Source organism: Corvus cornix, chromosome 26 (assembly GCF_000738735.6).
Source record: "Corvus cornix cornix isolate S_Up_H32 chromosome 26, ASM73873v5, whole genome shotgun sequence".
Lineage (NCBI taxonomy): Eukaryota > Metazoa > Chordata > Aves > Passeriformes > Corvidae > Corvus > Corvus cornix.
The window spans coordinates 3,784,599-3,922,443 of NC_046354.1; the positions used below are offsets into that span (position 1 = coordinate 3,784,599).

At 48.8% G+C, this 137,845-nt stretch overlaps 8 protein-coding genes and 1 long non-coding RNA gene across 13 annotated transcripts in view; 4 read left to right on the plus strand and 5 right to left on the minus strand.

The window, feature by feature from the left end:
* Window positions 1-5,598: 5,598 nt before the first annotated feature.
* PHTF1 (putative homeodomain transcription factor 1) lies at window positions 5,599-17,309 on the minus strand. Its single transcript, XM_039565377.1, has 18 exons — window positions 17,165-17,309; window positions 17,044-17,100; window positions 16,902-16,971; window positions 16,042-16,200; window positions 15,516-15,675; window positions 15,094-15,219; window positions 14,133-14,292; window positions 12,853-13,026; window positions 12,695-12,772; window positions 11,543-11,752; window positions 11,087-11,215; window positions 10,390-10,662; window positions 9,752-9,883; window positions 9,543-9,629; window positions 8,456-8,611; window positions 7,971-8,066; window positions 7,249-7,374; window positions 5,599-6,901 (listed from the first exon to the last, which is right to left on the minus strand). The coding sequence occupies exons 1-18, from the start codon at window positions 17,201-17,203 to the stop codon at window positions 6,881-6,883; spliced, it is 2,253 nt and encodes a 750-aa protein (XP_039421311.1). The 5' UTR covers window positions 17,204-17,309; the 3' UTR covers window positions 5,599-6,880.
* A 1,385-nt stretch (window positions 17,310-18,694) lies between these two features.
* RSBN1 (round spermatid basic protein 1) lies at window positions 18,695-36,216 on the minus strand. The gene is made up of 7 exons (XM_039565240.1): window positions 35,850-36,216; window positions 31,597-32,267; window positions 25,373-25,510; window positions 24,817-24,959; window positions 23,804-23,971; window positions 22,787-22,895; window positions 18,695-22,223 (listed from the first exon to the last, which is right to left on the minus strand). The coding sequence occupies exons 1-7, from the start codon at window positions 36,199-36,201 to the stop codon at window positions 21,762-21,764; spliced, it is 2,043 nt and encodes a 680-aa protein (XP_039421174.1). The 5' UTR covers window positions 36,202-36,216; the 3' UTR covers window positions 18,695-21,761.
* Window positions 36,217-36,611: 395 nt separating this feature from the next.
* Window positions 36,612-38,002, plus strand: LOC120411273. The gene is made up of 3 exons (XR_005603653.1): window positions 36,612-36,697; window positions 36,899-36,969; window positions 37,122-38,002. It is a non-coding gene; the product is annotated as an uncharacterized LOC120411273 (long non-coding RNA).
* PTPN22 (protein tyrosine phosphatase non-receptor type 22) lies at window positions 37,720-55,095 on the minus strand. The gene is made up of 21 exons (XM_039565239.1): window positions 54,928-55,095; window positions 51,904-52,012; window positions 50,819-50,895; window positions 49,853-49,948; window positions 49,427-49,465; window positions 48,927-48,998; window positions 48,793-48,852; window positions 48,265-48,407; window positions 47,406-47,472; window positions 46,305-46,382; window positions 45,690-45,782; window positions 44,253-44,329; window positions 42,555-43,282; window positions 41,435-41,521; window positions 41,160-41,290; window positions 40,437-40,464; window positions 39,995-40,075; window positions 39,598-39,701; window positions 38,953-38,983; window positions 38,119-38,196; window positions 37,720-37,811 (listed from the first exon to the last, which is right to left on the minus strand). The coding sequence occupies exons 1-21, from the start codon at window positions 55,012-55,014 to the stop codon at window positions 37,747-37,749; spliced, it is 2,331 nt and encodes a 776-aa protein (XP_039421173.1). The 5' UTR covers window positions 55,015-55,095; the 3' UTR covers window positions 37,720-37,746.
* Window positions 55,096-57,556: 2,461 nt separating this feature from the next.
* Window positions 57,557-65,015, minus strand: AP4B1 (adaptor related protein complex 4 subunit beta 1). The gene is made up of 10 exons (XM_039565353.1): window positions 64,755-65,015; window positions 64,453-64,677; window positions 64,246-64,376; window positions 63,343-63,490; window positions 62,204-62,700; window positions 61,438-61,521; window positions 60,422-60,525; window positions 60,051-60,258; window positions 59,276-59,560; window positions 57,557-58,842 (listed from the first exon to the last, which is right to left on the minus strand). Exons 1-10 carry the CDS (start codon window positions 64,865-64,867, stop codon window positions 58,367-58,369), a joined length of 2,271 nt encoding a protein of 756 aa, XP_039421287.1. The 5' UTR covers window positions 64,868-65,015; the 3' UTR covers window positions 57,557-58,366.
* A 45-nt stretch (window positions 65,016-65,060) lies between these two features.
* Window positions 65,061-69,425, plus strand: DCLRE1B (DNA cross-link repair 1B). Its single transcript, XM_039565354.1, has 4 exons — window positions 65,061-65,312; window positions 65,434-65,578; window positions 65,788-65,967; window positions 66,053-69,425. Exons 1-4 carry the CDS (start codon window positions 65,124-65,126, stop codon window positions 66,892-66,894), a joined length of 1,356 nt encoding a protein of 451 aa, XP_039421288.1. The 5' UTR covers window positions 65,061-65,123; the 3' UTR covers window positions 66,895-69,425.
* A 2,858-nt stretch (window positions 69,426-72,283) lies between these two features.
* On the plus strand, window positions 72,284-98,035 carry HIPK1 (homeodomain interacting protein kinase 1). Of its 4 annotated transcripts, none has more exons than XM_039565214.1 (16): window positions 72,284-72,538; window positions 73,495-74,572; window positions 80,054-80,177; window positions 82,152-82,271; window positions 83,023-83,109; window positions 83,948-84,132; window positions 84,418-84,580; window positions 84,949-85,171; window positions 86,026-86,147; window positions 87,737-87,871; window positions 90,357-90,499; window positions 90,653-90,835; window positions 91,347-91,562; window positions 91,834-92,072; window positions 92,427-92,563; window positions 93,495-98,035. In XM_039565214.1, exons 2-16 carry the CDS (start codon window positions 73,497-73,499, stop codon window positions 93,978-93,980), a joined length of 3,639 nt encoding a protein of 1,212 aa, XP_039421148.1. In that variant the 5' UTR covers window positions 72,284-72,538; window positions 73,495-73,496; the 3' UTR covers window positions 93,981-98,035. The 4 variants fall into 4 exon arrangements, with proteins under 4 accessions (XP_039421148.1, XP_039421149.1, XP_039421150.1 ...); XM_039565215.1 differs by having other exon boundaries at window positions 90,360-90,499; XM_039565216.1 differs by lacking the exon at window positions 87,737-87,871.
* Window positions 98,036-99,039: 1,004 nt separating this feature from the next.
* On the plus strand, window positions 99,040-101,716 carry OLFML3 (olfactomedin like 3). Of its 2 annotated transcripts, none has more exons than XM_039565482.1 (3): window positions 99,040-99,211; window positions 99,997-100,282; window positions 100,721-101,716. In XM_039565482.1, the coding sequence occupies exons 1-3, from the start codon at window positions 99,104-99,106 to the stop codon at window positions 101,506-101,508; spliced, it is 1,182 nt and encodes a 393-aa protein (XP_039421416.1). In that variant the 5' UTR covers window positions 99,040-99,103; the 3' UTR covers window positions 101,509-101,716. The 2 variants fall into 2 exon arrangements, with proteins under 2 accessions (XP_039421416.1, XP_039421417.1); XM_039565483.1 differs by lacking the exon at window positions 99,040-99,211 and adding an exon at window positions 99,226-99,318.
* A 5,988-nt stretch (window positions 101,717-107,704) lies between these two features.
* The window catches only part of SYT6 (synaptotagmin 6), a 34,881-nt gene continuing 4,740 nt past the window's right edge, over window positions 107,705-137,845 (minus strand). The window contains exons 2-7 of the mRNA XM_010404429.3: window positions 123,288-123,621; window positions 120,191-120,749; window positions 116,335-116,455; window positions 115,313-115,484; window positions 114,602-114,752; window positions 107,705-109,253 (exon numbers count right to left, since the gene is read on the minus strand). Of these exons, the coding sequence (XP_010402731.1) occupies window positions 109,182-109,253; window positions 114,602-114,752; window positions 115,313-115,484; window positions 116,335-116,455; window positions 120,191-120,749; window positions 123,288-123,621 (1,409 nt within the window). The 3' untranslated portion in view covers window positions 107,705-109,181. The remainder of the gene's footprint in view (window positions 109,254-114,601; window positions 114,753-115,312; window positions 115,485-116,334; window positions 116,456-120,190; window positions 120,750-123,287; window positions 123,622-137,845) is intronic.

The following is a 137,845-nucleotide window of genomic DNA, read 5'->3' on the forward strand; positions in this document are numbered from 1 at the left end:
CGCCCAGCCCGGGGTTATTCACACTTCTCCTTTCTCCTCATCCGGACGCGGTGTCACTTTTGGCTGGACTTTGACACCGTGAGGAGGAATTTCTCACCCGGCTGGTGGCAGCTGAGCTGTCCCGGAGTGTCCCTGTCCCGGGCTGTCCATGAGGAGCCAGCAGTGACTCCCCTGGGCAGAGTTTTGGCAAAGCCCAGCAGCCTCTTTAAGCTGCTCCTGTCACCCTCCAGTGACATCCCTGGGCTGCTCCGGGCAGTGCCAAACAGGCTCCCGCTCCCTTTTTCCTATTTCCCTTCCCAGTTTCCCCAAACAGACGCCGCTTTTTGGGGGATGCTATTCCAGCCCCTTCCCGGCAGCCTGGCAGGTTGGTGTGAGCTGGAATTCCCTGCCCGCTACCTCCGGGAGTCCTGAATTGGCTCAGAGACCTCAGCGCTGCTCTGTCCAGCCGGGAATGGGAATTCCTGTCCCTCCGTCCGGGCTCAGCTCTGCTCTGGGTGCGGGGACCGTGCCGTGCCCTCCCCGGGACAAGGTGACCTCAGGCAGGTTGTGACGCGGCTCACCCATATGTTTACTATTTATATGTAAATAAATATTTACTACTCGTTTGTAAATCATTAGGAAACGTGGTTAAATTCCCTGGAATCTTTTCCCGAGCACACGCCCTGTGTGCACCTCTGAACCCCCTGAGCCTGGGCTCACATCCTGCTCTTTATCCCGGGAATTGTGCCACCATTGCCCTCTGGATTTTAGCACGAGAGGGAAAACAGAAGGATCTGCCTGTATTTTTTTTTTTTTCCTAAATTAAAAATCAGTTCACCGTGTCAGAGATTCCCAAAGACTGACCCGCTGCTCTCTCCTCCTCGGGTTGGTGAGCAGATTGTGGGAATCCATGGAGAACCCACCCAAGGAATGTCTCACACAGGAACCACTGAGCTGATTCAGGCTGGAGGGAACAAAATTCTGCTGCTGCTGAGCCCAGGGTCTGGACTGAGACCAGACCACATAAATTTGGCCGTTTGGTTTTGAGGCTCCAAGGCAGGACAGAAAAGTGGGATTAGGAGGTTCTGGTGCTTGTTCACTGCAGCAGCTGGCAGTTCCCTTAGTGAGAGCTGTCCAGGTGTTTATTTATTATTGAATTAAATTTAAAATGAAAATATAAAAAATTGAAAATAGAAAATATTTACTTTGCAATATAAGGAATATTTTTGGTAGAATTGACACATGACAAGTACGTAGGAATATTGCACAGTGTGAAATTATCCCATATTTGTAATGAGTTTCCCAGCTCTGCCCAAGCTAATCAAGTTTTTCTATAAAAATGTGCTGATTAACTCTGATTGCCTTTTAATTTAAATTACAATTCTCTGTGCTCCAGTGCTCAGTTCAAAATGCCTCTATTGTTAAAATATTATTTCTGTACAGATTTACTTCTGTTTTTAGTTTCTAAATTACAGAATTCTTTGTTTTTCAAAGCCAAAACTTCAGGAAGCAGGAAAGGGACAACTTTGCTCTCCAAAGGGACTCAGTTTGATTAAAGGTGATCTCTGCATCTACGGCAGCAAAGCACAACTTTGTAGGCAAAAAGAAAAAAGGAAGGACAGCAAAGCAAATGTTTGCAGGAGCCACAGAGCTCAGAACAGATGATTTTGGGTCAAACTCAGCCCCAAAACTGCAAATCAAGGACTTGTGGCAGTGGCAGCATTTTAAAACAAAGAGCACTTTATTTCCTAATACGCATTTTAGTCTTTTAACCCCTGATGCTGACACCAAGGTGATGATGATTAAACTTCTAAACTGTAGGGTCACTTTTTCTGATGAGGAGCTTTTCACTGACAGTGACCAGCCCTGAGTTTATCCTTCCAAAATCCCAAACTACCAAATGCTTTGTGCATTCACTCACCTCCTGGAGTTCACTCAAGAGGTAAAATGTGCTCGGAACTGTCTCCATTTCTTTCCTCCTGGGAGATGAAAAAGGGTCCTGAGCATCACTCCTGGTCCTGCTGGTCACAGAAACCCCTTGAGATGAGGGAGAAACAGAACCACACAAAAAGGAGCCTCTGGAGCACATCCAAACTCCTTCAGGTTTGGCTCCTTCCAGCCTCTGTCCCTACGTGGAACCTGAGCAACATTAAGGGTTGCTTAAAGCAACTTCCAGTGGACTTGGGTTTCATCTCTTCCTATCATTAAAGTGCAAAGCTATGAATAACCCCAACTTTTCACAGTTTCATTTTTTTTTTTTTTTAGCATTACAGTTCCAGTTCGTTTGGTTTTATTAAACAATGTAGGTCAGGGAAATTCTATTTTGCAATTTTGCTGTGTAGGCTCTAAAATAGTTTTGGTCCCAGGCCGTGTCAGTCCTGCAGGGATCCAGCATTCTGAGCACCAGGGTTTTTTTCCAAAATCGTATCCTCAGGGTTGTTGTAGGTTTTAGAACAACACAGTACAGAAACCTGGCTAAATAAGGCTTTGAGAATATGCCACTCCATAATGTTTTTAAATTGAACTCAGTCTTTGCTGCTGAGGTTCTGAAATATTTAGCAACTATTACTTTTTGTGCAGTTATTCAGTCAAATTTCTCGCTGTTCACTTCCAGGTGGTTGGGATAGCTACAGTTCAGCTTCAGCAAATGTAATATATGAACAGTCACCATTATCTTCATCTTCCCATTCTGCTTCCCCATCTGCAGTGAGTTGTTTACCAGCACCAGGAGAAGCTTTACCAGAGTTCAGCTGTCTGAGGTAGTGGAACAAGCAGAGAACTGTGCCTGACAAGATAAACCTCAGGATAAATTCCCCAGGGAACACAGAACAGATGGGAATGTCCCTCCAGCCCTGGGTCTGGAATCACTAAAGGTAGTTTGGAAGCAGGGACCAGAGGGGACAGATCTGCCAGTCCAGCAAAGCCAGGGCTGCTGAGGGTCACCCCCACATGGGATTCCACAGCCCCAGGAATCCAGGGGATTTCAGACCCAGGAGGGTCCTGAAAAAAACCACATAAATCTGACGCTTCCAAGAGTGAGAGCAAAAACCACAGAAACCATGACAAAAAAGCATTCCATGGAAATGGAGGAAGGTCAGCCAGTCCCCAAAGGCATCTCAGCAAGCCAGGAAGTGCAGAAACAGTGGGAAGGATCCGAGGTAGAACACCTGGTGGTGATAAGGTGACTCTGGAGCAGATGAAAGGTGGGAGTGGGAAACTGGGAGTCACCAGGAGAGACAAGAAGCAGAAAATCCCAGGAAAGGCAGAAAGGTGCTCTGCAGAGTGTCACTACCCAGTGTTTGATGGGAGTAACCTTCCCTTCAGGAGCTCCAGGAGAAAAACCTCTGAGGATGATTCATTAACCAGTTCCAGCTCTGAAAAGGCAGATTCCAGCACATTCAAAATCTCCAGCCCTTCCAGCATCCCACTGCCTTCCATGGAGAAACACAGGAGGGTGCAAACACAGGAGGCTGACAGGGGACAGATACCACGGAGAGGGACACGAGGAGCTGCCCAAGGAAACCAGAGGTGGAACTTCCCAGCCTGAGGGGAATTCTCCTGTGAGGAAAACACCAGTAATTCCTGGGCCATGGAGGGTCCCCAGTGGCTGTAAGGGCACCCCAGCAGCCAGAGTGGGTGGGAAATGGGTGTCACTGACTGATTTCTAGAACATGTTCTAATCAATTTTCCAATAAGGGTCATTTGAAGCATTGGTTCTTTTCACACAGTTGTCTTTTTTTCTCAGAAACTGGGAAAAGTATTTGATTTGTCCTTATCTCAGCTGCATGAAGGGCCTTGTGGATGGCTGCAGGGACACTCTGCCATGAGCTGCTGTCCCCGTGTCCCTCTGCAGGCCGTGTCTGCTGCTCCAGGGCTGCACTGCTGCCACTTCTCTGAGTGCTGTGGCTTCTGAACAGTTATTTAATGCCTCTCTTGCCAGTGTGATCCTGACTCACTTCCTGCTCTTGTGCCAAGCTATCTCCTGCATTCAGTCCTTCTAATCCTTCCCACGTGGGTTCCAGCCACAGACAAGGCAGGTTTGGGCTGAAGTGGGGCTTTTCTCCAGAGCTTGGTGCATGTTTACATCAGGAATCCCTCCTGTTCCTGCTGGGCCAGGGAGAACAGGAGAAACTTGGTTCTGTCAGTCCCAGGGCAGCAAATAAGCCACTGATGCTGCTCCATTGATGTGTTTCCTGGGATTTTTATATCCAATACAATACCCCAGAGCTAAATATGATATTTGACCTAATTCTGTGATTTTTCTTTTTCTGAACACAGCACGATCACTTCAGTTCCTTGATTCACGGGGATTTGGTTTGCAAACATCTGTGTGAGGAGAGAAAACTCCGGGTTCTGTTCAATAACACAACTCCTTTGGTTTCACTTGTGGCATCCTCAGCCTGGGTGGGGAGCTGAGACCCAAGCCCCATCTTTAATTATTTATTGCTAATTAGGAATTGGATTTTTTATCTCTGTAGAGGTAAAAGTTGACCTGAGGGCAGAGTCAGCTGCCAGAGCAGCTTCTTCAGCGTAGCTCTTGCTGTGTAAGAGCTCTATTTCCTCTGAATGTGTGGTCAGGGAGCATTGATGGCACACAGGGTACAGGAGACTCACGCCAGTGGTTTGGGCTGGCAGAGATATTTTACAGAGGGATGTTACCCCCAGAGCTCACTGCCACATCAGTCCCATGGCTGTCAGAACAGCAGACTGAAGGGGTTTATTTTATTCATAGTTTAGTGATGATTTCCTGACATCTGAGGTGTTTAATGACTGCAGAAAAGTGGGAAAAGGAGCCCACTGGTTCAGTTTGCAGAAGGAGAAAGGAGTAAAAGATTGAGCTTCACTTACTCAAAATTCAAACTGATAGGATTTGCTCTTTGAAAGTAAGAGAGTATCTCATTCTGGCTTTGAAACTTTGAATGTTTTTGAAGGCTAATGAAGCACAGTGAGGCAGTTGTGAGCAGAACTCTCCACAACGACAGCTGACTGCCCAAACAGCTTTTAAAACAACAACTTTGGGAATTCAAAGGGCTTTAAAGCAGCTCTGAACTGTGCTCAGCTGCTGGGTGATCCACTGAGGTTTGCTGTGGAGCAGAACACATTCAAATCCTCTCTGGCTGGAGTAGGGCTGTGAAATATTTAATACTCTGAGTATATTCCTGTGTTCTTCCCCAGAGGCTGGGTTATGCTGTGTGCCCTCACCCTGACCACTGAGGACAGTGACAAATCCAGACCTTTAATTCCAGAGGAATTGGCAGCACTGAAATTATTTCCCTGCCATCACTTCCCTCTGATTTTCTGTGTTAATGTGACCTGATAATGTCCTACCTGTGTGGGATTTCCCCTTCCCTAGACCTTTATCTGTGCTTCCTGCATCCATGTGGCCTTGGAATGTTACACAATGGATGGATGAGCTGGATGTAAATGTCTATATATTGTACAGCACCTTCACACAGACTTCTGAGGTTCTGACTAGAGACAGACCTGTAAATCACTCATTATTTTTATGTAGCTCTTAAAACCCAATTCCACTTCATGGCCTGTTGGTTCTGCACTAAACCAAGCTCCTGGTTGGTTTTCAGGGGTGTGATCCAGGTTTTAGCCACAAACATGCTGCTCTTCTGGAAAAAAAATTCATTTTATTATTGGATGTTTCCTTGACCCCCCATTCCGGTAACAGATGTCCAAAAAGATGGTACAAAAATCATCAAGTGCTGTAGAAACCGTTGGTAATGATGAAGTGCTTGTCCTGCAGGTTTATTTGCACATTTTGCTATGTAAAACTGTCACCTCCTTTTACATCTCACAACTGTTCCTTGTACAGAAAATAGCTGTAAACAATTCACTACCAAAAATTCTTCTGCCATTTTACCCTCCTGTGAAAGAATGAGAAGTTCCTCAGTTTTTGTTCTTTTCACTACCAATAAATAGAAACCATTGGAGCCAGTGAAGGGGAATGTTACAGAAACTTTCAAATATTTTCTTGCTTTCCATGACCTTTCTAAACATGAACCCAAGGAAGTCTTTGTCAAAGCTGTTTCTCCCACCAGCTTTCCTCCCCAGGTGTTCAGGGTGAGGCTCTATTGCAGTGCTGGGCTGCAACAGCTGCTCACCCCATGGAGCAGAGCTGGTGTCACAGCCAGGACAGGATGGAGCTGAGTATTCCAGGGAACAGACGTGGCAAAACATTCTCCAGCCCATGAACACTTTGCCTGTAGCGTGTGTTGAAAGGTTCTTCTCCTGTAACCACTGTCCTCAAAAAATACTGATCATTTCTTTGCAGCAGCCCCAGCACAAGCCACCAGCAGGATTTGGGTGTTGCTGGACTGGCAGCAGGAAGGGGGAATTCACCTGGTGCATCCTGGGGTGGTTCAGGATAGAGGCAGAGCCTTGAGCACACAGAGCTTTAAGGAAGGAAATGCTCTTCAGCACAGCCAGGTAAGTGCAGCAAAGGATTGTCAACCTGGAATATTTCAGTGCAGCCCCAGGAAGGCTCACTGGGCCAGGAGAGCTGAGTCCCTCCTTGTCACATGCCCAGAGTGCAGGTTTTAAGAAACGTGGCCTCAGTCACAGCCATTGGTGTCCCTCCAGCTGCAGCTCTTGTATGGCTTTAGTGTTTGATGTCCCACACCAGCCCCTGCTGGTTCAGTGTCAGCTGCCAGCATTTGGCCCCATTAATCCAGTGTTTCTGTGCATGCCATGGGATGACATCACTGATGAGACCAGTTCATTCTGGATGTTGCAGAGCAGTAAAGCAGAAAGAAAACTTCTGATACATACACTGGGAATCTGTTTAAAAATTGCTATTACAGATTTCTGTCAGTTTTCTTCTTTCTGCCTACACTGCTGGTTCTCTTCTCTGGTGTCTGGTGGAGATGCCCAGGGCTGATGTTCTGCCAGTTCATGGTTTAATTTTCCATAACTGCAAAGAGACAAGAAAGGGAGTTTGAGTCTAACAGGAATGTTCTTCATCTACAGGTAACACTCTGTGTCTCTTGCCCATCCTGCTCTGCTCAGTGAGCTCCAGTTTCAGGATGAGCCACAGGAGGACTGGGATAAAGGGAAGGAACCCTGGATTCTCACAGCTTGACCTGAAGGGAATTGAAGCTGAAGTGAGCCCTGTCCTTCCCCCCAAAACTGGCTCAGGGAGGTGGGGACTCACCCAGTTCTGGTGTCTGGGTTCCCAGTGCAGACCCACGGTCTCTCTCGGGGCTGTGACCCCAGAAGTGGCCCCAGAGCTGTTCTGTTGGTTGGGACAGGGACACTTACTCTGATATTGAATCCTAGCAGGTCACTGATCACTCCTGAAACAGCAGAGAGGATGACAACCCTTGTGATGTTGTAGATCAACGGGTTCATGGTCAGTCCATACAGCCTGAAGGGACTATCCAATTCCTGCAGTGAAAGGACAAGGAAAAGAGTCCATCAGCACCCACCAATACCAAAGAATTCATCCTCTGACTTTTAGCTCAGCACTGGCACTCCAACAGCCTGTGCTGCCCTGGGCTGCCTCTGTCTCCTTTCTTAAATACATGCACAGGAATTGCCAGTGTTCCAGAGACATCTGCTGAATCCAAAGGCTCTGCAGCAACACCAGCTGCACCAGAGCCTGACACTCCAGGCTGCAGAATTACCCAGCCTAATCTGTGTGACTCCCAGACTCTGCTCACTCCTTCCCAAGTCTCTCCCTGCTGCTGGCAGTGAGCTCCAGCATCAGAGCTGCTGATGGAAAATGAGACTGGAGCAGTCATGAGATGCTGTGTTCACACCAGCCTCTCCTCCCACTGAGTTAAACCACTGCTCATCAAAGTTCACAGCACTAATTACCCACACTGGCCTTGTACTGCTCCCTCTCCTGTCACAGCTGCAGGAGCACGGAAACCCCCCCTTGTGAGCACTAACTTCAAGGGCCAAGGGAAGGGCAGGGCCACATGGCATTGCCAGAAGTCACTGATTCCATAAAATCCAGCCATTCAGGCAGAGCACCTTACCTTCAGCAGCTTTGTGGACAGTTTCAGCACATTGTTCACCAGAGACAGCTGCTCCTTCTTGTTCGGCTTCTTCTCCATCTTCAGGTACAAGTTTATCTGTGACAGACACCACAGGCCAGGGGTTGATATTCCAGTACCAGCCCCCAACTGATTCCTTACTAAGGGAAATTGGAGCCATTTTTGCAGTCTGCTGTCACTCCTGAAGCAGTGAATATAGCACTGATAACATATTTTTTTCCAATTGTTTTGGCTAACACACATTAACCCAGAGACCAAAATCAGCTAGAACTTTGGAGTTTGAGTCTGTCCCAACAGGACCAGCTCATCCCCGCCATGTTGACCAGTGCTTTGTTGCCCTCTGGCCAACACAAGGGTTGATTCCCAAGTTTTAAAGTTTGATTCCAGTATTTAAGCTGGTTTGAAATACAATCATTATTTCCAAACAAACCACAAAGCCCAGGGGAGAACAAGCTAAATGGAGCTACCTGCTCAGTGAGCAGGATGGAAATGTTGCTGTATTTCTTGTTGGTCTCAGAGCCCAGAGATGCCAGACGTAGCAGAAAGAGGAGCAGTGCTGCCTCCCACATCAGGAACTCCCAGTTATAAGCTGCACTCAGAAAGGTTTTGTGACCCTTAAGAACCTGTATGGAGAAAAAACAAAGCAGCAAGTGTTAATGCCAAGGTGCCTGTTCTTGGGACAAGTGCACAAGCACTGCCCCTGCTCCTCCTCTGCCCAGCCCCGTGTGCTCTACAGCCCCTGACAGCTCTTCCCATGCAGTGTAAATCATTCCTGTGATGGGGTTACAGTGAAAGGTCTCATTTCTAACCTGGCTGTAGCTTGGAATTGGGTATTTTTTCCTTTTACTCAGCAAAGGAGCCTTGTTCCTCCTCTCCCCTTCCCCTGTCCAACTAATAGGCAATGAAGTGCCTTTCCTTGTCCCACTGGCAGCCTCGGAAGGGCTAAGCTGCTCCTGCCTTTCCCAGTATGGACTCACACAGCAGGACTGGGATTGTCCTTCCTCCCTCTGGACACCTGTGGCTTACAAGAAGTCACAGCAGTGACAGTATCTACAAACCACCAGCCTCTGCTACCACAGCTGCCCCTTCAGGGGGTCAAGAACCTGCCTGAACACAGCACTGACCAAGAAAACAGCTCCAGCATTGGCACTGCTGCCTGTACCAGGTTCAGTGAAGGGTTAAAAGGTGCCAGTAATAGTTCTTGACCTGCTTTTCCACATGGTGGTTACAGAGGATGCTGCAATCAGCCCTCTGGAATAAATATCCTGTGAACACCTGGGGTCCTTGGGCAGAGTCTCCTCTCCTTTATGCCCAAATGGCCATGTCCTGAAATTTTCCTAATGATTGTAAAACCCCAGACCTTGCTCTGCAAGCACAGAATGAACCTCTTTTTCCAACTAAAAGTGACAAAACTCTTAAAAAATGCAACACTCTCTACATTACTCTGGGCTCAAACAGCTCCAGTTCAAGCTTTTTGTAGGCCGGTGAAAGAAAAGCCTCCAGCACTTGGGAGGGTTTCCCTTACTTTATAAACCACAAAGGTTAAAATCTCACCTGGGCACAGCAGATAAAAGCAATTGAAAGAGCCAGTAAAAAGACTGAGGACACAACAACATCCACAGACCTCTGGGGGCCTCGTCTCTGCAGAAACAAGGACAGGGGGTCAGGGCTGAGCTGGGGTGTGCAGCCAAAACTCACCACAGACTGTGACAGCTGCCACCATCACACCCTCTGCAATAACCAAATCCTAGATCAGAACTCACCTTCAGATAGGAGCGAAGGGATAACCAGATCTTGATGTTCTCCACCTTTTTGAGCCTGAAGTGAGGGATTTCATATTTTCTGGCTTTCCGAGCAGATGTAATGTGGCTGAAGAGCTTGGCAAACAAAAACCTCTGCAAGTTAAAAACAGAACCATAAATTAGTGTAAAACAGAACAGAGTGCTTAATATCCTGGCAAAAATGGTCACTGGGGAAGCAGACCTGGGTGCTCAATCTCTCTGGCAGCAGTTGTTTTCATAGAATTCCAGGCTGGTTTGTATTGGGGGGGACCTTAAAGCTCATCTTTTTCCAGCCCTTGTCATGGGCAGGGACACCTTCCACTCTCCCAGGTTGCTCTAAGCCCTGTCCTGGCCTTGAACACTTCCACGGATGGGGCAGCCACAGCTGCTCTGGGCAACAGAAAGGGGGCAGAGTAAGACTTTGAGAACAGGTAAGGGGGAGAACAGGGGTGCCAGGAATGGTATTGACAGGTATAATTTGTGACTGATCAATAAAAGCCTTCCCAGACTCCCCTCCCTGACCTTGGCAAGGGCTGGAATGAGATGAGCTTTGAAGTCATCATCCCATTTTTATTCCTGCTTCCCAGGTTCCTGAAAGGCATCAGTACCTTTACACTCACCTGTTTGTAGGTTCTCTCAGCAACACACATCATGAAGAAAAACATCCAAGTCAAGCACAGCCTTTCCAGGAAGTTGATGGCAGACAGGATGAGCACAGGGGTGCTGGCAGGGGCTCCACAGAAGATGTGCAGAAGCTCCATCAGAGAAATGGAGCAGAGCTGCTCCAGGTTATCCGTGCGGAACAGTCTGTAGAGGAACGGCAGGAAGGCCAATCCGATGGTGATGATGTTTCCCAGCATTTGATACCCCACTCCTTGCTGGTGGGCATTAACCTGGCAAGCAGGAATAACAAATGGGACAATTACCTGGGATTTGCCTCAAGGAAAAGGCCTATTGCTGTGATAGCATCAATTCGGGCAAGCAGTCAGTTCCCCTTCCCTTCACAGGACAGAGCCTAAAATACGTCCACCCATTTCAGTCCAAACCCCCAAAAATCAGCCAAATAATCAAACCCCCACCTTCAGCACCCTGCAGAGACAATCAGCAATAATCAGCACTTGTCAGTCTTCAACAGACCTCCTACACTGAGGGTTAGGCAACTTTTCAGTAAGAACATGAGGGACAACTGTCTTTGCAGCTGGGGAGGGACCAGTTTCATACTGCCCCTAATATTTGCATGTGTAACTGTTTCCAGGGGTTTGGTGGCCATTATCTAAAGTGTGAGGGAGAGGTTGCAATGCCACACAGCCCCCTTACCCTGCTCATGATAATCCCACTGATCTCCAGCACGGACATGTCCACCTTCTTGCAGTCATTCCCTTCCCAGATCAGAGCACTCACTTTGGCAGATGCTGGGCTTGTGTTCTGCAGCCAAAACAGATGGTTCTAGAAGAGAGAGAGGAGTGCAAAACATGGGTCAGCTCTTTCTGTCCTGCTGTAAGTAATGCCTTTGCCTAGAATGCATTTGGATTGAGGGGGGAATTCCATTTTGGGTGAAATACTTTGTTTTGGGATAAGCAGTGGTGCAGAGGGGAGGGATGGACTTGATCACTGAATCATTGATATAGTTTACAGCATTCCAGATTTCCATGTGATTTGGCTTCATGCAGGTTGCTCACCTTATACCAACAGCATCCCCACGTGCCATTTACATTTGGGAAGACAGGGGGAAGAAGGGGACGCATTCCCAGCTCCTGGATGGAAATCACCAACCTGCTGGAAGACGTCTTCCTTCAGGTCGCGGCGGGAGTCCCTGGCGGAGCGCTCCTCGCTGTCGCTGGTGCCGGAGGAGCGGCACTCGGGGCCGTGCAGGAGATCGTCCCACAGCATGTCCTCGGTCTCCGAGTCCTGCCGGGTGCTCTCCGAGTCCCGCCGGCTCACGCTGCAGCTCCGGGGCCCCACGCTGAGGCACGACCTGGGGTCCTGCAAGAACAGCAAAGTTCACACGGCACAGCCCCACACACGGTTTGTAAAAGCAACTCCTCTTCCTCTTCTTCTTCCTCCTCTTTCCCCACAGCTTCCCAGGGATTTGAGTGCTCCCAGTTGTACCCACATGGTGGAAATGGTTTAAGACAATGTTTGGGGAAAAAGCATTTCTACACCAGAACTCATACAGACCCCATTAGTTCCCCACCTCCATTCCCAACCTACAAAATAAAAATTGATGTACTCATTCTAATACAAAAATGTCCTTTTTTATGCCTTTTGCACAATCTGTTTTAATATTACATTTGCATTTTGTATTAATTTATGTTTTCATATTTATAACTTGATATTCACATATTTTATTTATATTTTATTTTCAGGTAGAGGGAGTGGCAGGGGCAAAAACCGAAGTAATGAAGGGACTGAGTATGTCTCACAGAATGGATTTATTCTTTCATTACAGGAACTGGACTTGATCCTTGTGGGTCCCTTCAAACTCAGGATAGTCTGTGATTTTAAAGTCAAAATGTATTAGCTTAAAAGCTGCAAGCACAGCACTGCCTCCCAACCACAAGAGCAATTGCAGCAATTCCACAGGAGCAATTAGAGGCAGCTTGGACTGTCCTTTGCTGCCAACAGTTATTTGTTTGTTTGTTGTTTGGGGTTTGTTTAATAAAGCAGCACAATCAGGACTGTGAACATTGTGAAAGTTTACAAAGCTGCCAAGGAGCAAGGAGGAAGGAGGTCACACCTTGCACCTGAGGATTCTGATCGTCAACAATCTGAATCAATTCTGATTCTGACAATCATTTCATAATGTTCTGTTCTGATGGAGGGGGGTTGGAACAAGATGAGCTTTAAGGTCCCTTCTAGCCCAACCAATTTTCTGATTCTGTGAACAGCCTGGGAAAGCGCCTTCTCCTGACTTTATGACCATACCTGCCTGTATAATGTGGATTCCAGTTCAGACTCCACAACACTGTCAGAGTCTCTGGCACCTTTCAGGACTTGCTTGACCTGCCAAGACCAAAGGAAAACCACCTCATTATCCATAGCAAAACAAGGCGTGGAAAACAGCACAAATCCCACCTGGGTACCTGTGAGACAGCCTGGTTCAGAGAAACCAGAGGCCTCTTTTTCTTCTCCTCATAGCTGTTGTCACTGGAAGCCCCTTCCATGCTGTGGCGTAACAGGATCCTTTGTGCCACGGCCTCGGCATCCTCCTCGCTCGACAGCTCGTCAGAAACACCATCCCTGTTGGTGCCATCATCCTACAAAGGCATGGCCAAAGCCCCCACAGAGGACCAGCCTGAGTCCCATCAAAGGCTCAGAGGCAGAGCTGCCCCCAGCACAGCCCTCACTGCCTGCAGAGCCAGCCCATGCTCCCCACAGAACACTCAGAAACAGAATTCTCTCAGCATCACAGAGACTTCACAGATTTTAACTCCTTCCCCCGGCTCTTGTCTTGCCCCAGAGGTAATGAGAGGGAATTTTGGGTGGGTGGAGTTGGAACTGAGGCAAAGGCAGGAAGAGGAGGAGGCAGCAGCAGCTCTTGGCTGTGCCTTACCAGCAGTCTCAAGCCCAGAAGAGATGTATCTACAAGCTGGGGGGTAACAGACCCAAAATCCTGAGCTATGCCCCTACACTGAGCTCTGCCCCTCTCCAAACACCTTCACAGAGAGGAGCTGGGACAGCACAGTACAACAGAATTCCACACAGGATCTATTCCAAGTCCTTCATGTGGAATTAACATACCACTGACCCAGAGGAGACTCAAGAGTAATTCCCCAAATCTTTATGTTTCAAAGCTTCCAACAGAGTTCATGATGCTTTAGCTCTTTCTCTCTCCCCAAGGGATGTCTCAGTCTTGCAAGACAAAATATTTTACAGAATTGCTTTTGAAAATGGCCAATTTATTTAGTCATTATCAGCACTCCCCCTTAACTGAACACCTTGTGATTAGAAATCTCCACAATTAAACGAGCACTTTGGTAAAACAGACATTTCCAGCATGGTCAGTGTTTGACCATACTTGGTCAGGACGGAGAGGGCTTGGAGCAACTTGGGATAGTGGAAGGTGTCCCTGCCCATGGCAGGGGGTAGAATGAGATGAGCTTTAAGATTCCTTCCAACCCAAACTGTTCTGGGATTCTATTCTGTGATTATGAAAAGATGCTGACAGCAAAGTACCAGCACCTTTTCAGCTGCTCAGTGAGAGGCAGAAAGGGGTTTTTAGATTCCCTAATGCAGGCAAAGATCAGCAGAAGGAGGGAGTATCTTGTGTTAGGTAAACCATACAGTTAAATACCAACACACTTCTGGGCACACAGAGAATACACTGAAACTGTGATTTCAAAGGGATCTCCCCTGGCACTACCTGATGGCTCTTCTCCCCATCAGAAAGTTTACTTTTCTCTTTGGAGTGCAGCAGCCTGTGTTCAGATCTGGCCTGTCTGGGTTTGATGCCATCACCCACAGCATTCACACCACTTTCTGTCTCGGTCCCTTTCTCAGCTACCAGCCTTACTCTTCTATTCCTAGGAGAGAAAATACAATTAAGTGCTTTTATGTCAGGGAAAAACTCTTGGGGGTAAAACATCCTGGTCTTCCCTTGTCACATAGGTGCAGCATCAAACAAGATACCCAAGGGATAAATAATTGTCTTTGGCTGACGGGCTTTGTGTGCCAAGTCTGTTAAAGATATTTATATCTGCTTCACCTTCACTCGACACTTCTTTTGTAACTCTAATAGTGTCTTAAAACTTCTAAACCAAGGGGAATTTTTTCATTATTTTTATTTTAAGAAAAAAAAAAAAAAAAGCAATTCAGAAGACAGAAAGTCCTCGTGAAGAGAAAGCACTGTGAGCTGGAAACTCACCAGGAAATTCACCTGGGAAAACAGGAGAAAACAATGAAATATTATCCCATACAATCTCCCCTCCTTTCCCTTAAGTTGCTTTTAGAGAAGGAAGATGCCAAGATCCGAACCAGAAGCCACAATTGCTTTTGGAAATCAGGTAAAAGAGCAATATAATCTGAGCACTCACTCAAACAAGGTGACTTATCTGATAAATAAACTCCACCACATTCTACAGCTCATCTAACGCTTGGTTTCACATGATCTAATCTTATACAATCTAATTTTATATGATCTAATAAAGACATACTAAATATTCCTGAGGAATCAGCTTCCCATATTACCGAGAAAGTTTTAATTCAAAAGGGACTGACAGGCTGTGGGGATGTCAGTGACAGCACACGCTGTGCCTTCATTCTCCAGGTGCCAAATTGCTCCCAGTGTCACGCCAAGCAGCACAAACCCAGCAGGGATCACCTACCTCCTCTGGAAGAGCAGACTGGATAAATTGGTCAGCAGAGATGGAGAGCCAGACTGCTCTTCCTTGCTGGTTCTGTCAGGAGACAACCAACTGTTCCCATCCACGCCCACAGATTTGCGTAACTTCCTGAGTTTTAAGACAAGGAGAATTAAATTTGTGTAAGAAGCTACTTTTCTTAAAAGATCCGAATGAGATTTGAACAGCTTTTTGGATGTCATTTTTCTGAAGTCATGCAAACAGAATACTGACTTCCAAATAAAAAAGTTCTGCCTACACCCCCAGCACATCAGGGCATCACTGGGAAAGGTACAACAGACAAAATCCAGACGGAATCTTTGCTGCAGCAACCTAAAAGGGGGAAACCTCAATGCCCCCCCACCATATCCAGCTGTAATCCCACCAAGGGCCCCGCTGGCGCTCACCTGCGGCGCCGGCTGAGCCCGTTGTTCCCTGCAGGTCTGTTCACCTGGGTGGACACGATCTGGCAGTGAACTGTCCCCAGCAGGAGCATAAGGCACAGGGGTCCCATCACTTCACTGGCACTCACAACAGGCACCATGAAGTACAGCACCACTGCTACGACTGGAGAGGGGGAAATGGCACCAACGCAAAAATTAAGACTCTGTCTCAACTATTTGTTTTTGTTCTGCTTTATTGTATTATTATTTAATTTCTGCAATTACTAGTGCCACACACCTTAAAATGTACATTAAGTAGGTTCCAGACAAGATCCTCATGCTTTAGATTATGGACTACAAAACCTCAACTACAAAACCTAGATTATAGACTCGCTAAGCTTGGAAAAGCCCTCTGAGACCATCGAGTCCAACCGCTCCCCCAGCACTGCCACGTCCACCCCTAACCCATCTCCCCAAGAGCCACATCCATACATTCTTTGATGTCCCATTCCTTGCAGGAGAAGGTTTATGGCACAGCCTGTTCACTCACCTTGCATAATGTAGAGCACCAAGAGCCACATAAAAATACGCTGGGAAGTGACCTGTATCCACCACTGGCTGAACAAGGGGAAAAACACCACTCTCACAATTCCCTTCCGCGTCAGTGATGTCCAGGGAATTTCAGGCTTGGCTTTGGCAAAGGTAGAGCCTTGGAATTAAAGGGGAAACAAGCCATCATTAACTGTGAATCACAAGAACTCCCTTGCTGGAGTTCCCCTTTGGGCTGCCCCAGCCCTGCCACAGGGCTGAGCAGGGGCTGACAGCAGCCCAGCTTCAGGCACCAGTCACAGCTACACAGCCCCAGCAGGGAGAGCTAAAGCAGCTCCTCGTCTTCTCTCATAGCTCTGGCTCTGACCCTTCCCTTCCCTGCCCACCCAACCCTGCTCCCACCGACCACTTCTGCAGAGCCACACCGAATTCCTCCTGCTCTGCTCTCAGGTTTTCAGTGCTCCTTTTGCCCCAGTGCTCACGAGCAGGGGCTCCCCCGGCAGCAGGGCAGGCTCTGCTTCCCCCACCCTGCACAAAGCTGTGAGGCATCTACAGAATCATGGAATATTCTGAGCTGGAAGAGACCCACAGGGATCACCAAGTCCAACTCCTGGCTTTGCACAGACACCACAACAATCCCACCCTGGGCATTCTTGAGAGCGTTGTCTAAACGCTCCTGGAGCTCTGGCAGCCCTGGGGCCGCGCCCATTCATTCCCTGGGGAGCCTGGGCAGTGCCCAGCACCCTCTGGGGGAAGAACCTTTCCCTGATACCCAACCTAACCCTCCCTGGCACAGCTCCAGCCGCTCTCTCGGTACCATCCCTGTCTCAGGGAGGAACGAACAGACCGAACACCGCTCACCGCTGATCAGATCCACGTCGATGAGATCAGGCTGGATGTGCCCCTTTTTCTTCGGTTTGTTCTTGAAGCCCTGCGGGGCGGAACGCACAGCCGGGTTAGCGGCGAGGGGAGCGGGGCCCGCCCCCCCCCCCGCCACCGGTACCTTCATCTGGGTCTGCTCCACGGCCTTCTCCCATATCTGCTGGTCGTAGGCCCCGATCTGCGAGGAGAGGAGGCTGAGGGCACGGCCGGGCCCGCGCCCGCCCGCGCCGCGCCGCACTCACCTTCTTCTGGTACCATGAAATGGCATCGCGACAGGCCATGGGGGGCGGCGGGACCGGCCCCGGTACCGACCCCAGCCCGGGACCGACCCCGGGAGCGACCCCGCTCCCGTTACCCTGGAAACCGCCCGGCGCTCGACTGGCTCCGCCTGCCACCCCCTCCACCCCCCCGCCCCAGGCAGCGCCAGCCGAGCGCCGAGCGCCACCCCCCCACCCCAGCGGAAAGAAGCGCCCAGGCAGGTAAAGGACAAAATCAGACTTTTGTTTATTAAAAAAATACTTTACAGGAAAAAAATTCTATGCATTCCGCAGGACTATTTTACAAAGAAATAGCTTAACAGTTTGACACTGGTGTACAGTCAGCTACCGACAGCGCGGGGGGGCGCGGGGCCCTCCCCGCACACGCGCGAATGTCAATAAATACACTAAGGCCGCACAAAGCAAACAGTCGTCCAGGCAATTGTACACGTCCTCTGGAGGCAGAGACCTTAGATAAATTAAAACCACAGAAAAATAATCGTAGCTGCCAATCAAATCAAATTAAATCACGAAACAGCAATACAGGAGTCGGTATCTTTACATGTTGTACAGAGAAATCAGGAGAAAGTGGGTGTTTGTCTGAATGCTAGGGGTGCCCTGGACACTGCTCAGACCCCGCAGGAAGGTACAGAACAGGCTCTGGGGGAGAGGAAACGACCCCTCCACTCCTCTCCCACCCCCTCAGCCAGCACAGGCCTGCCAAGGCTCAGCACTCCTCGGGAACTACAATTCCAGAGTTCATCACTCAGGTGATTCACACCCCAAATCGGAGGGGGTCACGTCCCATGAAGGACGTGGGGAAAGCTCTGACAATTTGCCTTGTCCGGGGGAACCTGGCAGAGCACAGCAGAGCCCCTGTGCTGCACCTGTGGAAAGCGTTCCTCATGAATCCCCTGGGAACACCGCGTGGGTGTTCCCCCTTTACTGGAAGAGAACGTGGCAGGTACCTGCACAAAGTGGCTTGGAGTTTGTCTAGAGGAGAGAGGAAACCAAAGCCAACTGGTATTTCAGCTTTACGCTGCCTTTGCTAGTCCATTTCTAGCACAGCTGAGCCACTTGCCTTTATCCCTGGGATAAGCTTTGTTTTAGTCACCAGCACTTGATTTAAAGTAGAGCCTAAGCCTCAGTTCTGTGTTTCACAGCCGATCCCTCCACGGACAGAGCACTTGGCCAGTGACAGCTGTCTCCAGCATTAAGCAGGAGTATTTTCTACCTGACATCACAGACCAGATCCTCATAAATGGAGAACTGAGGTTTTACAGTAACTGACCAGCACGTTTGTATTTAGGACCTGTTCTGTACCTATCTGCTTTTTCTGAGAATAACAGAATGTTAAGGTGTTGGAATGGACCTTAAAAATCATCCAGTCCCAACTCCCTGCCATGTGCAGGGACACCTCTCACTGGGCCAGGTTGCTCAACCTGGCTTTATAAAATTCCAGGGTTGGGGCATCCACAACCTCCCTGGGCAACCAGATCCTCAAAACCCATCAAATTTCTTCCTAATCTCTAACCTAACCTAAATTTCTTCTCTTTTGATTTGTACCCATTCCCCCTTGTGCTGTCACTTGAGTTCCTAATGAACAGCCCCTCTCCAGCTTCCCTGTAGCCCCTGCAGATCCTGGAAGGAGCTGTGAGGTGTCCACACTGAACAGCCCCAACTTTCTCAGCCTTAGAACAAGCTATCAAATGTGCCAAAGTTTGATTGCCTCATTAAGGAGCCTGCTTTATGAATTCTTAGAGAAATTAAAATAGCAGCTATTTAACATGAGATATTCAGAAATATTTACTTGATTTGTTCTGCTCAAACACTAAGTGGCTTGAACTCGTTACTTCCTCTCTAAATAGCTCTAGCTCGTAAAAAATCAGTGTTCTACAGGTCTTGGTCTGGAAAACATTTGCATCTGCCCATCAAGGCTTTGTTCTGGGCAACTGAAGCAATGGCTGAACAGTGAGCAGCTTCCCAAGCAATCCCCCTCACACTTTACATCCAGAGTTGAGGTGGAACTTGAAAGTCTGCCAGCTTGGTTAAAGCACAGCAAAGCTGAGCATGGATTTAATAAGAGATTCTCAAACAGCTTGTTCCTCTCTCCCTCAGTCTTCCAAACTAGAATAGCATCAGCAACATTCAGGTCATTCAAAGATATCTTTATTTATGTGCATTTAAATCTGACATTAGGTTTTAAGTTAGTAACTGAGCAGAGCATAAAGAGCATGATGCTATTGGTCATGTCCCTCCATCCAAGAGGAAGTCAGAGCATTTTCTAGGTATTTCAGGCTGTTGTCACAGATTTCACTAAAGCTACAGCTTGGAAAGTAGCACAAACCACCCTAGTCTTCCTTCATCCATTTGAAAACGTGCTGTTAGAATTTACAGAGGACTTCCAAATGGATTGTCCCTTCATTCCATTTCAATTTTCCCAAGAAACAGACAGGTTGGTGCACGGGGGCTCTTACTCTGTTTATTCTGCCTTTGCAGTTCAGCTTGCAGGCTCACTTGTGGCCTCTGCAGGTGTGTCAGTTCCTGAGTGATCAGTGCTGGCCACCAGGGAAGGAAGGGCCACCTCGGGGATGGCCCTGCACTGCCAGGGCCAGGGAGCAGCACGGGAGAGGCGCGCAACGGGCACTTGGAAGACTCGCAGACTTGGTCAAAAGGAAAGAACACCCTGGGAAATCTTTCAATGTGAAGGATGAACTGAAACCACTATTGCCTGTGAGGAATTTTACTTTGCACAACCCTTAAAGCTATGAAATTCCTCTCAACATAAAAAGTGGAAAAAACCCACCAGAGAACTGACGGCTCATTTCTGAGCCGCACTGAGTCATCTAGAATTTCTGCTAAGATTAAATTACACCCCTGCATGAATCACATTACTTCTCATCATAAAAGCTTTCCATTCTAACACCTTATTTACACAGATTACTAAACGAGTCACTACCACTTCAATCTGTAAATTAGTTTTAAATTGAAATATTTCCTAGTCCTCATTTTTGTACCGAAGACAATACATACATACACATAAGGAGTAATACAGGTTCTAACTAATCACTGCAGTATCTTCTGAGGATTATTTCTCTATCAGTTTAAAATAGTGACCTCTACACTGAGGTGCTAATATGTATATAAAAGCCTACACAAACAATATTGCACAAAGTAAGATTTATAATAGAGTAACATATTTTAGAGACCCTTATAAAGAGAAGAGTAATAATTGATATTAAAAAGATGCATCCAGAACTAACACAGCATCTTTGCTTTTGTCTAGTCTAACATAGTGTTTCAAATCTTTCCTACCCCAGTGAGGATTAGAACAAATAAAGTTATCTGGAGACAGCTTAAGTTGCACCAAACCCCAACTTGTACTCTAAATGTGGGGAGGGGAGAGGGAGAGGGAAAAGGGACTTTTCCTTTTGATGACTGAAAAGGGCAGTAATAAATGGGGTGAGTGAAAGTCAAATACAGATTACACATTAACATCCAGAAATATTGAAAGATTGTTTAAAAACTGTTGATAGCTGACACTCTACACATTGAGCACGTGCTGCTGATTTTTCCACAGTAACTGGGCACCCAGGAGCTACACATGGAAAAAGCAGTCCAATGCCAAAATACTTTTTATTGTGAAATACTAATACAGAACTTACACAGTAAGGCTGTCCTTATTCTAGAAAGTCAGGTATCAGCTCAATGCTTATTCTATTAAGTGCATCAGTACAAGGGAAAGTGTGGATCCATTGGACACATTACGACCCGATCAAAACAAGCTGCCAAGTTGGTTAAGTATTTTAAAGCCTTAAAGTGCTCAAAGATAGCAGTTTCCTCCACAAGACTACCAAGAGGTTCTCTAATTTTGACACTAGCATTTATCACGTTCAGGGAAGATGTATTTTGGAAGCAAAAACCCTCACACCAAACAACATAAGCAGTGCTATGAGAAGTGTTAGGTCAGTAAGTCATTGCATTTCAACAGGAATCAGACACTTGCTTCAGTTCTTTTTACAGGTCACCCTTGTAGGAATTGTAAGAAACATCAATTTCTATAGCTTGTATATAAACCAACATGTCAAGAACAGACATACCAAAAATTCCACAAATCATCAAAAGTGCTGTGCTTTCTCTATTTTTTTTCTTTTTTTTTTTTACTTTTTTAAGCAATTAAAATGAGATGGGGAAGTCACTTTGCAGGTCTTCTACAAAAGCATCACTTTCTGGTGAAGATTAGAGAGAAAGTAAAAGTAGGGATATAACACTGACCAATGGAGTTCAATCATTTTGTGTTCCTGGAGGAATTTCAATCTGACTTTGAGAAGATATTCAACATCTCTTTACTTAAACAGAAAGAAGTGGTAGACCACTGTTACAGGTTGTACTAAGGGGTTAAAATACAACTTGAATTTTGCATAATCTGTGTAAAAAAGATATGCTTGACATTTTGGAATGTCACCTTTCTTTATAGAATTATAGGCAAGATTTCTCCAATAAAACATAAGCCAGTTATAAAACTATAACTTCACATCAAAATTTTAAAAAGTTGTTTAAAAAATGTTTGATTATATACATATCACACAGAAGAGCCTGCATGATCCTGTGGATTGTGTTGCTGATCAGACTCTATTTTAAAACCTGGAAGGGGCTGGGCCACCTGATCTGGTTGCACAAGTCCTGATATTGAAGAAACAGAGGAGGAGAGCACCCCTGGGGTAAGCTGAATTTCTGTACCTGGTTCTTCAGACTCTATTTTTACACTCACACCTTGGGGTTCACCTTCTGCCTCTGTGTTTCCAGGAACATTACTGTTCAGGCTTGAATTGCTTTCTGCTTTTGGAGAAGTCTCCCCCACGGGGTGATACTGTTTGAGTCTGATGTGCCAGGCTAAGCTGCAGACTGCTGACACTGTTTTGAACTGATGAATGACATTTCTAGGGATGAAGTAGATGTCATTGTCACACAACTGAATCCTAGCATAGCGAATGCCTTCCCGTCTCATTTGGTTTAGTTTGGCTTCGTCCACCCATTGAACACACTGGGAGAAGGAGAGATGGGAAAGTTAGTGGTAAACTCTTCAAACAATTCAGCATCCTCCTGTTTTCAAGTTAATTCATGTCTAAATCAGAATGTTTCCATTTCATGGGTAAAACTTCAAATTTAAATGAGAACTAGACTTCTAAAACACAATTTCTCTGATGTGCACATCTTGAGAGAGGAGAATGAAGAGGTTTCTACAATTATGGTTAAAAACAAGTGGTGACATAGGCTGCATTGTTTGAGCTGACAGGACTGAGTTTAGATGCCTCCACATCAGATATTGGAAAAAGCAGGAACAGGCACACATGACTTAATCAACGGATTGTTTCTACAGCACACCCTGTGACTCACAGCATGAACCCGGGGGAAAGGGAAAGAAAAAGAAAAAGGTCCCTTCCAACTGAACTATTTTATGCTGAAACACAAGGAAATTGCCCCAGAGAGCTGAGAACTGAGGGCCACTGGGGATAGAAAAGGGCTGCCTTTAGGGAAAAGCTGGGATCTGTCAGAAACTACTCCCAAAACACCAGGAATGAGCTGTCACGAGGGCACATTTGATACCTGTGACACTGGAGGTTCATGCAGGTCCAGCTGAAGTCTCTGCACAACATCAGTGAAGTCTTCAGCATGAAAACAAACCACATCTTTGGTTATACGAGGCTGGTCACTCCTAGAAAAAGATGAGAATTCCAAGAATTTTTGAAGTATTTGAACTACAGAGCATTACAGCTCTTCCCAGCAGAAAGCTTCATTGAACCAATGACCTACTTCAGTGTTACACTGTGCACAACGTCTCAATACTTCTCAATAGTGTATTATTTTGAAAAAGAGGAATAATTCATAGATTTCTCTTTTTTCTTTCTCCGTTTTTGCTGCATTCACAACAGCAGTGATGTTTTCATGGACATACTGAAATGCCTGAGAACCAGGTTCAAACTGCCACTATCAAAGTTCTCTGTGTTCTAGGAACCACAATTTGCCTCAATTCCTCCATTCTATAATTGGACAGAATAATTCCACATTAAGGGAAAAATGTAAAATTACAAAGTAACACTGAAGTTGAAGCAGCGAGGAGTTTTATTCAACAGCTGTGAACCAGAGTGAAGGAAATCCTGGCATTTTCATTCTTATGATATTGCTAATGATGCTATCCAATTTCTCCTGTAATTTCTAGCTATTACAATGATGCAAGTCTAGTTTCTCTGCAAGGTCAACAGCAATATCCTGGGTACATGACCTAAGAAGGCACTGCAGCTGTGAAATTAATTACACTGAGCTCTCAGACTACTGTTACAAAAGCTAGAATTAATATACCTGCTCAGGAAAAGAATAATCAAAGATGATGGTCCAGGTTTAAGGCTTTTGTGTATCACTAAAACATTCTGCAAGCTGCTGTTACAAATTTTTTACTGCCTCAAGAGGGAAAAATAGCAGGTATATAACTTGAAGTTTCCAGCTCTGGGCAACTTTTGTCTCTTTATAGGGTTTAAACCATTTCTGATTCGGTTTGTTTTCCAACGAATTATTAAAAAAAAAAAAAAAAAAAAAGAAGAATAGCTGCATTCCAGCAGCACTTACCATTCTCCAAACTGCACAGCCTTGAGCACCCCGACAGCAGCTGTGCTCTGCCAGTCAAAGCCCTGCCCCACGTGGTCAGCGTGAGCTCTCGTCCTGTCCTCGAACAGGACCTCTCGGGGCTCGCTGGTCCGAGGTAGGTACTGCAGGTTCTTGATCTCGTTCATGGACCTGCAACGGGATAAAATCACACACTAAAAATGTCCCAGACTGCTCAAAAAGAAGCAGTTGTATTGAAATAATCTTAAAATGCTGGGTGCTACAGGCTTCAGAGGAATAAAGCACTTCCCTCTGATTTTTTCTAGGTGTTTGTTCGGTGAAAGACTGAAACAAAACCAGCAAAGTACAAGTCACGTTATGAGATCAAACTTTACAAAACAAATCAAATCACGTACTTTTTGTGGTTTAGTACTTGTGCTGAAAGACTTCCTCCAAGAATGTATTGGTATGTAAAACAGAGCTATCTTACAGAACCTGAGCTTCAGTTATTTAGGAATATGTCCAAGAATTCTTCTTGAAACAGCAATTAAAATATGCTTCCAAATCTCCTGAAATTTGTCTTAGAGCACTCTTTCAGAGACAGAAAGCAAGAATACACAATAATTCCTGAGCAGACAGGCAGTGTTACAAATGCTTTAGTACCGACTATAGAATGCAGTAAAAGGATCTCTGCTGTTTTACAGCATCCACCTGCCCTCACCACCAAATTGGTTCTTGCCACAGAAATAAGATTAATTAAGTCTCCTGAAGGATAATAACAAGAGGTTTTAATCTTAAAGCACTGATCTAGGATATGTGAGAAGTACTGAAAGATACTGAGTAGTGAAATAAAATAACCATCACAGGTAACATTAGCTTTATCAGCTGAGCCACTTTGAAACAGAAGTGAAACTTAAATCTGAATTAGTCCTCTGCAGAGCCAATTACACATCAAATACTTTGCTTTTGTTCTCAAATCTGACACAGACTTAACTGCAATGTTTTACCTCGAGTACAAAAGGAAACCCAAACCTTACCGGCGCCGTTTGAAGGGCGATTTTGGCATATCAGCTGTGGGGATCATCTGCTCTCCCGGCCTCACCCACATGATGGGCCCATCATCACTCTGGGACCTGCACTGCAGTCTGAGACTGGAAAGAGTCCCCCAGGGCAAAGTCATCTAAAAGAAAATAGGAACAAAACAACCCACAAAACACACATAACACAAAACACTGGGTGAAATAGAAAAATTAAATGATGCCTTTGGTAAAACTGGTTCAAATCTGCTGTCAAAAGAATTGCATAGAAACAAAGTAAATTTGAGAGGTAAAAGATATTCCAAGCTAATTTTATCAAGCATAGTCTTTAGGGAAGTAGAGGCACATGTAGTACGTGTATATATAATAAATTTGATTTTTTTTAAATCAGCCACCTAATTCCATGCCTTTCAATTGGACACAGGAAAGAATGAACCTCAGTAGCCCAAATGAGCACATCAATAAAGAAAATACCTAACAGTTTCTAATCACTTGGAAACCTAACAATTGCTTAAACATCTACAGTGCTCTGAATACACCACAAGTTACTGCTTACTCTAAGAAATGGAGATTCTTCCAACATATCCAGGAATTCTGGGAAGTAGTCCCCAACTTCTTCATCCACTGCTCCAACCAGGCTGATCTGGCGCATGGGTCCTGCTCTGTAGGTGCCACAGCAGTACGTCCGATTGACCTGACAGGAGACACACCACCACCACAGCTTTAGTTCTGTTACAGGAGGATAAAACTGACTGATCTAACACGGCTGGGATTAATCTTGCACTCATCTACATCTGTTTCAGTAGATGTGCCTTTGGGAATATGCACAGGGACTGTTTAGAACAGAAGAGAAAGAAAGGACTCCTGCCTGTACTCCTGACAGGAAATCCTTCTGAAGTTTGAAAAACAGCAAGTGAATATTTAACTAATTCAGGAACAATTCAACACTTCCAGGCTGACTTGAGAAAACAACCACACAAGGTTTCATTGTGACTCAGTCTTTCACCAGCAAGCTTCAACTCTCTGCTGGTTCGTGCAGAACACTGTTGCTTCTACATTTCAAACCGGATGCTCCTGGGATATGCACATGCCTCATTTCAGTCCTGTCCCTGAGGTCCTTCCCCTGAGACAGCAGTGAAAAACCTCAGTGTCCTTCATGCAGTGGTTCTAGTGATGTTATTATAGTAGACACAGAAAATTGGACAAAAAGCAGAGGAAACAAGAGGTTTAGCTGGAAAGCCAGTGCTCATGGAGAGAATTTTAAGATAACCATTTGCAGTAGAACCTCCTGTCAGTGCTGGGGCCAGAAATACTTTAATGTCACAGCTCATGGACATCCTCTAGAACACAGACTGTCCCACGTTCCAGGGTCATCTGGAAACTTTTCTTGCTGATTTCCTGTTCCCAGAGGAGAGGCACTGGCAAGACTCCAGTGTTCTGTAGCCTCATCCTATGGACTGCAGCTGGAACATGCCATATGGCCACAGAGGAGGTTCTATGTAGATACCACTAACTGATGCTACAGACCACAAGTTCTGCCATAATTAGTCTGTTCTGCACACTCAGTTGTGTCTGAGCCCCAGCCTTCCATCACCCTTCAGTGTGTGTTCTAGGGGTGAAAAACTACAGCTGTTCTCCATGGCTGAGTGCTGGGACAGTACAGACAATTACTGGTAAATTTGCAGTTTAACAGGCATGTTCACAAAGTGTAATGCCTTTTATAACTCCACTTATAGATATGTGGATGCAGCAGCTTAGCTTTAAGTTTAGTTTCAGTTTTGCATGTTTAGTCAACAAACCAGATGTCATTAGACTACTCCATGCAGTTGTTAAAGGTAAATTAGGAGAGACTAATAAAGGAAGAATAGTTACTGCTGCAATTTTGTCCTCCAGCAGCAGTCATAGATATTTCACTTCTTTAATTACAGGAGTTTAGCTCACTCTATTTGCTGAATGCAGTTCAGAGCAGGAGCACTGAAATGCTGCAGCAATATTTTAGTTCTGTGCACCTACAGCAAAACCAAGGACTGAAGCGCTCTGCTCCTTATCCAGTGAAGTTTAACTGCCTGGCACTATTTATGTAAGTGGAGACAGACTACTTCCAGATGAGTTCTATGCTATTGAAACCACCTGGTGAGAGTTGCTAGCATTTTACAGGTGTTTGTCATGAGTTAAAATGAATTATAACTCCATATGCATTTTTTCCTTGTAATGTTTTCAAAGGAAATGAAAAATGAGAAACTTCAACTTTGGGGTTTTTTTTAATCCACTGGAACAATGAAAAAATAGACAAGAACTCAGGAGTTATAAAGGAAACAGTAGAAGTACTTTAGGGAAATATTGGATTTCAACACTTTGCTAGTTTTTAATAGAAATTAAAGGAATATACACACTTGAGAATTAAACCCAGGACATGTTTACACTGAAAACATGCACCAACTCATGGCAATCCCCAGCAGGCTGTAGTATTCATCTCAAGCACCTCAATCACAGGGGATGTAGTCTACTAGCTAAATATGCCATAAAAAAAACATCTTCACAGCTTCTCTCTTATTCTTAATTCCTTCTGAGCAGCAAACACCAACACCACTGGTTAGGCCAGTGGTCTCAAGAATATGATGTAATGAACATCTAAAAGAACAGGCATCTTGCCCTCTCTTTACAACTGGGTGATCTAGTGTCCCATGAGTAAGCACCCTGCTTGCTGCACTGAAAACTGCTTTAGCCTTTCATTCACCAAGTGCTCCAGATTCCCTCTTCCCAGCGCTATTCACTCCACAGCCACCTGCGTGCACCCCTCATTGCAGGGAAGAAAGCTGAGATGATGAAATAGCTGCAGTCCCTTCGTTATATCCATTAGGACCTCTCTCAGTGTTTTTTATTTTTGTTTAAAGTTCAACTCTTGTTTAGGAATTTAGCTAGGGTCACTCCAGTTCACACGGCTGCCAGAAGTCAGTGACTTATTACCACAGCCCCTCCCTTGCTATAATTTGTTCCCTGTGCTTCTTTAAAAGCAGCAGTGGATCATGAGCAGTAACTGCCACTGTTTTTACTGCTGCAAAAGGACAATGGAGTCAGTAAGGCCACTCAGGCAGCCTGTGCCCTTTCAAATGCCACACAGCCATCACTGCCATGTGCATCCCCCACTCCACACACCCCACACTGACACTGAGTTACGGGCATGGTTAAAATTAGCTCCTGAGTGCTCATGGAGACATTTTCTCTCAGCTGCACCATGTGCCTATCAGTGTTTCCCACACTTGGGTGAGAACAGAAGCAGACAGAGGCAGTGTTTCCTGTCAGAGGCACAGAGCTGGTGTTTATTTGCATGTTCCTGAGCCACCCCAGCCCCAGCCTCACCACGGGTTAAGTGAGCAGCACAGGGTGAGAAGAGGACACACAGATGAGGCATCAGCTGGAGACAAATGAGGTTAAGTCTCAGAAGTTTCTCTCCAGTTGCAAGAGAAGCATGAATCAGTTGACAGCAACAATATTTCAGCATGCCAAGTCAGCTATAAAACCAACCACACAAACACTTGGCTACAAGGAAGAAAGCAAAAGCACAAGGCTGGTTACTAGTGAAGGACAAGGCAGTGACATGCCAGCACAGCAAGGGTGACACGTTTGACTAAAATCTGACATAGTGCAGGACCATTGGGCATTGTTTATATGGCTTCAGTGACAAACCAAATGAAGTTTACAGTACAGATGCACAACTTCTCCATTTCATACTTTGGTAGTTACTGCTAAAAAAAGAAATTGCCCTTCCAGAATCAGAGAAGTTCACATGGAGCAGACAACCAAACTCTGATGTGGTTCATTAACCAAAGCTCTCAGGGATAGGGTAACCTGTTCAGAACAGCAGGAGTAAGAAAACTTACCCAGTTATCATCTGTTGGCTGCTTCTCCCAGAAGGAACAGCAGCTTATGCAAAACCTACTTCCCCAATTCTCTTTCCTGGCCTCTTCCCAGAACCCCCACACACCCTCTGTGAGTCTAACTGTTCTTTGGATCAGAGAGAGAATTCATCAGGCAGTTGATCAGTTGGGGAAAAAAGCAGAAGTGGTTTTTTTAACTCTAAATATATTCCCATTCACTGAGTGGAACTAGAAGCAGTTGTACTAAACAAATGATAAGGAAAATAAGAGTTCATTCTAGCTGCACAGCTAAGAGCTTTCAAATTAAAGTGTGCCCTTATGTGAGGAAAGCTTACAAATTACTGCTCAGTGATTTGAGTCTTGAAAGCTCTCAGCCCAAGTGAACAGCTCCAAACTAAAGCTGAGCTCCAGCACTGAAGTATTAGAACCAAAGAGAGCCAATGCAAGCAAAAAATCCAGAGGAAACTGAAACTTAATTATTTTAAGATACTGAAACCAAACATTTATGTAACAAATACACATTGGAGTGCTTTGCTATAAACTCACTGCCCTGAGAACAAAGGAATTCACCTTGCAAGGCAGTTAATTATCACTAGACTTTTACCAAGTCTTTCAGATTGAAGTCCTTATTTTGAATACTGTAATTCAGTTTCTCTGAAAACACAAAATAGCTGAATGTCATGCAAGCCAAAGGTCACATTAACTTGCAGTTTACAGATCAAGTTTTGATTTCTTGACACTGGATCTCCAGGATTCAAGACTCCCTAGTGCTCCAAATCCCCTTGGCACAGGTCAGTGCAGCAAAAACTCATGCACAGAGAAGGAACTCAGAATGGAGGTGACTTAACTGAGTGTTTTCAATTATAAATAATCAGTGTAGAGCACACAATAGCACAACATGCTTAATCTACAAAAGCACAACTATGAAGCAGTTCTGGACTGTACAATTCTCATACAGAAGGGTCAAAAGCGAAGCTTGGCCAATCTGTTCCTCCCTCATCAGGGCTGCCAAGGAACAGCAGCACAAGAGTCAGGTTCATCACCCCAGGCCCTCGAGCAGGGCATTGCAACCTTCTCCATTTCAAGACAAGCTAGTTTGCCAAACTTGGGTGAAACCACCACTGATTTCAATGTTTCCTTCAGCTTTTCCATCATCTGCATTCTCTGAAGAGCCCTGCTTCAGCTGCCTGTGACAGCTCCCCTGCTCTGTTTGCTCAGGGAGAACTGCACTAACACACTTCAGCCAGAGAGGATTAACCAGGTCATGCTGGAGCTGGGTTTAGAGAAGTGGTTTAGACCAACTGAACCTTATGTCATGACTCAATCTTAATCAAGTTTAGACAGTACTTAAAATAGAATTAACTGAAGTACCAGCAGACTATAACCCAGCAAAGCCTCTTATTTATTACCACACATTCCTCACGTGTATTTATAGTGCCAGTATTTGTGTTCACAGGACATTCACCGACAAAAAATGCAATTGTTAAATACTCCAGAGGCTCTGTTTAGCCATTTCAGGGGTCATCACATGTACTCGAGCCAGAACGCAATCAGGACACTAAAAAACACAGATAAATCACTAATACAGAAGATTTAAAGCCTGACTTGTGGACACATTTCACATTTGCAGGACACAGGTGTGTGCTGTGCAGAAGTGCTATTGCCCACAGCAGTGGTTTATATGCTCAGAGACTGGTTTTGGGGTACTCTGCACCCAGGCACAGCTCTGTCAGCACAAAGAATTATTTAAACCAAGAAACAGAAGCTGGTTAAAATAAGTGCTACAGCAGCTAATCATCGTCAAACAAAAAGCCAAGTGTCAGAATTATTAATTTAATGCTATTCAAAGACTCCACAGCGACCATGCAGGAACTTTCTGTAAAGCAATAATTGTTTTTCCAATGCAAATCTTGCTTATAAGCATTTGGCAAACCCTGCAGAGATCCAAATAGCCCATCCACAAGCACTAACACTCCAAAATCTGTTGTTAAAGGTGTGTTCTTATAGTACTGAATTGCACTCCACCACAGTTTCAGATTTATCCTTCCAACAAGTGAACTAGTAAATGTAATTAATGTCTGGAGTAAAGACCTTAAAGGTAATCAGCAATTTGGATCCATTCTCAGACTAAACAGAAAGAAGCTTTATTCCATCAAAAAGAAATTTATCCAAACTGTAATCTTGTTGTATAGATACTTCTGAGTTTGATTACAAGACTAAAATCCAAGGGACTTTCATATGGGAATCTAGGAATTAACTTAGTTTTTACTGTTGCATCCATTTAAGTTACACAGAGATACAGTTTCTAAATTAGCTTAAGCCTACTAGGGAAACCAAGGGAGTAAATAAAATGAAACTCCTTTTCCATGGCAATTAAAAAGACTCTCTAACCACCTTCAAGTTACGAAGTTTAAACAGCGTAAGGTATTGAGGGAATTAAGATGTTAAAAAAAAGCTGTGAATCAGATATACTGAAACATGAAAAGTAATATCATTGCAAAAAAATCAAAACCCCAAGACCCCAAAACCAACAAACCCCAGCTCTATTGACTTGAAAAGCAGTGTTAGTATTTGCAGCCTATGCAACTCTTGGCACAGACTTGGCTGTTATCTTGCACTATCTCAGTGTTTTCCCAAGTTTAGAAGAAAAAGATGATCAGTGCAGATCTTTCCTCAGACACAGATAGTGTCTGAGGTGTGATTCACCAGCTACCAGGGAGCACAGAAAAGCTTTAAGCAGAAACAGGAATAAACAGAGTAGTGAAGTCCCAACACTACCTTTTTTCATCTGCTTAGAAAATAAATTTGTGACTTGCCTATTTTAAATCATGCCTGCTCTGGGTTAAAGAGATTAATCAAATCTAGGTATTGTGCAACTTTTATGCTTTTGAACAGTTCTTACCTGAGAGTGAAAATTTGAAATTGTTGTTGTTTCAATGTCCTTCTTGCCCAAAATTTCCATTTTCACTGGAGTGTTTGGAAAGTTAAAAGCAAAGTAATCCAGGAAGTCTGGTAAATAAGCAGCTGCTCCGTGCACTATGGCTAAAGCATAGTAAGCTGCATTTTTATCATTTTCACTGAATGACAACGCAAGAAACTCTTCTGCAAATCTCTCCATCTCCACTGGAGACAAAAATGAGAGTTCATCCATGTAAGCGTGCAGGACCAGGGCACCTCCATTGGACTGATGTTCCTCGTGAATGAAGTTACTGAATTTAGTGCCAGTCTTCAGGAAGCTGCTGCGGACAGAGTGCTCCTGGTGTGTCACAAACGGGGTTTGTACTCCCTGGGGTATCCGATATTCCTGCATGCCCAAGTTCAGCCTGCACAGCTGCTCATCCTTCAGGTACCTGAAGGATTCCTTGTTCACTTCCAGGTTGTCACACTGTCCTTGAGACAGAGTCTCCTTGTCAATGCGAGTGAGCCCAGCACACACTGTCTGCACCTCTTTGTTGTACATCTTCAGGCGTTTTCCCCGCACATCTTCCCGGTGTTTCTTTTTCTTTTTTTTCTTTATCTTCTTCATAATAAGACTGTCAGCTCGCTGGGTTTTGCCATTTTCATCTGGAGTTTCTGGCAGCAACAATGAAGAGAAGATTAGAGTTCTGCAGTTGCAGCATATTCACCCCAAAAGAATTCAGGCCTCTCACTTGCTGAAGGGATCTATTCCCAGGGAGACTGACCAATTGTAAAACACTGCATTTTTGGTTTTATAACTAAGTCAAAAGTCACGGTAGCTACAATTATACAAATAACGCCTTGAATTAAGGAAAACTTCCAAACTCTTGCTTAATATTTTAGAAATATTTCCAGTTTTAACAGATTTATTAGAATACCTTTAAAGGGAGTTTGTATTTCAGAACATCTATAATTAAGTACATTAATAACTTCTGACATTTAAGGCAGTGCCATACAGGGGAAGAGGATAAACAAGTATGTGTAACATTTAAACTTTAGGACTTTCATTACAGAACACTTCCCTGATTTTGAACACATGATACAGAAGCAAAACACAGCTGAGCTGAAGAAGTACAAGCTTTACCTACACTTAGAGGTAAAAATACTTAAGTAAATCTTAGACTACTGATCTTTTAAAATTAAAGACCCAAATCATCGCATCAACAGCTTCAGTCTTACAGTTAACTATTCAGTTAATGGAGAGAAGGAAATTAAGAGGCAGCTTCGGTTGTTTGGGGGTTTTTTTGAGGTTAATCAGCCTCTAAAAGACTGAGAAATAAAATGTAAAGAAGGAGTTCTGTCAAGCCAAATGGAACCGTTTAAGTTGTTCTTCTTTCAAGAATAAAAACGAATTCAAATAACATTTAATGAGAGACAAAGGTAATTAGAAAACTTGATGCTCCAGCTGTCAAAAACTCAATTGCCAAGACAAGATTTTAATGCGCCTGAATCAAAGAACCATTTCATCCAACAATGCCCATAAATCTCCAGGAGCTGTGTTACCAGGATAGCCATGGGGATGAGAACAACCTGCTGCTGAAGGCAACACCTGACCAAAGATGCAGTAACTAAAGTTTTACAGTTTCCCCTCAGCATAGGGCTTTGTCCTAATAAAATTTCCTTTCTTTGGCTGCACATTGCTATTCCCTCTTTATTCTCTTAGAGCATTTAATTTAAAGAAAAAAACCATGTTACACTGTTTTATGAGAAAGGGTGTAGTGATAAATACAGGCAGCTCCAGGTTCTTTCATGTAACCAGTGTTTAACTGGATCATTACTGGTTTGGTCTCGGAGCTCATTACTGGAGAGGGCTGACCTTCATAACAGCCTGGTGTAAGGAACAGAGTTACTCATGGGGCAAAGAAAGAGCCGATTGCTTAATCCTCACTTCATACAATAGTCTTAGGACCTGAAATACAAGTTTTCACCGTGCTGCTGCAGCCCTTACAGACAGCAAAGGCCCTGATCTTTCTATTCAAGGGAAAGCAGGAAAAGCAGGGTGGTATCACTTGTTTTGGGAAGTCAGCTGAAACGGATCTTGGAATGAGGTTTTCTGCAAGACTCGCATGTGAGGAGTGCACGAGTTTGTTCAGTCACTGGGCTCTCAAGTACAGACACTGCTTTACTCACTGAGTGAACGTGCAATTCACACACCAGATATTTGTCCTGGTGGAACCAGAGATCCCAAGCTGGAACTAAACAAGAATTTCATGCCACCACTGAGCTGTTGGGAATACTTCCCTATGCACGTTTCCAAGAACATTTAGTTGTTGAAGGTCTCTTATTTTAAGCACATCTGATTTTAGGTATAGTTTTAAAACCTCACACATTTTAATTCAGAGTATCTTCCTGTTTGAAGCCATATCCTAGTAACAGACAGAGGAATCCTTGCATTTGGGAGCTTCTAGTGAACACTTGTCTGTTTTCAGGATAAAAGCTGCCCTGGCTGCTGCTGGATGCACTGAACACAGCAGAGTCCCACTACTACAGTGAGTAACTGCTATATTCAGTGCAGCTAAACAGTGACATTATAGCAATGCCTGGCAATCTTGAAGGAAATATAGTTTTAATTATTCCTTTAAATAAACAGAAAGCCTCCAGCACCTCAAACACAATAAAGCTGTGGACAGGTCACTAAACGATGGGCTCAGCAGTGAGGCAGAATGACAGCAGTGCCAATAACTCAGCTACTCTAAAATGATCACACATCCCACAACAGAACCAGAACCACTATTAAACAGCAAAAACAGTAGGGACGTTCACTGTCACCTGGGGCCACAGATAAGTATGGTACAGTCAATGTAACAGGTAATTTAATTAGATTATATATCAAAATAAAAACTCAGTCAGGACAAGAAATACAGCCCCATCCCAACAGGCACTACCCGTACAGCTGAGGACAGACAGTGAAGAGCTTCAGATTAGCAAACAGCTTTTCTTTGCAAATCTGGAATTTTGATGCTCATTTTTGTGCTGTTTAAGCCTTCATTAAGAGGCCCTATTTAATTCTGGGTTAGAACTGACACAGTGACACTCCAATCTACAAAGATACACTGCTCCAAACGTTTACTTGATAAACACTGTAAACCTCTGCAGTTTTATCAATCAGGAGCCTTTATAATCGTTATTCAAGCACAGTGGTGTGGAAGCATTAACCAGCTGAAAAAAGCCTCCCCTAGTAATAGTTTTGTCTGTCCTTAAGACAGTCTTATCTAGAGTTTACTCTACAGACACTTGACTTCTGTAAGCAAGTGCATCTTTGGTTTCTTTGGCACAAAACCTGCCCATACACTCCTCAAGCATAATTCACCACATTGTATTTTTAATTACAGCAGCTTCTGCAGTTATTTTTTATCTATGTTGCTCTCTCCAAGAAGCTTTTTACTATAACAAATCTCTGAGCAGAACCAAAACAATCACTCGGTACTGTTAAAATAAAAATAAACAAAAACACACACAGCGCACACCAAAATCCAGAGATATTTTGGCATTTCTAATTAAAGGAAACACAGAATAATTCGGGTTGGAAGGGACCTCTGGAGATCATCCAGTGCAACCCCCCTACCAAGGCAGGGTCACCTGGAGCAGGTGACACAAGTTTGGGTTTGGAATATCTTCAGACAGGGATTCTCCAGGACCTCCCTAGGCACCTGTTCCAGTGTTCAGACACCCTTCATTGAAAGAAATTCTTCTTCGTGTTGAGGAGGAACTTTTGTGTTTTAGTGCATGGCTACTGCGCCTTGTCCTGTTGCTGGGCACCCCTGAAAAGAATCTGGCACCATCCTCTGACACCCACCTTGGAAATACTCGTACGGAATCATGAGAACCCTTCTCAGGGCACTTATCAAAACCAAGAAAATAAAATTTAAAAGAAAACCCAGCAGCTCCTCACACGTTAATGCAAGCATAGAGGGAAGAAAGCTTCACTCCCACAGCACCTGCAGCCGAACCTGCGATGAGGGCGATTCTGACAGCAGCAGGAGCAGCGCGGCCACCCCGCGCTCCGTCCCCGGGGCAGCCCCGCCGTGCCCGCTACGACACGGCCGGACCAGGGCCGCCGAGCCCGCAGCGCTGCCGCCGCCCGCGCCTCTCCACAGGTGCGCCCGGGGCTCCCAGCGCGGCGCTGCCGCCGCTCCCGCCCGCCCGCCCGAGCCCGCCGGGGGCACCCGCCGGCCCCGCGCTCCCCCCGCCGCTCACCTCGCTGGCTGGGCCGCCCCGCCGCGCCGTCCGCGGGGCTGCCGCGCCTCGCCTTGTGGCCCACGGGCTCGGCGTGGTGCCGGTGGTGGTGTCGGCGCTCCCCGGGCGGCGGGAGGCTGAGCGGGGAGAACGTGAACAGCCCCGCGGCGGCGGGGAGGGCGGGCGGGGGCAGCGGCTCCGCCGGGCCGGGCCCCGCCAGCAGCGGCTGGCTCGGCCGGGCCCGCTTAGCGGCCGGCGGCTCGCCGGGTGCCGCCCGCCGGCGGCGGGGCCCGCGGGGCCGGGCGGGCCGGTCCGCTGAGGGCGGCGGCGGCTCCTCCGGGGCCCGCGGCACCGCGGCGACCTGCGCGGCCATTTCAGGGGCTCCCTCACACACATTTAAATGGCCCGAGCGCCGGGCGCCGCCGCGCACGCGCCGCCGCGGGGCACCCTGGGACGTGTAGTTCGGGAGCGGGGGGCGCGTGCGCGCGGCGCGGGTCACGTGAGGGGCGGGGGGCGGGTGGGAAGGTGCTGAGGGAAGCGGGAGCCGGGCAGCGGGGAAGGGTAAAAAGCTTTATTTTCACGGCGTTGTCGCTTGTTCTAAAGTGCTTCGTCCATTAAACACCGGCCGCGGGGTGCTGCGGAGGCTTTTCCCGCGAGGGAGATGATGTGGAGCTGTTGCAGCGAGCCTAAGAAGGCCATTCCTGCCCGTGGCAAGGGGATGGAATAAATTCATTGAATCATAAAATCGTAAGGGTTGGGAGGGAACTGAAAAATCTCGTTTCACCCCCTGCCATGGGCTGGGGCACCTTCCGCTACACGAGGTTGCTCCGAACTCCGTCCAGCCTGGGAGAAACAGGAATATAATTTGGGTAAAGGCTTTCACTGTTTTCTGCTGTTAAGAAAACCCATGACTTCAGTAATAAAAAAGGCAATATCGGCTATTCCTCCAACTTTAAGCCAGCTGAGTTTTCCATTCCAGCAGTGGTCAGCAGATTCCTCTTGACCAAATTCCCCAAATCCCACCTTTTTTTGTTTGTGTTTTTTTTTGTTTTTGTTTTCTGTCTTTACAGGAAAACGATCATATAAAGCAATTTTCAGCATCTTTATCCCTCCCCACTGATGGAAACAGCAGTGGCATCTGGTGAGGAATCTCGCAACAAATCTTGTCTTCCCTGTTCCCACCTGAAATTCTGTGCTGGAGGATCACAAACCCTTAAGAACAGCATTGTTTTTAAAATACAATACTATTTTGCTTGCTGTCGTGGTAATTTGGGATTTTTTTTTTTTTTCCAGATGGAAGAGCAGCTGGGTCAGCCAATTGTGCAGTCCAGTTACAACAGTGTAGTTTCTATGGGATCAATCACCATCTTAAGACTTACTGCCCAAAAATCCAGACAAATGCTCTGATTCACTCAGATGAAAGAAAAAAAAAGCTTATGTTATTTCTAAAATCTGCAATGCTAATTCCTTCTTAGTCCAAGTAATGTAAACATCTCAGTGTCTTTGATTACAGTAGACTACAAATGTGAGTAAGGGTCTTGATCCACCTCACTCTGCTCCATTGGCTTTCCAGATCATTCCATAGTCTTCATCATCATCAAAAACCATTTGAGTTTATGCTCAAATCCATCCTTCTGAAGTGATTACATTCCAAAACACAACAAAAATATGTCCCTCCTTAGGATAAAACTTGTATTCCAAGGCTTGCCTTCCATCCCATTGTGAATTAACTGAAGGCTGCTGGTACTTTTATATTCTTTACTTTTAAACTCCAGTGAATGTGCAAGTAGTGCCTGAGCTGCCAACACCGTGAAACAGCTTTTGATGTGTTTATTTGGATGGAAGCCTCACTGGGATGGGCATTCCAAGTATTTCAGGAGGACTTGCAAATCTGCAATGCCGAGTCTATAAAATGCATCTAAATCTTCCATGCTGAGGGTGGATTTCTTGGTCCTTTAGGTTTTGAAAATCGATTTGCAAAGCCTAGGAAGAAATTATATATATATTTTTAATGCAACAAATTCTGTATGTTATAAATGCTGATTATGTAATCCTTTAAAATAACACAGGATTTGAAAATACTTGTAGTTTCAGATCTTTCCTAAGCTTTAAGATATGACAGAAAAGCAACATCCTGTAGCTGCGAATAAAGTTGTAAATGTGTAAAAACTAAATGTGTAAAAACCAATGAGCATTATCTGCAGTGTTTGTAGTTTGTAAGTGTTCTGCCTGGCATTTAGATTTCCAAGAACCAGGTTCTTCCTACCAAAACACAAAGAGGAAAACATACCAAAGTTAAGGAAAGACCTCGGAGAGTTTGTTGGGGCAGGTTCTGATGATTTTGTCAGTGAAGATGGACTGCAGATGCCTAGAAATAAAAAATGAGACCAGAGCAGTTGGTCACTGGTACTTCCAGAGCTGAACTTACGGAATCACGGAATTCTTTAGGTTGGAAAAGGCCTCTAAGATCATCCAGTCCAACCATCAAACCAGCACCAAGCCCCATCCAGCCTGGCCTTGGACACTGCCAGGGATCCAGGGGCAGCCACAGCTTCTCTGGGCACCCTGTGCCAGGGCCTCCCCACCCTCACAGGGAACAATTCCATCCTTAATTTGTGCAATCCCATATTTACAGAGAGTGGATTTACTACTGCAGCAAGTAGTAAATTTTTCTGCTGAGAAAATGTTTGTTCAGAAGTGCTTTAAACGCTTTTTAGCAGTCCTGTTTTCAAGGTAAGCCTTTTAATTTTAGACCAAAGGGATTGTAGTGAGAGATTCCTTATTTGTGCTCCAAATAGACTGGTCAGAATCCAGGCTGGGGCTCACATTCTCCCAGCACCCATATCTCCCATTTGTAGGGTCCTGCAACACAGGTTTGAACGACCTGAAGAATTTGGTAATTTGTCCCCAAGGCACCTGAAGGTCAGCACATCATCCTTATGACATTCCTACAACAGCTACAGCTCTCCAGGTGAGAAGGTGCTCAGCTGGCACAGCTCTGTGTGTCCTGCTCCAAAGTGTGGGGAATTTCACACTGGAAAAGTTCAGGTTCTTGATATTTCCATGCCACACATTTAAATACTTGCTCAAATCCATTGGGAAGATACTAGCCTGAAAGACTTACTTTTTCTCATATTTTTCAATATTTTCAAGCTCTGTTAAAAAAAAAATAGAAAAAGGCTAGTTGGAAAAAAAATGTAGGAAGCAGTGGATCAGTTACTGTGGTAAAGGGAATTCACTGGTAAATGTACAAGTACACATCTCATAAAAGCAAACTTTGTGCCACTCTCTTTGGCTTTTTCCTTGTCAGCCCAAATGCCTCCAGTCTGTATTTTTCTTGCTGTTTTCCTCAAATGCTTTTCTGTTCCACCATAACACCCCAAAGTACAAGCTCACGAGGATAATTAACAGGAGCCTCAAGAAGAGGAGGCTGGTGATGGTTCTGTCCTTGTAGGACAGACTCAGACTCCACTGGAGCAACTTTTTCCCAGAGGAATTGGCACTCAGGTGGATGGAGTGCTGGGGCATAACCCCTGCCCTGGGCAGGGTTGCATTACCCTGTTCCCAGTGCAGACAGGGCAGGTGTTTGCACTTCTACATCAGAATATTTTTATTATTCTTCTTTTCTTGCCATAAACACGAGCAGTCTCGAAGCAGGGCCCCGTTCCCCCAGTTAGCAGTGAGAGGGCAGCAGCAGCAGCAGCTGTGCCAGAGCCAGCCCTTCTCTCACCCTCTCCCTTTTCCACACCTTTTCTTTTGTTTCTTTTACCTTGCTCCTCCTGAAGCATTTCATGAGTTCTTTGGATGATGTTTCGGAGCCCTTGTTCTCCAAACCTGCAGGACTCGAGGAATTTCTTGCAGCAGGCTGCAGACCTGGGAACATACATCATACATACATTTTCAGTGGTCATTCGTAAATCCTCCTGTTTTTTTCCAAGTGCTTTGTTGTTGCTTTTCATCTCCTCTAATGCAGCACTTCTAGAAATTTTATGCAGGTTCCCTAGTTGTGTTTATTTTCATTGTATTTGCTGAACTCTCCTGCAGGGAAGTGCTGAAGCACTACACTGTAATGCTTTGAACAAGTGGGCCATGCTCTCAGAAACCTACAGGTTTAGGTGTGAGTGTAAAACCTCAGTTACATCCCGAGAAAAGAGCTCAGCACTTACTTGCTGCCTCAGCGAGAACAAACGACTCCGGGGTTCTTTCAGGAAGCGGAGGAGGAGAATTAGAGCCATCCTGGGTTGTCTCTGAGAAAGCAAAAATAAAAGACTTGGTTACCTAGCTTTAAAATAATATATATATATATATAAATTATTACCAACCATCTTATCTCAGTTGTCTCAAAGGAAACACACAACATGCAGACAAAGAGGAGCCTGCAAGGAACATCCTCATGTACAGGATGAGGCAGGAGCTGATTAGGAAATATAAAACTACCAGTTCATTTGGTTGCAGAACTGTTCTGGTTAGAACTATTTAATTGCAGGACTATTTAGCAACAATTTCCGTTGCACTGAGCACAGACCTTAAACACATTTACTAAATAAAGCAGTTTCAGAAAAAAAGCAGGTCTTAATTACAAAGATTATCCCAGTATTAAACTTATACCTGTTCGTGGGCTCCAAAGCTTCACACTCTGGAAACAAAAAACAAGGCAGGTATTTAAAATTCCCACATCCAAATGTTGTTTTCTTGCACACAAGGAAGCCAGAGAAGATGAGGAAAGGATGTGATGTGCAAACACCCTCCCACACACACCTCTACGGTCATGTAAAGGAAGACAGACTTGTGCCTTATTCTTCTAGTTCACAGAGCTGTCACTCAGCTATGGGATGATCAAGAGATGCCTAAATTTTGTTCAGCTCCTGTTGGTTCCACAGGGCTGTGTGAAGCTCAGCAGAACACGAATGTCCTGTCTTCATTATCCTTCTCTAAATGAGGGGCAATATGTTTGTTACCCTGTACTGGTCTTAGAATCCCAAAAAATTATATTTGGAGTAAAGTAGATGTTGATAGGAAGGGGCTGGACTGAGACCATGTCTTCTTCCCAATCCTGAGCCCTGAAATCTCTGGAAGTGTTCAAAGTCAGGTTCGACAGGGCTTGGAGCAACCTGGTCTAGTGGAAGGTGTCCCTGCCCATGGCAGGGGGTGGAATGGGATCATCTTAAGAGTCCCTTCCAACCCAGACCATTCCATGATTCTGTGATTCTATGAAATAATTTATGGCAAGTACAAAGTGCCAAAACTAGAGTCTTTCTCATAGAAGGAAATGTGATAAGGAGATTGGCATAGAAATAATGCCAGAAAAGAGGTAAAAAGCCACTTACTTACCTTACATGGTCTCAATCTCACAGGGTCAGGAAACCCCTCTGAGTGAGACTCACCACTCCACTCCCAGGAGGTTCCGATATTTGGATTTCTGTCTGGAAGCCGGAAATCTGAAGTGGCCAGAGGAAATTGTCCTAGAAGCAATTGAACACCAGAGAGATCATTTCTCACCCCAGGCAGCCAGAGCACAGACACTGCCGGATGCTACGGGACCACACTGATGTCAGGTGAGCCTTCAGTGCTTCTCAGACCCTTATTTAATGTTGTTAATCACTTACCCAACTCACTGGCCACAATGAAGGACTCGGGGGTGCGCTGGGGCAGGGGTGGAGCATCATCATCATCATCTGGCTGTGGCAGGGGGGCTGATTGGAGAGACACAGGTTACTGGCATGGCAGGACATGAGGGGGACCACAGGCCTGTAGAGGAGAGGGCTGCTCCTGCCCTGCCACGCACCAGACATTAAGGTTAAACACCTCTAAACTTTTGGTTAAACGTCCAAATAGCTCTCAGCACCAATTGCACAAGGAAAATGAGCATAACCCAACACAGCCAGGCACACAGCTGGTGGTTCTGCTGCTCCTTGGCTTGGGCTGCAACTCGCATAACTTCCTAAGGGCACCGGGATAACGAGCATGTCTTTGTGACAGTGAATGCTGAGGGGCCTGGGCAGGGCAAAGTGGAGCAAGTGCCAAAGCTGTGGACAACAGGAAATGTCCAGCTGGACCAGGACTAACCAGATCAAGGAATAATTCCACCTTCCTCGTATGACAGGTGATGGATTTAAGGATACAGATCTGGGCAAAATACTTGTGTTGAATCATGGAATCATAGAATGGGTTGGGTTGGAAGGGACCTTAAAAACCATTTAGATCCAACAAGCCCACCATGGGCAGGGGTGTCACCCAGTAGATCAGGTAGCTCAGGGCCCCTGAAGTCCTGGATCTCTCAATCTCAGTGAGATTTCAGTGTCCCCCACATGACACTCTGAAGCAAAGAGTGAGTAGGGTTTGGCCTGAAAATAAGATCCTCAGAAAAAAACATTTCTGGGAGCTTTCTGAATGCTTTTTGGAGCACCTTGCTGTAAGAATTGGTCAGCACCAGTCCCTGCCACCCTGTGAGAGCTGCTCTAAGGTGACACAGGGGTTCAGAGCAGCTGTGTAACTCAAACACGAAAATCACGCTGTTCTAAAAATGCTTGTGGGACAAAATTAAGGCAGGATGAAAAGAGTGTGAGGATGAAACCAGTTACTTCCTCAGCTCCCATGAGAACCCAGTCCTGAGGAGCAGCCACAGCCCTCCCTGGACACCAGATGACCACACTGACCACTCCCTCCAGCACGCCCTAGTCCAGAGAGACCTTGTCCCATGTGTCCCCTTGTCCCAGTAGCACTCACCCAAGGGGAACATCCTCTCCTCGTTCAGGGGAGTGTGGTGGGACGATGGGGAGCTGGCTGTGGTGGGCTGTAGTGGGGCACTGGCAGAGCAAGAACGGAGGAGCTCATCCTGCCCCTCCAGAAAGGGAAACACGGGGGACACGGGGTTGTCTGGAGAGAGTGATGAGAAGTAGGAGTCTTCTGCTGAGCACAGGTAAGGGTGAGGGTATTGCCCCTGGTGCCTCTGGCCTGGGAGGGCGTCTGCTGCTCGTCTGGAGGTATTTGGGTCCACAGGGGAAAATCCATCCTGGAAGCTTGGGTGACTGGCTTTTGGCCCCTGTGGACTCCAAACAGGCTTGGCATCCCCTGCATCCCGTTCCCAGTCTTCTCCCTGCTGCCCCAGGGCTAGAGGGGTCGATACAGTCCATGCCAGAGGTGCTTTGGCACCAGGCCCCCTCCCGCCTGCTCCCTTTGGCTCCAGGTCCAGCTCCCAGCTGCGGTGTTTCTGAGGGGCATCCCCAGCACCCCTGGGCTCGCCGGCAGCCGCCTTCCTGCGGCTGACGAAGTTCAAAGCACCGAAGGAGATGGCCTGTCTGATGGGGGGCACACCCTGGGCAGAGCTGTGCTGTGCTGCCGTGGCACACGGCGAGGGCAGGGACGCTTTGCTCTGTGCCGCAGGACGGAGACGTTGGTGCTCCTCCTGCTGCGGAGGCAGGTGTTGGTGTGCAACCTGCTCCTCTCGCTCTGAGCTGCAGTAAAGCACAAAAAAGTGGTGTGGAGTCAAGGCCATCGAGGGCTCAGAAAATGTCAGCCCACTAACGGGGCCCACAGCACTGCTCCCAGCAGCAATTCCCTCGGGAATGCAGAGCCCAACTCGGCCTCAAGCCAGGAGCACAGGGAAGGACTGTGCTCCACTTCGACACCAGTAAATGGTGAACAGAGGAGGCCCCTTTATGCCAGCAAACTGAATGAAAAAGCAAAATTATTTACAGAAAGAGGACACTGCAATCCCAAACAGTGCCCACAGAGAGATCCCACCACCCTTGGAAGCTGCTGGTACTGGGAAGTTGGATCCTCAGGACTGCTATTCCTGCAGCAAGGGGCATTGGAGTGGAATGTGCAGATGGAAGATGGGACCACTGGGGGGACATTCCGTGCCAGGCAGAGGGCTGGGATAACCCAGCCCTTGGTGTCTCCATGTGCATGAGACTGTTTTTATACTGTTTCATACTCTTCTCAGTTCATATGTGAAACACTGCGTGAAACAAAGCCCAGGGCAGAAGAAGGGGACTGATAATGACACACAGGGAAGAGGCTGAGACACATCAGTGAGAAGAGCAGGAATTATTAGGAAATTAAGAAAAATTTCTTCACTGAGGGGGTGATCAGGCATTGGAACAGGCTGCCCAAGGAAGTGGTGGAAACACCATCTGTGGAAGTATTCAAAAAACACGTGGATGTGGCACTTGGGGACACGGCTTAGTGTTGGACCTGGCAGTGCTGGGTTAATGGTTGTGCCCGGCGGTCTTAGAAGATTTTCCAACCCTTATGATTCTATGAATTTTGTTAGGAAAAACATGAGGGTCAAAGTGGAACTCAAGGGAGGCAGCAGATCCTGAGAGCTAAAGTGTTCCAAAGCACACATCAAAAAGTTCACCTCTCTGAAATTGTGTGGGTGACTGCAAATACCAACCAGGGATACTTGTGCTGAGGCCTTACCAGGTGAGTAAACTCAGGCCATAAATGTCTTCCACTGGAGTCAGGACCGGCTTGGCTGCAGGATGCCCTGCTCCTTCCTAGGGAAAGGAAATGTTGGCAAACAAGAGTGAGGAGGCAGAATGCAAACACCAACGTGCTGCTTCAGGAGCCGGAATTTTTGCCAACTACTTCTAATTACTAAAGCACTTGGGAAATGATCAGCAGCAACTTGAAAACACCAAGGTGGAGCTGAAAACTGCAGACAGAACTTCCTGAAGAACAACTCCTGCCAGCACCTTTCTGAATCGAGAGCACAGCGAGCCCTACAACCATCCAGCTGTGCCAAACAGCTGGCAGGCAGCCTGTGCAGACACTCTGCCTTCAGGAGCCCACACTGGGCAAGCTGGGTGCTGGTTTTGTTTGTGACACCAGCTCATGGCCATCCCCATGCTCTGCACAGTGTCCTCAGAGGAGAGGGAGGTTTAGGGGGGCGAGAGTTTTGGGCAAGAGCTACAAAACCACATCCTGACTTGAAGCGTCCTCTGCATTTTGTGTCCGCCCAGCTCTGTGTGACCTTTGCTCACAGACTGTCCTTAACCAGGCCAAAAAGGCTTTTCCCAGTTCTTTTCTCACTCAGCTCTGGCTTGGAACATCCTGCAAATCCTATGGCAAAACTGAGGCACGAGTCCCATTGCAGGATCCTCTTCCCAATTCTTTAGATAAAAGTTTCTGACAAAATGAGCTCACTGTGACCTTCCAGGCTTTGCTGTGATGCATTTACTTTCCTGGATTTGATCCAGTGAGGCTCATGTTGGCAGTCACAGAACAGCAAGAGCAAAGAAAACCTCAAGCAGAGATGTTTTGGCTCTTCATGTTAATGTGCAGCTTCACACCAAGATCACATTATTTTTCCTCAGAGGTGTAACAGATTTGTGAGACTTTGCCATGTTTTTTCACAAGATATTTCCCCCTATGTCCTCCCAAAGACAGGCTGTGGCACTGATTCCCTCACTAGCACACGAGGTAACACTTTCAGCCTCACTGCCTCGTGATCCCAAGCTTCCCAACCTGGACCTTCCCAACCTGATCTAAAAATCCCTCAGCTGCTTCCAAGAACTCCATGAAGACAAGTTTCTCTGGAACATCCCCATGGAAATCAGTCCCTCCTGTAGAAAGTTCGTGCTTTTCTATTCACTCATGACATTAAACAATCATAAATATATATAGAAAATAGAAAATGGTTTTGAGACGGAAGAAAATCTAGGTCTTGTTTGTGATAAGCATTGCACATTTAGGGGAAGAGCTGGATTCTCATGCGTTAACTTCAAAAGAGACTCAGTTTGGGTATCAAGGGGAGCAGAAAATATGGGAATTCATCCCAAGTCTGCAGCAGGAACTGAGGTTAGAGCTGGAGTGCCCAGGCTGCAAGAGGCAGGGTGGTTGTCCTGGGACTTTTACCTGTGAAGTAGCAAAATCTTTCTGGGCATCGAGTGCTTGAATCTGCCTTTTGAAGAGCTCAATCACCGCGTCGTAAACCAGCTCATACTGCTCCTGCATTCCAGACAGAAAAAACGTGACAGCCAGCACTGGTGGCACCTGTAAATGGCACCTCTTCCCAATCAAGTAGCACCCCTGAGAGAAGCTGCCTTTCCTGTCCAGTGGCAGGGTGTGAATTCTGAGAAGAGGCAGAAGCCATGACTCTCACAGGGTTCACACCGAAGCATTTGGGGGGTTTTTGGGTGTGCAAACAATGCTGTTCTGTATTCAGCTTCCTCTTCAGTCTGTTGCAGCTGAGAAAAGTTCCCACTTCATTGCCTGGACAGTTCCTGGTTTCCAGCACAAGCGTTCGATAAATCACACTGTGAGTGCTGTCCCAGCTGTCCACAAGGAAACGCTCAGCTACCAAATTAATTTCTGCAAAATCATTGTTCTGTTCAGAAAAGGGACTTTGCACAACATCTCCACACCCCAGCTCCCACCAGCACTGCTGCTCTGGGTTTCCCTGCTGTGAACCCTCCTGGGGAAAAGGTGAGGTCCCGGCATGGACCAGTTGGTGACATTCCCCAAACCTACCTTGGTCTGCACTATGCAAGGTCTTTGTGTGCGCATTTCCTGGACCAGACTGAACACACTGAAGTTCACTGGAACAATCTGGTGAGAAAGGGAAAAGACAAAATGGTTTCAAACTAAAAGAGAAGAGATTTAGATTAGATATTGGGAAGGAATTGTTCCCAGTGAGGGTGGTGAGGCCCTGGCACAGGGTGCCCAGAGAAGCTGTGGCTGCCCCATCCCTGGCAGTGTCCAAGGCCAGGTTGGATGGGGCTGGGAGCAACCTGGGACAGTGGAAGGTGTCCCTGCCCATGGCAGGGGGCTGGAAAGAGAGGATCTTTAAGGTCCCTCCAACCCAAGTCTTTCCATGATTTCTATGATTTCTCTGATAAAAATTACAGACAGGCCTAATTCCATGAAGCTTCCAAGTCATGATGCAGTTCAGAGCACTGTCTGAAATCCAGGCCTGCTACTGCAAGAATTTTTAACAAAGAGCCTGCTTTAAGTGCTGTTTTATTTATTACAAACCACCCTCCTCCCTCCTCCTGTCTCACACTCCACAGACTGTTAGAGTGTTAGTTATTAAGCTGTGGGCAGCACAGAGGACGTGACACTGATTTCCCTGTTGGATGGGTTCAGGGAACGGTAGAACAGAAGACATCAGGCTCTCCTCTGAGTCCCAGCAACCTGCTCTGAGGCCAGGGATTACTGCCTGTGCCACCGTTATTGGAGAGTCAGAGTAAAGCAAGGTGGTGGTTTGGAAATGCTGAGTATCTGATGTGTAAGTGCGGAGAGACAAATACAGATAGTAAAGATGTACTGAAGAGTGAAGGTCAGCACAGGGCCGTGTGCTGTGAGCTGAAGGCCTGGCCAGAGGGAGCAGTGGAGGGGGGATTCTGCCCCACTGCTGTGATGCTGTCAGTGTCTAGAGAGAGAGGAGTGGCACAAACTGGGGATGGGGAATCAGCGCTTTGTTCACCAGCGTTCTCCAGTCAGGCCATGGGGAGCTCCCATCCACCTGAAATCCACCTGAGTGCAGTCAGAGGAGGTGAAAGGGAGAGGGAAGGTTGGGGAGGGACAGAGGGGTGCAGGTGCCATCGAAGGCAGTGAGGGGTTGGCACTCACCCCATCCTTCAGCAGCTTCTGGGTGTAGTCGATGGCGCAGATGACGCCGGTTCTGCCGCAGCCAGCACTGCAATGACAGCCACAGCAGGGTTGCCAGCACAGCTCAGAAGGTGGGCACACTGTCTTTTCTGACAAGGATATTTGGAGAAGACCCACAGCCACCTGTCCCTTCCACACAGCAGAAGGTGCAGACCCGCATGATGCTGCAGCTTCAGCCCACGCAGGGCTCTGCTGCACAGGGTTGGGAGGCACAGCTCATCCCTGAGAACTGCTCTCAGTCCTTCTGTGCTGACCAGCCACACACGGACATGCCCAGTGGTGGTGATCTCTGACCCAGACCTTCTCACTCTCTACAACTCCCTGGCCAGGTGCTGGTCTCTTCTCCCAACTAACAAGGGACAGGACAAGAGGAAATGGCCTCAGGTTGCCCCAGGGGAGGTTTAGATTGGATATCAGGAAAAATTTCTACACCAAAAGCATTGTCAAGCACTGGCACAGGCTGTCCAGGGCAGTGGTGAAGTCACCATTGAGAAAACGTGTAGATGTGGCACTTGAGGACGTGGTTTAGTGGTGGCCTTGGCAGTGCTGGGCAGATGGTTGGACTCGACCATCTTAAAGGACTTTTCCAACCTAAGCAATTCCATGATTCTGTGATTGTGTTGCTGGCCTGCTGCTGCCTCCTTCCCTGCCCCCTGGCCATGCTGTCTGTCCTCAGAGGAGCCCTTTGCCTTAGGGCTCCCTACAAGAGGAGCTTGGCTGTGGGCTTGGCCATCTTCCCTGCTTTGTGACCCCTCGGGATGTGGGAGCACAGGGGTCTGGGGGCCAGCAGCCCTTCCCTGCTGGCAGCCAGGTTACCCACCTGCAGTGGATGCAGACAGGGACCCTGTCATCGGGCTGGTAGCAGCGAACGTCCCTGACAAGCTCCAGGATGGGCTCGATGGATGAGGGGATGTGGTGGTCCGGCCAGTTTTTGTAGTGGAAGTGGTAGATGGTGCGGGTTGCCTGCAGAGGAAGAGCAGTGGCAGGGTCTGGGATGTCCGCATGGCAAGGGAAGCTGGATTTCTGCTCCATCTCCAACTCCCTTCTGCATCAGCAGGCAAAGGGCAAAGGAACAGTTTGCAGCTGGTTTTGCTGCAGGAGCTGTTTTATGACATTCTTGGCGTCACTTACCCGGAGTCTGATTTGCCATGACTGACAAACACCTTCAGAAACTGAGGTCTGACTTAATGAATTTTTTACTTTCTTTGTTCCCTCAACTGCTGTCAAATCTAATTCAGCAGCCTGAGCAGTCTAAACTTTTCTGCACAAAATGTACCATATTTCAATATATTATTTATATAACAAAGCCAGCCCGGGTGCATTTTCTGCCTTGACCTTTCCTCCTTACCTCATTCAGGGTCACCTTTAAAGTTCTAATCACATACTCATTCCTCTTCTCCTCAGCCTCCTGCAGAAGAAGTCAGAGTCAAATTTTCCATGGGTGCCCCGGGGGGGTCAGGGTGCTGGGGTGGCTGCACTCACACAGGTGATGGCGAAGGGGCCACAGTGCAGGGGGGAGCCGTCCACCTCCGCCCAGTACCGCTCACACTTCTTCTGTTGGGACAAGCAGGATGTGTTTGGTTATTCCCCACTGGCCCAGCTGTGCTGTCTCCTCTTTCACTTTTCAGGACAAAATTCACACTGGGAAGAGGCTCAGCTCTTGCTGCTGTCCAGCTCCAGCCTCCCCTTCCTTGCAGCTGCCACTGCTGGTTTTGCCTTTCCAGAGAGATTCTCTATGCTACCGGAAATGGCTAAAGAATTTCATGGAATTCCAGACTGGTTTGGTTGGAAGGGACCTTAAAGATATCTCATTTCACCCCCTGCCATGGGCAGGGACATCTCCCATGGGACCATTTGTAGTTGGAGACTCAGAAAACAGCTCATATCAAACAGAAACTCGCTGTCACTAATGGGATTTAATAAAAATCTGCATCTCTCACCCTGCCCTGGCACTCAGAGGCCATCTGTGATACACTACTCACCTTCCCCATTTCAAACTCCATACAAGCCATGACCACGACCTGCAGGAAGAAAGTTCATTAGAAAAGTCTGAGCACAAGTTTCTTATCCAGGCAGCAAAATTAAACTCAGCTCTTGCGGGTACTTATCAGTGACAAGGAAACTCTGTGGGCTGCCTTCCCCTGAGCCCCGACTGCCAGACAAGTCACACTGGGACATCACCCACAGCCTGGCACAAGGACCTCCCCAGCCACCACCCAAAGGCAGGGACAGCCACCAGCAGACTCCTGCCTTGGCACGAGTGGGAGGAGGCTGATGGTAGAGATGTGGGACACACACAACATCTGGAGTGAAACCCTGGCTCACAAAGGACTTCAGGATGTAAGGACAACTTTTCTTAAAAAAAAGGACATAAAAACTTTATATTTAGATATAAATCTGCACCTTACCAGGACTTCATACTCCCAAATCATCCTCCAAAAGTCAATGACAGTAGTGGGGAGAGGACCCTGGGTTGCAATGTATGCTCTTGGCCCGTAGACACCCTGGAACATTCAAACCAGACAGGGACACATCTGTGCATAGTTCACCAGCAGAAATAAAGTCATTCCTCTCTCTGAATTTACTTCTATCAGCAAGCCCATTAAGAATTTAGAAGGACTTTCATATAGTTGAATTTTGGACACATACATTAACTCGAGCAGTGATGTGCAAAGAAAAGGCAGGGCCGAGCTGGGGAGCTGGGGTTGAGCTGAGACCAGCACCAGTTCTTACAGTGCTCTGGGAGCTTGAAGGTGATGTGGCCACAGAATGAACAATGATCCTGTTGGGAAGGTCTTTTCTCCGGCAGAAGAGCCCTGGGTCACTGTCATGGAGAATGAAGGGAACCAACCAACCATCTATCTATCCATCTATCCATCTATCCATCTGTCAATCAGAGAAGGGTTGTAGGCCCAGGACAGTCCCAAAACACGTGGAGCTGCTGATGGAGCACTGCCCCACACTGACGTGCCCCATTGCTCGCCCCAGCAGCGGGTCCCAGCCGTGCAGCACTGCAAGGTTTCCTGCCTCTGCACTGGTTGCAGCCCAGGTGACTCTGGCCACAGGCAATTTTGCACCACTGTCACCCACCAAAGGCAGCAACGGCGACAAGGAAGTTGGGGCTGTGAACCACAAACTGTTCCACCCATGGCCCCGGCACGAGTGTGTCCCCTGCCCTGTAGCCTGGTGCCTCTGTGCTGCACAGAGGGTTTCTGCAGGGCTCACTGGTTGTACACATCTTCTTACATCAGTCATCCTTGAGCACAGCCCAGAAATTACTGCAGAGCCCTTTGGTTCACCAGAGCCCCTGACCTGCTCCTCTTGGCACAAGAGCAACACCTTTGCAGGACAAAACGGCACAAAAGAGGCCATACCTTGATGAAGCTGGCATTGATGTAATGAGAATCTGTGTCAGATGTAATCAGGGACAACTCCACTCTGGTGTGGTCAACTGCAAAAGCAGGAGAAGCAGCAGTCAGTGTCTGTCTTTCACGGTCACTGAGTCCTTGGAGGGCAGCACAAGGTGCTTTGGGGGAGCACTCACATCAGAGAGCTCATCCAGGGCAGGTGGGTGGCTGTGCAAGCAGCTGATGTCCCTCCCACACCTCCCACACCTCCCACACCTCCCACAGCCCTGCTCAGAAGTGCCTCTGCCTACACACACAGGGGATGGACGAGATCCTTTCGGAGAGTTGGGGAGGCTTTAGGGGAGAGCTGCAGGAGCTGCCACTGCCCCAGTGCAACGCTGATCCCCTCTGACCATGCAGAAAGCCAAGCCTAAAACCACCTAAACGCACTCCAGGCTCAAACCAGGTCTGTGGCGTTAGATACAAAGGTTTGAAAGCTGGACTCAATCTTGGAGGTCTTTTCCAACCTCAATTATTCTGTGATTTACTTTCTTTTCCAAGTTGGAATGGATGAAAGAGACAGTCTGCTCTGATCCTGGGACAGACCGTCCTTTGGAGACCACTGCATCAAGCCAGGACAAGCCACAGCAGGTTTTGCCTGTTGTCTGCTTTGTACATCACGGAGACATAGTTGTCCAAAGGCCTTTGGATGCAAGGGATTGCAATGTTACCCGGGAAGCTTGCAAGGATGATCACTGGAGGATGTGTTTCCTAGTGAATAGGAGTCCTTCTGTCTCTAGAAAATATCACAGAATCACGGAATATCCTGGGTTGGAAAGGATCCACAAGGATCATCGAGTCCAACTCCCGTCCCTGCACAGGACATCCCCAGAATTCCACCATGTGCCTGAGGGCGTTGATATGTGCCAAAGTCCCCCAGAGCAGGCACAGCAGCAGCCAAAGCCCTGCATCTGAACAGCAGGACTCAAAGCCAACAGACAGCAGTGAGATGCTCACACACAACAACTGTGCAGGCAGGCACCAGAGGATGAGAACAAGAAAAGCAAGAAAAACAAAAGGCTGAGTAGGAACATGTGCCATTTCCAACCTACAAGGTAAGATGTCCTTGTATCTGTTCTTCTTGACATTCTCTGGCTGCTCAGACACTGCTGCAGGGTAGATTTTATCCGATCTGTACTTTGTTGACTGTCTCTTCAGCTTCTGTGAAAAAAGAGTGGAACAAATTACAGCCGACGTGCTACAGCCAGCGCACTACTAGAGAGCACATGAAGGTCTCGAGGGGTCGTGTTTGCTACCACAAAGCAAGGTCGGCACCATTAATTCTTTCCTGAGTGGCTTTTCTCAGAGCAAGAATAGACAGAACAACCTGAGAGCCCCAGCACAGCTTCTGAAGAATGGAAAGTGTGTGCTGAGGCAGTGCCCACACGTCGGCTTGTGAAGTGACACAAAGCATCGCCCTCACAAGTGAGTGAGACCCGGGGGAATTACTGTCAGTACAAAAGGCACCCAGATCAGAGGAGTGACAGTGTCAAAGCACCTTTAACAAATGATACCAGAAAGGACAGGTAAATCTATTGATTTTTCTCACTTTGGTAGAGGTGCTCCTGTCCGTAGCTGGAAGCAGCGATGCTAAAGCCACTAAGGGAGCACAAGCAACTGGAGCAGAGTGGCTCCATGGACTGATGAAAGGGAAGAGAGGAGTCCTGGGACAGACACTTAGGGCTGAAAATCTCTCATCTCTTACTTTTTCAGGATAAAGCTGCAGCACACACAGAGAGTTAAAGCATCTTTCTCCTGGCAAAGCATAGAATTTTATTTCACTGCCACCAGCTTCTAAATAACACATACTGTTTGTTACCATCAGCTTCTGAAGCACCAGCCCCACTGTATTTTTTCTTTCATATTTTTGTGTCCGGGTTGTTGGTTTTTAATATTAAACTGCAGTTTTAAACCACAAAATTCAGCCACAATACCCTAGGAGTTAAATCTCAGAGATCTGATGGAATGAGTCAGGGAGGAGGCACAGGAGGCTCGGGACAGTCCATGTGTCCAGCCTCTATTAATTAAGAACGTGGGGCAGACACAGTAGGACAGAAATTGTGGGAGCAGGATGGGTTTTGTGGCCTCCACATCCCTGTAGCCTTCTGAGCAATTCTGGTTTTGGTCACATCCTCCCCTGCCTCCTTTCAGTACACCCCCAGCTTCCAGGGAAAGCTTTCATGGAAGGGGCATGACTCCATACTAAAGTCAGTCTTCTCAGAGCCAAGGCCCTGAATCATCTGACTTTTCTGTCCCTGAATAATCTGACATTAAACTGTGTGGGCAATGCCTAGGTATGCAAAAGCAAGTGGGAATCACAGAATCATGGAATATCCTGGGCTGGAAGGGACCCACAAGAATAATTGAGTCCAGCTTCTGGTCTTGCACAGACATTCCAAAATCCCACCCTGTGCCTCAGAGCATTGTCCAAACGCTCCTGGAGCTCTGGCAGCCTTGGGGCCGTGCCCATTCCTTGGGGAGCCTGGGCAGTGTGCAGCTGTGAGGCTGCACAGACAGAAAAAGGGGACTCCAACAAACCCGCTGCCATTTACAGTAACATCACCACAACTTGCACGTACAAATGCTCGGTCCCACAAGGAGAGGGCAGGAATTAGGGGAGGAATGGCACTGAATATTTCTGTCACATTTGGAAACACAAGCCAGCACAACGGCCTGGTGAGGCCACTGCCTTGCCCAAGTGGCCACAAATCAGGTCACTCTAAGAAGATCTTATCCCATACAAGAGGAAATGCAGCCTTGACCATTTCCGCCTGCCATTTTGATCAGAAATGAACACATCAGGCTTCTGGAGCCAGCCTGAGCAGCAGGGCTCAGAGCCCACTGCCTCGCACGCACAGACACCCCGGCAGAGAGAGGGGAAACTCAGCAGGCTGTGACAGCGCTTTGTTCCATGGAACAACAGACTGTCACTGCAGGCTCAGATTAATCACTTCCCTCCACCCCAGACACCTGGAAACCAAACACTCAGCTTTCCCCAAGTGTTTGAAGTGTCAGATTTCACTGGTATGACAGAGCAGGGCTGGAGCTTGTGGGGACCCCTCAGTAACCCGGAGCCAGAGATTGGTCCAGTGTTTGGCACATCTCAGATCTCACAGAGGTACCAGTTTTACCCTTCCCTTTGTTTGTTAAAGCTGGGCAATGCCACTGCCTCCCAGAGCAGCCCAGGCAGCCTGTCAGAGCCACCTGCCTCCAGCTGATACACCAAGAGCCATTTCCAGCCACCAGCTTTAGCCATGAGATGGTGCGTTGGCATCTGAGCCTCATCCCTGGCACCCAAACCAAAAAATGTGTCGGAGAGCTCACAAATTCAGGGCAATGCAGAACTCACGGGGTGGTGGGAGCCATTAGCATTTTTTGCAGCTATTGCCTTGAGGGAACAAGAAAGTAGTTTCCAGGAGGGGCCAGGAGCACTGCTGGATGTAGAGCACACAGATCCCAGGTCCCAGAATGGTTTGGGTGGGAACGGACCTTAAAGCTCATCTCATTCCACCCTGTACCATGGGCATGGACACCTTCCACTGTCCCAGGGTGCTCCAAGCCCCGTCCAACCTGGCCTTGAACATTTCCAGGGATGGGGCAGCCACAGCTTCTCTGGGCAACCTGTGCTCCATGGAAACAAGGACAAGGTAAGTCAAGGAGAAACCGGAGATCCCTGGTAGGAACTCGTGTGCCACAGGTCTAACAGATTGCAATGGCGAGAAGGGGCAGAGGCTCCATATTCCTCCCTGTATCCTCAGTTGTGTCACCAGGGCCAGAAGCTCCATATTCCTCCCTGTCCCCCTGGTTCTGTTACCAGGCAAAGTGAAACCGCGTCCCGACAAGTGCATTCGGCAAGCAGAAAACAGGAAGCACTCGGGTAATTAGCTAAAAAGCAAACAGTTCAAATGCAAACCATTACATTCCTCTCATGTCTTTACATCCCTCTTAGCCCAGTTAACTCCTGGGTGTCTATTAAAAAACTCCTAGAAAGTCTCACTGTCATGTGTTTGAGAAGTGACCGAGCGATTCCCTCCGACATGAGCTGAAACACTGAGCTGAGCCTTGAGTGAACTCACCAAAAACTCCTCTGCAAACTCTCCTCGGCTGAGCTTCTTGCCTTGGACCCTTTCCAGGTTCTGTAGCAGGATCTCCCTTTGGTCCATGGTGCCGGAGCCGGAGCGTGCCTGGCCTGGCCCTCCTGGGAAGGGACATGTCAAGTGATCCGCAGCGGAAGGCACCGCGGGGAGCGCTGGCTGTGGTTTTCTGACTTCATCACAGCCCGAAAGGAAATTAGTGCGTAGCAGATAATCCTGGTCAGACAACACAACAGAACACACAGCACAGGGCCCTCGTGCCCTCCTTTCAAACCACCCCTATTTGGCATGGGGTGGGCAGCACCGAGGGCAGGGGTGGGGACATGTTGGACACCAGTCCGAGCCCCCCATCACCCCAATTCCTCCAGCACCATGTCCAGCCATCACTGCCAGGGGTACCCAGGGGTGAGCACAGGGAGCAGCTGGGGAGCATTCATGTCCCAAGGGGCTGTGATCCACCAGTAGGGCTGCAAACCTGGAATGTGACTGGAAGAGTCCATAAAACAGCATGGGAAATCTACAGTTCCCCTTCACACTTTTAATGTAGGATCCAGAATGGTTTGGGTTGGAAGGGACCTTAAAACTCATCTCAATGGGCAGGGACACCTTCCACTACCCCAGATTGCTCCAAGCCCCATCCAAGCTGGCCTTGGACACTTCCAGGGATGGAAGTTTTATTCTGCCTCCCGCATCAGATGTAAAATATTTTGAAGGAATCCTTCAGGCAGATGCTGACACCCAAACAGGTGTTACTGCCCTGGACTGCACGACTTCTGAACAGAGGAAAACCATCCTTGTGCTTCAGGTCAACTCTTCCAGCTGCAATTCCCCACATCCCATGGCTTTTGTCAAAAGAGAGGATCAAATCCAACCCCAGCAGACTATAGAGGTCAAATTAATGATGCCAGCCTGATTAACCTCTCTCACTCTGTAACACTTGAAAAACCCCACAGGTAAAGGAGGCCATTCCCAGGTTGGGAGAGGAGGCAGAGAGCACAGTTCTGGAATGCCATCCATCTTCTCTACGTGCAGAAATGAGGAAAGCTAAACAAAACTAAGCCAAAAACAACAATTCTCAACCAAAAAAAAAAAAAACCAAAAGAGATGAGAATCACATCTTCCATATTTCCAATACCTCATGTGTTGCACAAAGGCTTCAAACTCATTGTACCAAGTCTGATTCTCTCCCTGACTGTAACTAGGGCCATTCAATGTGTCCCCTTCTGTGTTTCCTCGCAGATGGGGTACAGAGCAGCTCCAGGATTTCTGTATTCAGTAGCTAAAAGGCAAAGGGCTGCTAATCACTCTTAGTTTAAAATATCAAATGCTAATTTTGCAGAAATAAGCCTTGGACTCACCTGAGAGGGAGAGTGACCTTTAAAATAACTAATGGAAACGTTTTAAAACAAACACTCACCTGCTGGGTCTGCAGCACTAAGCACTAACCTGGAGGCTTGAGTAGGAGTGAAGCCCACTTTTACTGCTAAATTTAAGAGAAACACAAGAAGAAAAACCAGTTGATAACAAACTTCACTATTTTTGTTTGTAGTGGTAGCGAATCTCTTTTACACATTGCTCAGTGTCAGGTTCTGCCTGCAGTGTCTGGAAGAAGCACAACAGCTTTTCTCCAGTCACATCAATGAAAAGCCCAAGTTCTCCTCTGGAAAGTAGCACAGCCCTTTCTGTCAACTGTCCAAGTTCTCCTGAAAACAGCCCAAACCCTCCTGTGTGTGTGTTTTAGAGAAAGAATGGGAGGCAGGTTTAAAGGGACTGGCAGGAAGAGGATGCAGACGGTAGGATGAGTGACCCACCACCCCCTACGACCCTCTCCCAGGCTGATTCCATCCCTTCCCCTGGGAGAGCACCAAGTGGGGGCTGTAAAACTGCTTTTTTACAGCCCACCAGTCATTATTTTGATTCCCACCAGGGGAGCAAACTGAGCTTCCAAGATCCTGAGATAAGGAATTAAACCCTGAGACAGAGAAGCCAGAAGGGAAGTTTGGTGCTGACTCCTCCAGGACTTCGTTTAGCAAAGCCATGCTCCTGGAGCTACACACAGCTATGGGCATGGTTTAGTTGCAAATGGAGTAATTTCTGTTAAGATCGGCTGAAATAAATATTTAGAAGTTATTGGAGTCTGCTGACCTGTTCATTCATCAAGAAAGGGGTCTGGATAAAAGAAGCTCCAAGTCCCTTCCCAGACAGGGCCCAGACTTGGTATAGCCACAGCACAGTAAACCATGGGATTGCCAACAAATTATCAGCTATTTTATCCTGAAAACTGCATAATGCCAATGCTCCAGTGCAGCTCTCCCTAAGGACAGGGACACAAGACAGCTGTGGAAACTTAACAGGAACCCTGCGGCAGCTGACTGATGATCTGCCTTTGAGTTCACCTGCAGGTTCACCCCTCACAGTAATTTGGCATATGAGACTGAGATTAATTATTGCCCAATTGCTCCTTAAAGCTTTGCCTCAAGGAAGGTCAGAGACAAAAGCCCTGCTGGACACAGAGGCAGGAGCTGGGCTGCAGATCTGCCCTGATCCACAGCAGTGATCAGATCACTCCATCCACAGTCCTGAGGGTTGAAGGAACAAGAAACTCCAGAAATCAGCCAAGAATGATTCACATTTTTATTAAGAAAATCAGAAATCTGTTTAACAGTGACAGGGTTTCAGTGAAGTGCATGGAAGGCACACTGCCATTTGAAGGTACAATCAAGTCATTCAAAGAAATCAAAAAGCTGGGGGGAACTTCAGAGAGCGCAGTTCTCCACCTCAGTAACACACTGCACTACAAAACCCATGCCTGTCTCTCAGAAGTGGAGCCTGCTGGTTCCAGTGGGCAGGATGTACCCTGCCCACCCTCCTCTGGCACAACAGAGCTCTGTTCACCCCTAAGTGAAGCTACTCCTGAAATCAGACAGCAAATTAAAACAAATGTAAAGGGAGCCAAGAATGAAGTGTTCTCTCCTCACTGCACTATTCCTCATATTTTAATATGAGGTAAGTGGCAGAATCCTGGTGCCTCTGATGTTTTGGGGTTTTTTTTTAATTATCTATAATTCTCAGGAAAAAAATCCTCTCCAAAACACCCCCCTGAATTCTGCTCAGCTCTGGCTCCATCAGTGATGTTCGTGCCTCGTGACAACCACCACGGATGCCACCAGTCCTGTGACTCACACCAGAGTGACCCTGTCCTTTCCCCAGCCCAGAGGGAGGGCAGACCCTTCACCCTGCTCCATTCCCCAGCCCCAGCTGCAGCTTCCCCCACACCACCCGGGCTTTCCAGGCCCAGGGCCGGGCTGCCAACACTCTGTAGTTTAAAAGTACAAAACCAGCACTGGGCACAGCAAAAGAAGCCAGAGAAATCAACTTTTCCTGTGTCCTGAGCATGCATCCTGCTGGGAGCAGGGACCAGTCAAGACTCCAGTCCAGCCACTGCCTCCAGGACTGTCCTCAAGGCTGAGATGAAGGCTTGCAGTGCCTCTGGCTTTGCTTCATTTTGCTTCACCGAAACCTGCAGCTCTGAATCTGCAGCCTCAAGCAGGAGCTCTGTGAGGAAGAGGCAGCCTGAGTCATCCTGGGCACTCAGATAAGCTTTCCAGGGCTGGGCTCCAGCTTTGCTCATGGCAATGGTCTGGATGTGGACCACGTGAAGGGCTGTCTGGATGGTGTCTGGGTGGACAGGCCCACACCAGGGCAGAGAGAGCTGGCAGCTCGTGTCCAGGCTCAGCCACGTCGTCTCAAACTGTTCTGCAGTCAGGGAAACATCAGGGATCAAGCTCAGGCTGCCTGTATCAGGATGAGCCTTGAGGACTTCTTTATTCCCTTCAGACATCAGAGGATCAGGATGAACCTCGAGGACTTCCTTATTCCCTTCAGACACAAGTGACTCTGAAAGGAAAGCACAAACACATGTGAGATGCAGCTCCCAGTGGCACAAAGCCCATTTGATGGAGCAGAGGAAGGCTGGAATCCCAGTGCCATCAGCAGCATCCCCTGGGCTCGTGAGTGACCAGCCACACACTGCACAAGGTGATCAGAACACCAAGTCAGCATTCCCAAAGCACTCTGACCTTCCACACAAACCCATGGGACAACATCTTGGCTGCCCAGAGCAGCTGTGGCTGCCCCTGGATTCCTGGAAGTGTCCAAGGCCAGGCTGGAAGGGGTTTGGAGCAACCTGAGGTAGTGGAAGGTGTCCCTGCCCATAGCAGGGGGTGGAACGAGAGGAATTTCAAGGCCCCTTCCAACCCAAACCATTCTGGGATTCTGTGATCTACTGGCAAGGGGAGAATGGACCCCAGAGGAAGGTGAGGCAGGTTACCTGTGTCTCTGTTCCTGGAGTCAGCACGAGGAGAGCAGGAGTAAGAGGGTTCCACAGGCTGGTGAGCAGTGGCGAGTGCCCAGCGTTCTCTGCCATAAACTGTGGCCAGAGTGTTGAACTCCAAAGCCCAGGCATTGACAGGCTGCTTGGTCTGGTCCCCCAGGAGTCCCAGGGAGGGGTCAGACTTGGGGCTACACAGGACCCGCTTCACCTCCTCCAGCCCAGACTGCAGAAGGCGATAGTAGAACAGTCCACGGTCTCGTACAGCCATATCCAGCTCCTCCTCTGGGAACACAGAGATGCAATTTATGGAGAATTCTATCAGCCACATTTCCCCAGAGTACTAACAATTATTAAAAACAGGCTTTCAGGGATACAATACAAGCCTGCTTGCAGGCAGATAGCGAAAGAACAAGGGGGAATGGTTGTAAACTAACAGAGGGCAGGGTTAGATGGGATATTTGGAAGGAATTCTTCCCTGTGAGGATGGGGAGGCCCTGGCACAGGGTGCCCAGAGCAGCTGTGGCTGCCCCTGGATCCCTGGAAGTGTCCAAGGCCAGGCTGGATGGGGCTTGGAGCACCCTGGGACAGTGGAAGGTGTCCTGTCCACAACCACCAGCCAGCCAGGGGCCAGGCAGCAGCCTAAGGCATGAAACCACCTTACCCTGCCAGCCTGGATGGCCTCCTCAGAGCCAGGATGCTGACACAGCCTCCATGCCCTGGGGACACGGCTGGAGCAGGTCCCCAAAAACCTGTGAGGACAGAGGGAACCCACCTATGCAGTAGTAGAGCAGCCTGCCCAGCATGTCCTGGCACTCGGCGGGACGGGCCAGGAAGAGCCGCACCAGCGCCGTCAGGAGCTCCATCTTCACTGCTGGGAACGTCTCGGACTTCACGTTCTCCACAAAGTCCTCCAAGACATAGGGAGCGTTTGGAATCTTCTCCCCGTGTGTGCCCAGGAGCCAGATCAGTGCTTGTTTGCCCTGAAGGAACCACAGAAACACCAGCAAACAGCTGCTGTGTGCCATGTGTTGGCATGAAATAAGCACGCTGAGAGAACAAATCTGAAGATTTCCGCCCCCAGTCTCGAGGCAAAGGAAAGCTGAACAGTCCTTGTCCACCTGGCCCCAAGCACTGTCCCCTCACCTCGCTGTCCTGGATGGTGTCCTCACAGCCAGGCAGTGCCTGGCACACGGCATCTGTGCACTGGGGACACAGCCAGGCCAGGTCCCGGAAAGCACGGACCACAGCTGCAAGGAAAGCAAGTTATCAGCATCCCCCAAGAGTTATAAAAAACACTCAGGGAAAAAAAGAAAACCTTTCAAACACCCCCACTCAATGGGCTTTGCAAATCTCAGCCAGGAAGGTCAGTGCCCTGCCTGTGACTGTGATTTGAGGCACCCTCCTTCCCAATCCCATGACACTGCATTTGTCAGAGCAAAGCTGCATCAGGTCTAAAATAAAGCACTGAGACTTCAGATTGTTCCTCTGGCTGCAACCTCTCTTCTGGCCACTGCCAGCCTTTAAAAAGCCTGACTCATGATGCTTCAGACGCACGAGGTTACAATGACAAATTAAAGCTGACCCCGATTCAAAATGACGCTCGTGAACTTTAGGTCAAAACTTTAAAGGTTTTGCTGCCCACTCAGAAACACCAGCAGCTCCTGAGATTGAATTCAACAGCTGAATGCAAGCATGTGCTTTCAAATCTGAGAGCAAGACCAGCTAAAAGAGAACAGCAGGAACAGCAGTGATGTGAAGGTGGATCGGAGGGCCGAAGAGAAAAAAGGAAGCTTGGGTACAAGTGAATCAGACTATTATATGAGGAACAGAAATCACAGAGATTTAAAAGATCTATTAATCATCTTGGCCCTCAAACAGACAGTAAAATGTCTCTGCTGAGCCCCTCACTCCCTGAGTCAGCGGGTGGCAGCCAGAAAGAACCACGAACACAGCAACAACCATCTTCCCCTTTCCCACAGAGAGCAGTTCCTACAGAAGGAACGCACTTTATACCCCTCAACCCACCTGGAAGACTTCCATCTGAAGGTGCCAATTAAAGTGAAAGCCAAGTGCCTTTGAGGGCCTCGAGTTTGGGATCATGAGCCCCAGCAAGGGCGCCTCCTGAGAGCATAAACCAGGCAGCAGCCTGCAATGGTTACCTGAGGTGATGTGTTCCTGCTGAAGCCCCAGCAGCTCTGTCAGAATTCCCACACACTGCTCTGTGTATGTCCTGGCAATATTGGCTGCAAGGATGTTGAAAAGACATAAGAGTCAACCTTTTATCAGAATGAAACAGGATTCATGAGCCCAACTACTCATCACAAACTCGCTTTAAAGGAACAGTCTCTCTCCTTTCCTTTCTGACTACCATTTCTGAAAGTGTGGCCAAATGAGCTTGTTCTCCACACCAAGGTCATGTTCCTTTTTTTGAGGCCATGCCTCAGAAGATTTCGGAATTTTCCTTAGATGTAATATATTTAAAAGGCATTTTGTAATCCCCAGCTTTCTCCTTATGAATACTGTAATAACTATTTTTAAAGCTCAAAAACCCAAAACTATCACCTTAATTCTGCCCCCATCACAACTCAAAGAACAAGCAGGTATTAGAACTCCTCCACCCCCAGCACAGCTTCACTGAACACTGCAAAGCTCATTAACAAGATGAAATGACACATTTTCTTTAGAGCACCTCCTCACAGCATGAGATCCAAGGATCTTCTGCACAACCTGAAGCAGCTCAATGCCAGGACTTCTGAAATAATCAGTGGTTCAGAAACACTCTGACACAAAACACTCCTGGGGAGGTTGGTCTCTGCACTGTTACAGCACAGAGCAGTGATTTGGTGCTTGCCCAGATACCCTTCAGTGGAGAACAGCCCCCCTGAGAGGCGCAGAGCTGCAGCAGAGCCAAGGCACAGCTCTCACCTATGGCAAAGATCGCTCCCTGCGCCAGCTCCACCGACACATCTGTGCAGTAACCCTTCAGCTCCTCCAGCACCTGCTGCACGTTTTCATCATTCACCAGCTCACACAGCACCTCCATCTTCTGGCATTTGATGTAGTGGGGCTCCGAATAGGAGCAGAAGAACTTTTTGTAGTGGCTGCTGAAGTGGCCGGGCAGGCTCCTGAGGATCTGGCGCACGTGGCAGAGCGCGGTGAAGCAGAGCTCCCTGCTCTCTGAGGTGCAGGCAGACAGCAGCGGGCCCTTCACCCGCACCAGCACATCTGCCTGCACATCTGGGTACTCCCTGGCCAGCACCAGGAACAGCTTGGTGGCTGCCATCACGACGCTGGGGCTGCTGCTCTTGAGGTACCCATCGAGCAGGTTGAGGATGTCGAAGAGCTCCTCCTCGCTGCGGGGTCTGTAGCGCAGCAGGAAGGTGAGCACCTCGCTCTGCCCCCACTGATCCAGGTCAGGCATCCTGCCAGGAGCACAGGCACAGGGGGCACGAGTCAGGGAGTGCAGGAACATCTGCGCTGTGCAGAGCAGAGGCCTCAGCCTCCGACTTCCTTACGGCCTCTGTTCCAAACCAAGTGGATGCCACGGTTTTATCTCAAGAGAACTGCCCAGTTATTAACTCAGTATCAGTCATGTGCACTTTTGCTGGTGTTTACACCAGGCAGCAACACTGACAAGAACCCTGGGCAGAGCAATACCCCTTTGTTCCCAGAGCACGTAGAGCTACCTGCAGAAAAACTGATTTCCTCAAGCAATGGTTAAATAATATATCTTTCAATGGGTCTGGAAAGACATACTAGAACATACCTGTCCCACAGGTAGATCATGTGTGTTATCACTTAAAAAATCCCAAAAGTCTAATCACATTAACCTACAATTACAAACCAAACCATCAGCTGAGGCAAAGACTCCTTGGAAGAGCAGGACATCCCAGATTTCTCTGAAGACCTTAGCCTAAAGTGGTTTAGTTAACTTAGGATGGCCACCTCCATCTTTGGGTACCTGACAAGAGTTCCTTAGGTCCTCCCAGAAACTGCCTCTCTGCATAGAAAACACAAGAACAAGAGATGCTTCCAGCACCATCTTGATACCAAAGAAAACAAACCTGTTGAGGAGATGATGGGCAATGGGTTTGTTGATGACAACTCCTCCCTCCTTCTTCAAGATCTCTTCCAAGGCCCTCAGACAGTTCACGACCACAATGGGGTCCTGGTCACGAAGCAAACTGTACAGTTCGTTCACCAGAGCACCATCTGCAAAGCACAGAGGTCCTGCCATCAAGTTCTGTTGGCACACTGCAGTATCATCACGATATGTGAGTCTTAATCACAAAAAAAAAGATGTGGCTTGAACTGGGAGAAGGGATCAACACAACTTCAAACTCTACAGGAAGACCTGCCCTTGGCACAACTTTTCCCTGAGGGTCTGTGTGGGTCAGAGCAGCCCCTGGCTTATCAGAGACTGGGGATGGAACAAAATCATTGAATCATAGAGTGTTAAGGGTTGGAATGGACCTTAAAGCTCATCCAGTCCCACCCCTGTCATGGGCACGGACACCTCCCACTGTCCCAGGTTGCTCCAAGCCCTGTCCAACCTGGCCTTGGACACTTCCAGGGATCCAGGGGCAGCCACAGCTTCTCTGGGCAACCTGTGCCAGGGCCTGCCCACCCTCACAGGGAACAATTTCTTCCTAATATCCTAAACCTGCTTTCTTTCAGTTTGAATCCATTCCCCCTTGTCCTGTCACTCCACACCCTTCTCCAAAACCCCTCTCCAGCTCTCTTGCGGGCTCCCTTCAGGTACTAGAAGGCCACAACACGGTCTCCCCGGAGCTTTCTCTTCTCCAGGCTGAACAATCCTAGTTCTCTCAGTCTTTTCCTTAACTACCCTTCCCTTTCTCTCCCTCTCTGCCCTGCAGGGGCAGCACAGCGAACCCAGCCCGGCCCTAAAGCCCGAACGCGCACCATGAGCACAGCACCTGCGTGTCCCCAGCCCCACGGCCACTCACCCACTTCGCAGTCCCCCTGCAGCTTCACCATCTTGGCACAGCCCAGCACGGCCGCCCTGCGCACGTAGGACGCCTTGTCCCGCAGCCCGCTCACGATGGGCTGCTGCAGGTACTCCTGGATCCCGGGCATCCTGCGGGCGGGCAGCCGGGCATCAGCGGGGCACCGCGGCCGGGGACACCCCCGCCCCGCCCCGGGCCCCGCCGCACCTGAGGCCGCACATGGTGCGCAGGGCGAGCCCGCGCACGGCCGGGCTGGGGTGGGCGCAGTCCTTGCGCAGGGAGTTGACGGCGAGCAGCGCCAGCTGCGGCTGCCGCGGGGCCTGGGCGCGCACGTAGAACGACACGAGCTTCTTCTGCACCACGTCCGACACCGCGCCCGCCTTCACCATCTCCGGGAACAGCCCCGACACGTCGGCGCCCTGCGCCATCAGCCTGCGGCGGGCACCGGGCTCAGCGCGGCCCGGCCCGGCCCGGCCCCGCGCCCCCCGCCCGGCCCCCGCCCGCCGTACCGGATCACGCGCAGCACGGCGCCGCGGTACCGCGCCGGGTCCGCCTGCACGTGCGGGTTCGACAGGGCCCGGCGGAGCTCCCGCTGCGCCTCCTCGCCACCCAGGTACGGCATGGCCCCGCGCCAGCCCCGCTCCTAGGCGCCGGTCCTGTTCCCACTCCTAGGCCGAGTCCCAGGTCCCGATCCAGTCCCAGATCCCAGGATGCGGTCGCGGTCCCGGTCCCGGTCCCGATCCCCGGCCCCACGTGACCCCCGCGCACGTGACGCGGCCCCGCCCCTGGCGCGCCGCCCGGCCCCGCCCCGCGCCGTCCGCGCGTGCGCGGCGCTTCCCGCCAAAAGCGGCGTGAGGGGCGCGGGGTCTCCGCCCGCTATGAGCGGGACGGTGCTGCCCGGGACCCCCATTGCCGTGGATTTCTGGAGCCTGCGGAGGGCGGCTGGCGCCCGCCTCTTCTTCCTATCCCACATGCACTCGGACCACACGGTGGGGCTGTCTAGCACCTGGAGCCGCCCGCTGTACTGCTCCCCGCTCACCGCCCGCCTCCTGCACCGCCGCCTGCAGGTAGGTGTGTCCCGCCCGCCCCGGCCCTCGTCGCCTGGGCACCCCCACCTGCCACACCCAGCCCTCATCGCCTGGGCAGCCCCACCTGCCTGTCCCAACCCTCACACCTCGGCCCCTGCAGGTGCCGATGTGCTGGATCCGGCCGCTGGAGGTGGGGCAGAGCCATGTCCTGGGTGAGGTGACGGTGACACTGATCGACTCCAACCACTGCCCTGGCTCCGTTATGTTTCTCTTTGAGGGTACCTTCGGCACCATCCTCTACACAGGTACAGGGCAGGTTGCCACAATCACAGAATCACAAAATGGGTCAGGTTGGGAGGGACTGCAGTGGGTCACCTGGTCCTAACCCCTTGATCAAGCAGGGTTGTCCCAGAGCACATGGCACAGAATTGTGACCAGATGATTCTGAAATATCCACAATGAGGGAGACTCCACACCCTCTCTGGGCCCTGTCCTGCCATCCCTGTCCTTGCAGGAGATTTCCGCTACACGAGTGCCATGCAGAGTGAGCCGGCGCTGAGGGGCCGCCACATCGACCGCCTGTACCTGGACAACACTCACTGCCACCCCCAGCGGGCCCTGCCCTCACGGGCGCTGGCCACACACCAGGCTGCCCATCTCATCCGTGCCCACCCGCAGCACCACGTGGTCATTGGTGAGTGCTGCCCTTCCTCCTGCTAGCACAGCCTCTGGCAGGGCTCACGTCCTGCCCTGTGCCTGAGGCACTGCTCTCCTGGCAGGTGTGTACACCCTGGGCAAGGAGACGCTGCTGGTGGACCTGGCGCTGGAGTTCAGCACGTGGGTGGTGGTGAGTCCCTGGCGCCTGGAGCAGATGCGGCTGCTGGAGCTGCCGGATGTGTTCACCGCCGAGGAGGGCGCCGGCTGGATCCGTGCCGTGGATGTCGCCGAGATCCGCTGGGACACGCTCGACAGCTGGAATGCGCTGCACCCCACCATTGCCATCATCCCCACAGGCAGGCCCATGAAGGTCACCCACCCCAACATCCACCTCATCCCATACTCGGACCACTCGTCCTTCGCGGAGCTGTGCGAGTTTGTGAAGTGGCTGAAACCCTGCTCCATCGTTCCCATTGTGAAGGCTGACATGTGCCAGGCTTACTTTCAGGAATACCTGAGCTCAGCCCCCCAGGTGCTTCCTGACTTCAAAGTCCCAAAGCCCGTGCAAGAGTCTGGACAGCAGCAAAGCCAAAGGAGGGGGCAGAAACCCATGAGTCTCTGGAAAAGAGCCATGTCACGTTCTGTGCCCCGAGGGGTCGTTTATGAGTCCCCAGAGAAAAATACTGAGAAACCTGAAGCATTTACAGATGTTAAGGTTCCTCAGCACTACTGTGAGCCAGCTCCCTGCTCAGTAGAAGGCTGCACGCGTCACATGGGTGAGAAGGAAGAGCTGAGTGGGGAACAGCTGGGAACAACTGGAGCAGCACCTGTTTCCAGTGAGCACCTTGCAACTGGATTTGCAGAGCAATATTTACTCACTCCCTTAAATGTCCTAAAGCAGAATCGCTCACGGACATTTGATGAGCTGGTAGAAGGCTTTTTTAGGCAGGGAGACACACCCTGAAAAATCGTGTGACGTTGTTGCCAGTGCAGCAGGTAGCAGTGTTTTCGTTCTGCTCCATGCTCAGGTTTCCCATTAGGAGAGAGGAGCTCAGCTCTGCGACTCTACTTTCTTTACCTCTTTATAGAGGACAGAGAGGAAACTAAAACCAGTTTGTAGATGGTACGTTTTAAAAATGTATTTATTTTTTTTTTATCTCTACATCTCCTGTGTCCCCCACAACGCTGGGCACTGTGGTCCCACTGCCTGTGTGCCTTCTGTCCACCTTTTGCAGTGACTTGCCTGTCCCCTCTTACAAAAGCCACTGAGAGGTTGATTCAAGCAGAGCTGCAGAGGGTGTGAGCTGTCTGCAGCTGAGTAATTAATGGCTGGACTGTGATGAAAGGAGCAAGGGGGGGGAATCTGAGAGCCCCAAAGATTCTCCTTTCTGTAAGTGTGTGATACCTCACTGACTATGAGCAGTTCATTCCGAACTGAATTATGATGTTCTGTATCAAGGTGCTTTTTAAAAATGCTGCTTAAAGAGATCTAAGAAATGAAGTGCCTTAAAGTCCAATAATCTGTTTTCTATCTGTTAATCTACTAATACTTCCAGCTTTTGCATCCAGCCAGCCAACTGCAGCTGGATGTAGTCCTGCTCTCTTGAAAGTGCCATCTCAATGCTAATTGTCAGTGCTTTTTCAGGTTTGTGGCCAGAAAAAGTAGGAATTGTCTGAGTTCTTGAGTTGTAGGCTTTTCAGAGTGGGCCACTATATCCTCTGCAGTCTCTGCACTCAATCTTGCACCTCTGAATTCTGATTGCAAAGCACTCCTGGTAACTGCCACTTTTCTGCTTTCCCATTCTGCCTGCTCTTGTCCTGCAGTGGCAAATGGGATGGGAGTTAATGAAACATCTGCTTAGTGGTGTGATCAGTCTTAGCAGCATTGTTTGGAAAGATTGTGACTGAACAGCAGAACTGGCTCTGTTAGTTAGAGGTTGGGCACTTTCCCACTGTGGATCAGCTGCAGAGCCCTGGCCTGGCACAGCTGGGAAGTGTCTGTAGTGTGACAAACCATTGGGTACCCACTGCAGTCGACTGTGCCAAACTGCACTGCCAGTGTTTCAAATTGGCCCCTCCTATGGTCAGGGCAGCTGGAGTGGAAATGGTCACTGGACACTGTCCTGGAGCAACAGAGCAGTTTGTTCCTCATCTCTCGATTCCCCCTTTTTTTACTTTCTAGGCAAAATGTTTCAGTATTTTCTGAACATAGTGTCCTGCAAGGCCTTTCCAAGAGGCAGCTAGATGGGTTGGATTCCCTGAATTGAGCCAGGAAAGGAAGAATTTGCTCTTGGAGTAGGGCCAGGCCCTGTGAAAAGCAAAGGTGTCCTTGGATGCAGCAGTTGCAGCAGTCACAAACAGGGCTGTCCGGAACAGTGAGAGTGTTGACAGCCAGAGTGGGGATGTTTGGAAAGCTGTTTGTTTGGCAAACATGAATCCTGACTCCCAGCCCTGTGCTTTCCCAGGCATGGCAGTATTCATCCCTGTTACATAAGGAGTGCCTGCCCCTGGGACTGCTGTGGCTCTGCCTGCCAGCTGCCAAGGGGACATTGGAAGTGACAGAGCAGTGTCCTGTGACCTGCACTTCACAGGGCAGCAAGGGCAGCTTGAGTCTCCTGCTGTGGGCCCTGTGTCCTGCTGCTTGGAGTTTTCTGTGTGGATTATTTCCTAATCCAAACTCAACTGCAGATCCCTGTCGGGTGGGTGTGAGTGGAGACACCTGCACGTTTTGTAACATGGAAATGATAGCGCTGTGCTCGTAGTGTGCTGTCTGCTGCTGCTGCCTGGGAGATGCAGGCTGTTATTTAAATATTGTTGAAATTCAAGTGACTCATTTGACAGGCAGGGGAGTGAAGCCTGAACTCCCAAATTCCATGTCCTGCTTTGAGCAGCCTCTCCACTGCTGGGGAGGAATGCTCACCTTCTGAGTCACTGCTCCACTTGGGCATGTTGCAAATGACCTGGGAGATCTGATGTTTTATGGCATCCAGCCTTTCCTCTTTTATTCTTATCAACTATTTATTACAGTAAATGAAGTGGAGAACCTCCTGGTCAGCCTCTGGGAAAAAAAGGAGTTGTAAATGGTAATTCTTTACAGAGGTAAATCTGAGCTTTAATCATGCAAAAATAAGTGAACATTGCAGACTTGAGTTCTGGGGATCTGCATCCTGTTTCTTCGTGCTCAGTTAAAGCTGCAGAATAAAATGCTGGCTTCACTTTCTAAAGCTGAAAAGGTAATTCCTGCCACTTGAGGAGGAAATTACCCATCGTGTAGAGCCAAGGAAACCTAAAATTTCTCAGTGGCTTTAAAAAGCAATAGAAGCAGGAGAGACTTGACCAACAGTCATTTTGTTGGAGACCTTTGCCTCAGCACAGCAGGTGCACAAGGCATTTTAGTGCCAAACATTTCTTCCCTGTTAGGTGTTTAAATACTACTTTTGTGTACTATCCTAAAATGCTGGAAAATAAAACATGGCCTTGTGGGGGGAACTGGAATTGCTGAGTGTTGAGGCTTCTGAGTATCTTTCCGCTTCCCTTCAAGATGGGTTTAGTGATGGACCTGGCAGTGCTGGGTTAATGGTTGGGCTCTGTGATCATAAACGAATTTTCCAACCTAAAAGATTCCGTGAAGTCTCCTGGCAGTAAATATCTGGCCTCTTACAGGCCTTGTTCTCCCTCGCACTTGTCTCCACAACGTCCCTGTTTTCCTGCCCCCAGCCTGGCTCACAGGGGAGCAGCTGAGAGCTGGAGTGTCATGGAGAGCAGGCTCTGAGCCTGCTGCTCCCAGCTCACCTGCACTGCTGCCCACAGGTGTGTTTTGCTCACAACAGTGACAATGAGAAGCTGCAGCCCAGTATTGGCTTCACTGTGGGATATCTGAGGGCCACATGTTTGGAAGCTTCACTTGTCCTGGCAGGAAAGTGCTCTGAGCAAAGCCCTCCCAAATCTATACGCACAGAGCATGTTCCAGCTGCTTATCTCTGGTCCACAGTTGAGAACCAAGCCCCAGTGAGGGGAAACAGTTCAGCCAAGGCCTTGCAGAGGAGCAAGGCATGAGCTGAGTTCCCTTTGGCAAGTTTTCAGTGCTGTTTTACCAGGCTGTGATCAAATGCTGGTGTGTTGTGAGGGCAGGTTCTGGAGCAGAGCTGCCTGTGGAGGGCCAATCACTGCGCTATGAACAGCTCAGTTGGCTCTAACTTCTCTAAAACAGTAGGAAAGCACGAGGAGTGCCCTGTTTATGCTGTGGAGAGGGGAAAGTTGCTCTCTGGGTTGTTGTCAAGAAGCTGAGATAAAATTTGCCTGGCTCCTGTGCTCCACAGAAACGAGTGTGTAATGTCACCTTGCAGGGAACGCCCCAGAGCGCTGTTGGGTCGGGTGTCTGACTCTGCTTCCCCAATTACAAAGCCAGAGCACTTCCAACAACTTCTCTCTTCCCTGCTGCAGAGCTGCTGTCTGTTCCTGCAGCACAGGGGCTTCTTTTCTAGATTAAAAAACCTGCAGTGGCGAAATCTTTCCTTCACCAGAAAATGAAGGTGTTTACATAATTACCTCTACAATGTGTTGTCACTTTGGGCTTATTCCAAATGAACCTCAAGCCTAAAATCTCTTTGTGCTTTTTTATGGAGTCCTCTGAAAATGTAGTAGAACATGTTGAGAAGGTAGAGTCACCTTGATAATAATCATGTGAGGTGCTGCCTTCAAGTGAGCTGCTGTGGGTGTTGTGTGTGTATCTGGGATTTCTTCGGTTGAATTTGGGATCTTTTGCCACAGTCACTGCCATGCTGAAGTTTTTCTGGCTGTGGCTTTGCACTTGGCAAAGTGCACAGCCTGAGGCACAAGCAGCCGTGGGTTGTGCAATAAAACCTTTGGGACAGACCTTGACCAGGAGCCTCTTGGCTCTGGCTCGGGGAGTCTGGGACTTCCTGAGCAGGTGCTGGGGAAGATGAGAATCATGTTCCACAGTCTTGGAGGTCACTGTAAGCCTGAAGAAAATCGTGCCAAGAGAAATGAGTCCCCCATGCAGGACTGAGACCTCCCTATCTCAGAGGGCACAGAGCTCCTGAACAGTGTTTTGCTGGAGGGGGTTTACACTTGTGCTGCTGTTCATGTAAACAGGAAGCTGTGAGAGTTTATTAGGTTTTCATAGAATCACAGAATTGTTTAGGTTGGAAGGGACCTTAAAGACCATCAAGTTCCCGCCCCTGGCACGGGCAGGGACAACTTCCACTACACCAGGTTGCTCCAAGCTCTACCCAGCCTGGCCTTAAACACTTCCATGGCTTCTCTGTGAGTCTCTGCCAAGGCCTTACCACCCTCTGAATAAAGAATTTTTTACCAGTATCTAATCTAAACCTACTCTCAGTCTGAATTTTGGTAAGAGTATTTGTAATTGTTATTTTTAAATGTTGTGAACTTTTGCAAGAAAGCCAATAAATGTCTCTGCAACACTAACTTTGAAAAGGCTGATTTAAAACCCTGTGGAGTTCTTGAGTGGGTGATGGTGACCTGACTGGACTAAATCCCTTCTTGGAAGCATTTGACCTGGTCCCGCCTCCCAGCTCCAGCAGGGCCATCGCAGAGCACATGGCACGGGATGGTGTCCAGATGCTTCTGGAATATCTCCAGTGAGGGAGACTCCACACCCTCTCTGGGCAATCTGTTCCCGCACGATAAAATTCTTCCTCATGTTCAGCTGGAACTTCCCGGGCATCGGTTCCTGCCCGTTCCTCTGGTGCCATCGCTGGGCCCCGGAGCAGAGCCCGGGCCCTGCTCTGCCACCCTCAGCTCAGCTCGGCCCGGCCCGGCTCTGTCCCGGCTCGGTCCCGTTGGGCTCGCCCCGCCCCGCTCGGGCCCCGGAGCAGAGCCCGGGCCCTGCTCCGCCACCCACAGCCCGGCCCGGCTCGGTCCCGGCTCGGTCCCGTCGGGCCCGCTCCGCCCCGCTCGGGCCCCGGAGCAGAGCCCGGGCCCTGCTCTGCCACCCACAGCCCGGCCCGGCCCGGCTCTGTCCCGGCTCGGTCCCGTCGGGCCCGCTCCGCCCCGCTCGGGCCCCGGAGCAGAGCCCGGGCCCTGCTCTGCCACCCACAGCCCGGCCCGGCCCGGCTCTGTCCCGGCTCGGTCCCGTCGGGCCCGCTCCGCCCCGCTCGGGCCCCGGAGCAGAGCCCGGGCCCTGCTCTGCCACCCACAGCCCGGCCCGGCTCGGTCCCGTCGGGCCCGCCCCGCCCCGCCCCGCTCGGCCCGCCCGGGCCCCGGCGCTTCCTGCGGCCGGCCCCGCCCCGCGGTCACGTGCGCGCTCGCCCGCTCGGGGCTCGGCTGGCTGGGCCTGTGCGAGCGCTCGGGGCCCGGAGCGGCGGCGGGAGCGCGGCGGGGCCGGGGGCGCTCGGGCCCGGGGCGGCGGCGGGACGGGGCGGGGGGAGCCCGGCCGGGCCGTGAGGGCGCGGCGGAGCCTGGCGGCGGCGGCGAAGCGGCCTGGGGGCTCCCCCCGGCGAGCGCGGGCCGAGCGGGCCGGGCCGGCGGCCGTGGCGGGGCTATGATGAGCCCGCTGCGGGGCTCCGCACCCCCGCGTGTCCCCCAGGCAGGTCCGGCCCGCGGCTGATAACCCCCCACCGGCGGTGAGTGCGGGCGGCGGGGCCCGGCGGGGCGGGCAGGCCCGGGCCCGCCCCTTCCCCCGCGCTGGGGCTGTGCTGGGCCGGGGAGGGCCCGGGGCGGCGGCGGGGCCGGGCCCGAGCCCCGGTAACGGCCCGGCCCGGCGGGCTCCGGTCCCGGCGTTCCGGGCCGCGCGGCGGGCGCTGGCCCTGGGGGAGGTTGGGCCTGTCGGGCTTGGGTTTCCCACCGACTCTGTTTTTACAGTGCCTGGGAAACAGGCTTGGGGACGGGATCGTAATTCTCGCAGGGTCTTCCCACTTCCTGCGCTCTCCCGATCCTCAGTATTGTTTTCTTCAGTACTGGGGGTTTTTTTTAGCGTGGAGAAAAGGCGGCTCGGGAGCGACCTTATCACTCTCTGCAACTCCCTGAAAGGAGGGTGTAGCCAGGTGGGGGTCGGGCGTCTCTCCCGGGTAACGAACGACGGGACAAGAGCACACAGCGTCAAGTTGCACCAGGGGAGGTTTAGGTTTGACAATAGGAGGGATTTCTTCACTGGTTAGACATTGGAACGGGCTGCCCAGGGAGGTGGGGGAGTCACCGTCGCTGAAGGTGTTTGAGCAACTGGACATGGCACTGAGTGCTCTGGTCTGGGTGAGGGGAGGTGTTTGGTCACAAGGTTGGACTCGATGATCTCAGAGGTCTTTTCCAACCGAATTGATTCTGTGATTCCTGTCGTGTCCTGGAATTCCTTTAGCCCTTAGAGAGCTGGATAAAGAGCTGTGTGTTTCTCAAATGCAGTAATCCCACTGCACAGTCTCACTCGGTGATGCGCTTAGGAGCAGCAGTTCCAGAGGTTCCCTTCCTCAGTGGTGGGCAACATATGGTGCTCAGAAAAACACTTGTCTTTCTGGTTTTTGTGCGGATAGAGGATCTTGTCCATCGCAATCTGCTGCCCCTAATGAGTTCTTCTCTCCCTTTCCAGGTATGGCCTCACAGCTGCAGGTGTTCTCCCCTCCGTCAGTATCCTCGAGTGCCTTCTGCAGTGCCAAGAAACTGAAAGTGGAGCCGTCTGTCTGGGATGTTTCAGGACAGAGCAGTAGTGACAAGTATTATACCCACAGCAAAAACCTCCCAGCAGCTCAAGGGCAAGCCAGCTCCTCTCATCAGGTAGCCAATTTCAGCATCCCTGCCTACGACCAGAACCTCCTTCTCCCCGCTCCCTCCGTCGAGCACATCGTGGTCACCGCGGCTGACAGCACCGGCAGCAGCGCCACAGCGTCCTTCCAGAGCAGCCAGACCCTCACCCACAGGAGCAACGTTTCTTTGCTGGAACCATACCAAAAATGTGGATTAAAAAGGAAAAGTGAAGAGGTTGACAGCAACGGTAGTGTGCAGATCATTGAGGAACATCCACCTCTCATGCTGCAAAACAGACCTGCGGTGGGTGCTGCGGCCACGACCACCACGGTCACCACGAAAAGCAGCAGCTCCAGTGGGGAGGGGGATTATCAGCTGGTCCAGCATGAGATCCTGTGCTCTATGACCAACAGCTATGAGGTCTTGGAATTCCTGGGACGAGGGACGTTCGGGCAGGTGGCGAAATGTTGGAAACGTAGCACGAAGGAGATTGTAGCCATCAAAATCCTGAAGAACCACCCTTCCTACGCCCGGCAGGGCCAGATCGAGGTGAGCATCCTGTCTCGCCTGAGCAGTGAGAATGCCGATGAGTACAACTTCGTCCGCTCCTACGAGTGCTTTCAACACAAGAATCATACATGCCTTGTCTTTGAGATGCTGGAACAGAACTTATATGATTTCTTAAAGCAAAACAAGTTCAGTCCGTTGCCCCTGAAATACATCCGGCCCATCCTGCAGCAAGTGGCTACTGCCTTGATGAAGCTGAAGAGCTTGGGTCTGATCCACGCTGATTTGAAGCCAGAGAACATCATGTTGGTGGATCCTGCACGCCAGCCCTACAGAGTGAAGGTGATAGACTTTGGGTCAGCCAGCCACGTGTCCAAGGCCGTGTGCTCCACGTACCTGCAGTCACGGTATTACAGGTAAGCACTGACCTTGCTCACTGAACCAGGTCAGGCTGATCCTGCTGGGGGCTGGGGGTTCCTTCTGCAGACACTGAGCTCTTCTGTCTAACCCCAGCTGAGGGGCAGCAGGAAGTGATCAGCTCTGCATGTTTCCTGGAGATTTCTTCTAAAAGTTGGATGTAAATAAATAGAATGTCTGCGTTGCAAGGGCGGCCTAATCTGCAGCCCAGCACCTTCCTTTTCCCCCAGATGAGTGCACTAAGTTGATTTTACCCTGTCCACTGGCTTGTGACGCTGTATGAAGTGGCAAACTGGAGAAGCAGTATGGTAGTGTTAAGTAGTGGATTTTGGGTTGTTTGCCATGATCTGAAACCAGTCCATTAACCGTGGACATTTAGAAGGGAGAGGAGTCAAAGGGATGCCAATTTCTATTTGCTTTTGTTTCTTCTGATTCTTCATCTTTGTCTGAACTCCCTTCAGGAGCACATGACTTCCTGTGTCAACCCTGGCTAAGTCATGCTTTCATGAGACCTGCAGCTCCCTTAGAGCAGTGATGAGATAGATCTCTGCTTCCCTTAGCAATATGTAGAGATGTCTTCTACCCTACTCCTGCCTAAGAATTAAAAATAAACTATGGGCAGAAACGTTGAAACTCAGAAACTGCATAAAGCACACTGTGCTGTTTCTTTCAATTATTCCTCCAGCTTGGCTCTGTTAAGGGTGTATTTGAATTTAAGTAGCAGCAGACTTCAATAAATGGATGCAGGAAGAACTTCTGGCTTCAAAGGGCCGTGAAGAGTCTGTGCTGTATTGTCAGGGTTGCTTTGGGTGGAATGTGAGCTCACTTGACGCAAAACTCAGAGCTAGTATCTAGTCCTTCCAGCTGGGACCAGACAGGACTGAGACGCTCCACCCCACCCTGTGTCTCTGCTCTGTTTGATGTCTTCCCTGGCTCCTCACTTCAGTTTAAAGCCTGGCTTATTGTAGGTTTGCTCTGTTCATCCCTCATGCTCCCTGTGTTGTTGCTCCCTTTGTTTTTGTGTTGTTTTTCTTTTTAACTCTAACACCCAGTACCAGCTTTCCATGACATTCCTTTCATGTGATACAGACTTTACTTAATCCGTTGCTCATGATCTTTGCTCAGCTTGTTGGCACCAATCTTTCCAATTCTGAACTATTGATTGTTATGGTTTTTTGTAGTACAGTTGTCCCCTGTGCCCCACAGCTCTGTAAAAATGCTCACTCTCTAAAATACATCATCAATTTTGTTGTTGTTGCATGGAAAGAGGTGACCACTGGTCAAGATTCTGCTCTATCTGACTTGCCACATGTGTCAGCAAAGCAATTTGTGGAGGCCCATGGTGCTCTCCAGTTTCTGGTATCTCAGAAAGCAGATTTAGCTGAGGAAAAGCAGTGAGGGGTGATAAGTATCTTCCAGGGGCTGCAGGGAGGGAAATTTCTGCTCGGTCTGTGTGTGGGGCACTGGACTCCCAGCCCCTTCCAGCTCCCTGGGGTGACTGACTCTGCCAGAAAGGCAAATAACCTGGGATTAGGTGGCGTTGGACTGTCTGCTTGACTGAAGTGAAGAATGCTGTGATGTGGAAATCTAGTATTTAGTGATATGTAATTAGTCTAATGGTGATGATTACTAAAATCCATACTCTAGGAATTTACGGAGATGGCACAGAAACCAGCTTGTTGTGGGAGAACTGGATTGCTTTACCCATATTCACATTAAATTAGTGTTCAGATGAGTTCCAAGTTGGAAATTTCTTCAATGCTGTGTTTAATGAAGCAGTGTAGACCAAGTCTTCATAGGGTTCTCTGTCAGCTATAAAAAATAAACTTCTCTGTGCTCACTTTTTGGCTTTCAATCCCTGTTACTGACACTAACCTCTGTCTGCTGTAGAGGTTAGTGTCAGTAACAGGGATTGAAAACCAGCCACACTCGGGTGCTGTAAGATGGATTTTCTGATTTATGTATCCTTGAGGAAAAAAAAATCTTCTTTTATTAATTACTGTCTGTGCTGCTGGAGGTCATCCTGTCCAACAGCCCTGCTTTCTCAGGGTCTGGCTGTCCTGCTGGCAGTGGACACCTTGCTCTGTGTGCAGCTCCAGCAGCATTGTCCCGTTGGGATGTCACACTGGGTTTGTCAGGACAGGTGTGTTAGGGCTGAGGCAGGATCCCTTTTCCACAGACACTGCTGCTGCTGCCTCTGCTGCATGGCCCCACTCAGGAGGGGCAGTTCTACTGCTCACACTTCAAAGAGTGAGTAGAAGTGCCTGTGAAGAATTCTTTGGCTCTGAAGCTCAGCATGGAGTAGGAGTAGGTCAGCTCTTTGCAGTGAACAGTTTCTGTGGCAGTTCTGGGATGTTTTTGCAGGAATTCCTCAGGTGAGGTTGCTTTTGTTCTTGGGGAGGATGAATGGAAGGAAACAGCTTGCAGAAATAAAAAAATCCCTGGAATACTGATCTCCCTGCTGTACAGAGTGGGGTTAACTCATGTCCTGTTATATGTGAGTACAGCCATCCTGGGGGTTTTTCTCAGCTCCCTGCCTCCTGGTGCTGCCTGTGGGCCAGTGTAGAGCACAGACTGTAGGACTGGACAATTTGGGCCATGAGAAGGTGGCCCTGAGCGTTGGGGGAGCTGCAGAGTTCAGGAGTATCCATTTCTCACCTCTGCTTTGGGCTCCATGACCTACTTCTGTCCCAGCCATCCTGGCCTGGGGAGCAGCAGTGCCTGCTGCCAAGTCTAACTCTGCTAATCCAGCTCTGTGGTGGCCCTGCTGTTCCCTGCATTGCTGCACTTGCACAGGCTTTGTGTTCCCAGCCTCCCAAGGCACAGGTGTAAACATGGGGTGTTTGGAAATGCTGGGAGGGAGTCTTGGAGTTTTCTGTGGCTGCTGTGAATCCTTTCTCTTCTGAGAGTGCCTGAGTGTATTTGTCAGCTTTGGGAGGCAGTGCTTGGCAAGCATCTGTGCAAAGAGTGTTGTTGATTTTATTTCAAAGAGCTTAAGATGGTAAAATCACTTTAATCTCCGACAGAGCAGCTATGGAAGTGACCTCTGCCTGCTGTCCTGGTTCAGCTCACATCTCATAAGGCTGCTAATTGCAGTGGTGTAAAAGGAGATGAGACAAATTGTGATTTCCCAGCCCTGTCCTGCAATCAGAATGAAATCAGGTGGCTCATGAGAAGTTCATTTACTTAGTTGCAGGGAATAAAATACAAGACTTCAATGTGCTATCGTGGTGGTACTGAGATTTAGGAATACATAAGTCTATTCCATGGTGGAGTTAAAGACCAGCAAACTGCCACAAATCTCTGTTTCCATTAGAATTGGTGGGGTTTTTTTAACACACTTTTGAAGGATTAGCATGCTCTGCATATTCCACAAGCTGTCTATATTTTAGTTTGTTTGCCAGTCCAAATGCATGCAGCGTTCCTTATATGACAGGTCTGGGTCCTTTCTGAATTGGAAATTCCTGCATCAGGACAGTCAAGAGGGGCAGTACAGTTTGTTGATGATGTCTCATAGAATAATGGCAAGGGGGGCTCTGAAAATCCTGTGTGATTGTATGAATTGTATTTTTTCTGCTTGTGAGGAAAGAGATTCCTTTGGTTTGCACCTCTTAGCCTGTAGAAAGTTGTATCTATTCTAGCATATTTCCGTAAAATATAAATGTTTAGCGGGACACTGAGCATTCAAATATCAGCTTCTGCTCGTGTTTGCATAATCATTTTATATTTTCACATGTGAGAAACGTTTTCAAAGTCAACAACTGCCAGGAACAGCCAAATGAGAAGGTAGAAAGAGATCAGTGTTGAGTAGAGAGTGTCATTATGTCTTAGCTTGAGTAATCTGTTATTCTGATTACTGAAGGTGTATCGTGGCTCTGGTTTTTGGGGCTCAGACATAACAGAATCTGGATAATAGAGAATAAATGCAACCTCACTGCAACAGGCAGCTGGTTCAGCAATTTATCTTTATTATAGAATCCCAGGCTAGTTTGGATTGGAAGGGGGCTTAAAGGTCATCTCATCCCACCCCTGCCATGGGCAGGGACACCTTCCACTATGCCAGGTTGCTCCAAGCTCAGTCCAACCTGTCCTTCTCTGATCTTGTCCTTTCTCAGGTCCCTTGTGCCTGAGCAGCTGGGCTGAGTGCCTTTGTTTTGGAGACACCTGTGTAGACACCTAAAACAAAAGGTGTATCTGTGTCACTGAGGCACAAAGGGTGATTAACTGGGGAGTCACTTCTTGCCATGAACAAACAGTTGGGAGGTTGAGCAGTCGAGGGGGGTGAGTGTCAAATTTACTGACACCTGTACGTTATGCAAGCCCTGGTTTTTAGAATTCTGTAGAGGGATCAGAACTGGTTTCAGAGGCTTTTTTAACAACTGAAGTGTCCACAGTGTAACACCAGAAATGCCACACGAGCCCTGGGGCATGACCAGGAAATGAATAGCCTGGAGTTTAGAGCTTTTCTGTCTTCCTTTGCTCTCGTGTTAGTTATGCATGATGAAGGTCAAGGCTTTCATATTTCCTGTACTTTCCAGAGTAAATTCCCACACCAGCTCACCCGCTCACTTGGGGTTTGCAGCACCTGGGGTTTTGTGCTCTATGCAAATGTAGGACCAGAATTTCTCCTGCCAGAACAGCCTCAGTTTGTTTCAGAACTCTGTGTAGGTGAAGAGCTGTACTAAAACATCCTTCTGTGTTATGAGTCAGCTCCAGACAGAAATCTCCCTGAAATTCCAACCTGTTAGAGAAGCCAACCCTGCTTGGAGTGTGAGTTTTTTTTATCACCTCCCCATGAAGGCTGGGCCAGACAGGTACATTTTGCATTAGGTGTGGTTGAGTGCACAGAAACCTGAAACACAACCTCCAGCTGGGCTCTCTGCATCCATTTTAAACTCGAAACTCTCTGAGCAAACCCTGCATGAAACCTGCTGATAGAAACCCAGCAGCTCTCTGAGGAGCTCCTTTTCCTGGCTCTGCAGGTGCTCTTCTTTCCCACATGAAGCAGGCAGCCTCCTGCAGCTGCTTACCCACGGTCTCAAGACCTTCTCCCAGAGAAGTCTCTGTTTGCCAGAGCTTTTCTTCCCAATTCTGTTAGGATTGGCTGGGCTAGATGGTCTTGAAGGTCTCTCCCAGCATTGATAATTCTGTGGTGCTCTGTGCTGTCTCAGGGACACCTCACATGCTGTCAAGTGTAATTAAACTGATTACTCGAGGAGTAACTTCATGCAACTGTCATTTAAAGGCTTCCTAGGAGCTGGGGGGCACCGTGGCAATAAAAGAATCCAATAAGTGATAAAAAGGTTGGGGTCCATTAGGCCACCCCAGGAAACAACTTCTGCTTTAAAGTGAATAATTCATATTCACACAGGTTTACTTGAGCGTGGAGGGGCTTTATGCAGAGTGGTTTATAAGGAAGAAATGCAGCTTTCAGAGTAAAAGATTTGACTTTGGCTTTTTCTTTCTTTTTCCCTTACCAGAGCTCCTGAGATCATCCTGGGTTTGCCATTCTGTGAAGCCATTGACATGTGGTCACTGGGCTGTGTCATAGCTGAGCTGTTTCTGGGCTGGCCTCTGTATCCAGGAGCATCTGAGTACGATCAGGTGAGAGCACGTGGGGGATGTGGGATTTTCACATGAAACCACAATTTTCTGTGTTCAAACCCCTCCTGCACCCCCTGTGTCCCGCATCAGCTTTTGTTGGTGCACATTGCTGTTGTCTGAGCTCATTTTCTCTCTGTGATATTCCCATTGTCTCTGGGCAGGGAGCACGGAGTTGTGTGTATTTTCACTTGAGCTGAGTGTATCCTGTCCAAAAAAGGGGCCAATTTGCATTTAAGCCCTGGTTTCCAAACCCAAAATGTTGAAACACCTTCCTGCCAAAGCAGAAATGAGGTGTGTGTGTCCTGACGTGGAACACCCTCTGTAATTTCACCATGAGGGCAGTTTTTCCATGTGGGGACACAGCAAGCCTATCATTCCTGCCCTGTTAATACCTACAGCAACCCTCAGTTTTTATGCAAAGTGTGAGCCTCAAGCTGTCTTTGGAATCCAAGGGCAAGACTCTGAGAGGCATCTTGATCTAATTAGTCCTTTCTGAGGATACTTGGCATTATTACCTGGCCTCGTCAGTGCCTATAAAAGGACAAAAAGTCTATGAGAGAGGTTTTTTTTCAGAGTAGCTTTTCCACTGGGGTTTTTGTGGTGGGATCTTGTTACAGTGCTTGGTATGGTTTTCCTTATGTGATAAAATACATGAAAACGTACTAAGTTTGAAAACTTCCTTGTCATGTGTCTTCCCAGCACTGTAAATTTCCAAAGGAAACACAGTGGTGCCTTAATGAGCAGAATGAGTTAGAAAGTAGCTGAGGTAGGGCCTGGTGGTTTCCTTGTGCACTGAGTTTTGTGTAATTCTGAGAACCTTATCTGCTCATGTAGGTGGCTGGGGAGGAGCTGCTTTTTCCATTGCTTAATGACAGGATTTTGCAGGCCTGCGTGAGGTGTGACTTCATGGGGTTGATTTTGATGTCTGAATTTCCCTTGAAGACTGGGGATGACTTGGCTTTCATGTTTTCTGAGATTCTGCAGCAGCAAGTGAAAGCTGGGGTGGAACTTGTGAGAGGACCTCTCCCGGAATGAGTTCATGGACTGGGATGGGATTTACAGCTATTTTTTTAAAAACCCTTTGGCTGTAAAGCAAGAGTTATGTCTCGTAAAAACAGAAGTGTGACCTGAACTACTGTGTAGATACAAGAAATATTCACCTGCAGACACTTAGATCCGCCTTGGCTTAATTGAAAAGTGAGCCCATAAATTCATGTAATCACAAGCTGTGACAGTGCCCTGTTTTGGCACAGTGGCATAGCAGGAGTTTGGCAAATAAGGAATGCTAAAGGACCTGTAATTGATGGTTTGATCAAGGTGTAGTTACCTTAATACTGTGGAGTTTTTCATAAATTTGCTATTTTCTTTCCTTTTGAGCATACCTTTTTATTTGTTCTCTCTTCACCAGTGTCTTATCAATACCATCACAAGGATTCAGGTGCATCTTCCAAATTTCTGAGCCATATTTTTTACATGTAAAAATAAGTATACTAAATGTGTTTGAGGATATTTGGTCTTGGTTTCTTGGTCAGTGAGAGCTTTGCCACGACATTATTCTGAAATTGTGTGCCTAGAGTACTGTGTAGGCAAGCACAGCAATGTTGCTTGGATAATTATGCCTTTAATTATATATATGTACGTGTTAAATTCAGTGGTATTTTTCCCTCAAAATGTGTAATTCTTACACTGCTCATTGTCTTAGAAATCTACAGTCTGCTTACATATACTTTAGCAAAAACCAAATTTCCTTAAAATAAGAGAAATGTATTTAAAAACCAAGATTTTTGCGTGATTGCAAAAGTGGCTTTATAAATACTTGAGATGGTCCCTTTCATTTTGCAGATTTACATATCTGGGCATTCTTTCTTTACAGGTAATTTCCTATTAGCTGTGAACAAACCTGGCTGTTAATTACCTCATTAGCTATGAATTCTTTATATTGGGAGTGCTCACTCTTGTAATTTTCTTTCCTAGATTCGTTATATTTCACAAACTCAAGGCCTTCCAGCGGAGTATCTTCTCAGTGCAGGAACGAAAACAAGCAGGTTTTTTAACAGAGATCCAAATTTGGGATACCCACTGTGGAGGCTCAAGGTTTGTCTGTCTCTTCCATCTCCTATTCCCTTTTGTTCATTGAGGACTCGATAGAAATTCCCACCCAGTTTTGGTGTGCTGTGAAAACATCGTGAGTGAGGATTGGCTTTGAAACGTGGCTGATTTGGGGTCTGTGATTGCAGGAGCTGTGCAGAGCTCCTGGTGCTGCTCTAACAATAGCAGCTGTGCATGATAGCACCAGCAAAGAGTGGGTGTTCAGTCATTGAGATAATGGGTGCTTATTATGGGCTGCTCATTCTCAGGGAAGTGTGTCATCTTGTTGTCATCTCTTGACAATACAACCAGTAAAATACAGAGTATTTCGTGATGGTTTCGTTAGTTTAACAGGCATCTGGTTATGGGTTGGCAGAGGACAGGAAAGAATGGGATTTAGGCCTGATTTGCCTTGAAAGCTGAGCAGCAAAAATAAGGGAATTTTGCCTTTCTTCTTTGTGGAAGAGGGATTTTGAATATTTATAGCCTCTTCTCTTCCTAAATCAGAAACCTTCAGTTCTTTTGGCTAATGCACTACCTAAGGAAGCCTTGAAATGAAGTCATCCTGTTGTTAATTCAGCTTTCAATGAATGATCTTTCCAGCTGAGGAAATGGGATCCCAGGGCTGTTTGGGTTTGACCTGCTGGTCTGTGGTGTGTCTGAAAGCAGCAAATGATCATTTGCCTCAGCAATTTCTTGTTGCTTTTTCCTTATCAATATGCAATATCTCCATTTATATGAATGTTTTCTTCTATAGACTCCAGAAGAACATGAGTTGGAAACAGGAATAAAATCAAAAGAAGCTCGGAAATATATATTCAACTGTTTGGATGATATGGCGCAGGTGTGTGGGGATCTTGGGACACAGATAACTCATTAGTTTTTCACACTTAATTTAGTAATTTTAATTTTTTGGGAGATCTCTAAAAATGAGGCTCCTGTGCTGGAGCAGTCAGTCCTCTTCCACTGGCAGTTCAGAGCACTGATGTAGGTTTACCATGGTGCTAATTTGCATCAGAAATCAGTGGATTAAACACAGTCAAAATGTTAATTATGAACCTGTTTGAAATGTTTTGTGTTTTCTTAGGCCTCAGTGTGCTAGACAGGAGTGTACCCAGCCTGTTCTCAGTATAGTGGAGCAGTAGGAGAGCTGAGCCCCTTCAAATGTGTTTGTAGGATTAAACCTCTTGTTAGTCTTCAGAAATATTGACAAGAACTACAGATAATTCTTATTTTCATTCGCTCTTTAGAGGTAAAATGAAGGAATATCTGAGTGGTTTTAATATCATGAGGCCTTAAATTTTAAATATCAATTTTCTATCGCTTTTGTAGCTGTTAGCATCAGGCTACATCTGTGCAGAGAAGGTGGAATCATTCTGGCTTGCCAGCCCCTTATAGATTCCCCCAAAATGTGAGGGCATTTTGCCAGGGAGTGGAGAATGAAGCCTGGTTGATCCCTTTGAATAGACCAACTCCCTGTTGAGAAGAAAATTCCACGTGCAAGTTTGACTTTCTCTCATAGAATGAGCAAGGGAAGGTGGTGTGTTAGCACTGTAAAACCTGAAATGAGTCTGGCTAAGAGACAGAAATGCTTAATAAATATTTCTGTGGGATGTGAAATCATTGAATTGTTAGGCAATTAATTTGATGTTTGTGTGAACTGCTCCCATTTGATTTTCCAGGTGAATATGTCTACAGACTTAGAAGGGACAGACATGTTGGCAGAGAAGGCTGACCGAAGGGAATACATTGATTTGTTGAAGAAAATGTTGACAATTGATGCAGATAAGAGAATTACTCCACTGAAGACTTTGAACCATTCGTTTGTTACAATGACACATCTGCTGGACTTCCCCCACAGTAACCAGTAAGCTCCCTTGGATGGGTTGTTTTGTTTCAGGATTTACTGGAAACAGAACACCACTTCCCAGCTTTCTGTCAGTGCTGTTTTCTGCAGTTCCTAGCTGATCTGAAAATAGCAATTGCATGTGTAAGGAATGGAGTGTTCATAAGCTTCCTTTTCATGTTTTAGGACATTCTTTGTTGGTTTAAAAGAACTTGAACCTAAAGCACGTGCATGAAGTTGGGAATCTGTCATATCTCTGTCCTGTTTTTACAAATCTGATGTTTTCCTTCTGTCATTCTGTTCCAGTGTGAAATCTTGCTTTCAGAACATGGAGATCTGCAAGAGAAGAGTGAACATGTATGATACAGTGAATCAGATCAAGAGCCCTTTCACCACTCACGTTGCTCCTAACACAAGCACAAACCTGACAATGAGCTTTAACAACCAGCTCAACACAGTACACAACCAGGTATAGCATCTTTCACCTATTTTGTCCTGATCAAAGACACAGAGTAGGCTAATTGGGTGCCTTCAGGCCAAAATTTAAACTACTTTCCAAAATTTGTAGTCTTGTCTCAAAGCCTAATTTTCCAAAACTCAGGCCAAGGAGCCTGTTTACTTCATGTATTGAAAATTTGTCTGTCGGTTCAGCAACATTAAGTAAAGTTGGTACAATTCATGTTTTTTTGTTCTGTGTTGTCTTAAGCCTTTTACCTCAAACATTTTCCAGGTGTTTTCCTCCTAGTTTAGTATTGATGGTTCCTGCTGTTTGTTTTATAACAAAGAGAGATAAGATTACAAGAGATAAATAATTTTTTGTTTGTTTTATTTTCCTAGGCCAGTGTGTTGGCTTCCAATTCCACTGCTGCTGCTACCCTTTCCCTGGCCAACTCGGACGTCTCCCTCCTCAACTACCAGTCTGCCCTGTATCCATCCTCTGCAGCCCCAGTGGCAGGAGTGGCTCAGCAGAGCGTTTCCTTGCAGCCTGGAACCACCCAGATCTGCACACAGACAGACCCCTTCCAGCAAACCTTCATTGTTTGTCCCCCTGCTTTTCAAAGTAAGCGGAGAACCCTTTGTGGGATCCTGTGGTTTCAGTCAGTTAAGGCAGGAGAAGTTGTGATTTGCACTAAACTGAAAAAAACCCTTATTTGAGAAGAGCTCTCTGTGGGTGTCACACGGGGCTCTTGCATCAGATGTAAGTGCAGAACCAGGTCAGACATGTGCAGACAGCTTGATCCTCTTCCAGGTCGTGCTGGAACAGGTGACAGGATCTTGCCTGCCTGGGTTGCAGGCTCCAGCTGCTTGCTCAACCAGTTTTTCCCCCCAAACTGAACACAGCAGCATTCCACAGAAAGCAGGGAACAGAGGAGCCAGACCTGCCTGAAAATCAGTGTCTTGCTGTGTTTGTTATCTCAAGAGAAATATCTGGCGTTTGAGCCTCAGTTCACAGCCCTGATGCAAGTTTTTGCTACCAGCAGATTGTCACAGGTTGTGGGTCAGTGATCTTAGCACAGGCTGAGCTCTGTTCGTGCCTCTGTTCATCCTCAGGGTTCTGCAGTTATGCTGATAGCTGGATTGTCTTAGTCTGGAGGGTTATTTGTGATATGGGAACTGACAGTGTAAGGCTTGAACTCTGAACTTGTCTCAAGCAGCTTGGATTAGGTATCTGGTTTCTGCAAACCAGACTCCCCAGAGCTGAGCTGGTGAGGGCTGGCTGTTGTCATGGCCCTTCAGGATCCCAGGATGCAGAAGTATTTACTTCAGCTGGTGTTTTACTGGGATTCTGTCAAAGCTTTTCTATCCCTTAATCTGACTCTATCCTCTGCCCTTACCTGGTGAGAATTTGATTTTTGGAAACAAATGAAAGAAAGAAAAATAAAGCAGCTTAGTGATGTGTCTTGTCCTCCACAGCTGGACTTCAGGCAACTACAAAGCATTCTGGGTTCCCAGTCAGGATGGAAAACGCTGTCCCAATTGTGCCACAAGCACCTGCAGCACAGCCACTGCAGATCCAGTCTGGAGTTCTCACACAGGTAAAAAAACCACCCCAAACCCCCCCATAGGCTCAACTGCAATTCCACCATGCAGGAGAACCTGCCTGAGCACAGGGGGTTCTCAGGACACTCTGAAAGGTTAAATGCAGGTCACTTCTAAGACAGTGTTTTCTTGTTTTGTTTTGTTTTTCTGGAATATTTCAAGTCTGAGCTATTTTATGTCCTGTACCTCCCTGATTTTAGGAGTTTGATTTAATAATGGGAATAATTATGTGTTTCTCAGCTGCTAAAAACAGGCTGTATTTTTTCAGGCATGGACACTGCCTTACAGGCAGTGCTGGTCATTTTTGCCTACACTTTAAAAACGTGGCAAGAGAAATCATTGCTGTGAGAAGTGAGATCCCAGTAAACAGAGGTGACGACATAGATTACTCATGCTAAAATTTCATCTTTAAATCAACACAATTATTTCTGAATCCTTCTCAGCTAGTTACATTCTTAGTGTGAATTAATGTGTAGCAATGACATATCTATTTCTGCAGTTTGCAGTTTAAGCAACATGCAATACCAAAATTCACAAATCATTCTAAAAATGCTGTTTTAAATATTGTAATGTGTCATAAATTAAAACCATTTTGATTTCCTAAAAGTAATCCTTTAATATACAATAAGTGCCCAGTGATTCACAAGTTCTATTCACTGAAAATTTGTAGTTGCCTTTATAATTAAGTGCATTTTTTATTTATTTGCATAGTTTTCATTTCTGCTGGCATTAACACATACTCTGTTAGTTTTACTCTCCAGGCAGTATATTGCACTTAGTGACCTTCTTGCAGAGGAGTAATTTTTAGTTTGTTCAGTCCAAATATTTTGGTGGCATTCTGTGATTGCTGGTTTCTTTAGCATTAAGGATACAGGTCACAGCATCCAGAAAGCAGAATCCACTTGAAGGCCCACCTGAATCCAAGAGTGCAAATTGTACAACAACAATCTGATTTGAATTAGACATTTGAGGGACTAATACATGTCTGGGTGGTTTCATCACAGATAACTTTGCTCTTTCATGACACAAAAGACCTGCTGTGCATTCCATGAAATCCCATAGTTTACCTTTTCTCAAGAGTTCCGTGTGTGGATTCGAAGGTCTGACAGCAAGTGCAGGGAGCTGCCCAGGGTGCAGTCTGTGCCATGGCTAGTGCAGTGTGGCTGTCACTTGCCCTCTGGGATCCAGTAAAGTGCCAGTAGCTGAACTCACCTTGGCTTCTGAGCTGTGTCGTCAGAGAGATCCCATCCCCAAATTTTTCCCCAGCTCATTTTGACTTTCGAACTGTCTCATTGGAGAGGTCCCGTCCCCAAATTTTTCCCCAGCTCATTTTGACTTTTGAACTGTGTCACTGGGCATGTAGTTCCCAGATTCCCAGCTCCTCGTGCTCTCCTCAGGGCCGTGTAAGTGCCTGTGGAGGAGCTGCAGGGTCTGGGTGTTGGTGTTGGTGTCGGTGCATCCCTTCCCTCCCGCGCTGCAGAGCGCCAGCGCGGTGCCCCTCGCCTGGCCCTGCTGCCCAACGCACTGACCTGCACTTACCTGCCTCAGCTCGTGTGTTTCACTCACTGCCTGATCTACATTTCAGGGAAGCTGTACACCACTAATGGTAGCAACTCTTCATCCTCAAGTAGCCACCATCACGCCGCAGTATGCGGTGCCCTTTACCCTGAACTGCGCAGCCGGCCGGCCGGCGCTGGTCGAACAGACGGCTGCAGTACTGGTAATTGCCTCCCTTGATTGTGTTCACTAACTGAGTTTTTGTTTTAACTTAGACTTGCAGAGGGCATGGAAGCATGTGCCATCTTGTGGCTGTGTTCTTGCTACATCTTAATGTCTTGTTGTTTTCCTCCCCAACATTGCTGAAGCACTGTCTGACTCTGACGTTTAGTGTGGCTCTGTAAAGAATCCAGATCCATTGACTATTCCCTTTGCTAGCCTAGTATTGAAAGCTCTTCTAAAATAGACCCTAGAAGAGTTGTAATCGTTCTTGTTCTTCGCTTACTCTCCTATCTTTGCCTTTTGATTGTGGAATACAAAGGAATCAGTCTTTAGCTTGACTCTGCTACAGGTACCTGGATGGCCAGAATTTGACCTACTTGGCAAGTTAGATCCATATTTTTTTTTCCAACACGTGTAAAGCTGCTTTGTATGGAGAAATGTTTCAGATCACTAAACACAGGCTAAAATCTCTAATGACAGCAAATTCTTTAATGTATTGCTTTAGCAGTTGATTTCTCTTAACCTCTGTTGAACATTGACAATAATTTTCTGGCCTTTTGTTATTTATAGCCAATCGCACGTAGCTTGCTTCATCCAGATAAAGATTCTGTTCTTCACAGATACTTTCAGTTGATATTTATTCCTTGGTTGAAATTAAAGGTGAGCTCTAGTATCCAAAATGGCAATAGGTAGCTTTTAGGTCATTTGGAACAATTCTAAAAAAGAATGGGGGAAGAGAACGAACACACCTTTAAGAAGTGTATGTTTGCAAAATTGTCCTCTTCTGTATTCTGGCACCTGCATCAGAACAACTTTGCAAGTGCCACAAAGAAGTCATTGTAAAACTCCAGAATCAGATCAGTGAAGCTTATGAAAACAGTGCAGTGCACTGAAGTGCTGGTATCCTCACATGTCCTTCAAAGCACATTCCATTGTGTGAACCATGTTGTTTCTTGTGGCTTTAAAGTGGTAGTTTGAATGTCATTTTCTTCCGAGAGGGAGGCCTCTGCTGAAGTGGAATTTGCTCAAGTCATACCTGTCCTGAAATTTAAACCCACTCATTTGAGTTCTTGTGAACCAAGTGAGCTGCTCCCTGGTTCTGAGGATGGGAAGGCAGGAGAGTGGGGTTCTCCTGGTCACAGCTCTGAGCTAAACAGACCCAGGGGTGCTTCTTCTTTCCTCCTGTTGGATTTTGATTGCTGAAAGGCCGCAATCTGGGCTCCAAAAACAGCAAGGGGTGGCTGTAGCAGAGCTTGGGACACAAGTGAGTTGTTAGTGATGTTTTCCAAAGTGTATTTGGGCTTTGATTCAACAGGCAAATTCTATTCTGCTGTGTGTGTGCAGTGGACTTGAGGTTCAACTCCCCTGTACAGCAGTGGAGATCAGAGCCGGCTGTCTCCAGACTCTGAGCCTGCATTCTGAGTTTCTCTGGAGGACTTGACTAGTTCTCTTTGGATTCTGGGAGCCTTTGGCGTGAATTTGCTCACCTTTAGTGCTTCCGACACTTCTCCCTTGCTGCTTCCCCTGAGTTTGCATTAGCCATTTGCTCAGCTTTGCATATTTTTGTCCTTCCTCTGTCAAAACAGTTCGTCGCTTGGAAGGCCCGATTTCTGCCTCTCATTGGGAATTTATATCTTGCTGTATTAAACTCTCTGCTTTGTCTTGTGCAGGTGTTGGCTTTTGGAAAGACGCATGGTGTGACTTTTAACATATTTCTCTTTTTATTTTTTATTTTTTCAATGTTGTTGTTATTATTATTATCATCATTATTATTCTGCTTATGTTGGCAGAGGTTTTAGCAGCTCTCTGCTTTGAAGGCTTCTTGTTCGGAACTGGTATTTGTACTAAGTGGATCTGTTACTTGCAGAAACATTGAATTTAAAACAGCAGATTTTGCAGTTTAAGCTGCAAGAGAGAAAGCCACATTATCAAAATCATGGAAATATTACACTGTCAAATTTATTTGGACAGGAACATTGATAATATTAATGAATTGAACCTGCCTTCATGTAACTAAATTATCTCTCAGTGTGGCTTTTCTTAAATGCTTCAGTTGAGGTGCGTGAATTTCCACAATAATACCACAATCTCAGCTCTCTCAGTGTGAGTCCTGCAAGGCAGAAAAGCAGAAAGGACCAAATTGGTTTAATATTTTGGGACCTTTCAGCAGAACAGTGGTGTAAGTTTATGTTCAGAAAGAGTCCCGAGCACTGCTGCTGCGCCTGGCAGTGCAATGCCTGGCTGCATGTGCAGCATGATATAAACACTGTTCTCTCCAGATGACAGCAGTGATAAAAGAGATCAGCAAAATGTTGGGGAAGCTCATTCCTCTGGTTTTCTTGTTCTTGGGAAAACGTGCAAAGATGAGCTGTACCTCTGCAAGCTAACAATCCACCCCAGTGCATTTATTGCTTGGACAAATCTCTGCCTGCCCCTGCAGGAACTGAAGCCTAGTGAGCCTCGTGTCTGTGTTTGTTGTTTTGCAGCAGGCCTGGCCGGGGGGAACCCAGCAGATCCTGCTCCCTTCCACCTGGCAGCAGCTCCCAGGGGTTGCTTTGCACAACTCTGTTCAGCCGGCGGCCGTGATCCCAGAGACCATCGGCAGCAGCCAGCAGTTGGCCGACTGGAGGTAGGGATTGCAGGGGCTCCAGCTCCCTGCCAAATGGGAATTCATCCATCACCGTGCCCAGAATGTCTCCCTTCCCCTCCGGGGCTCGGTGCAGCTCATGGTTCCTGCAGTGTAGTCATGGGATTTGGGTCTCTTGTGTTTTCTCTGCCCCAGGAATGCACATTCCCATGGAAATCAGTACAGCACTCTCATGCAACAGCCATCTCTGCTGACCAACCACGTGACATTGGCCACAGCACAGCCTCTGAATGTTGGGGTTGCTCATGTTGTGAGGCAGCAGCAGAGCAGCAATGTGCCAGCAAAGAAGAACAAGCAGCCAGCACCGAGCACAGCCAAGTAAGGATTCCATTGCTTCCTTTCCCAGTCCTAGAAAAGCCATGAGTTTGTTTGTGGAGGTTGCCTTTATGGTGAGAAAAATGTGTCTTCTGATCACAGAGGCATTGAGAGTGTAACTTTATTGTGCTACAATTGCATTTCAAGATGTCCTGGAAAAAGCCTTCGTGCTGTAGTCACTGATTTAAATTATATTAATTGCAGTGAGTGCAGGGACATGATTGATCAAGTGCTTTGCTGTCCTTACTGAGGGGTTTTACACTCATGGGGTGTTGGTGCCATAGCAATGCAAGTGACAGGACGAGGTGTGGCAGGTTTCTGGCAGTGTTCAGGTGGATCAGTCCCATTCAGAGCAGCCCTGAGTGCCTTTGGCTGTGTTTGTGGCACTTTGCTGTTTGAGTGTCTGCACTGAGGTTCTGTTTATGTACTTGAAGATGCTGCTGCTTGTATGTTCCTAATGCTGTTTGTCCCAGCCTCTGACCTGGAGCTGAATCCTGCTGTGCTTTTCCTGCAGGCCCAGCTCATCTCTAGAGCCTGTGCCCACCCAAGTGTACTCTCTGATTGGGAGCAGCCCCCTGCGCTCCACCTCCTCCTCCTCCAACGTGCTCGTCCCCGTGCAGGAGCAGCACCAGCCCATCGTGATCCCTGACACTCCAAGCCCCCCTGTCAGTGTCATCACCATCCGCAGCGACACTGATGAAGAAGAGGACAGCAAATACAAACCTGCCAGGTGGGATGTTCATTTAACCTGTGCTGGGCTGTGCTCAGCTCAGCTCATGCATCAGGGAGAGTGGGGAACACGATGTGTGAGCCCTGGGCAGGCTCAGAAGAGCTGCATAAGACAGAATATTCTCCATCACATCTCCGTGTCGTTGTGCCTGTAGTTAATCCGAATTTAATTTGACGAGGAGGGAGGGTGTGAGATCCCAGAGGGAGATCTGTAACCTGGTGGGCAAAGCTAGAATGTTTTCCATTTGCATTTTGTCTTTTTTTCCCTGCAGTTTGGGTATGAAGCAGAGATCCAACGTCATCAGCTACGTCACTGTTAACGACTCCCCTGACTCTGACTCGTCCCTGAGCAGTCCCTATGCCCCAGACCCCCTGTCCTCGCTCAGGAGCACTGGGGGGGCCCTGGAGCTGCCCAGCAGAGCCGCTGCTGACAGCTCCAGCTCCCGGACCATCATCGTGCCGCCCCTGAAAACGCAGCTCAATGACTGCATTGTGGCCACCCAGGCTTCAGGTGGGTATCTCAGGGTGCTCAGGGGCTTTGCCAAGGCTCAGGTGCTCTCCTGTCCCTGACACATTCATCCTCACAGTTTTGGACTTTCCACATTGGGTCTTTCTCAGCTTTAGGTTTCACAGCTGCTGTTCTGAAAGCCTTGGTCTGTTTTCATAGTCCTGGATAGATTTACCTTTCATTCACATTTGGCTGCATTTAGAAAGATCTGTAAACATTCCTGATGGTTTCTTAGTCACATTTGAAATCGTAATGAAAGCAAAGTCTCTGTGACAGAAACAGTCAGTTCAGTGCCCAGAGCTGGTTACCACCAGCGTGGGAAGGGGAGGAGTGGACTAAGCTTGTGACATCTTCCAGGCATCCTGAGCAGCACCAGTAAGACCAAGCCAGTGGCCTCAGTGAGCGGGCAGTCGTCAGGATGCTGCATCACACCCACGGGGTACCGCTCCCACCGCGTGGTCACCAACGGCGTGCAGCCCCTCAACCTCAGCCAGGTGAGTCTGCCTGCCTCTGCTGGCCTTGGGGATGCTTTAGAACTGCTTTAGAAATGTGTAAGGCAGGGAGAAGAAGGGCTGGGTTGCAAGAGGATCAATAGCTGCAAGTGCTAATTCTTTGGAGCTGATTCTGTCCTGGGGTCGTGCAGGGTAGGACAGACTCTGTGGGGAGTACAGGGGAAGTTTCTCAAGGCAAAGGATTTGTTCCTGTACCAGAGAGCAGGAGAAGGAGGTGTGGTTATGTCCAGTCTCTCTTTGTGCTCCTTGTCACACCTGTCTTACGGCAGGTCCTTCTTGCCACTCAGGTGGGAGGGTGACACCAAGATCCAGCTGTTGAATTAGAGGCACAGTATGAAGAAATTCTTTAGTTCTTTACCTTTCTTTAGATCTCACAGAAGTCCAACCAGGAGATTAAGACTGGACTTTCACACTAGCAGTTAGCACCCGACGTCTTTGAATATTTCAATTCAAAGTTTGGTTTCACTTCATTTTGTGTCAGGACTCTTGATCTCTGGGTCACATTGCAGCAGCCTCTCAGAGGAGAGGGAGTGTTACCCATGCAGTTCCCTTCTGGCATGGGCACCAGACAGGTTTTTTTGTGCTAAAATGGGGCAGCCCCCCCAAGCTGCCACCCTGCCAAGGTGCAGAGGAGTAGATGTGTGAGGAGTTCTGGGGCTGGGTCAGATCTAGGACCTGCCTGCGCTTGTCCAGCTGTGGTCCCCCAGGAGTGGCAGTTTGACCCCACTGTGGAGAGCAAGTGTAACCTTTGTCGCCATGGAACTGCAGTCACCCTTCTCAGATCTGCGGGAGGGCGTCGCGAGGGAGGGTCTGCACGTGTGTCAGGTGGGATGGAGGTGTCAGTCGGGGGGCTCTGGCTGCCCCTTGCTCACCTGAGCATGACCACTGACCTCATTTACTCCTTCCCCTGCAGAACCAGCAAACCACAGTGCTGGCCTCCCAGGAGAGAAGTGGAAACGCTGTCCCACGCCGGCAGCAAGCTTACGTGGCCCCCCTCACGTCAACGATTTCTCAGGCTCCCTACACGTTCCAGCACAGCAGCCCAGTGCATCCCCACCTGGCAGCAGCCACGGCCAGTGCCCACCTGTCCAGCCAGCCCCACATGTACACTTATGCCCCCACCACTGCGGCCACGCTGGGCTCCACCACCTCCATCGCCCACCTGTTCTCCCCTCAGGGCTCGTCGCGCCACACCACCTACGCTGCCCACCCCAGCACCCTGGTGCACCAGGTCCCTGTCAGCGTGGGGCCCAGCCTGCTGACGTCTGCCAATGTCCCCCCCGCCCAGTACCAACACCAGTTCGCTCCCCAGTCCTATATTGGTGCTTCCAGAGGATCTGCTATTTACACTGGATACCCGCTGAGCCCCACCAAGATCAACCAGTACTCCTACTTGTAGTTCCCAGTAAAGCACTGTCCTGCGATGGGCCGGAGAGGTTGGAGAAGGATTTCAGGTGAACCTTTGCCTGGGAATGACTGCCTGGTTCATGTTTCTCCCTGATCTGGTTGTATGTTGTTCCCAAATGTCTCTGGTGAGTTCAGTCTCTAACTGAGCAGCATGCTTTGTTACCAGTACGAGGGTCACTAATTAAGTTTTAAAATTTTACTTACTTTTTATAGATGCTTTTAAAAAATTCATGGTCACATTTATTTAAAATTGTTCTGTTGTGCTAATCAAAAGGGGTGTCAAATCAGTGTCTTGGAAGACAGATCCTGATGTCTTTTTTAACTTGTGTAACTTAAAAAGATTTGCAGATTCTATTTTAGCAGCTTGCACAAATACACATTGCCACTAAAAATGTAGTGCATGTTTATCTCATTACGTTGCTGGGGCAGTTTTAAAATCAGATTTACTATTTTAACATCTGTTCTCTAATTCACGTTGTCTTTAACAAATTGCTGGTTCTGCAAAAGCCATTACATCTCCATATATGTTTCTGTCAAAGGTGTTTTGTTTACTCCTCTGCTTTGTTTAAGGACTGGTAGAGGCAGCTGCCTTATACCAGCAACACGATACATTCAGGAGTCCCGTAAACCCTGGAGTCTGCTTTGTTTTCTCGAAAATTCTCCACAACCCAGCTGAATTTTTGTTGTGTTCATTGCAGAATTCTTCTAAGTGGTTCAAACTGCATTCAGGATCTCACTGTGTGACAGAGCTCAGCGGCTCTGTCAGGGTGTTGTTGTTATCTCCAGTTGAGAGTGAATAGTGCAGCATTGCTCTAAAATTTGGTTTCTGCAGCTTATTAGATGCTGGCCCTATAATGGAGCTGGATTCCTTCACAGAAGCACAGGGCTTTGCTTTGTTCTGTTTTTCTTAATATTTTGCCTCACGTGATTCATTTAGGAGGGAGATGAATTTGAAATACAATGAAACATCACTGTATTGATGTGTACAGCTTTTTATACTCCTGTGAGCGTATCCTCCTGGATATGTCAGCAGCTACTCTAAAGCGCTCTTAACAAGACTTGTAAACAGTACGTGCATGTAGGAATTGCAACAAAAAAAAAAAAAGAGAAAAAACAAGACAAAAAAAGAGAAAGAAAAAGAAAAAAGGAAAAAAAATCCAGATTTTAAAGTTTATTACTGAATTTAAAACTATTTTAGAAGTTTTGTATTGGTGGTGTTTTAATATTTTACAGAAAATGAAATATGTACATATTGATTAGAAAAATATAACAGGCAAAACTTCCTGCTAACCCCAAATGTTCTGTCTTTGTAATCAAAATGTGTAGTGATTATACTTGAACTCTGTACTTAGTGTTTGTCTAATTCTTAAACGTTCCTGGGGATGGAAGTGTTGTATCCTTTGTATTTAAACCAAAATGAATTGATTCATGTTGGAATGTATGTGATATAATGCAATGGTTAGAGCTCATCACTGTAGCACTGAGAGAGGAGTAGAGCTTCACGAGAGGAAAGGATACCTTGGATTTGTTTTGCACAGGTATGTGTGATGAAGAGTTGTTTGGTGTGTCCCCTTATTGTAGTGCCTTAAATGATGATGTAGTGTGACTAGAGTTTACAGTGAGCTTGCCTTACGAGGGACCAGCAAGCCCCCGTCGAATTGAAGCAATTCACCCACCCAGCTTTCCCCAGCCAGAGCAGCAGGATGGTGCAGAGCCCTCTCCCTGTCACCGCTCTCATCCGAGCTCCGTTCTTGTTCCCAGTGAAGCGATGTCCCCTTGAAGCTTTCCCTTGAAATGGCACATGTACTGTTAGTGTCTGTCAGTGCATTTCGAATAAGGTAGTGCTGGGAATGCATTGGAATGTTCAGTCTAATATTGCAGAAGTGATTAAATACGTGCAATCACTTTTATTAGGTTTAGTGTGGCGTTACCTTCCCCCACAGGAATAGCAGACGTGTCGTGTAAAATATTGCTAGCTTGGTGATAGAATATTTATACCAAAGAGAGCCTGCTGTAAAGCACATAATACCATTAAAAAGTTTTATAATGCTACTGCTAATGTGGAGTTGTTGGGAAGGTCTGTCAGCTGTAGCCCTGGTTAGTGTTCAGAGGAAATACTCACTTTGGATAATCAGTGCAGGTTTTGGACTACACTTTGTTTTCTTGGGTCCCTTGTACTAGGAATTATTTCTCATCTAACACATAAAGTATCTTGTCCAAAAGGATGATATAAACTGGTTCCAGCGGTCGTGTTACTGCAGCAATAAGAGGTTTGGTAACCTTGAACCCCAGTTTATGTTCCGTCCCAGTGGGAAGGAGGCCGGTCCTGACTGGGCTGTGGCAAGAGATGCCCAAGTCATTTCTGCAAGCCCACATTCCTGCTAGAAGGAAGTCTGGACTGGCCTGAGATGGATGGACTGAGGGAGGGATGGAGGGCTGTGGAACTGGACGGTAGCATTAGCCCACATTGATGTTCAGTGTGTTTGTAGTCGGAGCACTTCCGTGAGCGTGCGGAAAACCAACCTTGCTGTGCCACATCGTTGCTGCAAACGATGCTGTTTGTTGCTGTAGGCACTTTCTTGCTTTTTTTGACATTGCTTGTGTTCAGTACTTGCCTTGAGATACCTCTTGGGTACAGAGTTGTGCCTTTCCACTGAAAGGCAAACCAAGCTCCAACTCCCTGTTTCACAAATAGGACTTCATGGAAAACACTTCACTAACAGGAAAAAAAAACCCTAAAGACCTCTAGCAAAATCTGCTAATAATTTTGAGAACTTGCCCACTTCTCCCTAAAAAAAGCAGCTTAAAATGTCCATTTAGAGACCTTGTAACACAATTAATCCCAATCAAATGTATTCCCAAAGCACGGAGTCATCTCCTCCACTGCCCGAGTTCCCAGAAGTGTTGGAACCAGGAGGATGAGATGGAAATGACGTAGGTAAAATCAAACGTGCTCCATTTGGAACAAGCTGTCAATACCCCAGAGTTCCTCTGTGATACACAGCAAACCCCACCCCAGCAGGGCCAGGGCCTCCCAGTCTGGCCCCACTATATGATGCCCAGTTTAGGTGTATTGTGTTCTGCTCTAAGGAGATACATCCCTTCTTCCCTTGCATATCCAGCCTCAAATTGGGTTCAAGAATTGACTCTCCTCATTGTCAGAGCCCACTACACATTTTTGGAGAGAAATCTGCTATCTCTGGATAGGAATTGGCATCCTTTTCTTTACAACTAGTTTGGGATTCACCTTTGGAATATTTGATAGCCGTGGTCCCAGCTAGGTTTGTCTGTGTGATTCTTGAGCTGTTCAATCAGTTTTCTCTTACCTGACCTGTATTTGCAGCTGTGATAGCCCCTGCAGAGGCAACTCCTGAGGCTTTCCTGCTTAGCACCTAATTGATGGGATGCAGTAATTTACCTCTGACTCAGCAATTTCTTTTAGTACATGAAACTAAATTGCTTCTAAATGACAGGATTGGCACAGCCCTGCTTTCTTTTTTTTATTTTATTTAAACTTCTGAATGGTGCCGCATGTCCACATGGTTGTTTGTTGCTAAACTTTATATATAATGTGTGATTTCAGATTCAGCTTGAACTATATCTATCTCACTACATGTAGCAGTACATTATATGTAATGTTAGTATTTCTGCTTGAATCCTTGATATTGCAATGGAATTCCTACTTTATTAAATGTATTTGATATGCTAGTTACTGTGTAAAATTTAACTTTCTTTTATGGTTGTGCTCTTCCTTTTTACAAGCCGCTAGATACAGGTAGTTTCTGACAATTACTGATCTATGTTTGTATTGCTGATGTACTTAGGGGGTATGTAAAAATCATTTTAACAAAAGAAATAGATATTTAAAAATTTAATACTAACTATATGGGAGAAGGGTCCATTGTGAAAACATAGTTTATCTTTGGATTCAATGTTTGTCTTTGGTTTTACAAAGTAGCTTGTATTTTAAGTATTTTCTACATAATATGGTAAAAATGTAGAACAATTGCAATGCATCAATAAAAAGGGTTAATTTTCTGTACTCTATTCATTTGGTCACTTGGTCTGTTAAGCAGGGTGGGAGAGGGGTTTAGGGATATCCAGAATGAGCTATCGATGGTGCGGGATGCAGACCCAGGGTATGGGAGTGGGATGCGGATGTGGGACGCAGATCCGGGATGTGGGTGCGGGATTTGGATGCGGGCTGTGGATCCCGGATGCGGATTTGGGAGGCAGATGGCAGATGCAGCGGCACTAGATGGCACACTCGCCCCGGCGCAGCACCGCGGCCCCGGCTCCGACCGGTCCGTGCCCATGGCCCCGGAGCTCACCGCCGGTGCCGCAGAACTGCCCGGCCCGGCTGCAGCCAGGGCCTGGAGCTGCAGTGTCCATCCGTCCGTCCGTCCATCCATCCATCCATCCATCCATCCACCCACCATCACACCACACCTGGGCTGACCCCGTCCGGGGGCTGTGGGAGCTGCCAAGCGGCCCCACACCAGCCCTTGGGTCACCTCGGGCAAGCGGCTCCAGAGGCCGGCGAGTGGCCGGGCAGCTCCGGCAGTGCCCAACCTGCCCGGTCCCAGCCCTGGCCCCGATGGCTCTGCCCAGGGGGATCCGCAGGACCTCGGCACGGGGAGCCGGGCAGGAGCTGCCGGCTCTGCAGCCAGGACATGGGGGACACGGGCTCGGAGGGGACACGGGCTCGGACGGGACACGGGCTCCAGCGGACACAGGCTCGGGGGGACACAGGCTTGGGGCTGGTGCCCACGGTGCTGGTCTAACTTTGCCTCCACCAGACCTGGACAAGGCCGAGGCTCAGGTTGGCCGCTGGCCTTGGACATCTCTGCTGTCCCACGGGCTGTCCCCACATCACGGCTCATGAGGACCTGTCCTTCTGTCGCCCAGGGCTCCTGCGGCGCTCCCCGCGCCCCGCACGCAGCCCCATCCTCGCGGCTCGGGGGCACTGCTGGGGCACGAAGGGGTTAAAGCGCCCGGGGCTGGTCTGCGGGGAAGGAGCAGCCTCTCCTCCCTCTGCACATCTGGATTCAATAAGGGCTGGGGAGGCCGGAGCATTCCTGAGCACTGAGCTGGAGGCTGCTCTCGCTGCCGGCCATGGGGCCCTGGCGCTGCCTGCTGCTCCTGCCGCTCCTCGCCCCGGCCCTGCGCGCCCAGCAGCAGCAATTCATGGAGTACGTGGAGCGGCGCCTCACCCTCCTGGAGGTACAGCCCCGAGCAGGGCCCCACACCCGCCCCACACCCCGAATCGCCCCATGACGGGGCTCCCACCCCTTCTCCATGGAGGCCGGCGGGGCTGGGAGCGGAGCTGGGTAAGGAGGAGCTGGGATGGAGACGGAGCAGGGTGTGGGGTGTCCTGGCAGCCCCCGCCAGGGTCCTGCACAGCCCAGCACGAGAATGCACGGGAGCAAGACGGGCGTGGGAGCGCTGCGGGACAGGCGGATCTCGGGAGCAGGGGCACTGCGGGTCTGGGAGAACCATGGGGACACCGCAGGAATGGGAACATCACGGGTTTGGGAACATCATGGGAAAGAAGGGGCATTGCAGATCTGGGAGCTTCATGCGGTCATCATAGGAATGGAGGCATCAGGGATCTGGGAGCATCGTGGGAGAGTGGGGGGCATTGTGAGTTCAGGAACATCATGGGGGCATCATGGGGGTGTCATGGGAGAGCCGGGGCACTGCGGATCTGGGGCAACACGGGAGTGGGGGCATCATGGGCCTGGGAGTGTCATGGAAGAGTAGGAACATTGTGGGTCTGGGAACATCATGGGAGCATTGCAGGAATGGGCATCACAGGTCTGGGAACATTGCAGAAGCAACACGGGAGCAGCGTGGGTTTGGGAGCACCACAGGAATGGGGTGGGATGGGACCCAGAGACACGAGCCCCGTGTGGCTCCGGGGGCTCCCACAGCCCGGGCAGGCTGGGACAGCTGCCACTGATGGGCTGTGAGGTTTGGAGACCTCAGTGTCCCCTTGACCACCCCAGGAGAGGATCTCACAGTGGCACGACCAGAGCAGCCGCTACTCCACGGAGCTGCGGGACTTCAAGAACCAGGTGCTGGGGATGCTGGAGGCGGCCGAGAAGGAGCGGGAGGCGATGCGGGCGGAGGCCGAGAGCGCGGCCGTGCGCGTGGACCGGCTGGAGCGAGAGGTGGATTACCTGGAGACACAGAACCCTGCCCCACCCTGCGTGGAGGTGGATGAGACGCTGATGGACAAGCAGGTGGCCACAGCCAAGCAGAGGAAGAATGAGAAGTACACCAAGCTCACAGGTGAGGGGCTGCCGTGGCTCCCTGGGGAATGGTCCTGTGTGAGGGTTACCCCGACCCTTCCCAGCCCACCCCAGTCCAAGTGTCCCCCAGCCACAGGCTGTGGCATTGTGTCCCAGCAGGGCATCTCAGATGCCTCTGGCACAAGCTCCTGCATCCCCCCGAGCCTGGGAGCTGCATCCAAGCCCCAGGCCGGAGCCCTGTGCATCTCCGAGCCTCTGGGGCAGGGCTGGGGTGAGGGTGGCTCCCCTGCCCATGGCATGGGTGTGCTATGGGACTTCTCAATGCCACCAGGGATGCACTCAAACCCCTTCAGCGAGTTTTCGAGGCAGTTGCCTGAGGGCCGCGGTGGGACAGGGTGAGAAGGCAGCATGGGGCAGCAGCAGTCCCGCTGCAGGGCCGGGCGGTTCCCAGGCTGTCACGGCTGCCCCACTCCTGCAGATTGCAGTGACACCATCGCCAGCATCAGGGCCATGAAGATCCTGAAGCGTTTCGGCAGTGCCTCGGGGCTCTGGACCAAGGACGCTGCGGGGAGCTCGGAGAAGATCTACGTGTTCGACGGCACCGCCAATGACACGGTTTACGTCTTCCCCCGCATGCGGGAGTTCACCCTCTTCTCTGCCACCCGCAAGGCCGCCCGCATCAAGCTGCCCTACCCCTGGGTGGGCACCGGGCACCTCGTCTACAATGGGCACCTCTACTACATCCGCCAGCAGGGCCTGTCCTTCCAGGTGATCAAGTTCAACCTGGCCAACAAGACGGTGGTGGACAGCTCGGTGTTCCCGGCCGAGGAGCAGATCCCCGTCTTTGGGCTCTCCCCCTCCACCTACATCGAGGTGTCGGCAGACGAGGAGGGGCTCTGGGCCATCTACGCCACCAAGGAGGACGAGAAGAACATGTGCCTGGCCAAGCTGGACCCCGCCTCGCTGGACATCGAGCAGATGTGGGACACGCCGTGCCCGCGGGAGAACGCCGAGGGCGCCTTCGTGGTGTGCGGGGCGCTGCACGTGGTGTACAACACGCGCCTGCCCAGCCGCGCCCGCGTCCAGTGCGTCTTCGACGTCAGCGGCACCCTGGCCCCCGAGGACGCCTCCCTCGTCTACTTCCCCAAGCGCTACGGCTCCCACTCCAGCCTCAAGTACAGCCCCCGGGAGAGGCAGATCTACGCCTGGGACGACGGCTACCAGATCATTTACCGCATGGAGATGAAGAAGAAGCTGGAGGTCTGAGGGGCCGCCGGTGCTGCCCAGCCCAGCCCGCAGGACGGCGTCTCTGCCCCTTCTCCCATCACTGTGAAATGAGGAAATGCTGGACCCCCACCCCAGCCGCCCCCCAGCACCGGGTGTCCCTGCCTGGGAGTACCCTGCAGAGTCCTGGACTAATTTAATGAGGTTTTCTTTTCTGATATAATGAATAAATACTATGCAGTGAAGTGCAGCCATCTGCCTGGGGGAGCGTGGGGCGCTGGGCAGGGCTGTCAGAGCCCTGAGTTCCGTGTCGCCCCTGAGACACCCCAAAAGACACTTCCCAAGGGTGGGGTGTCCATGCAGGGCTCAGAGCAGCGAGCACAGACAGACCTTGGGAGGGTGCCTGGGCAGGGGGCTGGCCTGGGGCTTAGGGCAGGGGTTTATGTTGGGGGCTTTGGGTGAGGGTTTTGGAAGGGCTTAGGGCAGAGATTGAAGCTGAGGCTTTGGGCAGGCTGCTGGTCGGGGCCAGCTTGTTTTACATGTACAAAACTGTGAGCAAACAGCAAAATCCCTTAATCTGGGAGGACAACAGGAGATTTCCCTCCCATGCCGGGGCGGCGCCACAGCCAGCAGGCCCCAGATGTTGCTGATTTACTGAGTTTTGTTTCTAATGAAGCACAGCAGAGTTCCCCCTGCAGCCGCAGAATCTCCACCTTATGTAAGGTTTCCCCCATGCCCTTCCATCCCCTCTTCCTCTGGCACCGAGTTCCTGCACAGAGCAGCCCCAGAGGGGATGGGGCAGGACAGGGCAGGTGCTGGGAGCTCCTCGGGGGCTGGGGACAGCCCCACGTTTCCCCCAGGCCACGTCCCTCCTGCCCCAGCAGAGACTGTCCCTCGTGCTCTCACTCACCCCCCACCCCTGCAGGGTGCAGGATTTGTCCCATCTCTGTCCCTGGGCCCCCAGAAAGGCAGGATTGCTGTGATTTGATCCCATCACAACATCCTGAGGGCACAGAGGATGGATTAGGAGGGGTTTCAGCGCTGCGAGCGTCCCTTTTTCCCATCAGAGGTCCATTCTGGGGACAAGCATTGAAGCCATGGGCCAGGCTGGCTGGGTGAGGGTTGCATCCTGCTGGTGCCAGTGCCAGGCTGCCTTTGGGATGAGAGGCCAGGAGCTGCCTGGGCACCCCAGGGAGGTGCCAGCCCCGTGGGGAGCACCATTGCCAAGCGCCTGAGGGGCCCCCATGGCCACCTGCTCTCCCAGGGCTGTGGTGTGGCCATGCCATCCCAGTGCCACCCTAAAGCCCATCCAGCATCCCCCCATGCCCAGCTCCAGCCAAACTGTCCTGCCATATGGAGGCCACTTGGTATTTGCCTCAAGTTCTTTGGTATTATAATCAAACTGGTTGCATAAGAAAAATCTTCAAATACCCACTTTGAATGACTGTAATTGGCTGGTGCTGAAAGTTCAACACACAGTGCAAGTCAAGCAGAGAAACCATCCAAGTGTGAAGGACTCTGTGAACTGTCAAGTTAATTTATGGCCCTTTTCAAGATCAATAATGGCGGTAAAAGAAATATAATTTTCAGAAATCTCACAGTAGTAAATAATTACACCGATGATTTCTCCAGCTTGAATTAAAACTGATGGGGCGGTAATGATTCTGCTCCAGAAACCATCTTGTAGCCTGGAACGAGTCCTGCACCATCAGACCTGCACTTTCCTGTGACACCTGGAGCCTTCTCTCCCCCGGGTGAGCACCCCCGGCTCTCCCAGCCTGGCTCCAGAGGGGCTCCAGCCCTCGGAGCAGCTCTGTGGCCTCCTCTGGCCTCGCTCCAGTGACTCCACGTCCTCCCTGTGCTGAGGACCGTGGGCAGAGATGCCCCTCACTAAACCAGGTCAATCAGAGCCCCACAAGCTCCTGTGGAATTTGTTTTGTACGAACACTTTGGGAATGAGGAGTAGAATGAACAAAATAACTGCTGTGCCCGATGGGCTTCTAGAGCACAGCACTTATCTCACACTCCACATCTTCAAAGTACTCCAGGAAACATCAGCTAATTAATCCTTGGAAAAATTCCTGTAAAACGGAACAGCCTCGTCTCCATCTGCTGACAAACACTGAGACAAAAACCACGTGTGACCAAGAGGGGTGGTTCAGCTCTGAGCTGGCTGCAGGCACACTGTGACCCGGGGGTAGGGGGGTGGGGACCACGACCCTCAGTGCTCATGGAATCAGGGAATATCCTGAGCTGGAAGGGATCCACAAGGACCATCCAGTCCAGCTCCTGGCCCTGCACAGACACCCCAACAGCCCCACCCTGGGCATCCCTGGCAGCGCTGTCCAAACACTCCTGGAGCTCTGGCAGCCCTGGGGCAGTGCCCATTCCCTGGGGAGCCTGGGCAGTGCCCAGCACCCTCTGGGGGAAGAACCTTTTTCCCTGCTCTCCAGCCTGCCCTGGCCCTGGCCCAGCCCCAGCCCTTCCCTGGGGTCCTGTCCCTGCTCACAGAGAGCAGAGATTGTCCCCAGGCTGCCTCCAGGATGGGGTCACCCTTCTCCTGCCAGAGCTGAGTCCCTGCCATCCCCCAGTGCCACGGAGGGGTGTGAGGGACCTCAGGCTGGCCTGTCTGGGTGACTCTCCTGCCAGATATCCCACAGGAGAGGGGTCACTCATGGAAGAGGGGAGCAGCAGGGACACAGGTTCCTGTTTGCCATGGGATGGACACCCCCCACCCTCACGGGGGTGGCTCTGCCTCCTGCAGGTGCCAGAACTCGCCATCTCCTGCCGGGGTTTCACCCCAGCAAAGGAGCAAACTGCACCACCTCTTATGGCCAAATGAATCACAGATGGTTTGGGTGGGAAGGGCCCTTAAAGCTCATCCAGTCCCAACCCCAACACCTTCCACTGTCCCAGGCTGCTCCAAGCCCCATCCAACCTGGCCTTGGGCACTGCCAGGGATCCAGGGGCAGCCACAGCTGCTCTGGGCACCCTGTGCCAGGGCCTGCCCACCCTCCCAGGGAACAATTCCTTCCTAATACCTAAGCTAAATCCACCCTCCTTTAGTTTAAAACCGTTCCCCCTTGTCCTAATCCAGCAGGCATCTCTTGCCCCGTGCAGGGATCACCCAGGTCTCCTGGGATATCCGGTACTGGGATGAGCATCCCAGCCCCCCCTGCCCCCTGGGTTTGTTCATCCAGGAGCTGTGACTCCCTGGAAATGACAGGCAGGGTTTGCAGTCCCAGGGAGAACATCCTTGCGTGAGGCATTAGAAGCAGAGATGAGATCCCTGACCCGGCATTTAAATAAGTGCACAACTGCGCTGATGGATAATCTTAATGGCAGGGAGAACAATGAGGGCCCTGGGGGAGAAAACCTCTGGCAAAATGAGATTGAGAAGTCTGGGGTTGCCTAATTAGGAGGCAAATAACAGAAGTAGTAAAAGTGAAGAACAAACAGAGGACTGAGATCAGGATCTCGAGGATCAGGACTGTAATTTTCTCCAATGAGCTATATATAATTTTCTGTCTAATTTATTATCTTGCAAGCAAAGATAAAATTATCTGAACTGACATTGCTTGAACTAAAGACTGAAGGAGGATTGGGATGTGTTTGGGACTGAGCCCATTGACTGAATGCTCTTTACAGGCTAATCAAGAATTATGTGTAAATAAAAGGTTTGGGATGAAATAGAATAAAATTAAAATCAAAGCACACAAAGCTGCTCCTGCCTGAGAGCTGGGCCCCCCTGGAGCTGCCTGTGCCCACAAACCCTGTCTGTCACCACTGAGTCACCCTTTGGAGTGGCAGCAATTGCTGTGAGATCCAGGAATGTTCTGTGTGTCCCTGCACTGCCCTCTCTGCATGTCTCCTTCATCCCATGAAGCTGCACAGAGCTGGGTTTGGGATCCAGAGCGCCAGAGCCCCCATCCGTCAGTCCCTCCCTCCAGCTCCTGGCATCCAGGTGGGGTTTGCCATTCTTGTTCCCAAAAACTTCCCATATATAAGTGATTCCCAGCCACAGGGACACAGAGCCAGCCTTGCTATGGCAGCTGTGACACAAACATCAATACTGAGGTTAAATTTATGTCTTAGTTGCTATTTTTTCCCCTAAGATAATTAAAGACCATGTTTGTTTATTTCTTAAACCCTTATAAACCCCCAGTTGTTTTCTTCCTCGCCTTTTTTTTCTTTGGTGTGTGTGGTTTGCCAACCTGTGAGTAGCATTCTGTAATTAGCAATTAAATGCCACATTTGGAGAGTAAATATGAATTGTTATGACAAGATTCTTCACTTTGCCAAACAAATGTGTTGCTGAGGTATGGGAAAAAGCCCCATCACACAATAATGTGATCAGTGAGAAGCCAATATTGGAGAATATTACCCTGGCTGGATACTGGGAAGAAATTCCTCCCTGTGAGGGTGGGCAGGCCCTGGCACAGGGTGCCCAGAGAAGCTGTGGCTGCCCCTGGATCCCTGGGAGTGTCCCAGGCCAGGCTGGACGGGGCTTGGAGCAGCCTGGGACAGTGGAAGGTGTCCCTGCCCATGGCAGGGGTGGCACTGGTTGGGTTTTAATGTCCCTTCCAACCCATCCATTCCGTGATTCCATGTCTGAAACTCACTTCCCACTGGATGTTTTCCGCTTTTTCCTCAGATACAACTTACTTTGTTCTCAAATTGGTGGGAGGGCACAAGGCTGGGACAATTCCCAGCCCTCTGATCCCTTGCAATGAGCTGGACCCATGGGATTTCCCTTGTCCCCAAGTCCCCAAATTAAACAAATCATCACTACATGGCCTCCCTCCCTTCAGTGTCCCCTGCCCTCCCTGCAGCCAGTCAGTTGCTGATGAAATTGGAGATTGTGAGACCAAAACTGAAGAGAAAGGAGGAAAAAAATGAAAGGAAGGTCTGGGAATGCTCTGTGTGTTTATTTTGCTTGCAGTACTCAATAAAACAGACTGTTCATTTGCGGCTGCTTGCAGCAGCATCCTCCCCTTTGCAGCAAGTTTCAAAGGAGCCCCAGGATGGCCAACCCTCCTGTGGGACATGGCCCTGGGGTGACCCTCCTTATTTTGCTTGGAAATAATTGAAATTTCTTGTGAGTTGCTATTACAGGGTTGAGAGCAGCAAGTGAGGAGCAAGAAAACAACTCAACAAATCTTGGGACAGTTCTTGTGCCAGGCTCAGCTCCTTCCCAGAGCTCTAATCCCTCCCTGGGTGAAAGGGAACTCTTTGCCCTGGTACGTGGAGATCGTCTCCATGAGTGTGACCAATCCCCCCCAGTGGCTGCGATGACAAACACACAATGGGCTGATTATCCCCTGGCTGAGGGACGTGGCAAAACCTCAGCATTTAAAATCTAAATGTAGGAGGGGTTGAGCCACCCAGGCACGGGTGTTATTCACTAACATGAGATCCAGTTTTCCAGCAATGCGAGTGACAGCCAGTATTGAGGGGAAATTGATTATCTGTGTGAAGTGAGGATTAAAAATAGCAGCTTTGTGTCAAACCCCACGTATGTTTTGACTAAATCCTCGATAAAAAGGAGAATGGATAAAAGATGGAGATTATACAGAGAATGCCAAAACCCAAAAAGCCTGGATTAGAGAAGAAAAGGATTTGAGTGGGTTGGTGCAATTAATGATTGTCAAGTGCCATCAGCTGGGACTGCTGTGGCTTCTTCTGGGGACGTCTTGCCCTTTGGTTTGCCAGCCTGCCAGAGGCACTGCCAGCTCAGTGCCCTGCTTCCCTGAGGCTCCTCCAGCCCTGGAAAAGGTCCAGGGGCTCGGGGCCAGTGTTTGACCCACCCAGTCAATCAGTTTAATGGTCAGAAACTCTTCCCCATAATAAGACATGGGACATTCCTGGACGGGATGATGGTCTCAGAAAGGCTGTCCTCCCCTTGTTCCTCAGCAGAAGCCCACAGAACGCTCTGTGCTGTGAAACTAATGCTGTTTTAGCACTTCTTTGTTGCAGTGTGCTTGAAATACACTTTTTGCTGCTGCAACCGGTGCTCAGCTGCTCCCCAGGGGATGGAGTGACTGTCCCAGCCCAACCAGGAGCTGCAGAGCTGAGGTCTGCTCCAAATGACACCGTCTGCCCTTCCCCAGCCCCACACGGTGCCAGGCTCTGTCATTATCACATTTTACAGCTCCCACTGTGATCGCTGCACCCATCCAACACCACACAACACACAATTACTGCTTCCACAGGAGGAAATACTTCACCAGACAGGGCAGCACTTACAAATAAAATAATTTTATTGAGTTTCTGCTTCTATAGCATGTGGCACATAAAGAGAATTAAGACACAAGGTGTGATGAGGAATGATGTATTTACCCTTCACTGAACAAAGGATTCATCTCACCCAGGAGCAATGCAAACACCCCTCTCTGCCAGCCGTGATGTGCAGCCAGGGGTGACGTGGTGACATTTGGGAAAATGGGAACTGAAGTTGACCTGAGGATTGTGGCTGATGAACACAGTCCTGCTAACCTGAGGGGAGGAGAACCGGCTGCCTCGCTCGCAGATTCTACCTCGAAACCAAAATATTTGCTTTTGCTTGATTTAATTGGGGTGGAATAAACAGCACTAACGCACTTCTTAACTCAGAGAAAAATCCGTGATGAGAAAGTGTCCAAAATCCACAGCTGGCTGATAAAGATCAGCAGATTTAGCTGCAAAGCCAGTACTTGGGATGTTCTAACTTCATTCTTGGCCTCTGCAGCCAAGGAACCAGCAAAGCTTCATTTTTTTTTTTTTCCCAGAACTTGACCTTCCTTCAGGGCTTGGGCTGAGAAACTTTATTCTTTAAGGAAGTGCTGACAGTCTTAAGAAAAAGGTTTGGAAGCTTTTTTTAGCATCAGCCATGTTTCCGTGTTTCCCTTTCCCCCTTGGGTCTCCCTTTATTCCTTGGATGAGATAAGGAATAGAGATCCAGTGGTCATGCAGGGGTGTCACCCATTTCTGTAACACCTTCTCCCTTTTTTTTCTGAATCCCACCCGTGGCAAGGCCGTTCCCTCCGCTCCAGATAACGCGGGGATGTCCTGGGGGATGAGCAGCAGCTACAAAGGGGGCTGAAGAAATGGTTCATGCAAATAGCTCTGAGGAGACTTCAGATACAGGGGAAAAAACCCAGGGTTTCCCTCCTGAGGAATCAACAGCATTTTTTTATATATGACAAAAGGAATTATGGGGTACACACTGCACAAACTTCTAAGAGCTCATGGACACCTCTACATGAACAGGAAACCTGGGAACGCTCTGCAGGGCTGGGGCTGGCCACGAGGACGGAGCTGCTGGCGGCTTGGAAGAGTCTCTCCCATCTTCTGCCACGGCTTTTCCAGTGGCCACTGCCCCCCCGTCCCAGCCACCTCTGCTCTCTGCAGACACCTCCTCGCCCCTTTCCAGCCTTTGCACACACTAAAAACTATTTTACACATTATTTTACAGACCAAACTCTCAGCACACGTCTCAGTCCACCTTCTCCCTCTGGAAACAGATCCGTACAGCAAAAGCCACGAAAATAACATCACCTTGGGAGACATATTAGACAAAAACATATTTGACCACAAAACGGGTTTCTACCTTTACTTACGCAGGAACAACTACACCAGAAAGTCCCGCTGCTGCCACCGCCCCTCAGCAACCTGAGACTGAAGGCCAAGCGCAAAAATTACTTGGTTTAGTCCCATTTTCCTCTCCCTGCTCTGGATCACGGTGTGGGGGGTGGCTTGGGGGAGGGACAGGAGCCCTGGCTGTCGAAGCTCGCTGCCCGGCCGTGCCACTGGAGGACAGAAGAGAAAGCAAGTTAAGCAAACAGGAGGGATTATCTGGGGTTATTCCCAACCCTGCATTGTGTCGTCCATCCCCTCTTCCTCAGTATTCCCATCCCATCCCATTTTATCCCACCCCATTTTATCCCACCCCACCCCATCCCATCCCATCCACCCCATCCCACCCCTGCCCGACTCCTGCCCTGCCGTGTTCCCATCTGCTCTACAAGTTCCAACTCATGCAATGCCTGTGTTTAACCACTCAGGAGGAATTACTGAACAATCTACTTTACTGCTTTGTAAATCAATTCCCAATTGTGAGGATTCCTCACCAAAAAAAAAAGGGGAAAATAAGCAGTATCTGTGTGTGCTGTGAAGACAAAGTGCTCTCAGCTCTTCTCTGCTTTATTGCTGTTGTCTTCTCGGTTTAAAAATACTGTCTAAGCTCAGAAGTACTTGAGTCTTTCCAGTCTGGTAATTTTACTCCACAGCAGCTCTGTCCACAGCACTGGAGACATTTCTCAAAGGGAAAATCAGATCAGAGACTCGGTGGATGGAGCAAACATTATTTTTGCCATACTTAGGGTATCCTAAATTATTCGTCATCTGCCTTGGGGGCTATTATCATAATTCAAACCATTACTCCTGAAGCTTTTGAGCACTTGCCCATCTCACCATCTTGTTTTATTAAATTCCAATGACAAATTATAGACATCTCATAGAGACAACGGGAGGCAGAATATCCACTGCCTGGATCAATTCCCTCCCCTCCCACATAAGCAGAAACTCTTTGCTGGCTGATATTAATGTTCAAGCATGTATGAATTTCATTTCTCTGGGTGAAAACTCACTTGGGCAACCAGACTTCACGCTTGCCTTGGCAAAGCCATCACAAATGAAGACAAGAGAGCAGCAGCCTGGTGCTCACAGGGAGGCTGAGCAGAGCAAACAGGCCCTTGCAGATGCTCCATGGGTTTGGAATGGTCAAAAATTTGGCCAGTTCGACCAGTTTGACCAGTTTCCTTCCCCAAAGAAGCCAGTCAGTGTAAAGTAACTCCCTGCACAGGTTTGCACTCAACAGCCTCAATTTCATGAGCAGAAATTAATGAATGAAGATGAGAAACTTGTCCTGCCAAACAGCTGCCTTAAGGAAAGGAAACACTTCCTTCTATATTTCTCATGTCAGATATATTGGCCAAAATCCCTGAGGAATTGATAATACAGATACAAACTCCCCATGAGCATTGCCAGTAAAATAACAGATCGCAGAAATTACGATAGAAATGGGCTTTTGGCAGAGCCTTCCCCATGCTCTTTGCCTCCTGCTGGCTGCATGACAATGACAACGTTGCTACTCCAAAAATGTGATGAAAACTCTTCCAAGAATAAGTCCTGGAGATACTTTTCCTTCATTTCATTCGAAAAGGTGGGCCATGCATTGTGTAGTCAACAGTCAGAAACTGGGACCAGTTCAATCAAAGTAAAAAAGGCCCAGAAGTCTGGAAGGGCTTATCTTTAAAGACAAATGCTTATTTTTCATTATGGGCATGACTCGGCTCTCAGCAGAGTTATCAGTTTTTATCTGGAACGATGTTTTAAACAAATAAATGCTCCCCTGCTGGATGTCAGAGGCACTTGGCAACATCAAAGACCCGTTTTGCATTGCGCTGATGATGCGACTCTGCGATACCAGGGTTTGTCTTTTGTAGATAACAGGGGAAATTCCAGTTTTCAGAAGTTCCCTTCAAAGCCTGGAAGAAGGAGCAGTAATTTTATATTTCCCCTTGTGGACACATCCCTGAACCTGGCTGATGGGTGTGTGGAGGAATTCAGAAGGAACATGGGTGGGGTGCCTGAAGCACTTGGGGAGGCAGCAGCTGCCAGAGGGACCTCAGGGCTGAACACCAGGAACAACTTGTGCTGAGGGGAAGAAATTATTGTTGGAATAACCCCACAATGGAGCAGCAAGAGGGATTCTCCCTTTCTGCTCAGAAACTCGCCTTCTGAACATCTGTGTGAGGAGGATAGCGCTTAAAAGCCTGTAATTAATGATTCATTTGCACATGTTCTCCATGTTCTCTCTTTAGTGATGATGGTCATTAGTGAAGTGCAGTCATTATGGTTTGTTATTCACTGTTGATAAATATGGAGCAATCAAAGACATGATGTGCATCCGAAGCATTTCCCTTTTCACTGCAGCCTTTTGCATCAGTGAAAGTGAAGGAGGAGTGGCACCAGCTCATGGAGGAAGGGCCTGAGTTGCTGTCAGCACAGAAGTGAGGGGTTGGACCATGTTAGCCCAGCACTGCGGCTGCTGGGACAGGCTGGAGCTGCCCAGGTCCTCATGGTGGACAAAGAACCATTGTTGGACCAGTGGCCCAACAGAGGAGGTCATTGGTCCAACATCATGGACACAATCATCCATCCATCCATCCATCCATCCATCCATCCATCCATCCATCCATCCCTCCATCCCTGCTGTGGCAGGGTAAGAGGGTCAGGGCTGGGCCATCCTCCTGGAGCAGCACGTTTCTGGTGACACTTTTCCTGGCGAATTCACCAGAAACTGTGATTCTGAGCTGTAGTCAAAATACGGTGGGAGCACTTTCTCCTGGCCAAAGCTCTTCCAAGGCACACCAGGCAGGGTGTTGGTTAGCAAAGAAATTCCACGTTCCCACACTTTTCTCCCCCCTGAGTGGTGGGGAGGGGGCTGGGACCCCCCACCACAGTGTGGGGAGATGGCAGTGCCTGGAGCAGCTCCGTGTCCCCGGGCAAACAGCTCCGGTCACCCATCCCTCCATTTAAACATCAAAGGGACAATTCAATCCTCGCCTTGGGCTTGAGGTCAAGCACTCCATCAGGGAAGACTCAGATGGAGCCAGAGGCTGTCACTGAGGGTCAGAGCACACAGACACCATCACGAGGATCAACTGGGAAGCAAACGCTCCATTTGCTGCTGCTGCCCAGCACAAAGGCGCTTGGAGACGAAGATGAAGAAGACAAAGAGGAGGATGAAGGCTCAAGATGTCAGCACAGCCCGAGTTCACCCCAACAAAGGGTGAAGAAGGGATGGAGGGCCAGCAGTTCTCCCCCAGCATCCTCAGTCAGGGCAGAGGCACAGAGAGCCAGCAGCCCACAGAGCCTGGAAAGATGGAGCAGCTGCACAGGGACCCAGAACCGAGGGTACAGGACCAAAAACCCCAAATTTCTTTCCAAAAATGCCCAAACACAACATGGAAAAGATGATGCAATGACTTGTAACCAACAAATACCATTTCCCATTAATTTCTCTCCAGGAGCCTGTGCCTTTTCCGTTCAGTTTTCCTTTTAGGCTGCACTGGGGATTTGCAGACAGCAGTGCTAAAACCTAAAAGGGCAAATAAACACAGGGACCATTTGCTTGCTGGCTCTGTGCACCAGTTTGTGGCAGAAATACCAGAACAGATGATCAGAGGGCTTTTTCTTTCCTTTTAAGCAGAGCTCCTGACCTGTGCATTGAGGGGTGAAATGATTCACTCAGGTTTTTTCCAGAGTCTTGGGGGCTCAGCCACGGTTTTCAAAGTATATTTTAGAAGGTGAGTCATCTTCCATGTCTTCCTTGGTTTCTTCGTGTTTTATCATAACAATAATGCTTTTTTTTTCTCTCTTTCTTCCTAGTGATTTTCAAAAACTTCACAGGAGTTTTTCTTTCAAAACCTCACCTGCATCTGAAAAATTGTGTAGTAAAGCCACAAAAATTGCAACCTGGAGAAAGAACTGCTGCCCCTGGGTCAGCCATGGCAGCTGGTGTCACACTGTGAGGTGCTACAGATGCCAAGAGATCAAAGGATAGATCAATTCCCTTTCTGCTGAAACCCTGTGGCTGCTGGTGCCCAGGTCCCCATGGCAGTGGGACACATGGAGCCTGCCCAGACATGGCTCATGCCCAGGGCCAGGGTTCCAGCAGGGGAAGGAGAATGAAATCCTGGTGCTGCTCAGCACCCAAAGGCAGAGTTAGCACCGTACACAAAGTGCACAAGGGTTTAATTCTGCTCTGACTCACCCCAGTCCTGCACAGCTGGGCTGATTCACAGAGGTGCAAGGGGAGCTCACCGATCATCTCAGTTGAGGGAGGGTAAATTTTCAGGTGTCCATTGTCTGATATATCCATCTCCACTGTGTCTTAAGCTAAAATATCAATTGCCAGGTTTTCCCTTGAGTGCAATTGACCTGGGCTGGGACAGAGGGCACTGAGCACAAACAGACTCCTTGATCATACAACAGGTTGGGTTGGGAGGGAACTAAAAGATCATTCAGTTCCAACACCCTGCCATGGGCAGGGACACCTTCCACTATCCCAGGCTGCTCTAAGCCCCTTCCAACCTGGCCTTGGGCACTGCCAGGGATGGGGCAGCCACAGCTGCTCTGGGCAACCTGTGCCAGAGCCTCACCACCCTTTCTTTGTTGGAGGAAGGAGCAGATTTCAAAGAAACAAAGGGTTTATACACTAATTCACACTACTCTGGAATCTCAGCAAGCCCAGTGCCTGCCTTTCACTGCAGCTCAGCACTGAACTTCAAGGGGAAAATGAGATGCTTTCTGTTAAGTACTTATTCTGTGGCTTTGAGGGAAAATACCTCCTCAGCCCCAGAAACTGCAGGAGGTTTTATTGCCTTTATTATCGTACCACTGGCCACAAATGCTGGAGCTTGTTTCTCATACTTGAAGTGTCAAAGGCATGTGTGCCTTTTCCACATCTCTCTCCTCCAGAAGTTATGACCTGAATCAGGCAAAGCCAAAGAGCTCTATAGAAGCGTGAGAGATCAGAGTGCAAGGAGGAAGAAAATGCCAGAGGTGGTCAAAAAGGTACCCAGGCATTTCAGCCCTGTTTTATGATCTGGGGCTGCATCAAGTCAATCTCCTTCTCTGGAGATGCTTAGAGCAATTACATTTGTTCTATTTATTCTCCCTCAAAGGCTCGGAGATGAGTCAACAGAAAAATCTTTTAGGATGAAAAATTGAAACTTGAAATAGGCAATATCCCTGGACAATTTGTTCTGCAATCAGAGCAGCATTCTCTTTCCTTACTGCTCTCAGTCTCTAATTTTAAAAGGAAAAAAAAAAAAGGAAAAGAAAAGAAAAAACCCAAAATGTAACAGTCACATCTGTAAATACAGTTCTTCTCAGTCTTGCTTGCGAGCTCAAGGAGCTATTTCGAGGCAATACAGAAGTGCTTGTTTTCTAGAGTTCATTTCTGGTGAGAAAATTCCCTCAGCTCTGCTCAGAAAATCCCAGGCGAGAGCAGGAGCGCTCTGAAAGCCTGGAGCCAGCCCACTCACGCTGAGCACAGGCACTGAAAGGGAAGGATAACCCCACACACCTCTTTGAAGGATTTCTTCACCTCCACCAGCGGGTGCCAGTGGGCGATGGGCTTGCGGGGGTATGCCAGCATCTCGTTCCAGTGGTCTCTGCCCAGCCCCTCGGCGTTGACCCCCACGCGGCAAACGCCGATGATCTCGTTGTGGCCCACCCTGAGGAACGGCAGAGAAGCAGCAGCATCACCATCCATCCCTCAGGCTGCCCAAACCTGCCCAGGCAACTCCTGGCTCCTGCTGCTGGTGAGCCTGGGCTGTGGTGTCTGCCCCAGCACTGCCACCACCACGAGCAATTATGGCAGTTTTTAAATTATTTCAAAGGCAGATCAGTCCAGACACAGGATCTGGAAGGAGTTTGACTAGAGCTCTACAGCAGGAATAACCCTAAGCTCAGCGATGCATAATTCATACACCCAGGGCCGCTCACACATTATTTGCTTTCTAACATGGGATTCAGGATAAGTAAATAACCAAGGGGAGCATGGCACTTGCTCAAGGAAATGCCATAAAGCAGGGACCAGCTTTACCAAACTCGCTACTTTTCCATAACCATAAATATCAATGTCACTGTAGCAATAAATCACCAGAGACAGGTTGATACCACTGAGCTCTGCCATCGAGGCTGTGGAAAACACTGCGGAAAATTGCATTTGAGAAGGAAAATCTGCACCCAATGGGATGCTCTCCCCTCCAGCTCTCCAGAGCCTCCCACCTACCGATCATAATCCATGACGGAGATAAGGAGGCTGACTTGATCCATGTTCTCGGGGGGAATGTCAAAGATTATTGCTTCATTGTAGGTGGGATTAAGTGTGTTTTTCTTTATGGTGGTTTTCTTCTTTTTCAGCCTTCGCCCGTCACAGAGCAAAGACACTTTGACATATGGATCTAGGGAGGAAGAGATAGGAAAAGACCTTTTGTTGAGGGAGGTATATTTTGTTTCCTTTGCAACGCAGAAACAGCTTTATCAGAGGATGGGCTGTGAGTTCCAATGAGCCAGAGGCACTCCTCAAATGCACTTTGAGAAAAAAGTTTGTTTGTAGAGCAGTAAAAGCCACCATTTCTCATACTGGTGTGGGTGGTGACCTGAGGTTCAGGCACCAGAGAACCAGCACTGCAATATTATTATTGCAGAAAGGATGAGCTGGCTTCACCTGAATTCTCAATTCTCAGATATTTTGTATGGCTCCAACTGAGCAGAAACATTTTCTGCAAAGGTCTCTGTTGTCACTGCCTTTTGTACAATGAAATTCAAATACTCCTAAGTTGGTGTCTGGAAAAGACACTGGTTTTTATGATGAAAACCAGAATTTGTGCACGCTGAATGTCAGCTCTTTGAAACTGTGAATGCAAACAGTCTTCAGGTGGCTGTGATCCTTAGGTTTGACTACTGGCCACTGGACAGGGGAATGCACATTCCAGTGGGATTTATCCAGGTGGCCCATGATCCTTTCCTGATCTCGGGGTGAGACAGTTGATTCTAGCTATAAAGGGTTGCAACAGATCTAAGTGTCCAACCCAAGAGATGGATCAGAGCTCTGGCCCTCCAAACCCTCCAGTGGGATGGGAAACAACAGACAGATAATTCTACTTTAAACATTTTGTTTGCACTTAAAATGCAGACAAAGCTTTTTCAGGTGTTCCTGGGATGGTTCACCCACCATCCACTGAGGATACTGTGAGGGAAGAGGAGGAAATGTGGATGCAATGGGGTCCCCCTCAGCCACCAAACACCCACCTGAGTAACCAGTGATGTCCATAGCTTTGAGATTCCTGCATTTAATGACTGTTAAGGTGAGGCGACCTGCAGTTGGCAAATAACAAAGGGAAAACATGATCTCGCCCAGGTCCACGCTTTCCTTCAATAAAACAGAGAACACATTTTATTGGAAACGTGCAGAACCAGCCAGGTGCCTCCTCCTCCTCCACCACAGCACTTCCTCTGCTCTGCCATTTGGAGTGAAGGACACTTCATGGTGGTGATTCCAGTGCACCCCAATACTGTCTGGCTAAAAAATGAATGCAGAGAACAGGAAAAATGTGTTACAGCTTCACATCTAAGTTAAGGACAAACTCCCTCTGCCTCAGCAGATTTTGTGCTTCCCATTGCAGCCTCCCAGCAATGCACAGCTAATGCACAGCTGATGCACTCCTGCTCCCCTGCTCACACAGAGGAGATGGGATATCTCACACCAAATCAATGCAGTAAGGAAATCAAACTAGTATCAAGTTTTGTTTGAATGTACAGTACATGTCTCTAGTGCCTGGTTCCTCCAGGAATGTGACAAACACAGTGAGGTGACAGAAAGATGAGCTCCTGACCCTCAGTGGTGCCGTATTCTCCGGTTGTGCACTGCAACAAACTCCTCGGAAACTTCCTACTACAGCCAGTGCCATCAGTGCACAACACCACAGACTGGTTTGGGTTGGAAAAGACCTCAAATATAATCAAGTTCCAACCCCCTGCCATGGGCAGGGATGAATTCAGTGATAGAGGTTTATGACTGTGATGGTGCCCAACATTTCTGCATAAAATGAAAACATCTTTGAGTAACACACTGGTTTTCTCTGAAGCTGAGCGTGAGTTTTTGGGCAGTTACCATCTGAGGTGTCAAAGCTTTAAACCAGAAGACAACCATGAAGGGCCCACTGAGCTTTTAGTTTGTGACATGTTTACGTTTGGACCACCAAGCCCTCTGAGACGCCTTCAAGGAGCTGGCACAGTGTGAGGCTGTGTGTGTGTGAGTATAAATGGGGAATTAACCAGCAGATGGCACTCAGAAATGTTTGGTACTTTTGGATTACACAGAAGCCAATGCAATTTAATCTTTTAGTGCCCCATCAAATAACTTTTATCCATGGCTCTTAGCACTTCTTGTACCTGCAGCTTCATCGACTACACCTCCTAAAAGCCCTTTCCATCATTGCCTTGCCATTGGGAATTCAGGGAAAAATAAACAAACCAAATGTCTTATTTAAACTAGAAAGCATCATTATCTGAAGTCAGCAGAAAAGATTTCCAAACACCTTCTAAAAATGGATTTTAAAAAAAATATCTTATTTTCTACATACAGATCCCACATCTGTAGAGCAAACAACCCATTTATTTTTGGAAACAGTGTGTTTGATTCCTTTCAATGTGATATAATGATCTGCTGAAAAGAAATTGTAGCTGTTAGGAGTAGAGTGATGGAACTAGAAAGACAAGTAAATGCACTTAAAGCTTTGCTAAGTGTTAGGGGAATAGATCTTGTTGATGGATGAGGTTTTTGCCAAATTATTTCCTGCTCATTCTCAGGTAAGGCAAAGATTAAATCTTTATTCCACTTAGACGTGCAGAATACTAATGAATATTATATAAAATCTTGATTGGGTCCATTCTTTCATGCATTCTTTGTTCTTAGTTAGTTTGGGAGGAACGAGGTCAGGAGCCCTTGGACAAGATGTCAGAAGAGAGCAGCCCCGTGTGAGATGGTGACAGCACCCTCTGGACACCATCTCATCTTCTACTCCTCTCCTTGCACTGAGAGGACCCGTTCAGGGTATAAAATGAACATAAATTGTTCTTTGACCTCACTGTATCAGGTCAAGAGATTTTTCTTTGCAACCATAAATACAGGAGAGCAAAGCATGTCCTGTGGGTGCATTATTTTCTTGCAGATTATAGACATTGGGACATTTCCAAAATTCCTATCAGTACCTTTTAGGAAATAATGGAAGCTCTGAATCAATAAACTTGAAACCAAAAATGTTTCCCTGATTCACAAGCTGTACAGTCATTAATTAAGTAGCTGAGTGCTGGCTATTTGACCAGATCAGTGCTTGAGTGTGTCCCTACCCTCTTACCCACACCATTGATCTCATGCATTATAAGGCACCCAGAGCTTTCTTGGGGTTTTATGCAAACTGTATTTACCCTTCCCAATTTTGATTAAACAGAAATGTCCTTGGGTGTGCTACAGCTGGCTGAGATGTTCCAGGAGCAACACATTCCTTAAGAATGGCACAGAGAGGACGAGGGGATGGAAACAAACGTGGTGCTGGATGTGTGGCAGCTCTGCCAGGCTGCTGCACAGCACATCTTGGGCATGGGGTTGGCTCTGCTCCCCTCACACCTTCTCTGGAGGCTTTTCCCTCAATAACCCTTCTGCTGGCACATCTCCACCTGCTTTTGTGGGGTTTTCCCCCATTAAATGAGATTATTTAGCCAGGAAAACATCCTCTATTGCTTGCAGAACCAACAGGCAGATTCCTCCTGGAGGCATCAGCACACCTGGTGCACTTTGCTCCCCTTCCAGCAGCCCCTCTCTGGGTGAATTCATGTGCCTGGTGCCTGCTTGCCTCACTGCCAGCATTTCTGCTTTCATTACCATCCATCAATCATAACATCTGTGGCTGTTTGCAGGTTGGAAGCCAAGAGCTGTGAGCACCCTGCTAACTAAAACTATTGCTTTCCTCATGGTTGATCCTGTGCCTCCTTCCCACAGCACTTCCAAGCAAGGTGCTCAAAAGGCAGCACAGAGCAGCTCCCAGCACGCTCCAGCGCTGCCCCAGGGTGCCTGGCAGGCACCAGATCCATCCCTGTGTCCTCAGGCTGGCAGGGCCAAAGCTCTCCGTGCCCTCCTAGGACAGCTCCAGCCCCACAGCCATCTCCTAGGGTGACATGCTGCGTGCCCACTGTGTCCCCTGAGTGCCCTGGGACTGCGTCCCCTTGGGCACAGCAGCACAGGACACGGGGCTGTGCACACCTGCTGGACTTCACAGAGCTTTCTGAAAGTTCTGAACACCCTGCAGCAGAGCAAGCACTGATGGAAGTCACCAAGGGGTATAGCTGGTGGGGAACATGGTGCTGAGAGAAAAGCTGAGAGTTACAAAGCAAATGTCTTCTGGCACTGCTGGCCACAATATATATTTATGTTTGACAGTTCCCTCCTCAGCACAGAAAGCAGGAGAGCAAAGGTATGAGATGAGCTACGAGGGAAGCTGCAGGACAGATTTTTGCAAGTTGTGGCATTCTGCCAGTCACTGGGAAAGATGTGACAGGGCCCACGCTTCCAGCCACAGGGGTGGGGATGTCTCATCTTTCAGTTTCAGAAATAACAATGTGAAATGACAATGGTGATGGCTGATTTGGTGTCCAGCTGCAGAGCAGTTCAGTTGTTCATTCGCCCTGAGGACCAGCCAGATCCTCCTGGGAGGGCAGAGGAGGAGCAGACAGCTATTATGGAGAGGTTAATGTCATTGCTCTGCACTCAGCGATCAATGTGAGCACTTGGCTTCTCCTGCCAGCCCTGTGGAACATGGAAGGGGCTGGGACTTTTCCTCTCTGAGGCTTGGCTTTCCTTCCAGGGGGAATTCAAAAGAACTACTAAAAGACCCAAATCCAACTCTGGAAGGGTTGCCAGCAGCACGTCCAACACCTCTCAGCACCAACGGACTGGTACTGGCCCCGCAGAGCTCTTTCTTACTGGGATCATGTGCACGTGGCAGAGAACTGTGCCATGGCTGCAGGTCCCTGAGGCTAACAGGAGGCAAGGGAGTCAGGAAGGATTTACCCCTGGGGAGAATCCCCACACCACCCAGCAGATACTCACCGTCGTGGCGTACTGAATGTCCCTCCAGATGGAAGTCTCCCGGGAGAGGTCTGAGTCCTCGAACAGGTTCTCCAAGATAACCTCTCCTATCATGTCGTGCCTGGAGAACCTGTCAAAGTCAAAGACGCTCAGGTGGAGCTTCCTGCTCGCCAGCTCCTCGTGGGGCACGGGGAAGTGGAAGGACTCATCGAAGGTGGGGTTCAGGGTCTTCCTGTGGACTCGCGTCTGAAACTTGCGCTTGCGGTCGGGCAGGAGGTAGATCTTCACGTAGGGATCCGAGCTGCCGCAGAAGTCTTTGGCTGGCAAGTCAAAAGCCCTGAGAATTCGGACAGTCAGCGTCTCGTTCTCGTAGTCGTACTTGAGAGTGAAGTTGATTTTCCCACAGGTTTTCTCTGCCTCCTTCTTGGGGTCCTCGGTGTCCACAGTCTTTTGTTTGTAGAGCTCGGGCTTGATGCGGCCGATGCTGGTCGGCTGCTCGGCCACGGCCGGTGGCTCCAGGCCGTAGTCCATGCTGGACACGTGCATCTGCCGGGGGAGGTGCCTCTTGAAGGAGATGTGCCTGCAGGAGGAAGACACAAACAGCTCTGTGGGTTTCCAAGCACATTGCTCTCCTTTTTCTCCCCTGGACTCAGAAAGCAAGAGAGCACAGAACGAGTTCAATAGGTGCTCCTGACCTCTGCACAGAAACCATGTATGTTATGGATGTGAACAGAGGGGAACACCTCCAAAAACCTTCAAGGAATCAATCCAGCAAATTTCTTAAATTCCAGAGTATTTGCCACAAGCTGCACTTTCTCACCTGTGGCACGAGTCACAGCCCACAGCTGAACAGATGGGCCCCAACAACTCCTTACCCAAATCACAGACAGCACCACAGACTTTCCCCACCCTCAGTCCTTACACTTCCAAGATACTGGCACTAAGTGCTCTCAGGCAAAAAAATCCCTTTTTTTTTTTATCTTTTTCTTTTGGTGAGACAACCACGACCAGTTCAGAAGGTGAGGCTTTACTCGTAGAACCACAGCATGGTTTGGGTTCAGAGGGTTTTAAAGCTCATCTCACTGCATCCCCTGCCACAGGCAGGGACACCTTCCCCTAGGTCAGCTTGCTTCCAGCCCTGTCCAGCCTGGCTTTGCTGGGTATTGCTGCTTCCAGACTTTTCCAAGAGACTCATCAGAAACTGATAGATAATTGTTGACAGGGAGGGAGGCACAGCCTCGTCGGGAAGCGTCTCTTGCCTTGAGCTCTCCTCCAGCACAAGCTGTGTGTAAGCAGAGCTTTATCTGAACAAAGCATAAAAGCTTTCTGTGGACTCAGGGCATTATTCCAGATTATCTGGTGTTTACAAGAGCACTTTATAGAGTTATTTAACCAAACTAAGAACTCTACAGCCAGAATATTAGCTTTCAGTGATACATGGTGCTTGGAGACTTTGGCAGGTTCCTCAGAGGTATTTTGGATGGGGTTAGGCTGGGCTGTGAATCAGAGGAACCTGCCAAGGAGAAAGTGGGTTTGAAACCTGCCCACGTACAGCCAAGTCACACTTTGTTTGTCCTAATTCAGACAGGCTGAGGGTTTTTTCCTCCTCTGTTGGAAAGGTGTAATAAAAGCAGAAGGAGCGTGTGCATGCAGAGAGGGAATCAGCTGTCCAAAAGCAGCAAGGATAAATAAAAGAGTGTGGCTCACAAATGCAGGTGGCACCGTGCTGGTTTAACTCAGCTCCTTCAAACAGGGGGCTGCCATCGGTGCCTCACTAATCCTGCAAAAGTGCAGCCAATTTTCTGAGCAGTGCCTGATTTCCCTGTCACACTCCTGTGCACATCCCAGACACGGCCAGTGAGGCAAACAGAAGTTCTGGGGCACAGCCAGGACCCTGTGATCCCTCTTCCCTGTCCCCGTTTCACCGCCTTCTGTGTCAAGGAGAGATGCTGCATTTCACAGGATCACAGAATGGTTTGTGTTGGAAAGGAACCTTAAAGCTCACCTCATTCCACCCCCTGCCATGGGCAGGGACACCTTCCACTATCCCAGGTTGCTCCAGCCTGGCCTTGGACACTTCCTGGGATGGGGCAGCCACAGCTGCTCTGGGCACCCTGTGCCAGGGCCTCACTCCACTCCGAGTAAAGAACCCCTTTCTAACATCTAATCTAAATTTCTCCCCTGTATCCATGCTGAGAAGGTGTCCCAAGGTTCACACAGCCTTTCCCTGACTTCCTGAGGAGGATGCTGATGTCTCTGTCCCCATCTGAGCACAAGCACCGAGCGCAGCTGGTTCTGGGCTTGTGCAGTGAGCGATCCATCAATTGTGCTGATCTAATTGTTTCTGCCAGGAGCCACAACAGCAAGAGAGAGCCAAAAGGTCTAATTCTGTCTGACAGGGTACATCATTGATACTTCAGCCTGCCTCTCATGTTAGAACAAAATTAAAGTGGCCAAAGCATGTGAGTGACTTGACACAATGAGGTCAAGTCGCAGTAGTAGGACCTGAATCCCGAATTTTTTAAAAGGGCCATGGTAAACCAGTCTTAACACATTCATTGGTTGATGGCCAAGCTTTGGACAGTAATCTGGTGTGTAGGTGCTCTCCTTAGTCTCCCCTATGGTATCTGAGCCTCAGACTCCATCCAACAATCTTCCCACATCTCCAGCTGCTCACAGAGCTTTGCCCCTGCTGAGCACCCCATTCCTGCCATTCCTGAGCATCCCCACCCAGCAGAATCATGGAATCATGGAGTATCCTGAGCTGAAGGGGACCCACAAGGACCATCCAGTCCAGCTCCTGGCCCGGCACAGACACCACAACAATCCCACCCTGGGCATCCCTGGCAGCGCTGTCCAAATGCTCCTGGAGCTCTGGCAGCCTCGGGGCCGTGCCCATTCCCTGGGGAGCCTGGGCAGTGCCCGGCACCCTCTGGGGGAAGAACCTTTCCCAGTATCCAACCTAAACCTTCCCTTTGGCCCAGCTCCAGCTGCTCCTTCAGGTTCTGTCACTGTCACAGAGAGCAGAGCTCGGAGCTGCCCCTTGGGAGGAGCTGCAGCCCCCAATGAGCTCCAACCTCAGGCTCCTCCAGGCTGAGCATCCCATCCCAGCCCTCACCTGGTGGAAGACGCCGGCTCCGTGGTTTGCCTCTGGATCCGCGTGCGCCGCATGATGTGATCCTTCATGGACATCTGGACCTCTGCAGGGATGTCTGGGGAGGTGTGGCTGATCTTCACAGCTGCCTCCAGAAAGCTGATGGCCCCCGTGTCCTTGAGCTTGTCTGCCATGCTGTCCTTGTCTCCTGCCTCGCTCCGCAGCACGGCCAGGTGGGAGGAAAGGGCCTTGTTCCTCCAGGGAACCCAGCACAGCTTCCAAAAGAGAAACACAAACACTGCCACCAGGGCCAGGCCACACACAATAACTATCACTGCAAGGAGGCTGACGGAGAGCTCTGAGGGAGAGAAGGACAGCGACAGGGAGGGATGGGAAAGAAGAAAAGAAAAGACAGATGGTGAGAAAATCATAAGCGAAAGGGAGAAATGGTCCAAACTGACTTAAATCACAACTAATGGAGAATTCTTAGCAGGTTCTTCAAGCCAGAGCCAAGCCCAAATGAGCAGCCCCTGACAGGCTCGGGACACATCTGGGGAGAAATGGGTATCTCCATATGGGCAGAGCTGTGATGCTTTACACCCTGGTGCTTAAACTGGCTATAAAATACCATCCTTGGTTTGTTCTGCGGCATCAGCAAACTGCTGAGTCTGAAATCAAGAAGATCTGTACAATTCCATGACAGAAACAAGCTCGGGTGCTGTACCACAGAAAGTGCCTTTCTGCTTCATGTCACAGCTGCTCAGGCACAGTAATGAAAAAATCCATCTACCAAGATCCTGGAAGTGGATTGTTGTTGTACTATCAGCGCCCACATCTTGTCCAGATGTGCCCATAGGGAATAAAAAGTAAATAGCAGCACCAAGGAAAAAATAATCACAAGCTGCTGATGCAGAGAAACCAAACATAGCAGGAGTTTGTACAGAAAGTACTACACAGTCTTCCTCAGTCTGAACAGCACTTGAGCTGCGTGTGTGCTCTGATGCTCTGAGACACTTTTACCTCATGTGTTGTGTATTTCAGTCTTTTTTTCTGGAGAGGAAAGAGCTTCCGTACGTGTGGCTGATGAATCAGGAAAATGGAAGAGATATATATACATGTCTGTGTGTATAAATATACATATATATATATATATATATATATATATACATACTTCATCTAGGCTGTGAAATGATTCACAGCACTGCACAAAGAGAAAACATTGGCTATTTTTGCTTCCTTTCCTACAGTGTATTAATTCCCAGATTGCCATCCAGACCAAAACTCCGAGAGCTCAGGATCCCAAGGAATACCAGTCCCTGATTGTGGAGCCAGGTTTTGTTCTGGAGGTAAGTCTGCAGTGTCAGGACTATGGACAATTCCATCACAGGTTGCTTTGAGCTCATGGACAATTCCTTGATTGCTTTGTTATTTGTAGTACCCAGTAAAGCCACACTCCTTAAATTACCCAAGTGCAGGACAGGACAGACAAGCAAAAAACCACCAAACACCCCAAAAGTTCATATGGAACAAGCATAACCTCTTACCCACCCTATCTATGTCTATTCTTGGACCATAAATGTTCTGTGTGACCACACTGAATTCCCTGCCTGAGCCCCAAGGAACAGGGTGGGTGCCCAGTGCATTTCTGAGCTGGGAACTCCCCTCTGTGCTCCATCCCAGCTGCTCTGAAAGTGATTCCTGATGTGCTTTACCTTAAACAGGAGCCATAAAACACCTTCTGTTCCCTATAGTTTTATAAAGCTGTAATAAGACATTTAATTATAGAATCACAAGATGGTTTGGGTTGGATGGAACCTTGAAAATCATCTCATCCCACCTCCTGCCATGGGCAGGGACAGCTTCCACTATCCCAGGTTGGTCAGACCCCCATCTAACCTTGCCTTGATGTTAAGGCTGAGAAAAATCTGTGAAGTATGAGGAAAGACTAAGTTTTTATCTTGAATAAAGAGCTGAATTTCAAAATTACTGAAAAAAACCTCCACAACCACAACAAAACAACAAACCCCCCACCCACCATTGGTGAACCATGACAGCAAAGTGTTCAGGAGCACATTTGTACCATCAACTTTCTCTTGGGTCTCTCTGGGAATGCAGCAGCCAGTGCAAATTTGGGATTCTCACACCAGCTCCTGTAAGTGAAATCTCCAGGCAGCATCAGACACAAAATGTGACATCCACACCCGAAGAAGCCTGGGAAGCCATCTGCTGTTCCTCACATCCTGGAGGAAAGGCACTGCTTTCCCACAAAATCACTGAGCCCAGCAAATCCAGCAGGAGCTCCAGGTAAAGCTCCCTGGCTGCCCAAGGGTTTTTTGACTCGAAGGGAAGGGCTGGAAGGTGCAGATGGGAAGGATAAACATCACCCGGAGGTTTTTGCAACTTCTCTTTCCCTTCCCAGCCTCCTGTGCAGGTCATTTATCTTCTGTTGTAGCTCCGAGGTGGAAACACAGATTGCTGCTGGGGTGAATAAACAGGTCCCATCTTATTCAATAATAAATAAGGTTGTACCAGTCAGCAGCAGAGCTTCCTTAGAGATTTGCCTAAATGTATTCTCACCAAAGCTGAGAGCACAGAGGTTCCACTTCCCTATACTTTGAGTTAAATCTTGGAATTGTGCCCAGGAAACTCAGTGTCAAACATTCATAAGAAAACTCAAGAACCTGGACTTTTTTTGCAAATACCTCTGTGTTGGTACAAAGGAAATCATTGCAATGCAGAATCTCTCACCGCTGGGAATTGCTGCATGACAAAGAAGACTTTTTAAAATATATTTCCACCCATTCCAAGGAGTTTTATAGGCTGCATGGCTCTGCCAGCACACCAGGCTCATTAATGGAAACCATCAGAAATAATCTATTATCCTTTCAGAAAACCTGTTGCCAGCTTGAGAAAGATCCTGGCTCCTGCCATTCCTTGCAGGGCTGGCATTCATAATCTGACAGGACTCACAGATACTTTTATGCATGACCTCCTACTCCTTCCTCTGACAGCTGACACAAAGCACTAGTGGAAGGGATCAGGATTTTACAGACAGTTTTTAAGCATCTGCCTGCTTAGAATATTGGGTTGTTTGAAGATGACATTGAATTCTCCAAGACTTCTTCATGACTTATTAAACTTAAATATCAATTGGACAGAGTTGACCTTCATTGATTTAATGAGCTTTCTCTTAGGAATTTGAAAATACCATTTACTTTCTTAAAAATACCTGGTATTGAAAATGCTGTGCTTTAAATGTCCTTTAACTTACAAGAAACTGTAAAAACAAGATAATTCCTCATCTAACAGAAAATGCCCCGGGGCAGAGGCTGCTTTGGTATTCCTGGCATGGGTGGAGGTAAGGCCAGTTCCCCCAAAAGGACACCTCAGCCCAGGGGAAGAATGAGTTCCTTGGTTGATATTATCCCCCTTTTGCAAGGTTTGGATCCAAGGTGAGGGGAAAAGAGGGAAAGGAGGGGTGTGCCAGCATCCAGCAGTGAGGAAAGGCTCTGTCTAATGCAGGAACAGCTCAGATCCCGACTGCTCACAGAGAAATGTCCCACCCGAGGCAAAACACGACAGGAGCTGTGTTTCTATTCTATTCCCCTCTAAAACATGAACAGTTATTTGTCACTTCATTATCAGGAGAGTGGTGTGGTACAAGTGCAGAGCAGCTCCAGCCATTCCTCACCCCGGTCCTGCCAAACTCAGTGCTGCTCCCTCATCCTCGCCCGGCTCCCACAGGACACACGGGAGAAACTGGAAAATCGGTCTTATTACAACTTGTAATTGAAAAGATAAAGCTTAAAAGAAGGAGGTTGCAAACACAAATTAACATGGCTGTTTTCCAGCCTGGCTCCCCCCGGGAGTGAGCGCTGCTTCCCAGAGGAACCCTCGGCTGGAAAATGTTTTTGGCTGCAGGGCAGCAGTGACAGAGCTCCCGCCTGAGTAACGAGGAAGGAGGGGAGAACAAGGATCAGGGAAAATATGGACATGGCCACTGACAGGATCCACCCCTGGAAGTGCTCAAAGCCAGGCCAAGACCTTGAGCAACCTGGTCTAGTGGGAGGTGTCCCTTCCCATGGCAGGGATTTGGGTCCATTCCAACCCCTCAACATTCTGTGATTCTGTGATTCTATGATCTACCTGCTTGAGCTGATATGTTAAGGGTAAGCCACCGAGCTTATATATTTATTATATACTTATTTTATAACCCCCTTGTTACCAAAACACCACAGAAAGGACCTGAAGCCAACAGCAATGGGGACTCCAAGAGCACAAACGAGACTGGATTCTCTCCAAACCCATCCCATTTCTCCTTTGACTTGACTTCTTGGTTTGTGTTTTTACTGTTTTTTAACACCCAAACCCGTTGCTATTAAACCTCACCAAAAAGCTCAAAACTGCAACAACTCCAGAGTCACTACTTCCTACTGCCTTTAATAAAAGACAAACAGCCCAGGGCAGGACAAAGAAAGAGTGGGGCAGTTTAAAACTGTAAAGCTAAACTGAGGAAGGGGCAAACACTCCTTGGCTGGTCCAGCCCTTCCCACCACGGTATCCATGAACTCGTAGAGCAGCTCCTCAGCACAGCCCCCCCTTTTCGTTTCATCCTGGATGGGAGCTAAGGAAGAGATACGGTTGAACTGCCTTTCAGCTTGATGTCCCTGCTGACTTCCTAATGCCCAAACTGAGTTACCAAAGGGGATAATTAGCAAAGTCCAACCAGAAAACGATTAATAATATGACAAAGTCATGATTAGAGCAGTCTATTAACTGCAAGACAATAGTGGTCTAATTGTGGCAACATCGACTTTTACTGCTGTGAAGTGGCTTGCACTGTCATTAAAGAGATTCATGGATAACTCCGAGTTTAATGTGAAGAGTTGTATTTAATATCCCAAAGATGTAATTTAGCTTTCCTTCCACCCACTCCCCACAGAGAAAACAAAACATGTTTGATGGCTCTCTCAGCACTCCAGCAGCCATTAGTCATTCCAGCTACCTGTTGCTTTTAAACAAAGTTGGACTGGCACAAGTGGAAGTTCAAGAGGCTGGAAATACCCAGTGAGGTGCAGTGTGGGACAAGGGTGATGCCACCAGCCCCCAGGACCTGGCTGTCCCGTTCCTCTCTTGTCACCTGTGAGGGCACAGACATCTCCTCAGGCCCTGGAGCCCCTGACCAAGGCAGTGGGGACACTCTGACCCCACCTTCTGCCACCACAGCTTGCTTGGTCCCACAGCTCCATGCTCAGGCACAGACCCAGACACAGCCACCAGCCTGACCCTGCCAAGAGCCCAGCATCATCCTCCCTGTGAGTGGTTCTTCCTCCTAAGTTCTTTGGTGGTTCATGGAAAATCTGGGCATCAGGGAGAGCTCAGGCTGCTTTGCTCCCTGCTGGGATCCCTTCAGCTGTAAAAGCCACTCCTGGCTACTCTGAGCTACAGCTTGGAGCATGGAACATCCTCCCACAGCACAAGCTCCTGGAAGGGCAGCTCCAGGAGGTGGCAGAGCCCAGAGCGGGAGGTGATGGTGATCACCTCACTCACACTGGCTGTGTGACTGGTTCCCCAGTGGCACACACCAAGCTCACACCACCCCAGCAGATACTTCCAGGCTTCTCTGTCCATTTTCAGCTACATTTTTCTCTTGCAGGAGTGTTTGTGAGAATATATTGCTCTGTTTCTGTAGGGCTTTGCAGGGAGCACACACTCAAGTGATGGATTACTACAAGAGGGGTTGCCGGAGGAGAGCAGGCAGCTCTGGGGCTACAACAGACCACGTGAGGCACCCACCAACTGCTGATCTCATTTTCTCTCTATTGAGAAGCATCGGCAATGTGAGCCTGATTAGCTGAGGGCTGGAAATTGGGCACGGGGAGCTGTGGTGGATTTCGGAGGGCAGGGGGGAGCACAGGGCAGCAGCTGCAGAGGAGGAGGAGGAGGGTTCCATTAAACCCCAGCTACGGAGATATTTATTTAGCAAAGCTGCTCGGCTTTGGAGGAAGGAACAGGGACTGGATGGAACAGAAATCAAATATTAGAACCCCACATCAGCATCCAGCAGCACCACAGAGACAAGAGGGAATGTTCCCTTCGGGGACACAGCACGGAGCAAAACCTGAGGGCCACCACGGAGGGCAGCAGCAAACAGAGCCCTTTGCCACAGGGATTCTGGAAAGGAAGCTGGCTGGCTTATAAATCCAGGGATGCTGCTCTGGGTGAGAGGTGAGCTGCAGTGAGTGCAGCATCGTGCAGACCTCAGCCAGCTCCTTATCCCTCCCCAAGCCTGCCACAGCCTTGGGAATGGTAGCAGAGCAAATGATAAAGATCAGACTGTCCCTGTCACCCCACACAGCCCCAGTTCCTGCAGCAGCAGGCTCTGTGTTTCCAGAGCTCACAGTGTGTGGGCACTTGGGGGCTGCACAGGGCATGGCAGTGACAGTGAAGCACTGCACGCCACTCTCTGATTGCCCCTCTTTGCTGGGCTTGTGTCCAGTGTGCCAGTCCCCTGCTGATGGCTTTATTGTCACATTTCAGGCCCCCTCGCTGCCATTTGGCTGTCATTTGAAACTTCATCAAGTTCTTGATTTGCTGATGGTGCTCTCCAGGCAGGCAGGAGCTACAGGAATATGCCCTGAAATATTCCTGAGCTAGACGAGTCATTAGGAGCTGTCACTTCAAAGTCTGGCTGCCGTCAATTCACTTCTCCCAGGCAGCCTGGCAGCGCAGGAGCTGCTGCTCGAACACAGCACAGAGGTGGGTCCTGGCGAGGGGGAAATATTTCATCAGCCTCTCAGCAGATGTTAAAGGGCCAGCTCAGGACACAATTCAGGGTGGGGCAGAGCTCCCGCTGCCCCTCAGACGTTATCTCATGCTGCGGGAGGTGATAAGGGCTGCAGAGCCCTCCCGCAGCAGCACATCTGACCCCATCGATCACCCGCAGGTCCGGGGGTCACACACTTGGTTTTTTAGACCCTCACAGCTTCTCCTGTCCAGGGAGTGATCCCAGCACCAGGAGCAGGTGTCACCCATGGACACCCTGCTCAGAGCAGCCGGAGCTGGGCTGCTGGTCAGGCTCCCTCAGGGGACAGGGGCCATCGCCCAGCCCAGGGCAGCGCTGAACCCGAGAGTTTGGGGGAGAGGGAGATGAAGTCACAGAAGTACTTGGCACCATGACCCATCCAGAAAGAAGCAGAATCACAGAATTATAGAATATCCTGAGCTGGAAGGGACTCATAGGCATCAGCCAGTCCAACCCCTGGCCCTGCACAGACACCCCAACAATCCCACCCTGGGCATCCCTGGCAGCGCTGTCCAAACACTCCTGGAGCTGTGGCAGCCCTGGGGCAGTGCCCATTCCCTGGGGAGCCTGGGCAGTGCCCAGCACCCTCGGGGAAAGAACCTTTCCCTGATATCCAACCTGACCCTGCCCTGGCCCAGCTCCAGCCCTTCCCTGAGTCCTGTCCCTGCTCACAAACCAGGTTGTTTTTCTCTTGGTAATGAAAGTAAAAAAACACTGATTGCTCCTCTCAGCTGGCCAGGGCTGCAAAATGGTGTGAAATACCCATGGAGACCCTGAAAGACCCCCCCCACTTCGTGCACACTCCCAGCACCACAGGACAGGTTTCTCTAGGTGAAGGCAGCCAGCCCCAGCTGCTCTGGACGTCCCAAGCCTTGTTCTGTTTTTCCATATCAACCACAAGTAATTCCACAGAGGACAGCACAGGGAATGTGGATTGAAAACAAGTTCTCACAGTTTGCTGAGCACTTTCACACTCAGCTCATTGCACAGAGCTCAGTGGCAAACGGCCCTCTCAAAGCAGAAGGGTGGGAATGCTCAGGAGGAGGATGTTCTGAGAGGAGACATCCAGAGAATCGTGGAATCATGGAATGGTTTGGGTTGGAAAGGACTTTAAAGCTCATCTCCTTCCACCTCCTGCCATGGGCAGGGACAGCTTCCACTATCCCAGGTTGCTCCAAGCCCCATCCAGCCACAGAGTCTCTCTGGAAGCTAAAATGAGATTTATCCTGTTCCTGTGCTTCCCCAGTCCTCGGACTCTGAGTCCTGCGCTATCAGCTCCCACCGGCTTCCTCCTGCCAGCACAGGCTCCCCAGGAACCCTGACAGAGCCTCCTTGTCTCTTGCACACACGCAGCCAGGAGAAGGATCCTGGGAAGGTCAGGACAGGAATGCTCCAACTGCCGGTGCCAAAGTTTCAGTCAGACAGCAAAAAACTTCTTAAAAATTAATTTGCTGCTACCACAGGGTTCCTGCCATGCAAGAGCTTATCAGAATGCAAACTATAAGCTTCAAAGGGGAGGATGAATCAGAAGCTATTTTGAGAGTAATTATATAAGACTATAAAACTCAAACCATCTCATTATTGCACGTTAAGGATGGAGACAACCCTTCATAGGGAGACCTCGCAGGGACCCAGTGTTTCAGTGGCTGATCTATGGCCCAGGAGCAAACAGCAACCTCATCCCTCACATCCAGGCGAAACTCGCTTCACTGAGCACCACCAGTGCTCACCATTTGCTGTATTTCTTGTGGGGGTGTGGTTCTATAGCTGGGAAATGCACTGCAACACGAGACATGGACAACTTCATCCAAAGTTTTGTTCCTTTAGCTGTTGCATAATTTACAATCATGGAATATCCTGAATTGGAGGGACCCAAAAAGGATCATCCAGTCCAGCTCCTGGCCCTGCACAGACACCACAACAATCCCACCCTGGGCATCCCTGGCAGGGCTGTCCAAACACTCCTGGAGCTCTGGCAGCCTCGGGGCCGTGCCCATTCCCTGGGGAGCCTGGGCAGTGCCCAGCACCCTCTGGGGGAAGAACATTTCCCAGTATCCAACCTAAACTCCCCTGGCACAGCTCCAGCTGCTCCCTTGGGTGCTGTCAGTGGTCACAGAGAGCAGAGATTTCTCTGAGAATTTGCTGTCCTGCAAAGCAGCTCTCAGCTCGTTAGCGCCAATACCTGCAAATTCCCCAATTTTATAAACTCCAAGTTATAATTAAGGAGAAAATACTTAAACCATGAATCTGCACATGTAATAAAGTTCTATTAATCCCCATGAATATAACATCCCCAGCCACAGCCTCAAGGCTTTCCCATGTCATGCTGGAGCCTGCAGCACCTCACGGCTGTGAGAGGATGAGCCCTTGGGACACCCCCGAGCTGTCACCTGCATCGTGCCCTACCTGCAAGGAGCAGAGAGAGTTGTTTTTATTCCTGCCTACATATCCAGGCTGCAGCTGAAGCTCCTGCTGTGTCTTGGCCCAGAGGAGGCAGCACAGAGGTGTGGGCGATGCTGTCCCCGTCCTCTCTGCACCCCGTGCCCAGTCCCTGCGTGGGGACTGCCACAGCTCATGGTCTGACAGAGCTGATTAAACAAGTGCATTACACAGAGAAGAGACACTGTCAAACCCTTTGCCACCTGGTGTTCTTCAGTTCATGGTTTGGTCCTTCTTTCACCCAGGGAACAGATAGCAAGTGCTCTCAGACATTGGAGTGGGAGCTGCTCCAGCCCCCAGGGGAGTTTAAAAAACCAGAGGGAAATCTGAACAGAGTAATTCAGAGGGACACACAAAGGTGATGCTCAAGTGTAGAGTCAACCTTGAGGCACTCATGTCCCTGTGTGTATACATAACCAAAAAAAGGAAAAAAATCAACACCTACAAATCACAGAATCATTAAGGTTGGAAAATGCCTCTAAGATCATCGAGTCCAACCAAATGGAAGTGCACAATACACCAAAGAAAGGGATGTGAGGTAAGATGAGAGTTTGGTGGCCTGGAGCTTGGGCTTTTCTCACTGAAATAGAATGGAGAAAGAGTTAATTACCCCAAAAGAACACAAAAGATCCTGAATAACTGACGAGCCCTGCATGGCTCTCCGGGCAGGAGGAACCTCCAGCACAGCAGCCAGAACACAGCAATGAAACCCCACAGTGCCTGGATCTCTGCGGGGCTGCAACACCAAATCCCAGTGTCCAATGTCCCAGATGCCCGCTCGGACCTTGACTCTGGCCACGGACAGCCCTCAGCCCATCCTCAGCTCCATCTCCCCAGATGGACCTGGAGACAAAACTCCCCTCTCCCACCAAGCCCCACAAACCCCACTGGTGACTGTGGGCTTCACACGGTGCCGAGAGACATCAGGGACAAGAACTAATCCCCAGTAAAGTGGCTGGGCTGGAGGAGCCCCATCACAGGCTCCTGAAGACAAAAAATGTTGGTATTCAGCCATTATTGACCGATTTGGGCTCTCCCTCCAGGCTGCATCCAAGGCAGATTTGTCACTGAAACTTCTGCTGGCATGTGCAACCCAAAGGGGAGCTTTGTGCTGTCAGAAACACAGCATTTCTGTTATCAAAAGTGACAAAAAAAGAGAAAAAAAAACTTTTTCAAGCCGAAGGAAACATTCCCCGGTGCTTTATGTCACTTTGTGACTTAATCAGCTGCTCTCTAGAGCATTATAAATGTGATAGGAAGAGTTGTCATTGCTTTCTGCCTAACTGATGACAAGCTAATGAACTATTATAAGCCACAGTGAATGCAATTATGGCACAGGGCTGTGTGCTAATCCCATGACATTTTATCACAATATGCTGTAGCAACATCTGTAAACAACTCAGTGGTGCTGAACACACACAGCGACCGGGGCTGGGGTTAAATCCCTGCTGAGCATCCTCATGCCCCCGGGATATGGCCCTGCACAGACAGCACCTGAGCTGAGCCCTGTGTGCCAGGGGAGCCTGGCTGAGGCTGTTCAACACGAGGGAAGCCCCTTATCCAGACCTGGGGCTGAGCAGAGGCAGGCAGAGAGGAAACCACAGAAATCCAGACACTTCTGGGATGCAGAAATCCAACTGCGTTTCAGGATGCAAAGCAAACGGAACAAGTAAAAGCTTTTCACCATCTCTCTGCCTCCCTTGAGCAACCAAAAACCCTGGAACTTAAAATTTCCTTTCAAAATCTTGATCAAAGCCGTGTCTACTGTGAGACACCAGCAAGGCTGGGCTCAGCAGTGCCTCTGTGCCCAGACTCTCTACCCTGGAGCTGCCACCTCGCTGCCCCTCACTTCCTACACTGGGATTCAATTGTGGGGAAAGGCTTCCCTGTGTCTCCCTCTCAGACTCCATTTTGGGTCAAAAAACCACTAAAATCAGGCTGCCTAGAAAAGATCTCAAGGTAAAGCTTGACAGGGAGTAGAGCTGGGGTCTCTCCCCATCCCAGTGCTGGAAGCCTCCCGTCCTGGGCTGCAGGCTCCACAAGAGGACACAGTTTGGGGACCCCAAAAAGCTCAGTCAGGAAGACCCCAAGCATGGGACAAGGCAGCCCTGAAAAGCTTCCCAGAGGCTTTTCTGAGTGCCCCCTGCCCAGGACACGGAGCCCCTCCAGCACAAGAGGCTCCTTGAGCCATGAGACATTCTGGGTGAGTTTATTGCCTGGACCTGCCCCATGGGAAACCCAAACCTGGAGATGCACAATTCTTCCAGAACTGCCCTGGCTCCAGGTGCTGCACAGGCCTGGTGATTCCCAGCCTGGTGCCCTCGAGCTGCCAGCTGGAGCCACCTAGACCCAAAACAGCCACACAAACCCACACCAGTCCCTCTTTCTCTGTCCCTCTCAACTTGTCACGCTGAAAACAGCAGCACACAGCAGGCAGAGCAGCACTGGCAGATCCAGAGCTGGATTCAGATGGAGCAGCCGGGAGGGACTCACCTGCCTGGAGCCCACGGCTGGTACAGGCACCCTGCACCCAAATGCAGAGGTTTGGAACAGAGCATTTCTTTGTTCAAGCTGCCCTGAGTGAGGAGGGAACTTCCTCCCCAAGGCTCTGCTCCTGCCATCAGCTGCTGCTGCTGCTGCTGCTGCTTCCATTAGCTTGGAACAAAGACAGGGCTCTTTAACCCCTCCAATGTGCTGCTGTGCAGCAGTGGTGTGTGCAGGCTGTGCCTGATCCCACACATCGATTAAATGGATTCTGAGATGCCCTTTTCCAGTGGCTCCTACCACTCCATACCCTGCAGCTCATGATTCTTTCAACATGAGCATTTTGACCAGAGCCCAGATTCAGAGCTGGGATCAAACTCTGAGTAAACGCTCACCATCATGCAGGAGATGAAGCGCTGCGTCTGGAGAGAGAAACTGAGGAGGTGTCACCTCACGCTGTGCCACACAACTGTATTCATTTCTTTGCAGCAGCTACAAACGCCCAGAAAATCAGAGTATTACAACACCAGGGGCTAGAATTCCTGGGCAATTATTATTCCAAATGGTCCAGGGCGGTGTGCCTTAAGGATAGTTTGGAGAGGGCTGGTGTGAAGGGAGCTCCTGGCATGCTGCCTTCAGGCTTCGCTGCACAGTTTGCTGTGATGTTGTCAAACATGAACCTGCTACAGCACAACAAACTGAACTAAACAGAGAGACACCCTCAGCCAGCAGCTGCGGTGCCGCCACACGCGAGGCTCCCCGCAGGAGAACTTTCCTAGGCAGGGAAAATGTACAGTTAATAGACAATCACTCCAAAAAAATCACCTCCCCGACCCTCCAGGATGCCATTTTGCAAGGTACAAATATAATTAAAGACAATATATGGCAGAGGGACTTATTGCATCTCTCCCCATCGACTGCCAGCGCGATTGCTGTCAGGGAGTCCGCTGGATGGAAACACTCGCAGACAAGATCCCTGATTTTCCAACATGCAGATGGGAAGGGAAAATATATATTGTCATCTTTGAAAAAGAAACAGCAAATATTAAGGGCAGAAAAGGCTGCCTAACCAAGATGAGATGGAAACCAGGGGTCCTGAGAAAGAATATTCGATTGTACCTGGAAATGTGAGCAGTGAGAAGAAACAGTTATGATAAACAAGGATAATTGAGGTCATAGGTAAATAAAACAATTGTATCAGACACAACCCCGCGTTCTGGGTCTGGTTTATCCCTGCACAATGAGCACACACATGGGAGATGATCCAGCTGCCAGGAGCACACGGCGAGTGCAGCAACTCCAGCACAGCCAGGATGCCGAGCAACAAACACCTGCAAACACAGGAACACCAACCACCTTCCCAGAGTCATCCCACAGAGCAGTGGGGAAGGATCGGGGCCAGGCTGTGCCCTGGTTTGAACCAGCTCCCAGCACACGCTGGGTCTCAGTGCAACGTCGGGAGAATACTGAGAGCCGGGAAAATGTTTCAACAGCAAAGGCATTTTGAGGAAGCAAAATGCTTTTTAAGGATAAGCGGCTCCATATTATGGGGGGGGGGGGGGCGGAAAGGCGAAGAATTATTAAAGTAACTTCAGAAATGTGGACTTACCAGAGCGGTGGCAGCTCCTCAGCGCGGTCCCTGGTCGCTGCCCTCCGCCTGCTCGCGCATCAATTAACACCGGCAGCGATCCCGCTGCTGTTTCTATGGAGTTGGGAATGCTGATCCCTGACTATGCATGAGGCTACTGCAGCTGCATCGGAACAGGCTCCCGAGTCCGCACGAATCCACAAACACGAGCAGCCTCCCTGCTCTGCCTCGGGAATGAATCAACCAGCAGCAATTAGGCGGCTGCAAAGCTGCGCCTATGCAGAGAGGTAGGTACTCACAGGGCTCCCCAACACGCACACTCCACACAGCTCCAGAGGGGCTTTTTATTTACCAGGACCATCTCAGAGCATAGCCAGAGGCAGCTGGAGAGCCACAGATCCGCACACAATGCATGAGCAGAGACACGTCTGTAGACAGGCGGTTTAATCCGTTTTCCCTCGATTTACTCTGCAGGTTTCAACCTTATTTCAATACAGTTTAACAAACCTTCCTCTGGCAGCAAGGTTTGAACCTGATACCTCCAGCATCTGAGCCTGGTTTAGTTAGGCTAAAGAGCAAATCTGCTGCACGTAGCTCTGGCTGGCTCTTCCCTGGGAGGAAAGGCAAGATCCATTTTGCAAGTGCATTACTCTGTGTTAAAAAAGATACTTGCCCCAAGGAGCTGCTCCTCACATGCCTGGCCTCTGGAAACTCAAGCTTCAGTGATTAATATTAGCTTTGCCTGGGTGGCTTGGAGCATCTTTACTGTTATATTGACTTAAAATACACTTGAATGGTGATTCAGAAAAGTGTGTTATTATGCCTGGTGAGTAAATTCAAGACATGCCCATATTTCACAGGTAGTGGCTGAAGGCATCCCATAACCATGAATGGGGGTGTCATCAGTTCTCCCATTAATCAAACTAATCTATCAAGGGATAGGTTTTTTTCCCGGAAAATACTTCAGAAGCAATTCCTCAATAAAAAAATGATCTTTCTGCACCAACACTCCTGCGATGAAAAATCCGTTATTGCCCAGAAATTCCCCCCTTTTTCTGCCCGCAGCAAGAACACTTGTGTGCTTGGTTTAGCATTTTCATAGTCTTTGCCAAGTGTCAGGAGGGTGTTCAGTGCTGTACAAGCTGTGCTGCCTGCACCAGGACCTTCAAAAACAGCAGTTCACACAAGGGGCAAAACACTAAATGTGCTCTGAATTATGGGGTTTGGAACACAGGACACCATGTGCTGGGGAACACAGATATCTTA

What these genes read in the sequence shown, in the direction of transcription:
- PHTF1 (XM_039565377.1), bottom strand. Translation starts at nt 17,203, where the DNA reads ATGGCCTGTCGCGATGCCATTTCATGGTACCAGAAGAAG. An exon ending in AATCCACATTATACAGGCAG is followed by an intron (nt 11,753 to 12,694) that starts GTATGGTCATAA and finishes CTGTTCTTGCAG; the next exon opens with GACCCCAGGTCGTGCCTCAG. An exon ending in CCATCCTGCTCACTGAGCAG is followed by an intron (nt 8,067 to 8,455) that starts GTAGCTCCATTT and finishes TGTCTGTCACAG; the next exon opens with ATAAACTTGTACCTGAAGAT.
- RSBN1 (XM_039565240.1), bottom strand. Translation starts at nt 36,201, where the DNA reads ATGGCCGCGCAGGTCGCCGCGGTGCCGCGGGCCCCGGAGGAGCCGCCG. An exon ending in AAGAATCTCCATTTCTTAGA is followed by an intron (nt 24,960 to 25,372) that starts GTAAGCAGTAAC and finishes ATTTTCTTTTAG; the next exon opens with ATGACTTTGCCCTGGGGGAC. An exon ending in GCTGTGCAGTTTGGAGAATG is followed by an intron (nt 22,896 to 23,803) that starts GTAAGTGCTGCT and finishes ATCTTTTTCTAG; the next exon opens with GAGTGACCAGCCTCGTATAA.
- PTPN22 (XM_039565239.1), bottom strand. Translation starts at nt 55,014, where the DNA reads ATGGACCAAAGGGAGATCCTGCTACAGAACCTGGAAAGGGTCCAAGGC. An exon ending in GGAGAGGATGTTCCCCTTGG is followed by an intron (nt 41,522 to 42,554) that starts GTGAGTGCTACT and finishes CTCTCCAATCAG; the next exon opens with CCCCCCTGCCACAGCCAGAT. An exon ending in GAGGTCTTTCCTTAACTTTG is followed by an intron (nt 37,812 to 38,118) that starts GTATGTTTTCCT and finishes ATTTCTTCCTAG; the next exon opens with GCTTTGCAAATCGATTTTCA.
- AP4B1 (XM_039565353.1), bottom strand. Translation starts at nt 64,867, where the DNA reads ATGCCGTACCTGGGTGGCGAGGAGGCGCAGCGGGAGCTCCGCCGGGCC. An exon ending in GGGAGCGATCTTTGCCATAG is followed by an intron (nt 61,522 to 62,203) that starts GTGAGAGCTGTG and finishes ACATCCTTGCAG; the next exon opens with CCAATATTGCCAGGACATAC. An exon ending in GCTGCTCTACTACTGCATAG is followed by an intron (nt 59,561 to 60,050) that starts GTGGGTTCCCTC and finishes CTGTGTTCCCAG; the next exon opens with AGGAGGAGCTGGATATGGCT.
- DCLRE1B (XM_039565354.1), top strand. Translation starts at nt 65,124, where the DNA reads ATGAGCGGGACGGTGCTGCCCGGGACCCCCATTGCCGTGGATTTCTGG. An exon ending in CGGCACCATCCTCTACACAG is followed by an intron (nt 65,579 to 65,787) that starts GTACAGGGCAGG and finishes CTGTCCTTGCAG; the next exon opens with GAGATTTCCGCTACACGAGT. An exon ending in GCAGCACCACGTGGTCATTG is followed by an intron (nt 65,968 to 66,052) that starts GTGAGTGCTGCC and finishes CTCTCCTGGCAG; the next exon opens with GTGTGTACACCCTGGGCAAG.
- HIPK1 (XM_039565214.1), top strand. Translation starts at nt 73,497, where the DNA reads ATGGCCTCACAGCTGCAGGTGTTCTCCCCTCCGTCAGTATCCTCGAGT. An exon ending in GTTTGGATGATATGGCGCAG is followed by an intron (nt 83,110 to 83,947) that starts GTGTGTGGGGAT and finishes TTGATTTTCCAG; the next exon opens with GTGAATATGTCTACAGACTT. An exon ending in AGTCTGGAGTTCTCACACAG is followed by an intron (nt 86,148 to 87,736) that starts GTAAAAAAACCA and finishes TCTACATTTCAG; the next exon opens with GGAAGCTGTACACCACTAAT.
- OLFML3 (XM_039565482.1), top strand. Translation starts at nt 99,104, where the DNA reads ATGGGGCCCTGGCGCTGCCTGCTGCTCCTGCCGCTCCTCGCCCCGGCC. An exon ending in GGCGCCTCACCCTCCTGGAG is followed by an intron (nt 99,212 to 99,996) that starts GTACAGCCCCGA and finishes TGACCACCCCAG; the next exon opens with GAGAGGATCTCACAGTGGCA. An exon ending in GAAGTACACCAAGCTCACAG is followed by an intron (nt 100,283 to 100,720) that starts GTGAGGGGCTGC and finishes CCACTCCTGCAG; the next exon opens with ATTGCAGTGACACCATCGCC.